The 140,387-nt window shown below is 50.6% G+C and overlaps 3 protein-coding genes and 1 pseudogene across 9 annotated transcripts; 1 reads left to right on the top strand and 3 right to left on the bottom strand.

Moving 5' to 3' along the window:
• The first annotated feature begins 29,366 nt into the window (after positions 1 to 29,366).
• Pwwp2a (PWWP domain containing 2A) lies at positions 29,367 to 64,347 on the top strand. 5 transcript variants are annotated; one of them, XR_006150709.1, is made up of 3 exons: positions 29,367 to 30,035; positions 49,736 to 51,432; positions 58,631 to 58,641. XR_006150709.1 is itself a non-coding variant. In XM_042699571.1 (3 exons), exons 1-3 carry the CDS (start codon positions 29,428 to 29,430, stop codon positions 63,283 to 63,285), a joined length of 1,515 nt encoding a protein of 504 aa, XP_042555505.1. In that variant the 5' UTR covers positions 29,367 to 29,427; the 3' UTR covers positions 63,286 to 64,347. The 5 variants fall into 5 exon arrangements, 4 of the variants coding, with proteins under 4 accessions (XP_042555505.1, XP_042555503.1, XP_042555504.1 ...); XM_042699571.1 differs by lacking the exon at positions 58,631 to 58,641 and adding an exon at positions 63,272 to 64,347 and having other exon boundaries at positions 49,736 to 50,628; XM_042699569.1 differs by lacking the exon at positions 58,631 to 58,641 and adding an exon at positions 63,272 to 63,286 and having other exon boundaries at positions 49,736 to 51,388.
• Positions 64,348 to 67,072: 2,725 nt separating this feature from the next.
• On the bottom strand, positions 67,073 to 91,625 carry Ttc1 (tetratricopeptide repeat domain 1). 3 transcript variants are annotated; one of them, XM_042699573.1, is made up of 9 exons: positions 91,544 to 91,625; positions 89,485 to 89,844; positions 83,017 to 83,077; positions 81,485 to 81,597; positions 76,803 to 76,839; positions 74,312 to 74,460; positions 73,564 to 73,618; positions 71,225 to 71,369; positions 67,073 to 67,085 (listed from the first exon to the last, which is right to left on the bottom strand). In XM_042699573.1, exons 2-8 carry the CDS (start codon positions 89,809 to 89,811, stop codon positions 71,236 to 71,238), a joined length of 876 nt encoding a protein of 291 aa, XP_042555507.1. In that variant the 5' UTR covers positions 89,812 to 89,844; positions 91,544 to 91,625; the 3' UTR covers positions 67,073 to 67,085; positions 71,225 to 71,235. The 3 variants fall into 3 exon arrangements, with proteins under 3 accessions (XP_042555507.1, XP_042555506.1, XP_042555508.1); XM_042699572.1 differs by lacking the exon at positions 67,073 to 67,085 and having other exon boundaries at positions 70,845 to 71,369; XM_042699574.1 differs by lacking the exon at positions 67,073 to 67,085 and having other exon boundaries at positions 70,845 to 71,369; positions 89,485 to 89,841; positions 91,521 to 91,580.
• On the bottom strand, positions 84,400 to 84,498 carry LOC122125050 (annotated as a pseudogene).
• A 9,260-nt stretch (positions 91,626 to 100,885) lies between the features above and the next one.
• On the bottom strand, positions 100,886 to 129,252 carry Adra1b (adrenoceptor alpha 1B). Its single transcript, XM_042699597.1, has 2 exons — positions 128,267 to 129,252; positions 100,886 to 101,424 (listed from the first exon to the last, which is right to left on the bottom strand). Exons 1-2 carry the CDS (start codon positions 129,216 to 129,218, stop codon positions 100,886 to 100,888), a joined length of 1,491 nt encoding a protein of 496 aa, XP_042555531.1. The 5' UTR covers positions 129,219 to 129,252.
• Between the last annotated feature and the right edge of the window lie 11,135 nt (positions 129,253 to 140,387).

Below are 140,387 nucleotides of genomic sequence, written 5' to 3'. Positions count from 1 at the left end.
AGCACCACTTCCTGTTTTCTGGTGGTTTATTGAAGAATCTCACAGGCTTTCCCACCTGGTCTGGCTTTGAACCGCAATCCTCAGATCTCAGCCTCCTGAGTAGCTAGTGGCATGAGCCACTGGCGCCAGGCTGAGAATTGAAGTTTGAAGCAGAAAAGTCCATGGGACCCTTATCTCCAATTAGCCACCCAAAAAAGCTAGAAGTGAAGTTGTGACTCAAGTGGTAGAGCACTAGCCTTGAGCACAGAACCTTAGAATAGTGCCCAGGCCATGAGTTCAAGCCCTGGTACTGGCGGGGGGCACAAACACAGACAGAAGGATGATGCATGGTTCTAGAAAATATGGGTTCTCACAGTGATTTCTTAGCTCCTCAGGACTGAAAAATGAGATTGACCACTTCCAAGTCTGCAGGTGCTGATTGGAGCTATACCCAAGAAGGAGGCGGAGCCTGAGCCCAGGAGGTGGAGCCCGAGCCCAGGAGGCGGAGCCTGAGCCCAGGAGCCATGGTTCACTATACCCACGCGACTTCACCTCAGACTGGGACCTAGAGTTCCCACAACCCTGGGAAAACATTGCTTCAGGCCAAAGTCAGATGTCAGACGGTCTTCCCCCATGCATGCAATTACACATCACCACTCTCTTGTCCCTGGCTAACCGTGACTAATTCCTGTGGCCAGCCAAGGAGAATTAGCCCTAATGAATTCCTAATGAACTCATTTGGTGGTAATGTGGTGTGCAGTTATGCAGCACACTCTTATAGAATGGAGCCTTATTACGTTTCTGATTATTGGGGACTACTATTGCTCTAAACTCATAAGCAAGAGAAAAGTAATTACAGGCAGTAGGTGGTGAAGTTATGGATAGTTTCTGAGAAGGTAGGGGGGGATAGGGCTGGTGGAGATGGAGGGGTGAGAGGATAAGGGGGTGGCCTTTCCAGCCTGCTTTTGGAATAACAGCTCTGTGGGCATGATTGAGCTATGCAGGTTTCTGGGCTGAGCACAGAGTGTATTCATGAACTTTATATGCTTCATGATAGAGCTGTGTAAGCTCCTATGTGTTGGGATTGTGTGTGTGTGTGTGTGCGCGCATGTGTGTGTGTGCGCGCATGTGTGCATGTGCATGCACTTGCACATCATTACTGGGGCTTAAAGTCAGGACCTGGGCGCTGTCTCTTAGTTTTCGGCTCAAGGCTGCCACTCTACCACTTGAGTCACAGCTCCACTTCCAGCATGTTGGTGGTTAATTGGAGATAAGAGTCTCACGGTCAGGTGCTGGTGGCTCACGCCTTGTGATCCTAGCTACTCAGGAGGCTAAGATCTGAGGATCACAGTTCAAAGCCAGCCTACACAGAAAAGTCCTCATGAGACTCTCATTTTCAATAAACTACGCAAAAAAGCTGGAGGCAGTGCTGTGGCTCAAGTGGTAGAGTGCTAGCCTTGAGCACAAAAGAGGCTCAGGGACAGCGCCCAGGCCCTGAGTTCAAACCCTAGGACTGATTAAAAAAAAAAATAGTCTCACAAACTTTCCTACCAAGGCTGGCTTTAAACCTAGGTCATCAGATCTCAGCCTCCTTGAGTAGTTTGGATTACAGGCCTGAGCCACCAGGGCCGGATTTATGCTGGGATTTTTAAGGGCCATGGGAAGCTGGCCCTGTCTCCATCTGGTCTACCCCACTTGTCTGTGGCTGTGGCCCTGAGTTCCTTCACCTGGGAGGAGATGCTGTTCCAGGTTGAAAGGCGACCCGGAAGCAGCCTCAGATAGATTATCTCATCTGATTATCCTCAGATCCTAATCACTGCCACGAAAGCCGTTGGTAGATAAGGAGGCTGGGGTGCGCTGGGGTGAAGTGGCAGAGTTCCCCAGGTCACTGGGTACCAGGGCTGGGACAGAATCCATTCTTCCTGGCGCCCAGGTGAACCCTCTGTGCAGCTCACCTGTCCTTGACTGCCTGCTTTCCTGATGCACCTGCCATTCCACCTCCACGTGAGGCCATTTCTATCACCCACTTCCTGTGCCTGACTAGCATGGCAGAGTGCTGTGTTCTATTGCTAGAACAAAGCAGCAGGAAGCGAAGCGGGAGAAGTTAACAAGCAAAGGAGTTCCAGCTCATAGCTTGGGAGGCTAAACATTCAGATAACTTGGTTGCAGCCCTCGCAGGCTCCCTCTCCCAGTTACCCCATCTTTTATGGCCATCATCATGATGGAGACGGAGACACGTCGTAACACCGGAGCCCAGAACCAGGAGTGCCTGCCATCCCAGCACTCCAGAGGCTGAGGACGGAGGATCCAAGTTTGAGGTCAGTCTAAGCCACAGAGCAAGACCCTAGCTCAAGAAAAGTGAGTGAAGCCGGGTGTCCCTGGCATCGATGGCTCACACCTGTAATCCTAGCTACTCAGGAGGCTCAGATCTGAGGATCCTGGTTCAAAAGCAGACAGCCGGGGCAGGAAAGTCCAGGAGATTCTTATCCCCTGTAAAACACCAGAAAACCAGAAGTAGAGCTGTGGCTCAAAGTGGTAGAGCGCAAGCCTTGAGCAAAAAGAGCTCTGAGACAGCGCCTAGGCCCTGAGTTCAACCCCTATTAGACGGGAATCCAGAGGACTTCCAGGGTCAGTTTTCCTGTCAGAACAACCACCTATCAGAAGAATTCACTGAGAACTGCTTGCTTATTCATGCAAGGCAGTGCCTGTGTGTTCTCAGCTGTGGTTTTCTTTCTTTTTTTGGCCAGTCCTGGGGCTTGAACTCAGGCCCTGGACACTGTCTCTGAGCTTCTTTTGCTCAAAGTTAGTACTCTACCACTTGAGCCACAGCGCCACTTCCAGCTTTTTCTACTTATGTGGTACTGAGGAATGGAACCCAGGGCCTCAAGCATGCTAGGCAAGCACTCTACCACTGAGCCACCTTCCCAGCCCTCAGCTGTGGCTTTCTTTGTATGGCTTTGGATCTGCTGGAGCCCAGGTGTGTGGCAGAGCTACTTTATGGAGAGGGGCCCTGGGACAGACAAGGAGGAAGCCAGGAAGGAGGAGGGAGGGAGGGAGAGAGAAGGGGGGGAAGTGGGGAAAGAGAGAGGAAATTCTAACAATAAATAAAGTTGTGTCACGTGACCGTGACTGAAATTCCAGAGGGGGGAGCTGGGCATGCTCATCCTGTACAGAGTCACAGGGTTCTTAACCTGGAGGGGGAAGAGAAGGGAAAATCTAGAACAATGGGAGGAGGGAGGGAGGCCTTAATCTGATCAAAATACCAAACATGCCTTGGAGTGATACAATGAGGAACTTCCTTTGTATACTTAATAGGCACTAGTGGAAAAGTCAACCTGTTACACTTTTTTTTTTTTTTGTAAACTCTGGCTTATAGTTTTCCTAAATGATCTACACAGTGCAGAAGGATTTGTCCAGATATCTTACATAAAATATCTAAGTACCGAAGCAAGCCTCCTTAAGTCTTAGTTAAAGGAATGATGATGTAATGATGGGCTGGATCAAGAAATGACTTTCACCAGCATAAGTCATGTTTAGGAAGTGAAAACGATTCATAAACTTGATCTTGCATGTGGGTCTGTGTCATCTTGTCATGAATTAAGCCTTAAGGAAACCGGAGTTTTTCTTTTTCTTTTCTTTCTTTTTTTTTTTTTTTTTTTTTTGGGGGGGGGTCCAGTCGTTGGGCCTGAACTCTGGGCCTGGGCGCTGTCCCTCAGCTCTTCAGTTCAAGGCTAGCGCTCTACCACTTGAGCCACAGCGCCACTTCCGGCTTTTTTTCTTTTTGCTTATGTGGTACTGAGGAATCGAACCCAGGGCCACAGGCATGCAAGGCAAGCGCTCTACCACTGAGCCACCTTCCCAGCCCCGAACCCGGAGTGTTTCTATTGGAACAGATGTCCTTAAGTGTCTCACATCTGTAATCCTAGCTACTCAGGAATCTGAGATCTGAGGATCAAGGTTTAAAGCCAGCCCAGGAAGAAAAGTCTGGGAGGCTCTTATTTCTAAGGAGCCACCAAAAAGCTGAAGCTCAAGTGGTAGAGTGCTAGCCTTGAGTAAGAAAAGCTAAGGGAAGGCTGGGAAGGTGGCTCAGTGGTAGAGTGCTTGCCTGCTTGCATGCATGAGGCCCTGGGTTCAATTCCTCAGCACCACATAAGCAGAAAAGCCAGAAGTGGCGCTGTGGCTCAAGTGGTAGAGTGCTCGCCTTGAGCTAAAGAGCTGAGGGACAGTGCCCAGATCCAGAATCCAGGCCCTACAACTGACAAAAGAGAAAAGAAAAGAAAAGAAGAGAAATGCTAGCCAGGTGCCGATGGCTCATGCCTGTCATCCTAGCTACTCAGGAGGCTGAGGTCTGAGGATCACGGTTCAAAGCCAGCCCAGGCAGGGAAGTCCATGAGGCTCTTATCTCCAAAAAACCACTAGAAAACCAGAAGTGTCTCTGTGGCTCAAAGTGGTAGAGCGCTCACCTTAGCAAAAAGTGCTCAGGGACAGCGCCCAGGCCCTGAGTTCAAGCCCTGAGATAGATGACAAAAAACAACAATGCTGTGGGTAGGTACAACATGTCAGTCGGGGCACCCAGCCTTGGCTAAGCAGGGAGAGGAGCTGAAGGAAGCTTCTCTACAATGGGCATGTCTCCAAGACTGCTGGGAGACTGGATGGAATGAGGAAGGGGCAAGGCTGGCAGGGGGCAAGGTCAAGGAACAGAGATACGTCCCTGCAGTTTTGTTATATTAAAAACTTGGAAGCTAAGGAGGCAGGCTTACTGCCGGCCTGCATGAAATGTAGCATGCAGGAGGTGAAGAAATAAGGGGAAGGCGTAAGGCATATTAAATAGGTAGATTTCACTAGGTATCAATGAAGAGAGCACCACGCGCTATTCAGGCAGGAAAAGAAGTTTATTTACTGAACTACTGCCCCAGCCATGCATGGTGGAGAGGCCTGGTTGAAAAGCAAAAGTGGGGGAGGAGGGTGACCTACCTCCCTCTGGGCCAGGACTTATCTAGGCCAGGGACAGGAAGAGGTGTGGCCAGGTGGAAAGATGTGGCCACATTGGAACTGGATGTGACCTCAGGATCTGGGACCCTCCTAAGGTCAGATGGGAGGCATGTGACCAGAGGTGGCCCAGGATGTGACCTAGCAGGAGGGGAAGGTGACTGCTTCCAGGTCTGCCAGTTACCTAGGTAACAGATACTGGGCAGAAACTTAGCCAAGAGGGAGGGAGGTGTCCCTGTTCAGACCTGACAGAAGGGAAAGGGGAAAAGGGCAGATCTAATGATGGAGACTGGTATATATAGGGAGGGGAGGAGGTGTGGCCTAGGATGACTGGCGTCTGCTCAGGTGCTGGGCAGGGACTTCTGAGGGAAGGGGCCATTTTTCCCAGGCGGAGCTAACAGGTAGCTGGGTGGGATTGTGGAGCCCCTTCCTCTGCCTGGACCATCATGGCTTCCAGGCTGGCTTGGGATCCAGGTTACTCTGTCAGCTAAACTCCCTGCGATGTCTGTCCTCAAGGCAAGCCCCAGCCCTGGGTTTGCTGCTGGAGATGAAGGAGAGTTGCTGAGTAGTGAGAGGGAAACTGAGGAACGAGAGAAAGCCAGAGACAGAAAGTGAGATGAGGCCTGGAGCGCCCTCTAGTGACAGACTTCACAAAGGCTGGGCCTGGAAGGGCCGGAAGTAGCTAGCCCAGGGCACTGGCCCCTTCCTCTCCCTGCCCAGGCTGTGGTCTCTAGGGATGGACAGATGATCGCCTACTCCCGGGAGTGTCCCTGCTCTCTGGGGAGCTAGCCTAGTAATGGTGAAAATGTGACTCCCACGAAGACAGCCACACAGGTCCCCCAGGAGCTGTGATGTCTTTCACTGCAGGGAAGGTGGAAGAAGTCCCGTCCCTCCCCATGTCCTTGATGTGGGACAGCCTTGCAGAGGACTTCCCCAGGTCATCCCAGACAGCACCTGCTCCTGTTCAGAGCTACATTGTAAGGCAAGGCCAGCCTAGGTTTCGGAGCAAGATGTTGTCTCTAAATAACTAGAAGAATATACACGAGGAGCCAGGCACTGTGGCTTATACCTGTAATCCTAGCTACAAAAGAGGCTGAGCGCTGAGGATCAGGATTTGAAGCCAGCCGGGGTAGGAAAGTGCATGACTCTTTATCTTTAATGAATCGTCAGAAACCTGGAACTGAAACTGTGGGCTCAAAGTTGTGGAGCTCTAGCCTTGAGCAAAAAGAGCTCAGGGACAATGTCCACTTTTAGCCCCCTGACCCACAACAAACAAACAAACATACAGAGGGAGTCTAGGGGCTTCTATCTGTAAAGTTCAAAGCAAGACCCTGCAGCGAATTCAACAAAACTCCCAACTCCAGTGACCCAGCAAAAACCAGGGCTGGATGCATGGTTCAAGTGGCAGAGAGCCAGCAAAAAACTAGCAAGCAACAACAATGTAATGACAATGATAATCTTGGGGTTTTAGAGGCCGATTAGGGGTTGATTGTTCAATGGATCCATCCAGAGCATTGTGGAACATACATGCATATTTTTCAGCGAGAACAAGGCACACACTGTTTGCTAATGCTGCGTGTATTTGAGGGGATCATTTGCAGGCGATTCCCTAATGCTGAGGACAACACGGATGAGACCAGCAGGGAGCTTCAGCAGACGTCAGGCTGCACAGGAGCGGGGTGGGGAGAGAAAGGGCCAGAGGCATTGGAGTGAAGGAAGGGGCCGGAGAACGTGGATGGCTTGGGCTTTGGATTTGGCCCTGAGGACCATGGCAGCCACTGGATGGAGGTGGTGCCATCTGATTTGCATTTTTACTAGATCCTTCCATCTGTTTGGGGAATGGAGGCCAGGAAGAGGAAGCCTGGAAGCAGGGCCCAGGGTGGAGGAAGTGGAGCCTGAGCCTCCGTGGGCTGAAGGATTTTAGATTAGCTGCTGGGGGCCGAGTGTGAGAGGGTGGGCCAGCCTGGGGTTTTCCCCCTTCCCCTCCACTCTCCACCCCTGCCAGCCTGGGCAGGAGAAGGAAGAGGAAGGAGAAAGGGCCCTGGAATCCATGGCTGGAGCCAGGCGAGATTCTCAGGACTAGATCTTGGGTACATTCAGGAACTGGGGGGCTAAGTCAGGGCCCTGGGTGTTTTCAGCTTCGTGTAGCTTCTTTTTTTATTTTTATTTTTGCTTCTCTTTCTTCTCCTCTTCTTGCCTTCCCTCCCCCCCCCCCCCCCCAGATAAGAATCTCACGGACTTTCCTGCTGGGGCTGGCTTTGAACCAGGATCCTCAGATCTCAGCCTCCTGAGTAGCTAGGATGACAGGTGTGAGCCACCAATGCTTGGTTTCTTGCCTTTTTTTTTTTTTATTGCTTCCTTCTTCAGCGCTCAACCTCTTTCTCTCTCTTTCCCTCTGCTCTCTCTTCCCTTTCCAGCTCCTTCCCCTCCCCCCACCTACATTTCTCTGCAGTCTTACCAGAAGGATGCCTCTAGCTGAAGGGGGGGGGGGGGCTGCGAGGCAGGTGGTCGCTCTGAGATCTCCACATTCCTCTCCACTCTGCAGTGAGAAAGGCCATTTTGCCTCCTTTAGAACCAGCAACAGTTTCTGGAGTGTTGGTTATCAGGACTGAGAAAGAGGTCTGGCGTGGATGAGTAGGAACTAAAGATACAGCTAGACTCAGGCACTGCCCAAGACGACCTGGGGCGGAGGGGCAGTGGTCCCCCAGGCTGAGAGGCCTTGCCTGGGCGCCGCAGCCCCTCCTTGGATGTGTGCCTGCTGTCACTGAACTCTGGCTGTCACTTGTGCTGTGGCATCCACAGTATTATTCCATCCAAGGAGGCGGAGCTCGAGGGTCATACCATAAAGCCAGTGGTTTAGCTGGTCTCTAGCAAGAGGATGTCGTGGAGACACAGTTTCAAGTGGTGCCTTCCTAGGAATTCAATGAGTTCAAGAGATAAGGGGAAGCTGCCGGGCTTGAAGCTGAAGGAGATAATAATCCTCCCCGCCCCACACAGCTCTCCTCACTCTCCAAAATCTCTCTTTTTTTTTTTTTTCCAGTCATGGGGTTTGAACTCTGGGCCTGGGTGCTATCCCTGAGCTCTTCAGTTCAAGAAGAACAGTCTGCCACTTGAGCCACAGCCCCACTTCCATTTTTTTTCCCTCCCTCTGGTGGTTAATTGGAGATAAGAGTCTCACAGACTTTCCTGCCTGGGCTGGCTTTGAACCATGATCCTCAGATCTCAGCCTCCTGAGTAGCTAGGATTACAAGCATGAGGCACCAGTACCCAGCTTTAAAGATATATATTTATATACCTGGGCATGGTGGCTCTACTACTTGAGCCACAGCACCACTGAGGAATCGAACCCAGGGCCTCATGCATGCAAGGCAAGCGCTCTACCACTGAGCCACCTTCCCAGTCCCAGGACAATGCATTTTGATCAGTGGCACCCTTTCCATCAAATGCCATCTAAGGGGACCAATTTGTTATCTCCACCCAATGAAGAATTAAAAGGCAGGAAAAGTGAAGTACACACAGCAAGTTTATGTGAAAGTGAAAGGAAAGAAGACTCTCCATCAGAAGAGGAACCCAGAGAGGAGACCAATGTCCAGGGTGGTTATTATAGTGGGGGCTTTGCCCTGATTGGTTGATGGCTTACCCACGTGCCATACAGGCTCTAGTCATTGGTCGAGTGGGCACTCAGGGCATGATGGGAAGAACCCAGGGCATGATGGGAAAGCAGCATTTGAGCGGATGCCCAGGACATTATGGGAAGAAGCCTTTGCATTGTGGGAGGAGGCATTTGAGTGGGGATGCACAGCATTGTGGGAAGAAGCGATTGGACAGGACTTTGAGGCACTATGGGGAAGTGAGTGTCCTCCTGTCCTCCTGAGTGCTGGGATTACAGATGTGAGCCACAGGTGCCCGACACCTGACTGGAGGCCTTTGGGCAATCTTGGGAAAGGAGGAGCTGCAGCTTAGGCCAAGGTGACACAGTTCAAGGGCGTGCTGGGCCTTACCACCAACCCTCAGGTTGCATGCACCTGTGAGTTAATGAATGAATGAATGAATGAGGTAGATCAGAAGCATGTGCACGGAGACTGATTTCCAGCTTCTGGTAGCTGGATGTCTTTTCTCCTCGCATGTCCACTATGTACCAGGTAGTGTACCCAGTGATCTTTGCTGCCCAGGCCTGCCAGTGTGTGACCAGCCCAGCCATGGGGAGCAGAGGAAAGGGACCCGGGTTGGGGGATGGGGTGGGGGGAGGCAGTGCATCTCAGAAAGTGGGAGAGCAGCTCTGCTGTGTTGAAACTGGCATGTCTGGCTGCCTGCCAGCCCTGGCTTCATCAATCACACAGCTGGGCATTGCCAGGCTGGGTCTCTGGAGGAAGGCAAGTCAGATTGGGCCGCAGGCTTTGGAGGGAATTGAAGCTCTAGTGAGGGCCAGAGGGAGGGCGGGAGGGAGGCCCAGAAAGATGGCTCAGCCTCAAGTCTGGATCAATTCCCCTCCGCTGAAGAGGAGCAGGGAGGAAACAGGAGCTGGGTTTCCACTGGGAAAAAATGAGGAAGGAAGGAGAAGGGGCGGGGTGGTTGGGGCAGGGGTGGGGGTGGTGGGTCCCTATTGCAAGGGAAATCCAGTCTCCCCCGGTACCCAGCCAGCTCCTGCAACCCCAGGGGACGGACTGACAGCTCTGCGGGAGGGGGGAGGAGGAGGGGATGAATCTGCGCAGGCCTAGTTGGCCTCTCCCTGCTGGGGTCTTGGGCCTAGTTTCCCCGTACACCCTGAACACCCTCAGAACTTCAGAGAGAGGAGAATTGAGGTCCTTTGTTTTTCCCATCTCAGCATCTTTGGGGAACTCTCCCTAGAGACAGTCTGATCAGAGTCAAAGGTGTCTGAGCTAGACTGCTCTGAGACCTTCTTCTAGTCTCGAGGAGCAAATTGGCAATGGTTGGCTTTTGTTTTCCTTTTGCTTTTCAATCTGCACATTAAAACAAACAAACAAAAAATTAGTTGCCAATATTTAAACAGAAATGGATTAAAGTTAAAAATTGAACTTCACTGGGCATGGTGTTACATGTCTGTAATCCCAGCTACTCAGGAAGTAGAGTCCTAAAGATCAAGCGTTCATCTTGGCACCAGTGGTACTTAACTACTCAGGAGCCTGAGATCTAAGGATTGCAGTTTGAAGCCAGCCCAGGCAGGAAAGTCTCTGAATCGCTTTGCTCCAATTAACCTTCAAAAAATCCAGAAGTGTTAAGAAAACAGAAAAAAAAAAAAGGAGAAAAAATCCAGAAGTGGAGCTGTGGTCCATGTGGTAGGGTGATGTTAGCCTGGCGTAAAAAAAAGCTCAGGAGCAGTGTTCAAGCTCTCATTCTCTGAGTTCAAGACCCAGGACTGGCACAAAATAAACACACAAACAAATCAAGAGGTTGAGGTGAACTTAGTGGCAAAACTCCTGAGACACTTGCTCAAAAAATCCAAACAAGCCGGGCGCTGGTGGCTCACGCCTGTAATCCTAGCTACTCAGGAGGCTGAGATCTGAGAATCATGGTTCAAAGCCAGGCCGGGCAGGAAAGACCCTGAGACTCCTATCTCCAATAAACCACCAGAAAACTGGAAGTGGCGCTGTAGCTCAAGTGGTAGAGCGCTGGCCTTGAGCTGAAGAGCTGAGGGACAGCGCCCAGGCCCAGAGTTCAAGCCCCACGGCCGACCAAAAAAAAAATCCAAACAAAAGCGCTGTAGTGAGGCCCCGGGTTTAATCCTCAGCACAAAACAAACAAAAAACAAAACAGAATTTCTGGCTTCTCTTCTCCAGCTGGCCTTCCTGCTGTCTTCCTGGAGCTCCAGGCAGATCCCACTCCAAGGCCTTGGAGATTCTTTGTTTTACTGAGCTGTCCCTACTAGGGGCTTTGAATTTTTCATCCCAGAATTCCTCCAGGGAATAATGAGCCAAAGGTAGGTGCCAGTGGTTCAGGCCTGTAACTCTAGCTACTGAGAAGGCTGAAACCCAAGGATCAAGCTTGGTTAAAAGCCAGCCTGTGCAAAAAAAGTTCAAGCTCCAGTACCAGCCCCACCCCTACCCCCCCCCCCCCCAAAAAAAAAAAAAAGATGGGCAAGGATTTGAGTAGGGACCCATGAGTGACAACCTGGAGCTGAGACCTCTCCTGTTTTACAGCTGTGTGTGACCTGGGCAGGCAACTGAAGAACCACTCTGATCCTCCTCAGATGAGGTAAGGAATACATGAATTACTGATCACGTACATTTAGCACCATTCTGTGTGTGTTTACAGTAACTAATATTCAGGTAAATCTAAATATCCCAATTAATACACACATTCACATACATAAAAAATGTGAATACATCAGTGACATAAACCAATACTGCTCAAGCTCTTGGGGCTCTGTGCTGGCTTAGCCCTGGGTGGTTCTTGTTTGAGGTTTCTGTTGTGCCGGTGTCACCTGCAGCCTTTGGAAGATCTGGCTGGGACTGAACTCTTGAGATCCCTCAGGCATGAGTGGCCTTTGACCTCAGTGGCAGCTGGTAGCTCAGGTTCCACCTGGTGCCTGGGAGGTAGTAAGTATTCCCCAGATGCAGGCCTGCTATGACCTGGCTTTGAAGTCAGGCACACTGCCAGGCTGTGGTGGCTCACGCCTATAATCCTAGATACCCAGGAGGCTGAACTATGGAGGATCATGATTTGAAGCCAAAGTGGGGAGGGAGGGAAAGGGAGGGAGATAAGCCCTACATAGTCTATCTTCAATCAACCAGCAAAAAGCTGGACTGGAGGTATGGTTCAAGCAGTAAAGCAGCCATGAACAAGAAAGCCAAGTCTGAGGCCCTGTGTGTGAATTCCCCCTCCATCCCGTACCAGCACACCCACACCCACACAGCCACAGTCAATATGGCACCCACCACTCTTTATATTGGTTTAACTTGTTGTAAACCTGCTCAGATCCAACAAGAGAGACCAGACTCCAAGCTCGTGAATAACTCTAGCACCAAGTTTTTCCTTTAATTTTAGTTTTTGGTTGATTTTGGGGGCATCTGGGCTGTTTCCATATCTCCTTCTGCATATTGGATATTAGGCCTTTGTCTGATACATTGCTGGCAAAGATCTTCTCCTTCTCCTAGACTGCTGGCTGTCTTTCTAGTTTAGTAACTATGTCCTTAGCTGAAGCTCAAGTTTTATTTGTTTATTTATTTATTATTTTTTGCCAGTCCTGGGGCTTGAACTCAGGGCCTGAGCACTGTCCCTGAGCTTCTTTTGCTCAAGGCTAGTGCTCTACCACCTGAGCCACAGCTCTACTTCTGGCTTTTCCTGTTTATGTGGTACTAAGGAATTGAACCCAGGGCTTATGTATGCTAAGCAAGCACTCTACCACTAAGCCACCTTCCCAATTCTGCACCAAGTTTTAAAAGCAGGTTTTCTTCCCACCTCCTCCCCTCAGGACTCAATTATATCTGTAAGGTCCGCTCCTGGATGGCGAGCAGACTCCACCCTCCTCGCAGCAAAGTCTCCACCCAGTACCTGCGTTACCTAGGCAACTGGGACACCTGGAAGAGGTCACATCTGCATCCGCTGAGGTCACATCTGAATTTGATGTGGCCACACCTTTCTCCGCCCATACCCTAGATAAGGGCTAGCCCAGGCCCAGACGCTTTTTTCTCTCTCTGTTCGTTTCTAGCTCTTGCTCTTCTTTTCTAGCTCTCTCTCTGCTCTAGCTCTTCCCTCTCTCTTTCCCAGCCACGTGGAGTGCCAACCTTGCCTGGTCCCAGCAGGTCTACTGGATAAACCTACCCCTTACCTGAATACCATGTGCGTGCTGGTGCTGTTCTTACTCGGCTACCTCTTTTTAAAAACCTAACATAAATGGTGCCGTGACTCGGATAAAGGCTTATAGTCAGGAAAGCTGGGATTTCTGTTTTTTTCCTCTTTTTTCTTTTTTTGTTCTTCCCTTTTTGCTCTGAGGAATACCCACAGTTCTGACGGCCTTTTGCGAACCAGTCTGTCTGCTGCAGACACAGCCCATCGACACCATTGCTGGTCTTCACATCCACGTCCACACCACTTCTCTACTCTGGTGAGTGAAACTACTCTACGGCTCTCTGTTACTCAGTCTCTGTCCAGACGTGGCGCCACGCCAGAGAGCTCCTACGGCCTTTAGCTGAAAGGCCGGTCACCTCTGAAGCCGAGGACGCTTGGCTTTGGGGGCTTGGCCATTTCTCTCTAGAGGGCTCTGGGGGAAGTCGGGACGCCGCTTCTGCCTGGTCAGCTCTCCTTCACTCACCAGACTGACTCTACTCATTTAATGGGGTGCTACGAATCACGCCTGAGCCGTGAAACCCCTTTGAAATGTCTCTTGCGCTCCCTGGAAAGCCAGAGAGCCTCATTTTTATGCCATTCTCAGAAGTACAGTTTTTGCTACTGCAATGGTAAATGATCAGAAGTCTGTTTACTTTCGGGCTCTCTTTGCTCTCTCTCTGTCATTCATGTCCAACTTTCCCTATCTCTCCCTTTCTCTTTTCTACATTTTGGCTTGTGCCCTGAAGAGTGCGACGCAGGCTGGGTCCCAGGGACCCCCCTCTAGGTTCCCTCTCAAAGGCTAGCCAATGTAGGCTTGATCTATTTGTTCAGGCTTTCTTTGCATTCTTTCAGAAATTCGCCATCTTGAATTCGCCATCTTGGCCACGTGGTGGGTTAAGGGTTTGGCCCCATCTGACCCTTAACCTTCCACTAAGTTTACTACTCCATCCATCTATTCTAAGGTGCCTTGCTAACAAGTTGCTCTTTTCACAGGCCCTGGTAACGGAGGCCCAACCATCTGATATGCTTTGTTAGCAAAGATGTCTAAATGTTGTCGAAATTTTAGGTTTTGAGTTTTGCCTTTTTTGTTTTGTGTTGTATATTCTACTACTGACTACATGGTTCTAAAATACTGGGCATATCTATGCTAAAATTCTCATCACATCTAATGAGTTTTGTTATTTCAGAATATTTGTTGGTCAATTCTTGATAAGAACCAGGTAAGCTCTACTTATTCTACTTGATCTCCTTGTTGCTTTAATTGGAAATAATAAAGGGCTTTTGAGGCAAAGACTGCAGTTCAAAGCCAGCCCAGGCTGAAAAATCCCTAAGACTCCATCTCCCAGCTAAACTCTGCAAGTGGTACTATAACTCAAAGTGGTTCAGTGCTAGCCTTGAGCAGAAGTGCTCAGGGACAGTGCCCAGGCCTTGAGTTCAAACCTCCTTGAATATTAGTGGTACTATAACTCAAAGTGGTTCAGTGCTAGCCTTGAGCAGAAGTGCTCAGGGAGAGTACCCAGGCCTTGAGTTCAAATCTTGAATACCAACTGGGACAAGCCATCCCAGCAACGAGCACCTAGACTCAGCCAGTCTGGGGAACAAGGGAACATGGAGAAGAGTAAGAGGAGATAATGTCACATCAGCTACTTTGTGCCTGCCCTTTCAAAATTAACCTGAGCCGGGAGGTCAGTGGAAGTAAGAAGCCTACCCAGCCAATGTCTAAGGTCAGTAGAAGTAAGAAGCCTGCCCATCTAATGTCTATACCTGTGTACCTATTAACTGGACAGGAATTTATATTCTTGCCTTTGTCACCTGACTTCTCTACCTAGTAGCCAGATGTCAGAAGTAGCTAGGGACATTTCTAACAACATTTTCAGCCCAAGTCCTTCCTCTTGCCATTTATTTGCTCTCTAGTATTTTTTTCCAGCCCCTCAATGCTCATGAGACTTCTCCAGATTTCATCTAAGGACTCACGCCACCAAGGGACAGCTGCTGCTCACTGCCTTCTCTGGGAGGAGACCAAATTCCAGCCTTTTACCCCTATGGTCGACGCCCCTTGTCAGCAGGAAGTAGCCAGAGAGAATCCGCGCCCTATTTCATGATTATTAAAAGGCTGGAATGTAAGGTCCGCTCCTGGATGGCGAGCAGACTCCACCCTCCTCGCAGCAAAGTCTCCACCCAGTACCTGCGTTACCTAGGCAACTGGGACACCTGGAAGAGGTCACATCTGCATCCGCTGAGGTCACATCTGAATTTGATGTGGCCACACCTTTCTCCGCCCATACCCTAGATAAGGGCTAGCCCAGGCCCAGACGCTTTTTTCTCTCTCTGTTCGTTTCTAGCTCTTGCTCTTCTTTTCTAGCTCTCTCTCTGCTCTAGCTCTTCCCTCTCTCTTTCCCAGCCACGTGGAGTGCCAACCTTGCCTGGTCCCAGCAGGTCTACTGGATAAACCTACCCCTTACCCGAATACCACGTGAGTGCTACTGTTCTTACCCCTCTCTCTGCTCTTTTCTAGCTCTTTCCTCTCTTTCCCAGCTCTCTCCTTCCCAGGCCTTTCCCAGCCACGTGGAGTGCCAACCTTGCCTGGTCCCAGCAGGTCTACTGAATAAACCTACCCCTTACCTGAATACCATGTGCGTGCTGGTGCTGTTCTTACTCGGCTACCTCTTTTTAAAAACCTAACAATATCCCCTAGCAGTAACCACATAACACACACAAACATACATACACTCACACTGAAATGAAGTTACAAATACAAATATCCTCACTGTCTATGTTATCTAAACATGTCAGTGCAAAAACTCAATGGATTCAGATAACCTCTTTTTTTTTGGGGGGGGGGGGGTGCCGTACCCTGGGCTTGAACTCAGGGCCTAGGCACTATCTTTGAGGTTTATCTGCTCAAGGCTAGTGCTCTACCTCTTGAGCCACAACTCTACTTTTTGGGTGTTTAATTGAACTCATGGACTTTTCCTGCCTGAGCTGGCTTTGAACCACCATCCTCAGATCTCAGTCTCCTGAGTAGCTAGGATTACAGGTGTGAGCCACCAGAGCCAGATAACCTCTTCTGTTGGTTATTTGTATCTGACTCTTGCTAGTTGTGATCTGCAATGAAATTCAGAAGTCAAACCTTCTAGAAATGAAGCACTTTTGCTTTCTGCATTCTTGCTAGCTGAATTCAGAAACCAAATAGACTCTGATTTAAAAAAACAAATAAGAAAAAAGATTGTTACACCAACACAAACACACATGGAGTGAGTATACAAGGCATGCTGTTCATTACTTTGCCTTTCACTTGCATGATCTAAGGATCATGGTTCAAAGTCAGTCCAGATCTAAGAGAGGTATCTCCAATTAGCTAGCAAAGATGTGGCTCAAGTGGTAGAGCACCAGCCTTGAGTGAAAAAGCTAAGCAAGGGCTGGGAAGGTGGCTCAGTGGTAGAGTGCTCGCCTTGCATGTATGAGGCCCTGGGTTCGATTCCTCAGTACCACATAAGCAGAAAAAACCAGTAGTGGCGCTGTGGCTCAAGTGGTAGAGCGCTAACCTTGAGCTGAAGAGCTGAGGGACAGCGCCTCGGCCCTGGGTTCAGGCCCCACAACCGACAAATTTAAAAAAAGGAAAAAAAGAAAAAGCTAAGCAAAAGTGTGAGGCCCTGAGTTCAAGCCCCAGTACACACACACACACACACACACACACACACACACACACACACGCAAATTCTCTCAGAGAGACTAGAGCTATTCCTGTCTTGGTTTTGAAGACCAGGAAACAGAAGCTCTCCAAGATAAAGTGACCTTTTGAGGCCATATTAACTGTGGGGATGGAATTCAAACTGGGTCTGCTTTTGTCCTGCCCTGCTGTGCAGCTGATCTGAGTCTCTGGCTAGGTAGGCAGGCTGGGGACAGAGAGGCTGCGGAAGCTTCTAGATGACTGGTAGACCCTGGGTAGTTGGGCTTGCACCTTATACCCTTCATCCCAGCCCATGCTGGGAAGCCATGCGCCATCAGATCATTCCCAAGGCCACACTGACAAGGATTGAACTGAGTGCTGGGAAGGACAGAGGGAAAGGCGCATGGGAATGTCACTTTTTTGCCCCAGTGACAGAAGATATGAGGGAAGCAGTTTACAAACAGTTCACATGCTTGTAATCCTAGCACTCAGGAGGCTGAGACAGGAGGATCGAGAGGATGAGGTCAGCCTAGGTTACATAGGCCCTGTCTCTAAATAAAAGGGCACCAATGACTCAACGTCTGTAGAAATGTTAAGGTCAGCCTTCCCTGCATAGAACTGGCAAAGAGTGGGGTGCCGCGTCCCCAAGGAACTGAGCGGGTGCAGGGAGAGGAAACTGCTACAGATGTCCTCCGTCGAGGATTCTTGAGTGAGAAAAGCCGGATCACAGTCCCAGACGGCAGCAGCAGGAAGACCCTTCGAAAGTGAGTGCATCCTGTCTTCTGTGTATGACAGACAACTGCTTTTGGGGGGAATCCCATCCCGGGTCCAGCGGATGCCTACATCTTGGGGAGCCTGGATAATCAGAGAAAGAGTCCTATGGTTGTAGGTTCTTGCTTGCTGCTTTTCCCACTGGGGGATGCTGGGTCCCAGCTGCCTCCCGGGTGCCTGCTTTAGGCTCCTCTCCAGGGCGCTCTGGGCTCTGGCTGCCTGCCACGGCCACCACAGACTGCACATTCTCCCTGACACAGGCTCGGGGTGAATACATCCGGGGTATCTCAAGAGGCATGGGTGGGGGGGAAGATTCTGAATCTTCCTCCAGAGTCTCCACCAGCCCTGGCTGCCTGCCACACACCAGAGGAGCAGCCAAAGCCTGGGAGCAGATCCACCAGCGGCAAGGGAGAGTTAACCAAACACAGCCTGCGGCTGGGAAGGCCAGCCTCTTCCTCTTTCTTTGAGGTTCTGAGACTCTGAGCAGCTGAACTAGGTCTCAGGCACATTCCCAAATTCTTCCCTCATCAAATCTTTAGTTTTTCCTTCTTTTTTCCCCCTGCCTGTACTGGGACCTTGAACTCAACACTCCACTCTTTCACTTGGCTTTTTTACGCAAAGCTGGAGCTCTACCACTTGAGCCACAGCTTCACTTCTGGCTTTCGTTGTGTTGTTGTTTCTGGTGAGTTGGTGATGAGAGTCTCCCAGACTTTCCTGCCTGGCCTGGCTTCTTCTAACTTTGATCCTCAGATCTCAGCCTCCCGAGTAGCTAGGATTACAGGTGTGGTGAGCCCGTGGGTACCAGGTGAATGCAGGAGTTTTGCTCTGGATTCTAGCTTTGGCTCTGACATCCACCAGTCATGTCTGTGCCTTGGATTTGGATGAGCACATAGCAAGGAATTATTTTAGGCTCTTCTGCTTTTGGAGGTCTCATCTACCTACAGCGTAACTGTAGCATGCATTGCTATCCCATTTTACAGAGGGACCAAGCAAAGCTCAGGAAGAAAAATGGAGTCCAGCTCCCACAGGGAGCTTGACCACCCATCTACTGTGACTCAACATGGTGATTTCAAAGAATCCAGCACACTGACATTCTTCTTCATGGCTGAAGAATTCTAGAAGATTCTAGATCTCTCTCCCCCCACCCCCGATTTCTGGAAGACTCTGGAATTTTTTTTAAAGAATTCTGGAAGATTCTAGGAGGTCTCAGATTCTAGCCCACTCAAGTCTGGCTGGTTGCATTCCCTCCTGGCATCTCTGCCTGGCTACTATGTGTGTATTCTTCCAGCGAACCTGGACAACCAGAACTGCTCCCCGGTGACCGCACCCCATGTTCTAGCAAAGACATAATGGTCTAAAACCTTCATTTATTGTCTGGTGTTTTCCAGGCCCTGGATGGAGATCGGAGCTCATCCTTGGACCTTCCAGCCGAGTCTCTTAGGCGGGTGGCTTCTCTGTAGTTACTCCCATAACTTACCAGAAGCGTTCAATGTGGACACTTAGGTGGCCATTTGAATTCACAAGATGTGGTGCCAGTCTCGAGTGGCTCCAGATGCCATGTATTCTATGTTCATGGAGCACCAATCGTGAGCACCAGCTCATAGCTGTCACTCCTGAGCCAGAATGGGTCCACACTGCTTTCTGGTGGAGAAAGGGAGACATAAAACTACCAGGAGGGGCTGGGAAGGTGGCTCAGTGGTAGAGCGCTTGCCTTGCATGCATGAGGCCCTGGGTTCGATTCCTCAGTACTACATAAGCAGGGGGAAAAAAAGCCAGAAGTGGCGCTGTGGCTCAAGTGATAGAGCGCTAGCTTTGAGCAAAAGAAGCTCAGGGACAGTGCCCAGGCCCCTGAGTTCAAGCCCCAGGACTCGCAAGAAAACAAAAAAGCTCAGTGAGAGTGTGGGGTCCTGAGGTCAGACCTCAGTACCCAATACCTAGTACAAAAATAGAAAGACAGACAGACAGCTGGACAGAGGGAAAAACTAGGGCTGGGAGAGAGAGGTATGCATAATTCACAGTTCCAGGCAGTGGAGCCTGGCTGATCTTTATCTCTCTGGTTCTGGTTCTGAGAATTCATTATAGCAGTCATCATTTGAGGGGAGTGATCTGGTTCTCAGGGGACCTTTTCTCCTGCTCCAGGTGCAGCCTGACCTTCATAGGTAGCAGCCTTATTTGGGGGGGTGGGTCCTGCCTGACTGCTGTTCCTTGGGGGTAGTTTCAGTTCCTGTCATAAAGATGTTATCCATCAGTCCTGTCCTTCCTGCTGCCCAACTATAGTTGCGGGAACTCAGAGAGAGCTATGGAGCAGAGGCAGGGTGCCAAGCTTTTTCCATGCATGGAGTTAAATTGTCTCTCCCCCCCGCCCCCCCCCCCCCCACCATGAGGAATCGTTTGTTTTGTTTTTGTTTTTCAGCAAAAGCAGTTTCAAAGTGCCTGTTATACAAGCAAATGAGAACATTATCAGCACATCTGACTTCATCTGTAATGTGTTAGGGATTCTGATTTTTTTTTTTTCCCCTTTACCCCCTGTCTGTAGGGTCTGAACTCTGGGCCTGGGCGCTGTCCCTCAGCTCTTCAGCTCAAGGCCAGCAACTTGAGCCACATTGCCACTTCTGGCTTTTTCTGCTTCTGTGGTGAGGAGGAATCAAACCTAGGGCCTCAAGCATGCAAGACAAGCACTCTACTACTGAGCCATCTTTACAGCCCTGGGCCTGGGTATTGTCCTTTAGCATTTTTGCCTGTCTAGTGCTCCACCATGTGAGCCACAGCTTCAATTTTGGCTTTTCAGTAGTTAATTGGAGATAAGTCTCACACAGGAGTTCCTGCCCAGGCTGACTTTGAACTGGAATTTTCGTATCTTAGCTGAGTAGCTAGGATTACAGGCAGGAGCCATCAGCATGCATTGCAGTTTTGATTTGCATTTACATAATGGCTAATGATTTGAGCCTCTTTTCCTAGACTTGTTGGCTATTTGTACATCTCCATTTACAGCAGAGTTCCAGTTTGGACAGGGGTCATTTCCTGAATTTTATTTTTATTTTTTCCAGTCCTGGGGGCTTGAACTCTGGGCCTGGCGCAGTCCCTTGGCTCTTCAGCTCAAGGCGAGAGCTCTACCACTGGAACTACAGTGCCACTTCCGGTTTTCTGAGTGGTTAATCGGAGATAAGAGTTCTCACAGATATTCCTGTCTGGGCTGGCTTTGAACTGAGATCCTCAGATCTCAGCCTCCTGCTCCTGAGTAGCTAGGATGACAGGTGTGAGCCATGGGTACCCAGCTTCCCTGAGCTTCTTTTCCTCCAGGCTAGCACTCTACCACTTGAGCCACAGTGCCATTTCCGGCTTTTTCTGTGTATGTGGTGCTGAGGAATGGAACCCAGGTTTTCACGCATGCTAGGCAAACACTCTACCACTAAGCCATCTCGCCCCATTTTCCTGAATTTTAATACCCATTTGGGGCTAGTAGATCTCAGTTGGACCCAGTCTACTAAACTGAAGAGAGATATCTTTACCATTCCTTTCCCAGAGCAGGTTTGTTTGTTTGCCTGGAAGTTGTGCCTGAGCTTCTTCTGGTCAAGGTTTGTGGCTTTCCCACTAGAGCCACAGCTTTACTTCTGGCTTTTTGGTAATTTATTGGAGAAAATAGTCACATGGACTATTTTCCTATCTGAGCTGGCTTCTAACTGTAATCCTAGGATCTCAGTCTCCTTAGTAGCTAGGAGCTACTAAGGCTTGGAAGCTACCTGAGGCTGTAAGAGAGTCTTTAAATAAATAACCACAAGGACAGAAGTTATGAAAAGCATAGTTCAGATTCTCTGTACCCACCAAGGAATGTCTTTTATTCTCCTATCATTCTGGGCTCCCTATAAAGACAAGACTGAGTGAGTTCTGGGTGGGTCAGTCTTGGGATGCAGATTTTCTATTTAATCTTTAGTTCCAGGAGGAAATTGCTCAAAGTCTTGCAAGAATGGAAAGCACAATGCCCAGAGATTCTGATACATTTCTTTACTTAATCTTCCCAATGGCTTATGAGTAGAGTTCTCCCTTTTATTTTTTTTTGGACTCAGGGCCTTGGCACCATCCCTGGGCTTTTTTTGCTCAAGGCTAGCACTTTACCACTTTGAGCCACAGCTCTACTTCCAGTTTTCTGGTGGTTCTTTGGAGATAAGAGTCTCATGGAGTTTCCTGCCTGGGCTGGCTTTGAACCACGATGCTCAGATCTCAGCCTCCTGCTCCTGAGTAGCTAGGATTACAAGGATGAACCTTCAGCTCCCTGTTCAGGGTCTCTTTTTACGGTGTTTTCAGGGAAAGTAACTTATCCAAAGTCACCCAGCAGAGAAATGGTTGGATTTATCTCAAGAAATCTAAAGCCACAACCTACACTAAAAAGTTATGGAGGTATACTTTATCACTAGTCTAGAATCCTTTAGATTGGATGTAGCTCAAGAGTAGAAAGCTTGCTTAACGTATGGAAGACCCAGAGTTTGATTCCTAACACAGAGAAACAAAATAAAGTAGTAGAATGACTTAGAGGGCGCTGGCTGGTAGTACACACACACACACACACACACATACACACACACACACACACACACACACACAACACACACACACACACACACACACACACACACACACACACACACACTTGTAATCCTAGTTATCTGGAGGTGAAATCTGAGGACTACAATCCAGGCCAGCCTGGGCAAGAAAGCCGGTGAGACTTTTATCTCCAATTAAGTACCAAAAAATCCAGAAATGGAGTAGCCTTAAGCATCAAAGCTCAGGAACAGTGTTAAGGCCCTGAGTTCAAGTACCAGGGCATACATAATTTCTCTCTCTCTTTCTCTCTCTCAAACACACACACACACAGAATGGCACAATATTTTGGGGTGCTGGTGGCTCACATCTGTAATCCTCGCTACCCAGGGTGCTGAGCTGTGAGGATTGCAGTTCCAAGTCAGCGAAATGCCAGAAGGGGAGGCATGGCTCAAGTGGTAGAATGCAAAATCCATGAGCAAAAGCTAAGCGAGAGCATGAGTCATGGAATTCAAGTACCAGTACCTGCACACAAAAAGGAAAAAGGAAACAGAAAACAAACAAAGAAGTAGATAGGCTCACCATGCCGGCCATACTTCCTGAGGTGGGGGAGGAGGTGGTCTCCATTAACTTTTTGCCTTAGCTGGCTTCAAACTACCATTCTTATGATCCTGAGCTCTACAGTAGTTGGGTTCAGGAGTCACTTGACCAAGTTTGTCACTTTAAAAGGTAGTGACCCGGGCTGGGAAGGTGGCTTCATAGTAGAGTGCTTGCCTAACATGCATGAAGCCCTGGGTTCGATTCCTCAGTGCCACATATACAGAAAAAGCTGGAAATGGCGCTGTGGCTCAAATGGTAGAGCGCTTGCCTTAGGTACAGAGAGGTTAGAGGTGCGAGGTGCTCAGGCCCTGAGTTCAAGCCCAGCACCAGCAAAAAAAAAAAAAAAAAAAGAGGTGGATCATTAGGACTGATCATTTGGGCCCCCCACCCCCACCCCACCCCATGGTGTTTAAGCCCAAGGAGAAACTGGGCCCAGAATCAGGATCCTCCTCCAATCCTGCCTGGCTGTCCCTCTCCATGTTAGACAGATCCCTTCTCTAGAAATACAGCTACGGTACTGGGATGGATGTGATTCCTGTCTGGTGCTGACCTTTCCATGGTGCCCAGCGGAGCTCCCGCCAGCCTCCCAGTGGCATACTGTGTAAATGCTCTAGTGTGCCAGCCTAGTGCCTTCCAGTGCGCGTGGTACTTCATTCCCCAGTGGGGGGAAAACTTCGGGGCGGCCTTGTAATGACTAAATATTGAACCATAGCCACAGGGCTGTGGCTTCAGAAAGAAGTCACTATGGTGACCAGATTGAGAACCCTCGGGGGTCTCTTGCCTTTTCTTTCAGAACTCTGCCAGAATCCCCACTTAGTACAGGCTGCTGAGTTTAGTACCTCAAGGTCAAAGGAACAAAGAAAGTCTCCTGGGCTCCCTTCCTTGTCAGCATCCACAGGCTGGGTCTGGAAGGCCAGGCTAGCCTGTGCTCCAGGGAAATGAGATTCATGAATCATTTAGAGTCCTTGAAAAGCTATTCTGGGAGCTTGCTCCTCTCCTTCTTCCAGCAAACCATCTCCAGCAGTGGATTGCCCAACCAGAGAGTCCAAAGTTTGAGATGGTCTTATTACAGGATTAATAGGACAACCCAAAAGCTGTTCTCCTTGTCTGAACTCAGGGCCTGGGTGCTGTCTCTGAGCTGTTTTGCTCAAGGCTAGTGCTTTACCACTTCAGCCACAGCTCCGTTCCAGCTTTTTTGGTGGTTAATTGGAGAGGAGAATCTCATAGACTTTCTTGCCAGGACTAACTTTGAACCACATGATTTTAAGATCTCAGTATCCTGAGTAGCTAGGATTACAGGCGTGAGCCATGATGCTAGCTATGGACAGTAGTCTTAGCACTTACTTGGAAGTTGTTTATTTTTTGAAATCCTATCAGCATACTTACTGTTTCTAATTTTAATTTTGTTTATTTTTTTATGTGGTATCAAGGAATCGAACCCAGGGCCTCATGCATGCTAGCACTCTACCACTGAGCCACATTACTAGCCCTTGTGTATTTACTTTCTTTTTCTTCTTTAACTTCCCCCCTCCTTTCTCTCTGTCCTTCCTCCTCCTCCTTGACCTTCAATGTTGGGATAGGACAGGGCCTTCAAATCTCCTAAGTGTTCTATCACATACCCAGGGCCTCATGAATGATAGGTAAGCTATATCAATGAACTATATCCGCAGTCAAGCATATGGACACTTCTCATAAGAATTTAAACTTATCCTAAGAAACCCATGTTCACTGTAGAGAATAAGCCAGACATAGTGGCTCATACCTGTAATCCCAGGTACATGGCAGGTAGAGGTGGAGATAGGAGGATTGCTATACAAGACAGGTAGAACTGGACACAATTAACGGGACCCTAACTGAAAAAGAACTAAAGCAAAAAAGAGTCTGGACATGACTTCAGCTCAGTGTGAAGCACAAGGCTCTGAGTTCAAAACACAGTCCTGAGAAAACAAAGAAAAAGTCAAAAAAATTAGCATAACTGGAACGTGTATATGGGCAGGAAGAAAACTCAGAGTGATTCTACCACCTAGAAATAACCATTCACTTATGTAGTTATTTATTAACTGTATAATTTCTTTTTTTGTACCAGTCCTGGGGTTTGAACTCAGGACCTGGGCACTATCCCTGAGCTTTTTGTTTGGTCTGGCACTCTCTTACTCGGGCCACAGATCTAGCTTTTCGGTGGTTACTTGGAGGTAAGAGGCTCGTGGACTTTCCTGCCGGGGCTGGTTTTGAACTGTGATCTTCAGATCTCAGCCTCCTGAGTAGCTAGTATGACAGGTGTGAGCCACCAGTATCTGACGTTGGGTGTACTTTTATATCAATACCAAGCGGTTTTTGTTGTTATGATTCTGTGCCATAATTTGAAGTCTGGTATTGTGATACTTCTAGTCCTTTTTACTAAGAACTGTTTTGCTCTTTGGGGTTTTTCATACCTCCATATGAATTTTTAGATTGATTTTCTAGTCCTGTGAGGAATGATGCTGCAATGTTGGTGGGTATTGAACTGAATCTGTAGAAGGCTTTTGTCAAAAGCGGCCATTTCATATTAATTCTGCCAACCCATGTTTACGAGAGGTCTTTCCACCTTCTGGTGTCTTCTTCCCTTACACAGAAATTTGATCACAAGATACAGAGAAGCCACTTTTGTTGTTGTCACTCCTGGGATTTGAATTCAGGGCCTGGGCTCTGTCCCTGAACCTCTCTGTGCCCAGGGCTAGCACTCTACCACTTGAGCCACAGCTCCACTTTTGGCTTTTTCTGTGTATGTGGTACTGAGGAATTGAACCCAGGGCTTCATGCATGCCAGGCAAGCACTCTACCACTAAGCTATATGCCCAGCCCAAGAAGCCACATTTTGAGAGATGGAATTGGGAGCCTTTCTTAGAAAGCTGGGGACTGCAAGCAGACACGTGCCCCCCAGAAAACTTGCAGCCCCAAATATACTTAATACTGTTAGGAAACTGAGCCATGAGGGTAGTAAAAAAAAGGCAGAAAAACAATCTCAACAAACCAGATCAACTCTAATGGAGAATTGAAGAGGGACGCCATGGTCAGGAGACACAAGGCATGGCACAAAATGGTGACAGAGGTGGTCCGGGCCTAAACAGGGTCCTGGTGGGGGGTGGAGGGAAGGTCATTGGGATCTCTTGGGTATGCAAAGCCTCTTGAGAGTTCAAGGTACAAGTCTGGCAGGTCCAATACCCTATTGTCCAAGTCCCCGCCCTTGCCTCTTGGAATTCAGGCTTGCCTCTTGGAATTCCCCTATTGCCTGGGGGACATCACCTCTAAGAGTTATTGGAAATTGCCTATCATTGCCACATTGCCAAGATGGTACCAGTGTACATATTTCACTGCAATTTCTTCAAGGTGTGTGTGTGTGTGTGTGTGTGTTGATTTTGGTGTTTGAACTCGGGGCCTGGGTGCTGTCCTTAAGCCTCTTTGCTCAAGGCTAGTACCCTACCACTTGAGCCACAGTTCCACTTAGAGCTTTATTGGTAATTAATTAGAAATAAGTCTCATGGGACATTTCTGCCTGGGCTGGCTTTGAACCATGATCCTCAGATCTCAGCCTCCTGAGTAGTTAGGATTACAGGTGTGAGCCACCAGTGCCTGGTAAGCTACTGAGTTTTGAGGCTTCATTTTATATTTTGCTATGTTTCTGTTTCTGTTTTTTTTTTTTTTGGCCAGGGCTGGAACTCAAAGCCTGGGTCCTGTCCCTGAGCTTTTTTGTTCAAGGCTAGCACTCTGCCACTTGAGTCACAGCTCCACTTCTGGCCTTTCCTGTGTATGTGGTACTGAGGAATCGAATCCGGAACTTCATGCATGCGAGGCAAGCACTCTACCACAAGCCATATTTGCAGCTCCCCCCTTCTCCCTTTTGTTTTTTCAGTCATGAGGCCTGAACTCTGGGCCTGGGCGCTGTCCCTCAGCTCTTCAGCTCAAGGCTAGTGCCCTACCACTTGAACCACAGCGCCTCTTCCAGCTTTTTCTGTTTATGTGGTGCTGAGGCATCAAACCCAGGGCCTCATGCATGCAAGGCAAGCACTCTACCCCTGAGCCACCTTCCCAGCCATCATCGCCCCCTTTTTTATTTAACTTCCTAAGAGGCCGTAACCAGAGAAATATAATACCAAAGGCATGTTCAAACATCTTTTTTCCCTCTCTGTGAGCCCTGGTGTTTGGGTTTTTACTTAGTCTTTTTGACAAGTTTGATTATTGGGGTTGACCCCAATGAAACAGCAAGATTGAGTTTCTGCACTGAAGTGCTAACAATTGAGGTACTCCGAACTGTAATTGAGGGTTTATATTATGTATTTTATATATGTTATATAATTGAAAAACAAATACATCCTCCTGGGAGGTTGTTATTAAAAATGAAGTTGCACAATACATGTAAGATTGCTTATAAATGAGGAAATAGAGGTTAGGCGATTTGCATAAGATCATCCAAGACTCAGAGGCTGACTGGGGGTCAGGGGGAAGGCGGGGGCAGATACAGACTCATTCATGCCCACTCTCTTGAGTTTCCAGCCTCTAAAGCCCAGTGCCCCGTGAAACTTGAAACCTAAGTGTACTTGACTGTGCGGATTGGTTGGAAAAAAAAATATGGATTTCTTATCCCTTCCAATGAGCTACCCACTCATCTATCCATCTACTCACCCACTCATCCATCCATCCATCCACCCACCCACCCACCAGTCACAAGCCTTCAAGTATCCATCCAATCTACCCTTTAGTTAGCTACAGAAGCCACGTGGCTATTCATGACATAATAAATATTGATTGCCTAGGTTAGGTGCATGGCTCAAGTGTTAAGAGTATTTGTTTAGCAAATACAAAGCCTTGAGTTCAAATCCTAGTGCGACATAAATGTCAGGGTCTTCTCTGTGCCATGACTGTAAAAGTGACTAGGATATGAAAGCAAATGGAAAAGTCACATTCTCCACTCGATTTAAAGTCCCATAACGGTAGACTCCTCCCCCCCCCCCCCCAACTGTTTTTTCCCCCTGAAATAGGAATTTGCTACTGTGGTCTTGAATTTCCAATCCTCCCATCTTAGCTTCCCAAGTATTGGGATTATAGGCATGGAGAGTCACACCTGGCTTCCTTTTGCAGTCTTGCATCTATTGAACATAGCACGTAGTTCATTTTCTGTTTTTCTTTCTAACCTCATCTGACCTGCTCGCTTTGCTCATTCCTCTTCAACCACGCAGGTCTTTCTCCTCTTTAATTGTTTTCTTTCTTCTTCCCTTTCTTAAACCCTCTTTTTCCTGGAACTTTAAGAAGTTGCTGTTTGTTCTTTTTGACCCAATTGTTTATCAGCCATAACAATAGCTGGCTTCTTTTCCTAGCCATCTTAGATAAAAGTGTTCCGACTTCCAGAGTCCTTTTCTGGCAAGGTTATCTAAAGGCTATACCCCTGAGCAACTTCTTAGTCACTTTGCCCTGCCCCATTTCTCTTATGGGACCACTCTCAATCTGTCATCTTCTTGTCTATGTATTGTTTGAAACTAGAGATTATGGGAAAATCTCTGGCCCTGAGTGAGCTGATCTCAGTCCCTTCATGTCCTTCTGTTCTAGGTAAGGTCTGGAACCTTCTTCACTGGCAGCCCCTATTGGACTTTCCCTATTGGACACTTGATGTAAAATAAGTAGAGCACCTGGTCATATTTGCGTTTTGCCATTTTCGGTCTTTTTCACAGGCAGAAATTCTGATGATGCAATTCATTCGCTCATCTTGTATAAGCTTCATCAGTGCCACAGAGGTGGATTTCATTGTGATATTTCCACACGTTTACAGTGTATACCAATCAACCTCACTGTCCACCACTTCCATTGTCAGCTGATTGGCCTTGGCAGCCTTTTTTTTTTTTGGCGCCTCAAGCTTTCAGGTCAAATGGGTCTCACCAGGCGCTGGTGCCTAGGCTACTTGGGATCTGAGGACTGAGGTTCAAAGCCAGTCCTGTTAGTCCATGAAGGAGCCTCTTATCTCCAACCACTGAAAACCAGAAGTGGCACTGTGGCTCGAAGTGGTGGAGCGCTCGCCTTGAGCAGAAGCCGCTCAGGGTCAGCGTGTCCAGGCCCAGAGTTCAAGCCCCAGGACCGACCCTCCCCCCCCCCCCAAAAAAAAGTCTCAGAGCCCTTCCTGCCCGGGCTGGCTTTGAACCGCGATCGTGAGAGCTCAGCCTCCCGAGCAGCTAGGACGACAGGCGTGTGATCTCTGACTCTTTTCTACTTTTTTCCCCCCTTCTTCCTTGAAATCAGTAAGTTCCTCGAAAGTGGAGATTAGTCCTTTGTTCCTAAAAAGTGGAGAGAGTCGGGCGCGGGGCGGCTGCGCGCGGCCGGGGTCTGGGGCACCTTTCCGTTCCCAGCGCCCGGCCGACCACGGAGCTGGCGCGTCTGCAGAACTGTCTCCAAACTTTGTCTCTCCCCGAAGAAGCCCGTCGTGCCCACACTCGGCCGCGAGCAGGTCCGCGCCTAGAAATAACATTTATTCTAAGGTTCTCTGCGCGGGGGTTCTTGGGAAGCGGTTCCCCCGGCTGCCTTCTCCCGTTACTCCTCCCTTCGGTCGTCTTTGAAAGAACTGGTGCCACACGTGATTTCTCCTTTTCTCCCACTTCCGAAGACAAGGCTGATAATAGGCAGGGGCGTCAGCCAGCCAGTGAACCCCTTCTCCCCTTGCAGCCAATAGCAAGAGGCAACAAGTACACCGCCCCGCCTTTTGCGGCTCTCCCCGCCCCCTCTGAGCCCGCCCCCTCAAGTCCGCCTCTCGGAGACGGCAGTTGACAACTCAGCTGGCCAATGAGAAGTTTCTACTCTACAGGAGAGGGCTGGACGGTTCGGATGACGGACGTTCCAGACTGACCAGTAGAAGAGCGCCGGTGCGGGAGGGGTGTAGAACGGAGCCAATGGCGCGGTGCCAATAACGAGCATCAGGGAGAGGGCGGGACTAAACTGTTAGCGGGAGGGAGGGGAAGGCCTCAGGGAACCGAGCAGCGCTGCCGCCGCCGCCGCCACCGCCACCGCCGCCACCGCCGCTGCCGCCGCCGCTGCCGCCGCCGCCCGAGTGGAAGGAGGGTAAAGCCAGGAAGAAAATGGCGGCCGTGGCTGCAGAGGCGGCAGCGACCGCGGCGTCCCCGGGGGAGGGGGGCGCCGGCGAGGCCGAGCCGGAGCTGGAGCCCATCCCCGGCAGCGAGGCCGGCACGGACCCCCTCCCGGTCACGGCCCCCGAGGCGGCGGTGCCCGCGGGCGAGGCCGACGGCCGTCCGTCCGCGCCTCAGGCCGACGCGCAGCCGCCGCCGCCGCCGCCGGGGCAGCCGGCCCGCAGCCCGGAGGCGGCGGGGCCGGAGCTGGAGGCGGAGGAGAAGCCGCCGGCTCGGGCGGCGGCGGCGGAGGAGGCGGCGGCGGGGGCCGGCGCGCCGCCGGAAGGGCCGGGCCTCCTCCCCTCGCGGTCCCCGGCGCCGCCGCCGGCCCGCGACGAGCGTGAGGAGACGCCGCGGCCGCCGCCGCCGCCGCCGCCGCCCGGCGTCCCCGGCGTCCCCGCGCTCGTGCCGCCGGCGGGCGGGGGCGGCGCCGTGGCGCAGCTGATCCCGGGCGCCGAGGTGCGGGTCACGCTGGACCACATCATCGAGGACGCGCTCGTCGTGTCGTTCCGCCGCGGGGACAAGCTCTTCTCCGGGGTCCTCATGGACCTGTCCAAAAGGTACGGCCCGCCGGGGCGCGCGGGGCGCGGGGCGCGGGGCGCGGGGCGCGGACGCCGCCCCGTGCGGAACGCGCCGGGGTGGGGGGGGGGTGAGAGCTGGGGGGTCCGTGTGTCCTCGGAGGAACCTGCAAGCGGAGCGGGGTGGGGGGTTCCCCAAGAGATTACCTGCCACTTCCTGAACCCCGGGAACTCATTCCCTGCGGGGCGGTGGGGGGGGGGGCGGCGCAACCCCACCGGGAAGGCCTCGGGGTCAGGCGGCGGCGCGTTTCTTCTCGATCTTTCTCCCTCGGTGCGTTGGGACGGACCCTAGACCTTGAGATGAGGTTGTGTCTCTTTAGGCCTTCGCTGTGGGAGAAAGGGGGGGGCCGGGCCTGGCGAGCCCTAAACTCTTGGATGCAAGTTTCCACTCGGGGGTTGACTTACCAGGACGTTCGCCTCTCGAGGGCCTCGCGGCCCCTACTTCGAATCTTCCGAGTTAACGTTAAAGGTTGTGGACCGGCCCCGCGGACGAAACAGAACCAAACAGTAAAAGAGGATCTTGTTAGCCATCCCGAGGGTTGAGTTAACCTTTCCATTCTCTTTTGCAGATAGGAAGTGCAGAGACTCGCATTCACGGCTCTCCCTTCTGTGGGGCGCACACGGCCCGTGTCTCTCACCTGCGGGGAAATGGCTCTTGCCATTTTAGTGTGTGTCGCGCATGCCACTCCAGGCCCTCCCATCCGGACGGCAGGTGGTGGCGGCCTTTTCCACGTGGGAAAACCTGTGGGGCGGGTGGAACCCCTCTGAAAATTCATCCTCTAGTTTGGTGGGAGAGGGAAAGGAAAGGGAGTGTTTCCAACTGGAGAGGTGAGGTGTGTGTGTGTGTGTGTGTGTGTGTGTGTGTGTGTGTGTGTGTGTGTGTGTGTGTGTGTGTGTGTGTGTGTGTGTTCACAGGTCAGACGTGGGGCTTGAAATCCTTAGGTTTTTCCTTTTATTTTTTTCTGGGGCTTGAACTCAGCCAGTGCCGTGTTCCTGAGCCTAGAGTGCTAGCTCAAGGCTAGCACTCTACCACCTGAGCCATGGCACCACTCTCTGGCTTTTTCCAAGTACTTTATTGGAGATAGTTTCTCAGACTTTTCTACTTGGCTGGCTTTGAACTGTGATCCTAAGATCTCAGCCTCCTGAGTAGCTCCTGAGTAGTAGGATTATAGGAGTGAGCCAGTGGTGCCCAGCTCCATTAGTTTTTTTTTGCCAGTTGTGGAGCTTGAACTGAGGGCCTAGGCTCTGTCCCTGAGCTGCTTTTGCTCACAGCAAGCGCTCTTGAGCCACAGGGTCACTTTGGCTTTTTATGTGTATGTGGTAATGAGCAATCGAACTCAGGGCTTCATGCATGTAAGGCGAGCACTCTACCACTAAGCCACATTCTCAGCCTCCTTAGAAGCTAGAATTACAGGTGTGAGCCACCTGTGCCAGCCTTAATCTTGAAGTTCTTTGTTGCTGTTGTTGGGTCTTGATCTTAGTACCTGGACACTTCTTTTTCAAGGCTAGCACTTGAGACACAACACCACTTCTGGCTTTCTCTGTTTATGTGGTGCTGAGGAATGGAACCCAGGGCTTCATGCATGCTAGGCAAACCCTATACCACTAAGCCACATTCCCAGCCAATCTTGAAGTGCTTCAAGTAACTTCAGGCTAGTTTTTTTGTTTTTTTTTTTGGTCCAGTAGTGGGGCCTGAACTCTGGGCCTGGGCGCTGTTCCTCAGCCCTCCAGCTCAAGGCTAGCACTCTACCACTTGAGCCACAGCACCACTTCTGGCTTTTTTTTTCTGCTTATGTGGTGCTGAGGAATCGAACCAAGGGCCTCATGCATGCAAGGCAAGCACTCTACCACTGAGCCACCTTCCCAGCCCAAGGCTAGTTTTTTTTGCATGTTTGTTTTCACAGTGAGAAAGCAGAATAAGACAAGTGTGCTTTCTAATGGATTTTATGTGAGTGAGAGGTGGGTGTGGGTGTGGGTGTGTGCCAGTGCCAGTCCTGGGGCTTGAATTCAGGGTCTGGGTGCTGGTTCCTCAGCCCTCCAGCTCAAGGCTAGCACTCTAGTGCTTGAGCCACAGCCTACTTCCAGCTTTTTTGGTAGTTTATTGGAGACTCAGAAAGAGTCTCTTTGTGCTCTGGCTGGCTTTGAGCTGTGATCTTCAGATCTGAACCTCCTGTGTAGCTCTAGGATTACAGGTGTGAGACACTGGCACCTGGCTAATAAAAGCAGGTTTAATAGTGAGAGAGACACTAGTGTGTATGCTATTGAAACAAACAGAAGAGGAGGCCAGTGACTGTGAGAATCTGGATTTCAAATCTGCAAAAGAAGGGTGCTGCCAGGTAAGTTGTTGTGGAAATGGAGTGTATAAGTGCTCTCTTTCTTGGAGACACTCACTTTTTGTTGTTGTTATTGGTCGTGGGGCTTGAACTCTGGGCCTGGGCTGGGCACTGTCCTTCAGCTCTTCAGCTCAAGGTTAGTGCTCTGCCACTTGAGCCACAGCACCACTTCCAGTTTTCTGGTGGTTCATTGGAGATGAGAGTCTCATGGACTTTCTTGCCCAGGCTGGCTTTGTACTGCGATCCTCAGATCTCAGCCTCCTGAGTAGCTAGGATTACAGGTGTGAGCCATGGGTGCCCGGCTTTTTTTCCCTCCCCCGTGGATACCTGGGATTTGAACTCAGCCTTGCACTTGCCAGGTAGGTGCCACTTGAGCTATGCCTCCAGCCTTCTTAGTCTTTTTTTTTTTTTTAATTCTTTGGTAGAGAATTGGGATTTTGAATTTTGATTTTTGGTCTGTTTTGCTAACACGTATTTCTTGTAAACTGATTTCTTTTGTGGGAGGAGTTTTCTTTTTCTTTTTTTTTTGGCTAGTTCTGAACCTGGATCTCAGGGCACTGTCCCTGAGCTTTTTGCTCAAGGCTAGTACTGTACCACTTAAGCCACAGTGCCGCTTCCAGCTTTTTCTGTATATGTGGTACTGAGGAATCGAATCCAGGGCCTCATGCATGCAAGATGAGCACTCTACCACTGAGCCACATTCCCAGCCCTTTCTGGTTCTTTTTTAAAGAGATCAGGGCTCCTTAGGTTTCCCAGGTTGACACGAAGCCATTACCTTGTCTCTCCTACCTCAGCCTCCTGAGTAGCTGAGGTTGCAGTTGTCTGCTTCGGAACTGTATCTCCAGCCCCACAACATACTTATCATAGACTGTACCAGGCTAAGACTCCACTCCACACTAGCCATCAGGCACTGGAAAAATAATTTCTCTCCTGTTTGAATTGGCCATTGAATTATTCCTCTAGGTAAAAATAACAAAAGTTTCCTATTGGGTGCTTATTTTGTGCCAGACATTGTACCACATGCATTAGTCTTTATAACTGGTGGTAGTTTTCATTGATACAGCAGGAAATTGAAGTTTATTTAATTTACCAGTTAATGTAAGGATTCAAACAAGTTTATTAGATCCTCAAACTTACACTTTTTCTTCAGTCATATTAAAGTTGAGCTAGAGGGTTTGTTGTTTTTTTTTTTGGTCAGTTGTGGGGCCTGAATTTGGGGCTTGGGCACTGTCCCTCAGCTCTTCAGCTCAAGGCTAGTGCTCTACCACTTGAGCCACAGTGCCACTTCTGGCTTTTTCTGCTTATGTGGTGCTGAGGAATCGAACCCAGGGCCTCGAGCATGCAAGGCAAGCGCTCTACCTCTGAGCCACCTTCCCAGTTAGAGAGTTTCCTTGCAAGCAAAAAGAATTGTGTATTTCTAAGACTTAGTGCCACTTTCAACTTTAGTGGCCATATGGGATAATACACAGAGTCTTGAGTTTTGTAGTAGATCTTTTTTTTTTTTTAATTTGTGATACTGGGGTTTGAGTTAGAGTGCTAGGCTGGTGCTGGGTCATTTGAGCCATGCCTCCCTCTGGATTTTTGCTGGATTCTAGAGATAAGAGTTTTAAGGACTCAAGTCCCTGGGCTGGCCTTGAACTAGACTCTACCTGAGAAGATAGGATTGAAGGTGTGAGCCAGCAGTGTTCAGCCCAAACATTGCTTTAGTTAAGTTCATAGCTGTGCTGCCTGGAGACTCCATTTCTTTAGCTTGAATATTCAAGGACCTGTGCTGTCTGTTTTGCTTCTGACTGCTCAGTGAGATAATTAGAAATTAACAGTTGGGAAACGTCAATGTGTAAGTGCCTTTCTTTAGTTTTCAAAAGGGTTCTTGGCTTTGCTTTTTTATGGTTTGTGTGTGTGTGTGTGTGTGTGTGTGTGTGTGTGTGTACAGAATCTTGAATTCAGGACCTCCCTACCTAAGATATCCTGCTCACAGTTAGTGCTCTGCTACTACCACTTGAGTCACACTTCTTAACATTTCTGTCCTTTGCTGGTTAACTGGAGATAAGAGTCTTGATTTGACTTCATGAGATATAATAGTCTTTTGGATTTGACTGCCTGGTCTGGCTTCAAACCGCAGTCCTCAGATCTCAGCCTTCTGAATAGCTAGGACTACAGTCATGAGCCACAAGTGCCCCACACAAAATGTGTGTGCATAAGCCCACTGTAACTAGGGCTTGAACTTAGGGCCTGGGCACTGTTCTTTACCTTTTTTGCTCAAGCTTGGTGCCCTACCACTTGAGCCACAGTTCCATTTTCTGGTTAATTGGAGATAAGTGTATTACTCTTTCCTGGCTGGCTTCAAATTGTGATTCTCATATCTGTCTCTTGAATAAGTTGAGTTATAGGTGTGAGCCTGTAATTCAATAATGTAGCACATTATTAATTCTTTTGGTCCGTTGTGGGACTTGAACTCAGACTGGCACTGTACCTGAGCTTTTTTTTGTCGGTTGTGGGGCTTAAACTCTGGGCCTGGATGCTGTCCCTGAGCTCTTCAGCTCAAGGCAAACACTCTACCCCTTGAGCCACAGTGCCACTTCTAGTTGTCTGGTGGTTAATTGGAAATAAGGGTCTCACCGACTTTCCTGCCTGGGCTGGCTTTGAACTGTGATCCTTAGACCTCAGCCTCCTGAGTAGCTAGGATTACAGGTGTGAGCTACTGGTACCTGGCCTGTGCCTGAGCTTTTTTTTTTTTGGGTCCGGACGTGGGGCCTGAACTCTGGGCCTGGGCGTTGTCCCTCAGCTCTTCAGCTCAAGGCTAGTGCTCTACCACTTGAGCCACAGCGCCACTTCTGGCTTTTTTCTTTTTCTGCTTATGTGGTGCTGAAGAATCGAACCCAGGTCCTCAGGCATGCAAGGCAAGCGCTCTACCACTGAGCCACCTTCCCTGCCCCTCCCTGAGCTTTTTTACTCAAGGGTAGTCCTCTACCGTTTGGAGCCATAGCTGTGCTTCTGGTTTTCTGGTGGCTAATTGGGAGATGAGAGTCTCAGGTCTCGGGGACTTTCCTGACTGAATTGTATTTCAAACTTCGGTCCTCAGATCTCAGCCTCCTGAGTAGCTAGGATTACAGGCGTGAGACACCATGCCTGGCACATTAGTAATTTTTAAAAAGGTTTTTATGCCAACATTTGTTTCCTTGGGGAAAATTCAAATATGTTTCAAATATAAAGTGCAAAAATGTTACAAGTGTCTACAAAAGTGAAATCAGGATTTGTCTGATTTTGGGAATAGTTTGCTTACTGTTGACTCTTTTATCTCTTGGATGGTTATTTTAAAAGGAATTTACTGGGGGTTAAGTAATTCAAATACTGTACAGATCTGTGTAGGCTGGGTCATCAGGCCTGGGGATTCATGTACGCCCACAGACACGTGTCTACAACTCGGCTCTTCCTACTCTGCTGTGCAAATAAAGTTTTCTAAAGGATTGTTTAAAGGTACTCTTGTGTACTTAAAATCTAAGTCATTGCTATTCAAACTCGTTTTTCCTTCTGACTGTAGTTTTGTGATTGAATTAACTAAAAAAGATTCAATGGCTTTATGGTCAGAAGATGAAGATGTTCTCATTTTTTTTTTCTTCAGCCCTCTCTGGAAGGTAGGTGTGTGTGTGTGTGTGTGTGTGTGTGTGTGTGTGTGTGTGTGTGTGTGTGTGTGTGTATTACTGGGTTTGAACTCAGTGCTTTGCACTTGCTCAGCTTGCTTACCTGACTGATCTGTTTGAGCCATGCCTCCAGCCCTAGTTTTTGCTGGTTATTTTGGAGGAGGAGTGTCTCAGTCTGCTGAAGCTGGTTTTGAACTGAGGCTCTTACGCATCTGTCTCCTGTGTAGCTGGGATTAACAGGTATAAGGCCCCCAGGACCTGGCAGCTGGTAGTTAATTTTTTATTTTTGTTTTTGTTGGTCATGGGGCTTCAACTCTGGGCCTGGGCGCTGTCCCTGAGCTCTTCAGTTCAAGGGGAGCACTCTATCACTTTGAGCCACAGAACCACTTCTGGTTTTCTGGTGGTTAATTGGCGATAAGTGTCTCACCACAGACTTTCCTGCCCAGGCTGGTGTGAACCATCCTCAGATCTCAGCCTCCTGAGTAGCTAGGATTACAGGTGTGAGCCACCGGTGCCCAGTGTGGTAGTTAAATTTTTAGAAGTTTTGTCTTGGTATCTTCATTTCATAGTTAGCATTGTCTTTTTGTTGTTGTTTTGAAATAGGGTCTCTCTGTGCATAGGCCAGGTAGCCCTTGAACTTGGAAAGCTGCTTTAGGATTCCTGGTGTCCACTACTAGTCTGTCCTGTCTCTTTCTCTGCTCAGCCATGTGTGCGCTCCACAGATTGTCCTTCTGATTTTGGAGCTGGGCCTTGTGCATGCTAGGCAAGCACTCTACGACTATGCCACCTTCCCAGCCCATATTGTCTATAGTGTTGATGAGATCCATCAAGTTTGTTAACTGCAGTTCCAAAATCCAAAAAGCTCTGCAAGCTGAGCTTTCCTTTCCTGTCTAGGTAAAACCTGACATGACCTGAGATTCTGTGGGGTGTGCTTTCCTTTTATTTCATTGTCCAAAGGTTGGTGTACTGGACCATGGTGCTTCTTAAAACTGGAGAGTTCTGAATCCACTGAAAAAGTGAGTTGGCTTTACTAGCTTCCTTGCCACCTTAGAAACGTGGAGGTAGAGGAAAGCTTAAATACCTGGAGATGAGGGAGGACAGTGGTTAAGAAGCGGATTCTGGACTGCCTGGATTTATTTATTTCTTGATTCTCTGACTTACTGTGTGACTTTGGGAAGGTCACTTACCTTCTCTGTGCTTTGTTTTTTCAGCTGTAAAATGAATAGACTTTTGTGTGTGCTTGAACTCAGGGCTTTTTTGCTTGTTTTTTTTTTTTTCTTTCTTTCATAGCTGGATCCTCTTTTTTTTTTTTTTTTGTCAGTCATAGGGCCTGAACTCTGGGCCTGGGAGCTGTCCCTCAGCTCTTCAGCTGTAGACTAAGTGCTCTACCACTTGAGCCTCAGCCCTACTTCCGGCTCTTTCTGCTTATGTGGTGCTGAGGAATCGAACCAAGGGCCTCATGCATGCAAGGCAAGCGCTCTACCGCTGAGCCATCTTCCCAGCCCCAGGATCCTCCTCTTGACATACCTTCAGTCCTTGTTTTTGCTGGTTAATAGGAGAAAGAAGCTTATGAATTTGTCTGCCCAGGGCAGAATTTGAACCAAGATCCTCAGACTTCATCTTCCTGAGTAGCTAGGATTACAGGCGTGACCCTTTTTCTTTAAAATGTCTGGGCATGTAGTTCTGTAGTGGAGTGCATGCTTAATGCTCAGGGGGTGCTGGGTTCAATCTGCAGTACCACAGATAATACTAAAAAATAAGACAGTGATACTGTACTAGTTGCTATGATAATATATATATGTATGTATCTTATTCATATAGCATGACACATAGTGCTACATAGTATTATTGCTTTTGTGAAATAGATACTAAGTGTTGGAATTGAGAAGAATGTGGCAATAGCTCCTGGAGTCAGGGTTGTCTTCAGTATCCACTTGACCTCAGTTCTACGTCCTGCGACCCACAGCAGCATCCGCATCTTTACAATGCTTTGCAAGGAATAGCATAAGACTGGAGGCATAGAGCTTTGCTTGTTTATGAAATGGGGTCTTGTTTTGTAGGTCAGGCAGCTGGCCTCAAAATTAATATCCTGTTGCTTTAGCTTTCTTAGCCTCCAGAGTACTGAAATTATAATTGTGTGTCATTAAACTTGGGAAATTCTTGTACACACCTGCTTAGAGATTGTGTAGAAATGGAAACACACTGCATTTAAGGTTTCTACTGTAGCTGGGCGCTGGTGACTGACACTTGTAGTCCTAGCTACTCAGGAGGCTGAGATCTGAGGATCACAGTTCAAAGCCAGTCAGGGCAGGAGCAGGAAAGTCCACGAGACACTGGAAGTAGAGCTGTGGCTCAAAGTGGTAGAGTGCTAGCCTTGAGCAAAAGATGCATAGGGACAGTTGAGTTCAAGCCCCAGGACTGAGTTCAAGCCCCAGGACTGACTGAAAACTTAAAAAAAAATTATTACCACTGTGTGTGCCCTCGAAGGGTGTGTGTGTAGGTGTTGTGCTGATCTCAAACTCAGGGTCTTGCACTTTTTTTTTGTTGGTTGTGGGACTTGAACTCTGGGCCTGGGCACTGTCCCTCAGCTCTTCAGCTCAAGGCAAGCGCTCTACCACTTGAGCCACAATACTACTTCTGGTTTTCTGAAAGGTTTATTGGAGATAAGAGCCTCACGGCTTTCCTGCTTGGGCTGGCTTTAAATGGTGTTCCTAAGATCTCTGCCTCCTGAGTAGTTAGGATTACAGGCTGAGCCACCAGCACTTGGCCTAGGATCTTGCACATTCTTAACACACCTTGTACATTCTTAGCCCAATATGGTAGTTCTGTGTGTGTGTGTGTGTGTGTGTAAGGATATATGTATGCCGGTTCTAGGATTTGAACTCAGCATTTTGGCGCTGTTCCTGAGCTTTTGTGTTCAACTGGTGTTCTGCCATTTGAGACACAGCTTCAATTCTGGCTTTTTGGTGGTTAATTGGAGATAAGAATTTCATGAACTTTCTTGACTGGGCTGGCTTTTTTTTTTTTTTTTTTTTGCAATCTTCAGATTTCAGCCTCCTGAGTAGCTAGGATTACAGGTGTGAGCCACTGGCGCCCAGCTCCAACACAGCACTTTAAAATATTTTATTTTGAAATTACTGAATTCTTGTAAAGTCACTATTAATTTTTTGTATGTCATGTCATTACTTTTAATATTCTTTAGGTTAGCCTTTTGTTTTTTTCCCCTCATGACCTTTTCAGCAGTTGACTGAAGACACCATTCTGCTCTTTATTCCTCTGTACTTGGGCATTTATTTCCCAAGCTGGAATACTTCTTTCACAGCCCTGGTAGCGTTCAGTGCAGGAGCTGGTCAAAGCTCCTTCCTCTCATCTGCATCCCTAGTTCAGCAGTATTCCAACAACATTTTCCTTTCAAGTTGTTTTTCCTTCTCCCGTGAATATTTGTGACATTGAGCTACAGAGAAGTTCGGGAGTCGTTGGCCTTTCTCTGGCTTTGTCTGATTTTACTCTGATTTAGGAACTGGGAGTGTTCTCAGGTGGCTTATCTTCATTTCCTCAAGTCCCATTTCTCCTCCATGAAACTGGTGCCTGACTTGTCCTACCATGCAAACATCCTTTTCATCCAACTCTGTCTATGCAGTAGATATGCATTAATCCTTTAAAAACATAAAATGTGGGACTGGGAAAGTGGCTCAGTGGTAGAGCGCTTGCCTTGCATGCTTGAGGGTTCGATTCCTCAGCACCACATAAGAAAAAAAAAGCCGAAAGTGGTGCTGTGGCTCAAGTGGTAGAGTGCTAGCCTTGGGCTGAAGAGCTGAGGGACAGCGCCCAGGCCCAGAGTTCAGGCCCCATGACCGGACCCCCCCCCCCAAAAAAAAGATAAATAAAATGTGTCCCTTAACCATTAAGTGTACTACTCAGTAGTATTAAGTATGCATGAGGTAGACTTCGAAGCATTTTTCATCTCATTAAACACCAGCTTCCCATACCTCTTCTGTGCTCCCCCCCATTACCTTTCCCCTCACTCCCTCACAGCTGCCCTCTTCTGTTTCTATAAGCTTGACAGGCAGTCACTCCACCCCTATCCTGGAGGATATAATCTGAGATCCCCCACGGAGTGCCCCATATATGAACCGCATATATTTGAATATATACTTAGAGGCAAGCACTCTACCATTGAGCCACCTTCCCAGCTAATACATATTTTTGTGTATATTTATGACATTTTTTTGTATATACTTATGATAAAGTTTACTTATATGAGTGTGCGTCTGTACCAGCATTGGGACTTGAACTCAGGGCCTCATATTCTTACTATTTTCCATCAAGACTGAAATACTGCTGGGAAGGTGGCTCAGTGGTAGAGTGCTTGCCTCGCATGCATGAGGCCCTGCGTTCGATTCCTCAGCACCACATAAGCAGAAAAAAGCTGGAAGTGGTGCTATGGCTCAAGTGGTAAAGCGCCAGCTTTGAGTGGAAGAGCTGAGGGACAACGCCTAGGCCCAGAGTTCAGACCCCATGACCGACACAAAACAAAACAAAACAAAAAAAGACTGAAATAGTACCACTTGAACCATAACTCCTTTTTCAGCTTTTTGCTGGTTAATTGGAGTCTCATGGATTTGTCTTCCCTGCCTGGTGTTTTTTGTTTTTTGTTTTTTTTTTTGTCGGTCATGGGGCTTGAATTCAGGGCCTGGGCACTGTCCCTGAGCTCTTCTGCTCAAGGCCAGTGGTCTACTACTTGAGCCACAGGGCCACTTCCGGTTTTCTGGTAGTTTATTGGAGATAAAGAGTCTCATGGACTTTCCTCCTGCCTGGGCTGGCTTTGAACTGTGATCCTTAGATCTCAGGGCTACTCCTGAGTAGCTAGGATTACAGGCGTGAGCCACTGGTTCCCCAAAAGCCTTATTTTTAAATTAGTAACATTTACAACAGTCACTATAAAGAAAAACTAAAATCTACAGGATCCCGTAAGCCAGGGAAACTGGAAGGTGATGGGTGGTGGGATAGCACTGAGCCTCAGGAGCTCGTCTTGGATGTTCAGATGAGCAGAATGTCCTCAAGGCTCATCTCTGTCTTGTGGCATGTGACACAAGCCTTTGTAAGTGTGTATGTGTGTGTGTCCTGGGGCTTGAACTCAGGGCCTGGGCACTGTCTTTGTGCTGCTTTTGCTCAAGACTAGCTCTCTACCACTTGAGCCACAGCTTCGCTTCTGGCTTTTTGGTGGTTAACTGGAGTCATCCTCAGATCTCAGCCTCCTGAGTAGCTAGGATTACACATGTGAGCCACCAGCGTTGCTAACAGAACATGTTCTTTGTCCAGTCAATTGTCTGTGGATTCTTGGGGAGCTACTTCTATTTGTTAGTTTTTAAATGAATAGATGTGTGGTTATGGCAAGAATTTACGTCACACTTAGCAGCTGTTGAATTAACTTCATTTAAGCTGGGCACTGGTGGCTCATGATTCAAAGCCAGCCCAGGCAGGAAACTCCATGAGACTCTTATCTCTATTAGGCCACTAGAAAACTGGAAGTGGTGCTGTGGCTCAAGTGGTAAAGCGCTCGCCTTGAGCTGAAGAGTGCAAGGATAGCGCCCAAGCCCCAGAGTTCAAGCCCCACGACCAACAACAACAACAACAACAAAATTAACTTCATTTGTCCTGAATTTAAATTTTTTTTTTTTTTTTTTTTTTTTTGGTCGGCCGTGGGGCTTGAACTCTGGGCCTGGGCACTGTCCCTCAGCTCTTCAGCTCAAGGCGAGCGCTCTACCACTTGAGCTACAGCGCCACTTCCGGTTTTCTGGTGGTTTATTGGAGATAGGAGTCTCACAGTCTCTCCTGCCCGGGCTGGCTTTGAACCGCGATCCTCAGATCTCAGCCTCCTGAGTAGCTAGGATTACAGGCGTGAGCCACCAGCGCCCGGCTAAATAATATTTTCTTTTTTTTTTTTTTTTGGTCGGTCGTGGGGCTTGAACTCTGGGTCTGGGCGTGTCCCTCAGCTCTTCAGCTCAAGGCGAGCGCTCTACCACTTGAGCTACAGCGCCACTTCCCTGAATTTAAATTTTGATACCACAGCAGAAAATATGGCTTCAGTTTTTCTTTTCCCTCTTAGGATTGAACCTCTTGGTAAGTGCAGAGACAGTGTCTTAGAACATTGCTTGAAATATAAAAAAGTGGGTATTTTCAAGTGTTCAATTGCATTTAATTTTTTCCTGCTGTCTGTAGGAAAGGGTTTCCTTTTATCTTGTATTGATCTGTTGGCTGTGGGGAATTGGTAGAGCCAGAGCACTTGGGCCTATTCACCCTAACCTCGGAGGCTTGTTTAATTCTGTGCAGGTAATTCCTTAGAGGGTCTCTTGCTTAAAGAGTATAGTACTTAAAGAGGACACTATATTTGTGTAGTATTTTAAAAAGAATTCTGTCACTGTTGGAGGGAAAAAAATGGAAATCAGTTCAGCCTTGGTGCAGTGAGTAAATCCAAAGGAAATAGAGCCCTAGGTCAGAGTTGAGCTGTTGGAAGTTGCTCTATGTTCAAGTAAAGTCCCTGACTTTAAAAAGCAAAACTTTTAACAGTAAGTGACACAAAATAGAAATATGTCCGGCTTAAAATGGGTGCTTATTGGTAAACATTTCAGTTACTGTCTGGTGTTTTCCTTTGGAAAGGAATTTGGCCAGTGTTTGCCAGCTTCACCCTGAGCAGCAGTAGCAGTGATGCATATGTAAGTAGAGCATTGATTATAACACTAGAAATCTTGAGCAAACACTATAATTTTATTTGCCAGTAGGCAAATAAAGGCCCTTTCATTTGGCCAAGATAATTTATCAGTACAATTCAGTCCTAAATAGAACCCAAATACTAGACGTGTCCATACTTTCTGTAACCATAGCAGTTTAGATTGGACTTACATTTTGTCTTACTTTTGCATTATGTGCATTATGTCATATCTCTTGTCTTGACACAGGAACTGATAAACTCCAGTATTGTCACCCCTCAAAATTTGGCATATATTGCACTTTAAATTTTTGTTTTTGTCGGTTGGGGGCTTGAACTCTAGGCCTGGGCGCTGTCCCTCAGCTCTTCGGCTAGCACTCTGTCACTTGAGCCACAGCACTACTTCCAGTTTTCTGGTGGTTAATTGGAGATAAGAGTCTCATGGACTTTCCTGTCCTGGCTGGCTCTGAACTGTGATCCTCAGATCTCAGCCTCCTGAGTAGCTAGGATTACAGGCGTGAGCCACCAGTGCCTGGCTTAAATTCTTTTTTTTTTTTTTTTTTAAATTTTATTAGCAAACATTAGTTGTATAAGGGAGAAGGGTTCATAGTGACATTTTCACACAACGTGTCCTGATCAGCTTCACTTCTCTGTCACTCTTCCTGACCCCTTTCCTCTCCCTTCTTCTTCTGTGTGTGGGTGTGTGTGCGCGCGCGCCAGTCCTGGGTTTGAACTCAGGGCCTGGGCACTGTCCCTGAGCCTCTCTGTGCTCAAGGCTAGCACTCTACCACTGGAGCCACACCACCACTTTCTGCCCTGTTTATGTGGTGCTGAGGAAGGAATCAAACCCAGGGCTTCATGCATGGGAGGCAAGCACTCTACCACTAAGCCACATTCCCAGCCCCTCCTCTCCCTTCTTACTGGCATTTATTATTTTCGTTGAGGCGATAGCTATTTTCAAAACGTTTATTTTAGCTACTCGCAGGTGGCTCACACCTGTAATTCTAGCTACTCAGGAGGCTGATTTCTCTGAGGATTGCTGTTCGAAGCCAGCCTGAGCAGAAAAGTCTCTGTGAGATTCCTCTCTCCAGAAGTGGCACTGTGGCTCAAGTGGTAGAGCATTAGCTTTGAGCAAAAAGAGGATCAGGGACAGTGCGCAGGTCCTGAGTGCACAACCAAGAAAAAAGTTAATTTTAAATAATTCCTAGTCACAGGAAGTTGCAAAAATAGTATTTGAGAAGGGGGGTGGGATTTAGCTCATTGGAAGACCCCCTTCAGGGCCCTGAGTTCAGTCCTCAGTTCTGTAAACAGCAACAAAAAAGTACAGAGAGGTCTCTTGCGTCTTTGTATGTACATTTATTTACATATTGGTGTAAGAGCTTAGCACTGAACTACATTCTCTGCAGCTTTTCAGACTTTTTTTTGGGCCGGTCCTGGGTTTGAACTCAGGAACTTTATGCTCAAGGCTCATTTGAACTACAACTCCTGGCATTTTTGGTGGCTCATTGGAGGTAAGAGTTCCATGGACTTTGCTGCCCAACCTGGCTTCAATCTATGACTTTTAGGTGCTGGAATTAAAAATGCAAATAATACCTGGCTTTTTTTTTTTTTTTTTTTGTGGTCGGTGGTGAGGCTTGAATTCTGGGCCTGGGCGCTGTCCCTCAACTCATCAGCTCAAGGCTAGTGCTCTACCACTTGAGCCACAGGGCCACTTCCAGTTTTCTGGTGGTTAATTGGGGTTAAGAGTCTCATGGACATTCCTGCTGGGGCTGGCTTTGAACCGTGATCCTCAGATCTCGGCCTCCTGAGTAGCTAGGATGACAGGCGTGAGCCACCGGCGCCTGGCTTGCTGGCATATTTTGTGAGTGTGTGCATGTATATTGAAGATGGAATTCCTAGAGCCTGCACACACTCAGTGTGTCCCATCATGGAGCAGTGCCTCTAGACAGAGTTGTTCTGTAGTAGGTGAAAATGCAGACGGCTTCAAATTGTCATCAGATACAGGTTAGGGTTTGTAAGTTTCTCTAAACTAAGTTTCTCCTCAACTTTGGATCCTTGACTTCCATCCCAGAATAAGAATTTCTGGACAAGTTACAATGGTAAGAAAACTGGGCAGAGCCTTATTGAGTACATATGCAAGCAGGCAAGCAGACAAAAAAACCAGAAAAACTGGAGGCACCCTCTAACAGTGCGGCCCTCTAGCGGAGGGACGCACATCTCTTTGGTCTCGGGGTATTTTATTTTATTATGGAAAAGGCGGAAGACCTTATGCAAAGATAGGTGTTTGTCTTTGCTCTAATCACTCTTGGTGTTACTTTGTTTCTGGATGTTTTGGGCATTCTTTTCAGGTAAGAATGCATCCTGCCATGAAACAGATCCTTAAACTTCAGATTGTTGTCAGAATTTTTTTTATTTAATTTTTTATTTTGTGTTGTCTGTATTTTGGGGAGGAGGTCGCTTAGGTTTTGGGGGAAGCATTTTTCTTAGGATGGCCTACATCCTGCCAGACAAATATTAATTCTTGGGGTGAGATCTACATCTCTCGGGAAGGAATGCATCCTGTTCTCTTTGAAGCAAAGACAGCAGCACTTCTGTGTTTCTAAATACCATGCATCTGAGTTGCCTTCACCTGGCCTCATTTCCCTCAGTTTATCTTGCCTCAGAGTGAGTCACTAAGAAAGGTGGGGACAGAAAGCAGATCCGATCGGTCAGTTCTCGGAGTCTGGAGTACTTGTAAGAAGTTCATAAAGAGCTCAAGCCTTTTACTTATGTACTTGATCACTAAAGTTCTCAGTGGAGGCTGCTCTGGCCAGCACTGACCAAGTCTGTGTAAAAGAAAGCTAGAGTGATGCCCGTAACAGTTCTCACCCCAGGATCATTGTCGAGAACCTTGGGGCTCAGTGTGGGGGAGAATCTAGAAATCTCCATTTGCAAGCCCTCCTCCAGGGCTTTGTGATGAAGATTTCCAGACTGTTCAAGTTGAGAAGTTAGGCTGTTAGAGGGAAATACTTTATAGTCTTAGGAAGGCTGCAGCTTCATAGGTTAGTAGTTTTCAAACTTTTGAGCATATGGGGAGTACTTGTGAAGTACATTGTTTTTTTTCTGTTTGTCAATTGGGGGCCTTGTACTCTGGGCCTGAGCGCTGTTCCTGAGGTCTTCAGCTCAAGGCGAGGGCTCTACCACTTTGAGCCACAGCGCCGCTTCCTGAGGAGTGCACTTGAGAATTACCAGAGCAGCAGCATCACAGTTCCTTACTGTTGCTCTGAAGCACACTGAAATTTACACAGCCAGCCTCCACCCTGGCTGCAAGGGAAATGTTCTTGTGTGTGTGAGTGAGGCCATGTGAACCCTCTCATTTGTTACCTTCCTGGATGATTGAGGATGCTGAATGTATTTTTGTAAAAGTAGTATCCCACTAAAAAAAAGTGTTGATTATGTGTGCCTTACTTGCACCAGGATGGTTTCATTGTGCCATTTCATCCGTGCTTACATTGCATCCTGATCACCCCCCCCCCCCTTTTTGTCAGTCATGGGGCTTGAACTCTGGGCCTGGGCGCTGTCCCTCAGCTATTCAACTCAAGGTGAGTGCGCTACCATTTGAGCCACAGCGCCACTTCTGGTCTTCTGGTGGTTAATTGGAGATTTCCTGCCTGGGCTGGCTTTGAACTGTGATCCTCAGACCTCAGCCTCCTGAGTAGCTAGGATTATAGGCAGGAGCCACTGGCACCGGTCTAAATTCCCCCTTTTATAAACCGTCTCCCTTCCCCATCCCTCCCATCCCTGTTTCAAAGAGTGATTTCAACAAATTCAGTTGTTCTTTTATTCTCATATGCAAATCTAACTTTGACTGTGCTCACTTGTCTTGCCCCTCTCCTTAGTTCCTTAAGGATGTTTTACTTTTAAAATTACTTTTGTATTTAGCGAGTCTCTACCCAAAGTTGCCATTTTGCCTTTTTTTTTTTAAACTTTTCTTCCCATCTTCCGGCTTCTATCCATCACCAAGCAGTTAAGTACCTCCTTATTAAGAACATTTTTGGGAATGTGAATAGCTCCAGGTTGACCCCAATCCTGCAGAACAAAATACTTAGCCCTTGAGTATTTTTATGTTTATGAGGGAAAGGCAAAGAAAAAAAAATCGAGATGTGAAATAATAAATGTTTTGTTGAACTTCTAGGGTAAACATATCAGATTCTACAACTTGATATACCAGCTTTAAAGTAATTGTCTGACATTGAGAAGAAAAGTTAAAGAGATAAAGAGAACTCTATAGTGACTAAAATAATGCAAAATGACTGAAGTAAATTTTAGCCAAGAGAAATGTCACAACATTATTAACCTATTTATCAAGAGTTGCTTTCTGTGGAAAGTAGAAGGTTCAGTGGCAGGAGATCAGTGAGCAGTTTCATATACTAAGATGGATAACGCATGGTGGTGGCATGTGCCTGTAATCAGGACTTGGGAGGCAGAGGCAAGACAGCTCAAAAGTTTAAGGCCAGTTTGGGCTACATAGCAAGACCATGTCTCAAGAAAAAACCAAATGGGCCGGGAAGGTGGCTTAGTGGTAGAGTGCTTGCCTTGCATGCATGAGGCCCTGGGTTCGATTCCTCAGCACCACATAAGCAGAAAAAGCCACCAGTGGTGCTGTGGCTCAGGTGGTAGAGTGCTAGCTAGCCTTGAGCTGAAGAGCTGAGGGGCAGCACCCTGGCCGAGTTCAGGCTCCACGACAGACAAAAACCAAACCAAACTTTCATCTGTTTTAGTTATTCCTGTTGAAAATAAGAAGGAGCTGGGCACCTGTAATCTTAGCTACTGTAATTCATGCCTGTAATCTTAGCTACTCAGGAGGCTGAGATCTGAGGATCATAGTTCAAAGCCAGACAGGGCAGGAAAGTCTATGAGAAACCAGAAGTGGCGCTGTGGCTCAAGTGGTAGAGCACTAGTCTTGAGCTGAAGAGCTGAGGGACAGCGCTCAGGCTCAGAGTTCAAGCCCCACAACCGACACCAAAAAAAAAGAGGGAGGGCATTTCTGTTCTTGAGCCGTTGGTAGATGTGGGCACTTATGAAGCAGTAAGTTTCATAGAAATAGTGGTCTCTCCTTAGATAAGTTCCACAGAACACAGGACTGGCCTTGTCCTGTCCTCCTAAAAAGGGGCTGAAGGTCAGTGTGCAAACAGCACACGCAGGTGTCAGCTGTGATGCTTTTCTGCTGAATCTGACACTGAGGAGAATGTCTCTTCTTCCTGTTTCCCCTTCCGATCTCCCCCTCCCCCAGGCTTTTCTCTTTCTTTCTGGTTTATAAATGATGGAGGTAATTGTTGGTTCGTGGTAGTCCCGCAAAGAATTTCTGAAGCCATGTTTTTAGGTAACTAGAATCAGATACTTGGTTCATGTTGACTTTCTAATGCGGTTAGGTACCTAACCTCAGTATTCTTTTTTCATCAAGGTTATTGTGGACTTTTATGGGTGCTTGATGACACTTTAGAGAATCCAAGCTCTGAGGCAGACAAAACTCTACAAACGTTTGCGTAGTGTTGGAGGGGAGGGGCTCTACCTGACTGAGGACTTGGGGCCAGTCCTGGGACCTGAATTCAGGGCCTGGGTGCTGTCCTTGAGCCTGTTTGTGCTCAAGGCAAGCGTTCTTCCACTCGAGGCACATTGCCACTTTCAGCTTTTTCTGAGTACTTTATTGGAAATAAAAGTCTCATGGACTTTCCTGCTCTGGCTGGCTTTGAACTATGATACTCAGTTCTCAGATGTCCCTGGCACTTGGCTTCTCTCTTTTTTTCTTTAAAGTTGACTTGAACTCTGGGCCTGGGCGCTGTCCCTCAGCTCTTCACCTCAAGGCGAGCGCTCTGCCACTTGAGCCACAGCACCACTTCCGGTTTTCTGGTGGTTCATTGGAGATGAGTCTCATGGACTTTGCTGCCTGGGCTGGCTTTGAACTGCGATCCTCAGATCTCAGCTTCCTGAGAAGCTAGGATTGAGCCACCAGTGCCCAGCTCAGCTTTCTCTTTTTATTTGTATTTATTTATATTGTCAGTCATGGGGCTTGAACTCTGGGCCTGGGCGCTGTCCCTCAGCTCTTCAGCTCAAGGCGAGCGCTCTACCACTTGAGCTACAGCGCCACTTCTGATTTTCTTGTGGCTTATTGGAGATAGGAGTCTCAGGGGCTTTCCTGCCCGGGCTGGCCTTGAACTGGGATCCTCAGATCTCAGCCTCCTGAGTAGCTAGGATTACAGGCGTGAGCCACCAGCGCCCAGCTAGTTTTCTCTTTTTAAAAGAAACAGGGTCTTGCTCTGTAGCTCAGGCTGGCTTCAAATTCACGTGCCGTAGTTTCCTTGGCTTTGCAGTTTTCTTGCCTTCGCCACCTGAGCGCTGGGATTACAAGCGTGTTTCACCGTGTTTGTTGTTGTGAGGCTTATGTATTATGTAGTGTGTATATGTTTGTAGTTACATTTACTGAAAGAGTTGCACACCATACTGTTGCACAGCAATATATGACATCTGTATAAGCTGCCCAGTATTGTGTGTGTGTGTGTGAGCGCGTGCGTGCTGGCACTGAGGCTTGGGCTCCGGGCTCGCTCCTGCTTGGCTTTTCCGCTCAGTGCTAGCAGACAACCGCCAGAGCCACAGCTCCACTTGCAGACTTTACAGATGAGGTTCTTAGGCTGTGGTGTCACTGTGCGGCTTTGGGCCGTGAGCTGCGAGGGTTGCTGTGTAACCTCATTGATCACGGGTGCTAGCCATTGGCGCCCGCCCGGGCAGCTTTTTCTTTTTCTTGTCGGTGGTGGGGCTTGAACTCAGGGCCGGGCGCGGCCCTCAGCCCGTCAGCTCCAGGCAGGCGCTGAGCCATTTGCAGCTGCGGAGGAGGCGCTGGGGGCCGGAGCCAGGCCCGGTGCACGCGGGGCGCCGCCGCGCCGGAGGGCCGCTGGCTGGGTGGGAGGTGCCCGCCGGGCCGGAGGCGCTGCTGGCTCACGGCTCTCTCTCCGTTCTCCCCAGGTTCGGGCCCCACGGGATCCCGGTGACGGTGTTCCCCCGGAGGGAGTCCAAGGAGCGGCCGGAGCCGCGGGCGCCGGGCGCGGGCCCCGAGGCGGCGCTGGGCTGGACGGGCAAGCCGCCGCCGCTCTTCCACGAGGGCGCCCCGTACCCGCCGCCGCTGTTCATCAGGGACACCTACAACCAGTCCATACCTCAGCCGCCGCCGCGCAAGATCAAGCGGCCCAAGCGGAAGCTGTACCGCGAGGAGCCCACGTCCATCATGAACGCCATCAAGCTGCGGCCGCGCCAGGTGCTGTGCGAGAAGTGCAAGAACAGCGTGGCGGCCGAGCGGCGCGAGGCGCGGCGCGGCGCGGGCGAGGCGCAGGCGCAGGCGCACGCGCAGGCGCGCTGCGAGGAGCGCAAGCGCCGCAGCGAGGCCGCCGCCGCCGCCGCCGCCGCCGCGGCCGGCAAGAAGCTCAAGGGCGAGCCCAAGGTGGACGGCCGCGGCCCCGCCGAGGGCCCGCGGCGCGGCGCCGTGGTGAAGGTGCCGGGCCTGGGCCCCGGCCGCGCCCGCGTGGTGCGGGTGCCGGCGCAGGCGGCCGCCGCCGCCAAGGTGCTGCAGAGCAAGAACATGGACCACGCCAAGGCCCGCGAGGTGCTCAAGATGGCCAAGGAGAAGGCCCAGAAGAAGCCCAGCGAGTCGTCCACCTCGCGGGGCGCGCACGCCAAGGCGCACCTCTCGCGGCGCTACCAGAGCCCCGGCGCGGGCGCCCTGCCGCCCCGCGTGCGCTTAAAACCGCAGCGCTACCGCAACGAGGAGAACGACTCCTCCCTGAAGACGGGGCTGGAGCGCGTGCGCAGCGGCAAGCTGGCCCCCAAGCCGCCGGCGCGCTGCTCCTCCTCCCGCGCAGCAGGTGAGAGTCCCGCGCGCCGCCCGCGCCCGCGCCAGCCCCAGCCCGGGCCCCGCGCCCCGGGCCCGCGGGCCGGCGAGGCGGGCCCGGCGGCCGGCCAGGCGCGCGTGCCCGGCGCGCGGGAGCCCGCACGGACGCTGGGCGCGCGGGGCGGCCAGGGCGCGCTCGCGGTGTTCGTGACCCTGCACCAGAAGCCGGCCGACTCGTGCAGTGCTTCGGTGTGCAGCCTCGATAGCGCCGACGACCTGCAGTCCTCCAGCTCGGAGGCCAGCTGCTCCTCCGAGAGCTTTGCCTTTCCTCCCGGCGGCGTGCACGCGCCGCCCGCCGCCGCCGCCGCCGCCGCCCCGGAGGAAGACAAGGCAAAGCCCAGCCATTCCTTGAAAATGAGAATCTTTTCCAAAACCGTCTCTAAGTGCATCACACCCGATGGCAGGACCCTGTGTGTGGGGGACATTGTCTGGGCCAAGATCTATGGCTTCCCCTGGTGGCCGGCCCGCATCCTCACCATCACGGTGAGCCGCCGCGATAACGGCCTGCTGGCCCGCCAGGAGGCCCGCCTCGCCTGGTTCGGGTCCCCCACCACCTCCTCCCTCGCCCTGTCGCAGCTCTCCCCCTTCCTAGAAAACTTCCAGGCGCGCTTTAACAAGAAGAGAAAGGGCCTGTACCGCAAGGCCATCACAGAGGCGGCCAAGGCCGCCCGGCAGCTCACCCCCGAGGTGCGGGCTCTGTTGACCCAGTTTGAAACGTGAGCATGGACAGTCAGGTAGGCAAGCACCGCGGGAAGGCGCCCTAGGCCTGCCCGGCCCGGTGAGGAATGGCTTCTCCGCAGGGGCCCGGCCCAGCCCGGCCCAGCAGGGCGGGGAGACCGCCCTCGCCCGGCCGGCTTTTTATACTACCTTCTAGCCAGTTTTACACTTCAACTGAACACAGATCATTTTTATTTGTCGCGAGGGAGGGAGACTGTTGGCAGTGTTTCCCAAAAGTCTTGGAATCCAAGAACCACCTGAAGACATAAAAGCCATAGCCTCAACCGAAACTGCGATCCTGTGTGTGTACAGATACACTCTGTGTGTATCTGTGCACACACAACACACAAGCTACCCAGCTGTAGAATGACTGCCTGTCCCAGTGTGACCCTGGTTGGGTGTCCAGGCTTCTAGGTAGGGTTGGTGCGCTGGCTGAGCAGTGGCTATGGACGAACTAGAGACACAGCCTCCCTCTGCACGCAGTGGTGGAGCGCTGGCCGCAGCCTTCTTGACTGACTGACTGGCTCGCTGTTTACAAACAACCGCCCTGCCTCTGGCATCGGAAACCGTCATGTCAAACTCATGACACGTGCGAGCCATCACCACTTTCTTTTGTGCGGGGTATAACAGATTTTCACGTCTCTGGTTGGGTTAGATAGGTTTTGTTTGCACACACTGTACACGGCTAAATTTGGTCAAATTTCCTGACTGGCTGTTCCTAAGTCCTTAGGATATGTCCTAGGAAATTACACTTTGGGAATTAATTGTCACGTGTAATTGTTACATTTGGATGTTACCTAATTTGATCATTTAAAAGGAAATAAGGTATCTGTTTGCAGGTCAGAAAACAATGTAATTGTGTGATGCTCTGAAATGTAAAAAAAAAAAAGAAAAGAAAAAAGAAAACAAAAAATTGTAAATAAAATCAACTAAATCCAAATTATTTGTGTGTGTTTCTCAAAAAGCTTTGAAAAATTTCAAGATGGGAGGAAATTATTCTTGTAATAGTGTTGAGTGTTGAGGCGGTTGAACCTTAGGTTCTGCTCGCCGAGAGAACACAGGTGAACCACGAGCCCTGTGGAGCCGCGCACTTAGAACGCAGCTCTGTTTTTATCATCTTCAGCCTTAATCCCTTTATTACACAGCTCATGGACTTCTCTTGTGTGCACTAGGGAAAGCGCAGTCCCTCGCTTGCAGTGCCAACGCGGCACAGCTTCTAGTGACTTAGCTTGTGTCTTTATGCCCATCTGTCCTGAAGACTCGGTTCCTCAGTCAGCAGTTTTTGTGCTGTCTTCCAGTTGCCCAGGGTGGCTAGTTTCTTACCCAGAATTTAAATTTGTGTATCCTAAATTATAGATGATTTCAAGTTGACATTTAAAAACTCTTAAGCAGTTGTGTTACTGATCACATTACAATTGCATTTCTGAGTAATACAATTTGAAAGACACATTACTGTGAAACTAAACATGAATACAGGCTGGGAATCCATAGTGTTTGACAACTTCCTTAAGCTGGACCTTGCTTCAAGCACCTAGAATTGGAACTGGTGGTAGAACACCAGCCTTGAGTGGAAAAAGCCAAGTGACAGCACACAACCTTGAGTTCAAGCCCCAATACCAGCGCATGCACGTGCACACACACACACTCACACACAGTATGTAGAAGTGTCTTGTGGGTAACTCAATGCTTTTTGATTTTAATAAACACACAATAAAAGTGTTTCACTTGAACATATTCTTTCCTGCAAACAGAAACTGTTTTAAAGTTACTGGTTCTGATAGGTTGAAAGAAGTCAGTGCAATGGATGGGTTCGAGGGAGGTTTTTTTTAAAATTATTATACAGAGATTTTTTTTTTGAGTGTCTGTTTTAGATGAATGAATTTGTTCATTTAAGTAATTTTGGACTTAGGGGAGATTGAAAAGTCACCTGAATGAGCGATCTCGCTCTGTGAAGAAACGAGTGGGTTTTTCCCGTAATAGCGGCTTTAACATGGAGATTGCTAATACAGCCAGGTGCTTTGGTAAGTACACACTTAACCAAAGTGTGGCAGAAGCCAGACTTGGGTCATTTCAGAAGCCATGAGGTTGTAAAAAAAGGAAATAAACTGATTGTGGGGCACAACGTTCAACAGAATGTAGTGTTGCCTGCCTGTAATCTCAGCATCGCAGGTGGGTTTGAAGCTGGCCTGATTCGCGTAGTGATGACTCCTTTGCAAAAACAAGAGTCAGTTTTGTAGTTCATACCTCTGAGGAAAAGGTAGTATAATCCGAGGTGGTTAGGAATTAATTGTGCTGTATGCTCCTTCCAGTTAAACTTGCAATCTGGCATATGTCACGTCATTTCAGTAGGGAAATAGTTGTGAAAAACCTCTCATCTTTCAATGTATATTCTAAACACTAGTCAGATAGCTATACACTGAAAGTGTGTTGTAGGCAGAGTCTGGTGGGCTGGTGCATTCCGCTACTCCTGAGGGAGGCTGGAGCTTTGGAATTACAGCCCAGTCTGGGTAACCTGGTGTGTCTCCCTCTCAAGAACAGAATAGTATTAAGTGGGATCTTTTTGGTGCAGGCAGGTCCTAGGGCTTTAACTCAGGGCCTGGGGGCTGTCCCTGACTTGAGTCATGGCTTGCTTCACTTCTGGCTCTTAGAGCACTTAGTTGGAGATAAGTCCCATCACAGACTTTCCTGCCAGGCTAGCTTTGAACCACGATCCTCAGATCTCACTCAGCCTCCTGAGTAGGTAGGTTTATAGGCATGAGCTACCAGGCAGTGCCTGGCCAAAGTGAACATTTTTTTAGCTAGACGATTTTGTCCAGAATCTACTGCAGGTAGAGATGAAGACAGATTGGGCAATTGTAGGTTTCTCCTTGAAATGACAGGAGGCACTTTTTTTTGGGGGGGGGGGGTCCAGTCGTGGGGCCTGAACGCTGTCCTCTGCTCTTCAGCTCAAGGCTACCACCTGAGCTACAGCGCCACTTCTGCCTTTTTCTGCTTATGTGGTGCTGAGGAATCAAACCCGAGGGCCTCATGCATGCAAGGCAAGCAAGCATTCTACCACTGAGCCACCTTCCCAGCCCCAGAAGACATATTTTGTATGGTGATAAGCCAGTGGGCGTTGTTCCCCTCCTGCATAGTGCTATAGACAGACCTAAGAACTAAGGAAGTGGTAAAGCCAAAGAAGCAAAGTGCGGAGCTGTGGGAATCCAGAACTTCAGATAGAACCACGGGACACATTTGCCCGCCCCAGTTGTGTAGCAGGCCAGGGAGCCGACGCGGCTGGAAATGTCAGTCACTGGACCCTTGAGGCCGTCCGGAGGTGGCTGGGAGACTAGCATTCATGAGTGGGAAGTCTGTATAGAAGGACTTGATGGTTTTAGAAGACTTAAATGTTTTGTTGAGAAAACTTCGTGACAGTATTTGCCAATGAGTACTGAGTAGAACAGACAGCCCTTTAGATGTGAAGACGCAGTAGGCAAGATGGACTGAGTAGAACAGACAGCCCTTCAGATGTGAAGACGCGGTAGGCAAGATGAAACTTACAGTAAGATGAGCTAAATAAACATTAAACCCTGTTTAATGGATTCTGTTAATGGAAGGTTGTAGTTTAAAAACTTTTTTTCTTGTTGGTCACGGGGCTTGAACTCGGGGCCTAGGTGCTGTCCCTGAACTCTTTGTTCAAGGCCTAGTGTTCTACCACTTTGAGCTAGAGTTCCACCTATGATTACAGGTGTGAGCCACTAGTGCCTGGCTGGAAGGCTATACTTCTCTAAAGTCGGTTATGCTAACGGGAAGAAATATTTAAAGACTGCATGGAGGTGGGCACTTTGGCTCACATCTGTAATTCCAGCTACTCAGGAGACTGAGATCTGAGGACTACAATTTGCAGCTGGCCTTCACAGAAGTTTGTGAGACACTTGCCTCCAATTAACAAGCAGAAATCTGGAAGTTGAGCTGTGGCTCAAGTGGCAGAGTGCTAACCTTAAACAAAAAGGCCAAGAGATAGCAGCACCCAGGCCCAGAGTTCAAGCCCGAGAACACAAGAAATGATTGCACGGGGGCTGGGAAGGTGGCTCAGTGGTAGAGCGCTTGCCTTGCATGCACGAGGCCCTGGGTTCGATTCCTCAGCACCACATAAGCAGGAAAAAGGAAAAAAGCCAGAAGTGGCGCTGTGGCTCAAGTGGTAGAGCGCCAGCCTTGAGCTGAAGAGCTGAGGGACAGCGCCCAGGCCCAGAGTTAAGGCTTCATGACCAGACCCCCCCCCCCCCCCCAAAAAAAAAAAAAAAAAGGATTGCACGGAGGCTAGTTTTACTTTGAGCTGAATGACTGAATTGGGAATAAGAAATTAGTTTGGACTTAAAATTAGTTCTTCCTGTTGAAGTTGTGAATGTGCTGTGGTTCATGGTGCATTGTATTTGTAGTGGATTGGCAAGTGTCTAGAAAAGGCTGATGCTTCAATTGAAGGATTTATGTCCAGTGATGGCCTCCAGCAGGGGATTTGCTAAAGGGAGGAATGAATTTCCAAATATGGACAAATTTTGCTTTGGAATTGTACTAATATCATAGCTATTAAACTATAACCAAAATGCCTGGAATTCAGAACTGTCCTGGGATGGTGTGTTGCCAACTGCAGAAGAAAGCAGTCAGGAAGTGCATCTCCTATCTGATACTGAGTTGGCTGTCTGTGCATTCATTCATTCATTTCTTCATCTGCTAAGACTGCATCAGATTAAGTAGTGGACATCAGCAGTTACAGTTAGAATAAAGGAAGCTTCATGGTACTGTTTGGAAATGACTTTTTTTTTTCTTGCTGGTCCTGAGGCTTGAACTCTGGGCCTGGGTGCTGTCTCTGATCTCCTTTTGCTCAAGGCTAGAGCTCTATTAGTTGAGACACAGCGCCACTTCTAGCTTTCTCTATTAGAATTAAGTCTCATAGGCTTTCCTGCCTGAGCTAGCTTCAAACGACGATCCTCAGATCTCAGCCTCTGAGTAGCTAGGATGACAGGTATGAGCCAGGAAATGGTCATTCTTGCAGGTATGAATGACTAGAGGTGGTGGCCAGTGATGATGTTTCTTGGTTTTGGAACCAGAGCTTGGCTTCTTAAGTAGCTAGGATTCTAGGTATGAGCCATTGGTGCCTTGCATGTGTTGCCAGTGTTTGCAGGGTATTTTGGTATCTTTATTATGGATTGTTGACACTAGGGTCAGAAAAGAATATGGCTTTTTCTTTTGTTGTTTGTTTTGGGCTGGTTCTGGGGCTTGAAGCAGGGCCTGGGTGCTGTCTTGTAGCTTTTGTACGCAAGGTGAGCGCTTTGCCACTTGAACCGCAGCTCCATTTCTGGCTGTTTTTTTTTTTTTTTCTTCTCTCTTTTCTGTGATTAATTGGATATGAGCCTCATGGACTTTGCTGCTGGGCTGTTTTCAAAATGTGACCCTCAGCCTCTCGAGTAGCTGTGAGCCACCAGAGCCGGCTTGCTGGAAGGAAAGCTGTGGGAGTTCTCCTGGCTAGTGATGGAATGGTTCCCTCCTCCGGAGCCTTCCCTCCCCCTCCACCGAACCTGCAGTCCTGTGATGTTAGAACGGGAACCACCCCTTGAAGTTTCTGGTGAATTAATGTGACTCACTTAATTCAGTAGTGGAGAGCCTGGTGCTGGGGCCCGCAGGACTGGCCACTGCGGGTACTGCAATCTTAAGGATCATGGTTTGAAGCCAGCTGGACAGAGAAGTCCATGAAACTCCTCCCTCTAGCAAAAAGCTAGACTGGAGGCATGGTGCAAGGGATAGAGTGCCAGCCATGAGCAAAAAAAGGTGAGCCCAAGCCCAAGTGGGAGGACTTGAGTTCAGGCGCTGGTGCTGACAGAAGGAGCAACAGCAGCGACAGCCAACGCTTCGTTCAGACGATCCCCTTCTGGTGGGAAGGACTTTTTTTTTTTTTTTGGGGTCCGGTTGTGGGGCCTGAACTCTGGGCCTGGGCGCTGTCCCTCAGCTCTTCAGCTCCAGGCTAGCACTCTACCACTTGAGCCACAGCACCACTTCCGGCTTTTTTTTTCCCCTGCTTAATGTGGTGCTGAGGAATCGAACCCAGGGCCTCGTGCATGCAAGGCAAGCGCTCTACCACTGAGCCACCTTCCCAGTCCCCGGCGAGATAATTCTTTTTTTTTTGGGTCCGGTCGTGGGGCCTGAACTCTGGGCCTGGGCGCTGTCCCTCAGCTCTTCAGCTCAAGGTTAGCGCTCTACCACTTGAGCCACAGCGCCACTTCTGGCTTTTTTCTTTTCTGCTTATGTGGTGCTGAGGAATTGAACCCAGGGCCTCAGGCATGCAAGGCAAGCGCTCTACCCCTGAGCCACCTTCCCAGCCAGTGAGATAATTCTTACCCACACACGTGACTGGAATTGTGGAGCGGGCCCGCTGGTCCGTGGAGGGGGGCATCTCCACCAGCCGGGCACCTCGGCCTCCCCCGTGTGCGTGACAGACCGCAGCGCTGCAGTCTCCTCGCCCCAGCTCTAGCAAATCCCAGCTGTTCACATCCTGGGAGAAATTCATTTTGGGATTAGGTGGAATTCAGTGCCTTTCATCTCTGGAAAATGCAGTTGCTGAAGTGTGTCACTTGGGGGCGTGTGAAGTAACAGGAGAAGGCTCAGGTGAATTTCTGATTGGTTGTTGAAAGGTCTGGTGGGGGGCAGTGGCTACAGCCCAGTGGGAGCCTGCGACTGAGTGTGCACAGGGTCCTGGGTTCAGTCCCCAGCAAACCCTCTCCCCCCTCCCCCACCTACATAAGGTCTCTTTTATTTATTTATTTGTCGGTCGTGGGGCTTGAACTCTGGGCCTGGGCGTTGTCCCTCAGCTCTTAAGCTCAAGGCGAGCACTCTCGGATGAGGCTCAAGAGGTAGAGCACCTGCCTAGCAAGCCTGACTCCCTGAGTTCAAACCTCAGTGCTGCCGAACTTGGACTTGGCGCATAATCTGCTTGTAATGATGCATAGTTCATGTTCACACGTTTTTTCTTTCCCTTTTAGAAAATGACTTGGTTGTGCGGGAGGTGAGGGCACGTCCGCCCCTGCAGTGTCCCGCCCCACGCTCCCAGCGCGCCTTCCCCTTTTCACCGCTTCAGAGACTTTGTAGCCTTGGGGTTCAGGTGCAGAGGTGCACACGGGAGGTGCACACGGGAGATGCGCAGGGCGCAGGGCACGGCACTCGGAGGCGGCGGGAGGGCGACGGGTGGGCTTGGAGTGGCAGCGCATGTGCGGGGGCCGGGGCAGCAGCCGGGCCAGGCGTTAACCGAGCCAGAACCGCTCTTGTGCTTGGTAGGCTGGTGGCTGAAGTGCTGGCTCTGGAGAGCAGTGCTGGGTTCTGAACCCGCCGCGTGGCCCGTGACGCGCAGTCTGGTGGGTACCACAGAGCTGCTCTCTGGCGTGGGGAGAGCGTGTGTGTGTGTGTGTGTGTGTGTGTGTGTGTGTGCAGTGGGCAGCGCCGGGTGCGGGGTGCTACGCATCCTCGTGCCTGCCGGCATCGGCCGGCAGGGGTGACATGGGTGCTGGATCTCAGTAGCCATGTGATTACCCCCTCTGCTGTTGAGTCCTGGAAGTGGGGTTTTGGAGGTCCTGATGAGAGCCCTCAGGTGCGCTGGCTGCCCACTGCCACCCAGGCCAGGGCCTCTGCTCTCTGGCGTGAGTCTGGCACCCACGGCTTGGCAAGAGGAAGAACTGGAGATTACTGTGGCCCTTTGCATTGAAAACTTGTGTTGTTGTTGTTGGCTGTGGGATTGCGCTCTGCCACTTTGAGCCACAGAGCCACTTCCGGTTTTCTAGTGGTTATTTAGAGATGGAAGTCTCACAGGCAATCCCCAGATCTCAGCCCCCTGAGTACCTGGGATTACAGGCGTGAGCCACCGGCCCCTGGCTGATTTACATTTTGTTTTTTGTCAGTGTATGGGGGCACTATCCCTGAGCCTCTTTGTTCTCAAGGCTAGCACTAGTCTCCACCTGAGCCACAGGGTACCACTTCCGGGCTGGCTTGGAACCTCAGCACCCTGCCGAACTAGAAGTTCTTTTTTTTTTTTTTTGGTTGGTCGTGGTCCTGAACTCTGGGCCTGGGCGCTGTCCGGCTTTTTCTGCTTATGTGGTGCTGAGGAATCGAACCCAGGGCCTCATGCATGCAAGGCAAGCGCTCTACCACTGAGCTACCTTTCCTGACCCTGAACTAGAGGTTTTTAAAAGACCAACTGTCACCTAATTAGTGCAGTGCTGTGATCCATGAATTTATCTTCGTTGTGCTTGAAGCTAAGGAGTGAGCACGGAAACAAGTGTGTTTAGACGCAGGATTAAATCTGCAGGCCTGTGCGCAGTGTTTGAAGTCTGGTCTGACATCTGCGAGAGCTGGCGTGGGGGAGCGGGAGCGGCTGCTGGGGGCAGGAACTGGTGGAAAGGGCTTCTGCAGGGTCCTGGAGTTGGTGACGCCATACAGGCAGGGCAGGGACTGTGGCCTGGGGCTGCAGAGGCCGGGAGGCCCCAACACTCGGCTAGTGGAGGCGGTGCCGTTGTTAGACAGGGTGGGGACCGCAGGCTGCCTGGCCTGTGCCATCCGTGTCCCTGCAGGGCAGCTTCGGTGCCTCCTCCTGCGGGCTCGGGGCAGAGTGCCCTCTGCTGGCCACGGCTGCAGCCGCACTGTGGAAAGCTGCCGCTCCCCACATCAGTTCAAAACGAACACTCAGCAGCTGAGTTGTGTTTTAGCCATTTTTTCTGTAAAATGAATTAAAAACTTCCAAAAAGGTGGACTTAGAAGAAACACTGCTGCTTTTATTCATCTGGTTTTGTCTCCGTAGATCTCTACAAATGGTGACGGACCCTGTGGGTGGTCCGGGCTGGCGGCAGTGAAGCAGCTGGGCGTCTGTCCTGTGCGCCCGGCTCTTCCCCTGCCGTCTGCCTCCACCTTGGTAGCTGGTTGTGCTGCGCGCATGCGGGGCCCGTGCACGGGAAGCCGAGCTGTGCACTGCACGCTCCTGCACGCCACGCCACGCCACGCCACGGGCGGCATCTGTGTTTTCACTGTCACCTTATGTGACGTTGACCGTCGTCAGCTCTTACTGTGTAGGTCTAAGACGCTAGTAGAACATGGGAGCCGGGCGCCGGTGGGCCACGTCTGTAATCCTAGTTACTGGGAGCTGAGATCGGATCTGAGGAGTGGGATCTGAGGAGTGTGGTTTGAAGTCAGCCTGGGAAGAAATCCTTTCTCAAAAAAAAAAAAAAAAAAAGAAGCCCGGGCTGGGAAGGTGGCTCAGTGGTAGAGTGCTTGCCTTGCATGCCTGAGGCCCTGGGTTCGATTCCTTAGCAGCACATAAGCAAAAAAAAAAAAAAAGCCGGAAGTGGTGTTGGGACAGCACCCAGGCCCAGAGTTCAGGCCCCATGACTGGACCCTCCCCCCAAAAAAGTCCCCAAATCCAAAGTGGAGCTGTAGCTAAGCGCTAGGTGCCAAGGGACAGTGCCAGTGCCCTGAGTTGAAGCCCTGCACGCGGGCTTGCTGTCGACACTAGTTGCTGGCAGTTAAATGTGGCGTTAATGTATTTACATGCTTGCTTCCCCCTTTGACATTTTCTTACTCTTGAGATGATGCCGTGAGGTTCACTGACTTCTGCGCGGTGGGAAGGTTCTGGGAAGCGAGTGCTCCCTGTGTTCCTTCTACACTTTAGACCCTTATTCCTTTAAAGACGTAGCCACCTCCCTTCCCTTTGGCGTGGCAGAAGGGCACCTCGCGTCTGCCATTCCCGCCAGCTCTGAGGGCGTAGTGTACATCAGAGATTGTCTTGTGACTTTGGACTCTTACCTGTAAAGGCTTTACACCGACCTCGAAGTCAGGAAGTGGATACCAGATTTTGAGAAAAAGAGAAATAGAATCCTGCATGAAGATGTGAGGATTGTGGTTCGAAGCCAGCCCAGGTAGGAATGTCTGTGAGACTCTCCAGTGAACCACCAGAAAATGGCAAGTGGCGCTGTGGCTCTAGTGGTAGAGCGCTCGCCTTGAGCTGAAGAGCCGAGGGACAGCGCAGCGCCAGGCTCAGAGTTCAGGCCCCATGGCGGATGAAAGTCTGAGTGATATGCCAGCTGAGTAGCGTGAGTGAAGTAGAACAGCCAGTTTTTTGGGTGGTTCTGTAATTTGAGCTCACAGCCTGTGCTTGCCAGGCAAGCGCTTACCCCGGCCATTTCTCAGTGCTGAATATCAGTGCTACTCTTTCTCAAAGGCAAGAAGTATATGCACCTTTTAATTGAGTATGTGCAGTAGTGAGTGTGTGTGCGTGTGTGTGGAGTTGGTTGTGGGGCTTGAGTTCGGGGCCTGGCCACCATCCCAGAGCTCTTGTGTTCAAGGGGAGTGCTCTACACGCTGGGCCGCAGCGCACTTCTGCACTTCGGGTCTCATGGGGACTTTTCAGCCGGGGCTGTCTTTGAACTGCAAGCCTCAGGTCTCAGGATTACAGGCGTGAGCCCCGGCGCCTAGCAGTACAGTGTTTATGGCTGGAAGTAAGCTTCCATCGTTTGAAGAGGAATGGGGTGGGACTTCCTGGGGAATGTGTTTCATAGGCGTTTTCCAGCTCAGAGAAGGAAGCGCGGTGGCCACACTGGGACGCAGCGGAGCGGCAGTATCTGTCCAGCCTTAGGGAAGTTCCTTTTGTATTCGGCGTGCTCTCTTTCTGGTGTGAGAAGCCCTTTGCTTCTGGCGGCCGCGTCTCTGGCGGTGCCTGGCGCCAGACCGAGGCTGGGCCGGGCGTGGAGGACTCCCACTGCGCGCAGCAGGTTGCTCAGTCAGTTCTGGTTCTGGCAGGCGTCTGGGCCGCAGGCCGTGCACTCCTGCGTGGCGTCCTGGACCTGGCTGGTGTGGGGGGGCGTGTCCTGTCGCAGCTGGTGTGGGGGGGGGGGCCCTGTCCTGTCGCAGCTGGTGTGGGGGGGGGGCCCTGTCCTGTCGCAGCTGGTGTGGGGGGTCCTGTCCTGTCGCAGCTGGTGTAGGGGGGGGCCCTGTCCTGTCGCAGCTGGTGTGGGGGGTCCTGTCCTGTCGCAGCTGGTGTAGGGGGCCTGTCCTGTCGCAGCTGGTGTGGGGGGGGGCGTGTCGCAGCTGGTGTAGGGGGGCCCTGTCCTGTCGCAGCTGGTGTAGGGGGCCCTGTCCTGTCGCAGCTGGCGTAGGGGGCCCTGTCCTGTCGCAGCTGGTGTGGGGGGGCCCTGTCCTGTCGCAGCTGGTGTGGGGGCCCTGTCCTGTCGCAGCTGGTGTAGGGGTCCTGTCCTGTCGCAGCTGGTGTGGGGGGCCCTGTCCTGTCGCAGCTGGTGTAGGGGGTCCTGTCCTGTCGCAGCTGGTGTAGGGGGGCCCTGTCCTGTCGCAGCTGGTGTGGGGGGCCCTGTCCTGTCGCAGCTGGTGTAGGGGGTCCTGTCCTGTCGCAGCTGGTGTGGGGGGGCCCTGTCCTGTCGCAGCTGGTGTGGGGGCCCTGTCCTGTCGCAGCTGGTGTAGGGGGTCCTGTCCTGTCGCAGCGGTGTGCGCCCCCCCCCCCCCCCGCTGTGCGCATGTGCAGCGCTCCCTACACACCTGCTTGAGACCACCCGGCCTGGGTGGAGGGAGGCCGAGATTTCTAGTCCTTCACCCTACCTAGCTTGGGATGAATGCCAAGCTAAAGCTCACAGGGAATATTGTTAGTGGGCGCATGCGCGTGACCACGTATGGCGTCAACAAGGCAGGTGCGCGTTGTCGCGCCAGTCATGTTTTCTTGGCCAGCTGCGCTTCAGAAATGAAGGGCCAACGCTCATGGCTTAGAAGGGCGAATTCTGTGTCCACCCAGGTGCGGTGGGCGCGACCGACGCCAGGGCTTCCTCCCTCCCGTGATCACCTGTGCGTAACGTGGTTCTCTCCCTGTCTTTACTGTATTTCAGCACAGAGACACTAGCGGGCTGCTGGTTCCGCGGACCTGCGCGCCGCAGCCCCTGCGCCGGGAGAGGCCAGCGGAGTAACGCCGAGGCGGTGCCAGCCGGCAGTCCGTAAGGGGCGAACGTAGCAAACTCCGGAGGAGGTGGTAGTGTGGCAATAATGATGCATGAGAGGAGGCGTGGTTTGAACACACCGGAACTCGCCGGACTGTCCCGTCTGGAGCAGCGCAGACACACCTCTTTACAATGTGAAGTTCTGTGCATGGGTTGACACACAAGTGTGGAGTTATCTTTCCTACTTACGCTCTACGTTCTTCAGTTCAGACTCGAGGGAAGGATTCCCCACGCGGCTCACCCAGGAGGCAGCGGTGGCCGCGTTGCTCAGCCGGTGCCCTTCCGCAGGAAAGCCGTCTGCACCCCGCGGGACGGCTGCAAAGTGCCCTACTCACTCCGCAGACAACCCAGACCTTTGTTGGTTTTCCTTTTTTCTTTTCTTTTTTTTAACTAAAGCAGGACTTACCTTGGATATCCGTTTGCTTGTTAGAACATATTCAGGTGTATTTATTTGCCACTAGTATTTAACATTTTGTGCACACACACTCACCTTTTCATACTGACGCCCAGAGCTCGGCTAGCGTTGGTCTTGGGTGGAAATGCACACTCCCGGAACCACCCTCCATTCTACTGAGCTGGAAAGGTCAGGAAGGGAGGAGACGGCAGAACTCGGAAGTGGCCTCTCTGCGGAGCGCCCGCCTCCACGCAGGCGCGGGCCCTGGGACGGTGCCTGGCAGAGATTTGTAAAGTCAGTGTGAATGTTTTGTGCATGGAACACGAGTTCTTACTAGAAATCGTAATTTTCTTTCTTATCTTTGCTAAATATATACTCTGAAAAAAAAAACACCTTAATTTTTCTTTTTAATGAATGGAGAAAACGTGAGAAAACTGGATGGACCTGTTAGTACTACATTTCTATGGCATTTTATATTTGATGGTGCCGTACTTTTAATAATAAAACAAATTTTTTAGTGGCGATACTTATTTTTTAAACCAGAAAGATGAAACCACGATACCATATTGATTACTTATTACAAAAAAAAGGGGGGGGGAAATGCCAAAAAATAAGGAACACACACAGTTCATCTTCAGCCCGGCGCGGGCTCGGCTGATGAATCTTTCCACGTGTCCCTGGTCGCCTGACAAAACCCACGCCGAGGACCAGGGCGAGGCTGTGGGTTAGAGCTGCACGGCACTTCCTCTACCTGCCTGCCATCTGTTCTCTAACTCAAGAGGAAAAAGGCAGCGAGGCTGGAGTCTAGTGAGCTGAGCCTCCGTTCCGGGTGCGGTCCACGGGAAGCCGACGGGGCTGGGCGTGCGCGTGCTCGCTTCCGCTCCACCCTAACCCCAGCCGGGCCTGGGCTCTGCGTGCGCGTGCGCGCTTCCGCTCCACCCTTACACCAGCCGGGCCACGGGAAGCCGACGGGGCTCGGCGTGCGCGTGCGCGCTTCCGCTCCACCCTTACACCAGCCGGGCCTGGGCTCAGCGTGCGCGTGCGCGCTTCCGCTCCACCCTAACACCAGCCGGGCCTCGGGAAGCCGACGGGGCTGGGCGTGCGCGTGCTCGCTTCTGCTCCACCCTAACCCCAGCTGGGCCTCGGGAAGCCTGTGCGCGTGCCGTGCTGGGCCCGGCGGGGCGATGCGCTGGACATCTTTAAAGCTTCAGGATGCTTTCGTAGCGTGGTGGAAATGACCAAGAAGTAACTAAAAGGCGAAAGGGTTGGGAGGCCACGTATTTTTTTCTCGTGATAAATTCTCAAAGGCGTGTCGTGACGAAACCAGATTTTTTCACTTTTTTAACATGAAGCTTGGTGGTATTTGAAACCCGGACCTCCCATGCTGCGATTTCACGTTCATTGCTTTTGTTGCTTAATATTTAAGCTTGGCCTCATGCCGCCTCCGTCTGTGCTTCAAATCCTCACGAGCCTATTTCATTTTGTAGACTTGAATGACAAATTGTTTCTCACCTAAGTATGCTCAGAGTTCAATGTTGAAGGATATTGTGTAACATTTATCCAATAAAGTCTTTGATTTTTTACAAATGGGTTTACTTCGGAGGGGTTAGATGTTTGTTGTTGTTTTAAAGGAGTTTTAAAAAGCTCACTGTTTTCAGCGAAGAGCCTCGAGCCCCTCGCGGCGCTGGGGCAGCTCTGTCTCCGGAGGCGAGGAAGGCTGGTTGGATTGCGACCCGGACGGATGGAGGCCGCCGCGCTGCGCGGAGCGGAGCGCGCCCAGGGCTGCTTTGGCTCGGGCGGCTGGGAGCTGCCCCCAGCGGGAGCCGGTGCCCCTGAGGCTGGCCCAGACAGACAGGTCGGTCTACACTCGGTATGTTCTCTATCCCATCAGAATAGAGGCCACGCCACGCGTTGTTGTGGAGTCGTGAGTCGCAGACATCTTCCCGCTTCAGCTTATCTAGGCGAGTGTGGCGAGGACGGTGCTACGGCAGGCGGCGGGGAGGACGATGGCGCGCGGGCGGCCACGCACCGCGGCTTGTCTCCACGCAGCTCCGAGCCCGGGTCCCCCGCTGGCTCCTGCCGCCGCGCCGCGCCGCTCCCTTCACCAGCGATGCTCTTCTCAGGGCTGCAATAAAGCGTGCCTTCCTCCGGGGCCGAGGCCACGGCGACCCCGCGGCTTCGCCCCAGGAAGCGCCAGGCCTCGAGCAGGGGCGGGCGTGAGGACGGCCTCCGCGGAGGAGGTGCAGGGCGGCGCCTGGCAGCGCCTCCCGACGGCACATCAGCGCCAGGGCGGACCGCCTGCACGGCGCGGGCCGGACGCTGGGGGCTCCGCGCAGGCGGCGTGCACAGTGTGCAAAGCCCCGGGCCACAGAGCCCAAGAGCCGGAACCTACGGGCGGCGACCGAGCCAGGCCCGCAGGCCGCGCGCTGAGTGGCAGGCCAGGCGCGGCCGCACCCGCAGGCCTGTGGGGTCCAGGTCACTCGGATCCAGCTCTTCACTGGTGGATCTAGACAGCACCACACCCACCGCCGGGAGCCTGCCACAGAAGCCTGGCGTCGGTGCCCGCGCCCACCGCGGCTGGCCAGAACCAGCGACGGGCTGGGCTCGCACAGGCGGCGGCGGGCGGCAGCCTGGCTTCACCTTCCGTGGGAAACGGGAGCCTGCTGCGTCCTGAGGGAAAAACGGCAGGGCGGGCTCGGGCGCAGCTAGCTCTGCTGCAGCCGCAGAGCCTCGCCCTGGCTCGCGCCTCCTGAGGGCGCCGCCTTGGGGTTCTGTGAGGGATTCCATAGCGCCCGAGCGGGTAGGCGCCCGCCCGCAGCCGGCCTGCCTCAGCTCTGCACCCGGGACGGCACGGCCACTTCACCCAGGGAGGGGGGACGGCACGGCCACTTCACCCAGGGAGGGGGGACGGCACGGCCACTTCACCCAGGGAGGGGGGACGGCACGGCCCCTTCACCCAGGGAGGGCCGGCCGTGCTCGGCCCGTTCAGCTCGAGGTTGCGAGCTCACCGGAAGGAACACGCCGCGCAGTCGTTCCGAGGGAGCGCACACCCTCCCTGAGCTCCGTCCTTGCGTGAGGCCCACACGCTCGGATTTCCCCCTCACTTTTGATAAGCTCTTACTTCCTGCCAAAACGTGTGCCACGATGTCCCACTGTTCCTTGAGAAGGGGTCTTTTTGTTCTTGCCAGTCTGGCTCTGTCCCGAGATCCCAGCAACCTCAGCTTCCCGAAGGAGGCCGGGATTGCAGGTGCGAGCCGCCAGCTCCCAGCTTGATTTGCCTTGAAAGTATTCTCAGGTTATTTGCACAGCTGCCTCAGCAGCTAAGCCTCTCTGGTCTTAGCACGTTCCCCTCTGGCGCACCAAGTCTTGCTACATTGCTTGTAAAGCGCCAGATGCGCAGACATCCCTAGCTTTTGGGGTCACAGAACTGCCAAATGCATCTTTTGATCAGGCTTCCATTAGCGCTGCCCCACTATTCAGACAAGTACCGCAAAAGAGCCCACGGCTGCTGCTCCTCTGTCACCTTGCATTCCAGCTTGAACCCCGAGCTCTGGAGGCTGGCTCAGAGCCTCTGAGCATCGGAGGGAGTCAGGCCTGCAACCACGCCAGATGTCAGAACTCTTCTTAACCAAGACACGCACTCACGCCTCCTACACCCGAGCAACTGCAGTGCCAACATCGTGGCGCTTCAGGTGAGGCCACCGTCACGATGTCACGTCGGCAGCTAAGCAGCCGTCACAGCCGGACACGGCAGTGACCTCGCCCTCCTCAGGAGTACAGGTGTGGTGTGGGGCCCTGTGGCATGGCATTCAGGGGAGGAGTGGAAAAAGGAACAAAGGCTAAAAACCCAACACCACAAGCAGCCCTCTGGCTGGGAGACGCCACACCACACAAGGGGCTGGAGTTTGACACAGCAGGCCAGCAGTAAAATGAACTCAGCGCTCCACTGTTCTGCACACAAAACCCACCATAAGAGCTTTTTGCAATAATACAATGTGTGTGTGTGTGTGTGAGAGAGAGAGAGAGAGAGAGAGAGAGAGAGAGAGAGAGAGAGAGAGAGAGAGTTGTGGGCCTTGAACTCAGCGTGGGCATTGTCCCTGAGCTTTTTCAGTTCTGAGTCACAGTTCCACTTTCTGGTGGTTAACTGGAGAAAAGGATCGCACTGACTTTCTTATCTGGGCCTGCTTTGAACTGCAATCCTCAGCTCTCAGCCTCCTGAGTAGCTAGGAATATGGGTATGAAAACCAGGGGTAAGGCAGACACAGGTCACAGGGCCCAATGAAAATGTGATCTGGGGGAGGGAAGCCAAAAACAAAGGCCAATTGGAGATTTTTGAGTCTCAAGTCCTCACCAGTGCAAAACTGAACCAGGAAGCAAACAGCTGAATACTCGCGTGACTAAAAGATTGGAGGGGTTGGGAATGCAGGTCAGTGGAAGAGCACCACAAAAGGAAAAATAGATCAGACTGGCTTAATGTGACCCTTTCACAAAAGCCTTGTTTTCCCGAATAGAACTGATGAATTCACTGGAGAAACCCCAGCTGATCCTTGAAATCTGCCAGAAGCCAACATTACCTGCAAGACCGCCACTGGAACGTTTGCCAGAGTTTGGAGGCGGCCCACGTGGAAGGTTGACTCGCTGGTCTTGTGATGAACTGACACTGCCACTGTCTTGACAAAGGGTGTGATCAGCACCTACGTCTTGGGGAAATGGGTGTTGGTTAGTAGCATAGACATTTTTATTATTTTGCCAGTCCTAGTGCTTGAACTCTGGGCTTGGGCTCTGTCCCTGAGCCTCTGCTCAAGGCGAGCGCTCTACCACTTGAGCCACAGTGCCACTTCTGGTTTTCTGGTGGTTTATTGGAGATAAACAGTCTCATGGATTTTTCTGCCCGGGCTGGCTTTGAACTGCAATCCTCAGATCTCAGCCTCCTGAGTAGCTAGGATTACAGGTGTGAGCCACCAGCGCCTAGCTTAGACCTTTTTAAAATCAGGCACCAACAAGGGCCAGACTACAGGCCTGCACTTTGGATAGTGACTTCATGTGGAGACCAACTTGTATGGAATGTGTTTTGGTAACTTAATAAGTCTCCAGTACAGCACCCAGTACAGGTGCTGGTGCTAAGAATATAAACATGGCCCCTCCTTCCTAGAAACCCACGGTCTACTCTCCCGGCACTTGATAGGGAAACATGATTTTCCCAGTCTTGGGGGTCAAGCCCAGGGCCACCTTGTACTCAGGTGCTCTATACCTGAGCTGCATCCTCAGCCCCGGACACAGAATCTTACAGGATGTGTCAGGGTCTTCAAAGCGACTTATAAAACATGACTGAAAACTTTGTCCCAATGCAGTAATAAAAATATACACAGTATCAGTTTGATCACAATCATAGGGTGTCGGGGTACAGAGGTATAGATGTGCATACCATGTTCGTTCAATCCCCAGCACTAATAGAAGTAAATTCTAGTGTATTTTGGAGGTGGGGGAAGAACTTTAAAATCATGCATATCAGCAGCGGTGGCAGCAAGTTTCCTCCACACACCGTTTTTGCAAGCTTCCAGAACTTTGTACGAACTTTTTTCAAAAGGTCTTAAGTGTGTCCTACAGGTTTAGGAGATAAGAGGAGTAATGGTGCTGTACCATACTCAAACTCCTGAGCACTACTGAGATCCCCTTTGCCTTCTAGACACTGCTAGGCCCTCATGGGCATGCGATGCCAGCCTTGCTGTTAATACACATTCTGGGGTGCTGGCCAAAGAGGGTCAAGCCTAGGAAACCTGACCTCTACAGCAATAGTCACCTCTTGGTAAATGAGGCCACGCCCTGTCCTTCAGTGGTCCCAGCCAGTGGAGCTTGTCTGCATCTGACAGAGCGCTTCTCAAAATGTGGCCCAAGGTTCTTTTGGTGCTAGCTCACAGCGTCAGAGTGCTTTCTTTCCTGTCATTCTGTCACAAGTGACAGCACTACTGGCACAGACAGATGGAATCTTGTGAACTTTTGGGGCCACATACTGGTTTGCACAAGCTACATCATGGCTCTGCTCTGGGATTTTTCATGAAGGGTTCACCTTTTAACACAAAGCAGCTGTTGAAAGTATTCTATCTGGGAAGGAGCAGGCTGGCCTGAAACAGTTAAGTGTCTTAGCTAGGAACATTTTATAAAGTTTGACTTTCTAGGTATCAGGATCCTTCAGAACTGTTAATTTTGTCCCCTGTGCTGGACATGTGCCTGCTAGCTAGGCACCTGCTCTACCAGAGTCCTTAGGGTTTGAGTAAGATGGGGTCCTATGATTAAAACCGTTGAGAACATTAATAGCATTAGGCAGTGGACAGTGTTAATACGCACATTTCTAGGGAAAATGGACTTCAGATTAACATAAAGCATGCAGAACTGTGGTACAAACCTGTAATCCCAGCTCTTAGGAGTCTGTAGCTGAACTCCAGGCCAGCCTGGGCTACAGAGACCCTGTCTCAATATAACCACCCCCCCCCCCCCCAACACACATGCAAGAAAATCTGACCCCGCCCTCTCTCCCTCTTCCCTCCCCCAGCACTCCCACAAGAGCTATCAGGGTGAAGGTGATTTGGCAAACCAGCAGGAGCTGGGGCTGTTACCACCGTCTCTTCCCGAGAAAGGGAAGGGCGCTGTGTTCCCCTGGGGGGCGCGGCCGACCCCTCACTGCCCACAGCACTCGAGCGACATCAGCGGTCACGGACGCGCAGCTGTCCTCGAGACCTTGGGTGTCATGTGCTGAGAAAGAACGTTCCATTTGTTCTGAGCCTTAATACCAAGGCTGACATTTGGGCAAAGCCACTATTTAGCATCATGATGATCTGTGCAAAGCTGCAGAGGGCCAAGATGGCTAGTGGAGTGGAATTTCTGGCTTGTACCACCCAGCTGAATGGCAGCGACAACTAGAACTTCCAAGCACATCTGTGGAAGTCAGCATCTGCACCCCTGCCTGAGATCAAGACTACGCCCCCCTCCAGCCACAAGAGCCACCCAGAGCCACAAGGCCATGTCTGCTGTTGCCATGGGGACAGATACCACAACGCAGCCCAGACTGTTAGAGTGCTTTTATTACAGAGGAAGTCGGGGAAGGCTGGAGACCCCGCGCAGCAGCCTCTGAGCTTCATATGGGCAGGGGGTCTGAGGGACCCCGTGCAGCATGTCTAGTGGGCTGGGGAGAAGTCTGCAGACCAGGGCACTGTGTGGCTCCGAGTTCGGCCTGGACAGCAGGCTTCCCCCGCGCAGCCAGGGCAGGAGCAGTGTGCGCAGACCTGCCAGGCTCGCGGCAGGACGGGCTACAATCCCTGCCAAACAACAGAGCAATGGGGGAGCCTGTACTGGAGCGGTGCTCTTAGCTAGGGTGTTCTGAAAATGGAAACTGCAGGGCTTTGCCCTCCAGACAGCAAGCAGCGCACGACTTCCCAGTCAGCGTGTACAACCACTGCCAGCTTTGTTATCTATTGTTATTTGGGTTTTGAACAAAATTAATAGAGTAGGAGCCAGTAGAGGAATCCTGTTTGATCTGGAAATTTTCTGTGGAGAGCCCAAAGGGTCGAAGAACGAAGTTCCCCAAATCTTTTAGTTTACCTGCAATGTAAAAGCAAAAAATGCAAATGACTGCAGGAGACAGCCACCGTCCTCGCCTCCTCGCCTGACCGATCCAAGCTCTAAGTATGTTATGGGGTCATCCAGGTTTGCCACCACTGAGGAGACAGCCCCCACGGCCCTCTGGGGTGCAAGCTGCCCCCAATCCTGGTGTTTTGGGGAAATGGGGTCCAGCTCAGCAGCCCAGTGCCCTCTTCCCCTCACGTGGGAGGTCACGTGGGATGCCGGGTCTCAAGCTGTTCTGGGGTACACGAGGCCCACAGAGTGTGTGAGGTCAAGGTCGATTTCAGAGACACGAAGGGACGCATGGTGCAGTGGGGCAGACTGTTTGAAATGGGAATGTTCTGGAAAATCTCACTGGATGGGTGAAAAAGGGCTACTTTCTAAACTGCCTTAATTTCCCCCCTAGGTCTGTCTTCTGCCTCCTGTGTCTATGAGGACAGGGGAAGAAGACAGGAAGAGAACCCCATCTTCAGAGATCCAGCCCTTCCCACAGTCTGCCTAACCACCACCTGGCGGGACCAGGGCAAAACACTGAAAGACAGAGGCCTTCTGGTTGAAGGAGTCCTACAGACTCCGGGCCAGCTTCTGTCTCCAGATCCCCACAGCAGCACCCCGGGGAGAGAAGGGCCGCCCGGGCTTAGCTGTTTTGGGAGAATCAGAGTGGGAGCTTTGGGTGGCTGAGCCGGCTCACGTTCAGCACTTGATGGCCTGGCTCAGAGTTGGCAAAAACAATAACAAAACACATAAAGAACCCAAAAAAGATCACAAACTGACACAGAGTGAGTCAGGTGACCCCAACTCCAGGGGTCATACAAGGTGAAGCCATACACGGCCACTGTCTGAACAGAGGGGCTGTCCTGAGCTCATTCACAGTGCCGGAAAAGCAAGGGAAAGTACTACCGGTATTTAAAGACCACAGGTCTGATTTGGCCCATGCAAGGCCCAGGCATCCCAGGGCGAAGAGGCGCCTGGCTTCCGGGACACCCACGATCCAGAGCATCCGGAGGATCGAGCCTGCGCGGTTCGGCCGGAGCCTAGACACCGTCACTCAGTGCTACCTAAGCCACCTCTGGGAGAGGTGTCCTCGCTCTCAGGGATCTGAGACTATGTGCTATCTATGCTAAGAGTGGTCAGAAGGAAGGGAGAACACAGGAGCACCCGAGCCGTCAGGTGATACAGCGCACCAGCTTTCTGTGCAGGACTGTTGGGCCGACTGCTCACCAGAGCTACGACTCCACCCAAAATGTTTCTGGCAAAAGAAAATCAAACGAACCCATCTGCTGGCACCTCAGCCTCTGTCCTCACTGCTTGCTCCTCACTCCTACCCTCTGTCTCTGAATACTAAAGAGCCTCTGGGTGCCATTTTCTTTTTCTTTGCTGGTCCTGGGGCTTGAATTTGGGGCCTTGGCTCTGCCTCTGAGCCTCTCTGTGCTCAAGGCAGTGCTCTACCACTTGAACCACAGGGCCACTTCTGGGTTTTTCTGAGTAGTTTATTGGAGAGAGTCTCAATGGACTTTTCTGCCCAGGCTGGCTTTGAACCTTGATCCTTAGATCTTAGCCTCTGAGTATAGCTAGGATGACAGGCATGAGCCACACATACACAGCGTCTGGGTGCCATTTTCAAGACAAAAGCTTCCTTCATTCTAGCCATTACTGGTGGGAATTCCTGGACCCTAAGTGAAATGAATTAAACCTTGGAGGGTGGAGGATGGCAAAAATCCAATGTTTCCAACCCATTACGGGACAGATTGGTGGTGACGTTTCAGATCGGAAGTTCAATTATATTTATATTCTTGAAAGTAAAATTTTCCAAGAAAACCCTAATAGAAAATTGAGTTTGTGAAAAAGCTGATGCCCTCTCAACTATGCTGCCCTTTCTGGAGTAAGAAATAGGTAAGAAGTAACCCTCTCTGGTATTGGTACCCTTGGCAAAAAGAGAGGTCTCAGAAGTGGCACTGTGGCTCAAGTGGTAAATAGCTAGCCTTGAGCTGAAGAACTCAGGGACAGCGCCAGGCCTGGAGCTCAAGCCCCACAACAACAAAGAAAAGGAAAGAGAGAGAGAGAGAGGTCTCAAAGCTCTTCCTAGCTGCTGTCTCCTTGAGCAGATGAAATACAGACCCTCACCCCTGTCTTAGTTGTTGATGGATGAGAGAATGTAAGGAAGCAAACTTACCTAACATCTCTTCTTTTAGTTTTTCATTACGTTCTTCAATTTGCTTGGGTAATCTCTGAGGAAAAAAGAAACAATTGGTGAGAGATCCTTTGCCTTTATTTTGATTTTGAAACATTTAAAAATCTGGTGTGAAAATAAGATCAGGCTGGGCACTGGTAGCTCACACCTGTAATCCTAGCCTGTACTCAGGAGACTGAGATCTGAGCATCTTGGTTCAAAGCCAACCTGGGCAGAAAAGTCTGAGATTCTTATCTACAATCAAACACTAAAGCCAAAAGTGGAGCTATGGCTTACGTGGTAGAGCAATAGCCTTGCACAAAAAAAGCTCAGAGACAGCACCCAGTCCCTGAGTTCAAGCCTCAGGATTGGAACAACAAGAAGCCAGAAGCAGGTGTTCCAGCCTTGACAGATAAGCAAAAGGCACTGAGTTCAAGTCCCAAAACACACACACACACGGTCCATTAACTAAACAAAAAGTCAAACGTGTTTATGAATGAGCTACACAAAAACAGGAGTTTTGTCTAGTTCACTTCCTGTATTTTCCTTACCAGTGCCTCAAGCAAAGGAGAACCTCTGTGAAAGTGTGGTTCAGTTTCCAAAAGGATTGGAATGAGAGGCTTACAGTGGTATATTTAAGTTGACTGGATCGTGCTATTCGTACTTAAAGCTTTCTCATCTGTGTGTCTTAAGAAACGAGAACAGACATATAGAGAAGGATGGCCACGGGAAGAGAGCACTTAGGGTTTACCATACAAGCTTCTCTCGCTTGGTGTACTGATGGATCTTTTTCTAGTATAGATTTATAATCGTCCAGGGCTTCGTCTAGTTTACTTGTTTTCTCGTACAGCTCTGCTCTCCTCAGTGCTGCTCGGATGTAGTTGGGGTTTAGCTGAATTGCTGTGGAGAGAGAAGCAGCAACTGTCACGGCAGGGAGCGTGGCCAGCCCAGGCCAGTGGCTGCGTCCCGTCTCAGCGCCACATCCTCCCAGGGCGTGGCAAGAGTCATGTTTTGTGTCCATACCTGAGGCTGACAACAGACAGGTGGGCTTCGTGGCCAGACCCCCTCCGCCACTCCCTCCCCCACCCAGCCAGTGGCTCCCGGCGGCTCCCAGGAGGAAAGGCTGGTGTAAGCACCATGCACACGGGGGGCCCGTTCCTACAGACACCACCTCCACACCGAGACCGCAGCGCCACGCGGCTCACACAGCCTCAAAGAGTATTTTTCTTTTGCCTTAATTTCCAACCATTTAAAAATATAAAGATCAGGGGTGGGAATATGAAATATGACTCAGTGGTAGTGTTGCCTAGCATGCGTGAAGCCCTGGGTTCGATTCCTCAGTACCACATGCACAGAAAAAGCTGGAGGTGGCGCTGTGGCTCAAGTGGTAGAGTGCTAGCCTTGAGCAAAAGAAACTCAGGGACAGTGCCCAGGCCCTGAGTTCAAACCCCAGGACTGGCAAAAAAAAATAAAGATCATTCTCAGTCTGTGGGGGGAGGTGGATCTGGCTGACCACGGCCCGGCCCTGCCCTTCACCGAGCTGGAGCAGCCAGGTGCAGCACTTCAGCGCAAGGCGACTGGCGGCAGAGATGGGGAGGAGAGGCTGCACGGACACCTTTGCTCTGGCCTCATTGCTGAGGTCACACCCCGAAACCTGCCGGGTCCTCCACACACAGCCAGGGCCTTTCCGTCATTTGTGTTCTCAGCTCCTTCTTCCAGTGGCAGAGCACTTGCCCGGCAGGTGAAGGCCTTGGGCTCCAGCCTCACCCTTCCATTCGCCAACGGTCCTAATAACTGCTGTGTTTGGGGTGGAGTACACTGCACGGCTCCTGTTCCTGAGTTCTCTCTTCTGTTAGGAAGTAATGTCCTGACTCTTAAAACTTTTTTCCCTTTCACATAATTTTCATTCATTCATGCTTCCCGCAGACTGGAAGTGTACGAGGCTACAGCGGTAAAGAAGACAGAAGCTGAACGCTCACTATCCTAGCACATGGCTATGGTTGTGTGGTCAGAGTGCACGGGACAAGAAATGGCCAAGGTAACGCAGAGTAAGAGCTGGCTTCAGGGAACAGACAAGAGGGGAACGCTGGAGGAAGGTCAGGTGGCGTGAACTGGTGTGAGGCACTAAGAGTGAAGGTACTAAAACCAGAATAACCCTGGCATGTAGAGACCGGCACAGGGCTGGAGGGGAGTCTTGATTTGTTCCTTATGGAGTGACAAGAAGCAACAGTGTGATTTTTTTGGCAGAGCTACTCTAGAATGAAAGCTGCTGGGTGCTGGTGGCTCATGCCATCTATCATCCTAATGACTCAAGAGGCTGGGAAGGTGGCTCAGTGGTAGAGTGCTTGTCTTGCATGCATGAGGCCCTGGGTTTGATTCCTCAGCACCACATAAGCAAAAAGAAAAAAGCAGGAAGTGGCGCTGTGGCTCAAGTGGTAGAGGGCTAGTCTTGATCTGAAGAGCTGAGGGACAGCGCCCAGACCCAGAGTTCAGGCCCCACGACCGGACCCAAAAAAAAAAAAAGAGGCTGAGATCTGAGGATTGTGGCTTGAAGTCAGCCTGGGCAGAAAAGTTTATGAGACTTCTTAGCTCCAATTAACCCAAAAGACCTGGAAATGGATGTGTGGCTTAAGTGGTAGAACACCAGCCTTGAAAGCTCAGACAGTGCCCAGGCAGAGAGCTCAAGCCCAGGGCTGGCATGGGAAAGAAAAAAAAAGTGTGGAATCAACTCTTGAGTAGTGTGTGGTATCCTCCCAGGGTGGTAGCTGAGATGGGTCTGGGCTGTGGAGGCCTTGAACTGAGGTCCTTCTGCTTTAGTCTCCCAAGCACAGACTGTAAGAGGAAAAACAAGTTTGAAGGACACCGTGGTATACTACACTAAGTGTCTAGGAGATGCAGGAAAGTAGAACCTGTCCCTTAACCATGGCTGACCTTCTCCACACACAGACAACAATGCCCATGGCAGCTGTGATCTCCAGTGGGACCTCACAAAAGTTCTGAAGCCTAGAGACCACAGACCACATAAGTTCTGTTGGAAAGGCAGCTCTGAATTTTCATGTTTGTTGCTGTGGGAAACAGTTACCCCAGCATGCGTAGTGGGGAGTGACCCACAGTGCCTTCTTTTGCAAACGCTGTCCTATAGGAAGGGGACGCATCTACGAGTGCACAGACCCCTGTCCATCTGTCTAGCTGAGCAACGCGCTCGCATGTCAGCCGGCAAGAAGGTAAGAGTACACGTGTACCTTTGCTGCAGTCGCTGATGGCTAGCTCATTCTTGTCCTAGAAGGGAAAACAACATTAACATGTTGTATTAATGTGCTTATGTCTCAGTGCTCCAAGACCTGTCTACATCATCTGCTCATAAGTAACTGCTTAGGGACACACACAAAGCTTTCCAAATAAACGACATAAAAATACATGCCACTTCCAAGAGAACATTTAGAATTAGCACGGGGATAGCTCTGACTCATGGTAACAAATGGTCATCTTTCCCCAACTGTCCCAACTGACCTATTACACCAGCAAGAGACGCTGCAGCAGAGTGCCGCACCGAGGACACCCCGCTACGGCACCAGTCCTCTTGGCTGGCTGCTCATGCTACCTTCCAAGCAGTACAGAGGATGCTGTAATTGCACCTGGTGCAGATCTTCATGCAGCCGGAGTCAATAGGTACTTGCTACTAACTCTATATATCTGACTAGAACTCTAGATGGAATACACAGACAACTCAAAGTATCAACTAACTTAACCTGCTGGATTTAAAAACGGTGTAGCGGAAGGAAGGACACTAGCAATCAAAAGAACTGGATTCTGTCCCAGCTCTGGTACTGCCCTCTGCCTAAGGCTGACCACGCTACACTTCTTTAGGCATAGCTTCTCATCAAAAATAGGAGCAGGCCGGATTGAATGCCGGATGAAAGGTCTACATTTTCCGTATTATAGAAGCAAGCTGGTTCAAATCATGTTCTCCTCCCATAATGCCCATTAGCTTTATTTACTACATACTAAATGGTTTGCAGAGCACCCTTCTGAATCCAGTCAAGGATAGTCTCAGGATGGACTCCTTACTAACTCATTATTACTTATAATTATGAGGTAACGGCTGCGGGTTAAGGAAAAGTTCTGCAGCTAAGTAAGGGTGAAGGCTGTGACTAAAGCCACTGCATCGTAACCACACGATGTCACTTTTGTGTTGTGCTTGATCATAATAAACAAAACAACAAAAAATCCAGTATCACGCCTGTAATCCTAGCTACTCAGAAAGCTGAGATCTGAGGATCGCAGTTCAAAGCTAGCCTAGGCAGTTGAGACTCAAAAAAAAAAAAAAGCTGGAAGTGGAGCTGTGACTCAGCTAGCTTTGAGCAAAAGCAGCACAGGGACAGAACTCAGGCCTGAGTTCAAGCCCCAGGAATGTTACACACACACACACACACACACACACACACACACACACACACACACACACACACACACACACACACACACACACACACACACACACACACACACACACACACACACACACACACCAAGAACAAACAGAACTCAGGCCTGAGTTCAAGCCCCAGGAATGTTACACACACACACACACACACACACACACACACACACACACACACACACACACACACACACACACACACACACAAGAACAAACAATGAGCCCCCTTCCCCCCAAAGTGCCACACTGACAATGCTCTCCTCTGCAGAGCTCTCCTCTATGCACAGACTCAAGTCTAGCAATGCCACCTATTTTTCCAACTCACGCACCAGGCAATCACGCTAACCCAACCCTAGAAATAGAACTCCAGCAGCTGTGAAAACAAGGAGCTCTGAGTCCACACAGCAAATGGGTGCTGCGCAATTCCTCTCACTGAGGGAAACCTGACCCAATATACGGTGATAATGTGCAAATAAAAAATGTGGTAACCGAGAAGCAAACATTTTGGAGTTCTTCAGCTACGAATAAAACTGTTAGATACAAATTCGGATCACTGGTAGAACATACTAATAAATTCTTTTTCTTTTATGAGGAGTCTAGTGGACTTTTACAGTTAGGCTAGCTTTGAACTGCTTACACTGTTTTCCAGTCATGGGACTTGAACTCAAGGCCTAGGAGCTGACCCTGAGCCCTTTTTCTTTTTTTCTTTTTGGGTCCGGTTGTAGGGCCTGAACTCTGGGCCTGGGCACCGTCCCTCAGCTCTTCAGCTCAAGGCTAGTGCTCTACCACTTGAGCCACAGCACTACTTCCGGCTTTTTTTCTTTTTGCTTATGTGGTGCTGAGGAATCAAACCCAGGGCCTCATGCATGCAAGGTAAGCGCTCTACCACTAAGCCACCTTCCCAGCCCCCTGAGCCCTTTTTCTTAAGGTTAGCTCTACCACTTTGAGCCATAGCACCACTTCTGGTTTTCTGATGGTAAACTGGAGAAAAGGGTCACACAGGGACTTTTCTGGCTGGACTGGCTTTGAACCATGGTTCTTAGCTCTCAGCCTGAGTAGCTAGGATTTCAGGTGTGAGTTACTGGTGCCTAGCTACCCTGCTTATTTTTGAGATAGGCTCTTGCTTCCTGCCCCAGGGTGACTGGACTGCAGTCCTCCTATTTTTCACTTCCCATCATAGCTGGGGTGACAGGTGCACACCATCTGACACTGGCTTCTTTCGAGTCCCTGAACATGCCTGAGTAAGCCTGCAGATTTCCTACATCAGCCCGAGTAAGCCTGCAGTATTTCCTAGGAGCAGGCCCTTGTGGGCAGTACTGCTTGCCTGGCCTGAGAACATTATTTTTAGAAAAGCAATGGGTCTGGGGCACTGGGGTATAGAAGGAAGAGGCCGAGGTCAGGCTGGAGGGCGGTCCGAGGAGGTCTAACAAGTCAAATGTGCCATCTGCGCTCTGGGACCCAGTGGACGAGGGGCAAACAGCCCGAGAATGGAATGCCGGCGTGCATCTCATGGACTCTGCCTGTGCTGGGGCCTGTGGCAGGGAACCAAGACCCCACCACTTTCGGCTCCCCCAAATCACAAGTGTGAGCCACTGCTGTCAGGCATGGGACTGGTTTACATCAACTTAAAAAAATGGCCTTATTTTTCCTAATTTTGATATTCTGTAGAACTTCTTTGCTCATGTCACATAAAGCACTCCTAAAATCATTTGGAGACCAAAGTCAGCTAGATACAAGTTGCAGTTTTCTAAAATAAAAACAATACAAGACACTATGTTGAAAAACTTTGTAACTTCAGGGTAGGGGAGTGGTGAGAGGGAGAGAAGAGGGAGGTGGGAGGGGCTGGGAAGGTGGCTCAGTGGTAGAGCGCTTGCCTTGTACACCTGAGGCCCTGAGTTCGATTTCTCAGCACCACATAAGCAAAAAGAAAAAAGCCGGAAGTGGCGCTGTGGCTCAAGTGGTAGAGCGCTAGCCTTGAGCTGAAGCGCTGAGGGACAGCGTCCAGGCCCACGACTGGACCAAAAAAAAAAAAAAAGAGGGAGGTGGGAGGTGGGGAGGAAAGGAATGGTAGGAGAAAAACGAAGGAGGTGGTAACAATGCTCGATAGGAAATGTACTCACTACCTTACTCATGTACAATATCTTTACAATAAATATATACAAAAATAAAAAACACCAAAATCTTCCTGAGCTGGGTGCTGGTGGCTCACGCCTGCAATCCTAGCTACTCATTCAGGAGGCTGAGATCTGAGGAGTGCAGTTTGAAGTCAGCTTGGCCAGGAAAGTCCACGAGACTCTCACCTCTAATTAACCACCTGAAAGCTGGAAGTAGAGCAGTGGCTCAAAGTAGTAGAGTGCTAGCCTGGAGTGAAAAAGCTCAGGGACAGCACCCAGACCCCAAGTTCAAGCACTGGATCATTAAAACAAAACAAAAAAACAACACAAAAAGACCTTTCTGCATATCTATATTCAAGAACCCGCTTTCCCATCCTAGACCTAAGGAACCAGATATGTAGAGGCGCTAGACCCTGAGCAGTATGAATATGAACAGGTGAGGGCAGACAGCTGATCTCGGCACCCAGAAACCCCCAGCCAGCCAATCCCGAGACAGCTTCCTGCTAAGATTCCTCAGCCAGTTTAACAAGCAGGACCTTTGCTTTAAAATTTTCATCTCTCGGCCAGGTGCCGGTAGCTCACACCTGTCATCCTAGCTACTCAGGAGGCTGAGATCTGAAGATCGCGGTTCAAAGGCAGCCCAGGCAGGAAAGTCTGTGAGACTCTTATCTCCAATAAACCACTAGAAAACCGGAAGTGGTGCTGTGGCTCAAGCGGTAGAGCGCTGGCCTTGAACTGAAGAGTACAGGGACAGCGCCCAGGCCCAGAGTTCAAGCCCCATGACCAACCACCCTCCCCCCCCCAAAAATATTTTCATCTCTCCAGTCTTGCATGGTGACTGTGCAGACACAGGGAAGTGAGACATTTAGTGCACCAACACACGCAATAAATGCACCTGCATTCTCCCTGCCACGCCAGGCTCTGTCCTGTGAAAGTACACACAGCTGCTTTCTCCCCCCCGCCCCAGCTGCTGGACACTTCCCTATGTAGCGCAGGGCCTTCAACAGAAAAGCCCGACTTGGGGATGAGCATCTTTAAGTGTGGAGTTTGAGCCTCTGAGTCTTTATTTAGAATTCTGGAGGCCTCGGTCAAGCAGCTGTCGCTGTTGTGGGACGCACACCACTTGGTTCCTTGCCCGTGAACCTGCCCTAGTTTCCTGGAAACTTTGCCAGCCCTCCTTCCATAAAAGTATTCACACAACTACTTCAACGATTACATGGTACTTTTTTCAGCCTTCCTGTGCTCTTTTCATCAATGAAGTATAGGGGCAGGAAAAGAGCAGGAGAAACTTTAAACCTCTGTGGTGGCTGTTGGGAAGAAATTGCACCCTACAAAACACAGAGACCCCATGCTTAAGAAATACCCATACCTGTCTCATCCTCGCAGCAGCCCGGTTTGAAAACAGAATGGACCGGTCTTTCTGGAAGCAGGCGGGACATGTCTGAAGAGCTTTAGTGTAGGAACTTTCAGCTTCGACATAATCTAGGACAAAAGGGTTCAGGGTGAGAGTCAATCAGGTTTTACTCCACACACTTCTGCATTCCACAGGTGCCAGAATGCACAGCTCCCACGCAAAGGCTTCCACTCTACTACAGTCCTGGTCTGTCACGCCTGGGACAGTCACATCTCCTCCCTTCTCTAACAAAATGGTGCCTGCTTCAAGGCTGGCCTCTCCACCACTGCAGCCGCGCTGCTGCTGAGGACCTGCTGCTCCCACCGATCTCCCAAGGCCTGGGATTGGTGAGCAGACACTGCACGCTGTCAGCAATGTCTCTGCTGCTCATACCCTGGACAGCCAGCCTCATCTGACTTAGCGATTCAGACAGGAGGTTCCCAAGGGGGGCAGGGGAAAGGAACTAGACAGATAAGGAAGCGAGTAAGGCTTGAGATCCATTACTCAGGTTGAAGAAGTTTCTGGGGCTGGAGTAATCTCAGTGGTAGAGTACTGGCTGAACTTGTACAAAGCGCTGGGCTCAGTCCCTAGCACTGCAGGAGTGGGAAGTGGGGGGGAGGGGGATGCGGGATGCGTCAAGAACCTTTAGGTCTCTGAGAAAAGAAGGGAGGATTGTTAAACTAGGATGAGCCAGGGCAGGGCTCAGGTTATAGAGCCCCAGCTAATGAAAGCATTAGATACTTGGTCTCAGATAAAAAAGTGAGAACCTACTAAGTAGGTGGAGGTTAACACTGCTACATCTGTTTGTGACAGGGCCTCATGGTAGAGCGGAGACTGTCCTTCAACTAGCTTCTATCTCAGCCTTCCCCTGCTGGGATTACAGGCATGTGCTTGAACTCAGGCTATGCATCTGCTAGGCAGGTGCTCTAGTGCTTGAGCCAGCCACCAGTCTGGGAGTCAGATGTGAGATGCAGGGTGAGAACTGGGAACAGCATCTCCTGAGGGAGGCTCAGGCGCCGCCCTGTGGTTCCCTGGCTGTCTACGTCCTGGGGCCCTCAGTGCCACAGGCATTATGCCCTTTAGACTTCCAGCCTCCAAAGCTGCGAGCTGCACCACTGTCTTTACATAGCCGGCTGCAGTGTAAGGGCGGGCAATGGGGGAGGAAGTGGACGCCTGGCCCTCAGAAGGCTGGGCTGTTGGCAAAGCCCTGTAGCCAGCAAGGAGCAGGGCTCTGCTTTACAGCCAGGCAGGCCTCCACACGCGCTGTGCCCAGCCACTCCTGGTCTCTGGATAAGAAAAGAAAAACTCCTGTGCCAAGAGACACAGGCTGGCTCGCTGTCAGCCGACAGTGACTTGGAGCAGGTAAAACAATACGGACACCAAGTCCCAGGAGTCGGAAGCTGTGTGGAGATGGCGCTCAGGCTTGCTAGGTGTTTCCAGATGTTCTGAGTCTTCACACTGAAGACGGGCGAGGGAGAGCAGGCGTTAGTGCTATCCCACCACCTCACCTCCTTTCTTGAACTGTTCATTTCCTTCCTCCTTTAGTCTAGTGCTCTCTCCTCTCCTCTTCTGAAAGAGAGCCAAGATAAAACATTGTAAATACGCAAAAAATCTAAGCTTTCTTTATATCCACGCCTACTTTACAGGTATCAACTCTTAGGAATTGGGTGTTCCCCAAACTGTAACCCTATTAATTTTTTTTGGGTCAGTCGTGGGCCTTGAACTCCGAGCCTGGGCGCTGTCCCTCAGCTCTTCAGCTCAAGGCCGGTGCGCTACCTCTTGAGCCACAACGCCACTTCTGTGACTTTCCTGCCCAGGCTGGCTTTGATCTCAGCATCCTTAGTAGCTAGGATTACAGGCATAAGCCACCAGCGCCCGGCTCCCTAGTAATTTTCAAGACACCAATGACAGCTTTGAAACAGCTGCTTAAGCCAAATTAGATTTTTGAACCCTGGGCACGCTCTCCTCCGCCCCTCCCTGTGGGGTTCTTTCATGTCACAATCCAGATTCCCCAGACTTCCTGCTGGAGCAACACTCTCCCCACCACACCTCCATCTTTCTAAAAGTGGATTTTGTTTCAGGTGCACATAGTATTCTATGTATAGTATTTTGTACTTTGACCTGGAATTGGTGAATTCTCCCCATCTTTAGTTTCAAACAGTATCTAGAAAGAAACCAAGGTCTGGCTACTAGCATGTACAGTTACTAAAGTAACTTTAGACTCTTTCAGTTTAAAAAAAAAAAAGAGTTTCAGGGACAGGGATCAGGCCCAGAATTCAAGCCCCAGGGAATAATGTTGCGCGTGTGCACAGACAGGCATGCACGCACGAACGCGTATGTACATGTATGTGTACGTGTACACACACACACACACACACACACACACACACACACACACACACACACACACACAAACACTCTTAAGAGGCCAGGGCAAGGGATATGGCTCAAGTTGTACAGCAAGTTGTACCCTAGCAAGCACATGACCCTGAGTTCAAATTCTGATATCTCCAACAAAACCCAACAACACAAAACAGTCCAATAGTTGCAAGAATACATGAAAGTAAAATCCTACAACACAGGATTCTTGGGTAACAAGGCCTGAACTCTTGCTCAACCTTCGTGTCCTTAAGTTTTTCCTCTCAAGTCTGGCACTCTACCATTTGGGCCCTATCTCCACTTCCAGTATTTTGTTTGTTAACTGGAGATACAAGTCTCAGGAATTTTCTGTCTGGACTGGCTTTGCACCATGATCTTCAGATCAGATCTCAGCCTCCTGAGTAGCTGGGATACAGGTGGAAGAGAACTACTGGTGTATGGCTAACAGATGGCCAACCTTGAAAAGTGCAAACATTTCAGCTTGTTGCCATTAAGGTTTAACTAGATCATTAAAGAAAACATAGAATTTTGCGTGTCATCCTTACGCAGGGGCCATGCTAATCTTCTCTGTATTGTTCCAATTTTAGTATATGTGCTGCCGAAGCGAGCACAAAACGTAGAATTTTGAAACTGGTATGGAAACCCATTGGTATAATCAGTTTAAATAAGGAATGATAGGAAAATTAAAATAGGCAGAACTGGTGGGGAGAGAGTGGACAGAGCGTGAATGAGGATGGATGTGGTCCATGTAGTTTATCTGCATGTGGGAAAACAGAACAATGGAACATGGTGAAACTGTCTTAGGACGGTGGGGGTGTGGGTAAGAAGAGAGGGGCAATTTTTTTTTTGGGGGGGGGGGGAGTTGTGGGGCCTGAACTCTGGGCCTGGGCGCTGTCCCTCAGCTCTTCAGCTCAAGGCCAGTGCTCTACCATTTGAGCCAGAGCGCCACTTCTGGAATTTTCTGCTTATGTGGTGCTGAGGAATCGAACCCAGGGCGTCAGGCATGCAAGGCAAGCGCTCTACCACTGAGCCACCTTCCCAGCCTGAGAGAGACAAATTTGATTTAGAAACATCATGTGAATGTGTAGAAATGTTACAAGGAGACCCGCCTTGCACAACTAATGCCAATTTTAAAAAATGATGCTGAGACATAGCAGCCATCTGGAAATAGATAAAAATACAGCCACAGGACAGCATATGAATAAACTCTGAATGGACTGGAGGTCTTTCAGCATGGAGAATGGCTCTGACTGATATAAATCCAGAAATAATATGAAGACTAATAAATAAATCTGACTGTAGAAAAACAAAGCAAATTCCAACAAAACATTTCATTATAACAAATTCAAAAGATAACTGACACTGAACAGGTTGCTGCACCAAAGTTCACGACATCACCAATCAAATGGCCCAAAGCAGAAGCAACCCATGCACTAGCGGATGGGTATGAGGGAGAAACAAATGTGGCACCTGGATACCATGGAGATAATTTATTATGCAACCTCAGAGAGGACCAACCCCTCACACATGCTACAACAGCCACAGATTCTGAAAACCAAGCAGTGAAGGCAGACAGCAAAGGACAGATATGGAGCGATCCCACCCCCATGGGGTGCCCAGAATGTCCATTCATAGAAAGCAGGATGATTGCTACTACAGGTTGTGGAAGGGGGAGCGGGGAGGGGCTGCTTGCTCTGCAGGATGAAGCAGTCTGGAGATGGACCGTGGTTGACAGGTGCACAAGGTGAATGAGCTCAATTCCACTGAGCTGCACCCTTGGATTTAACCCATTTTAGCACAACTTAAACACACAGCTGACAAATATGAATAAGATATTTGTGACATTACCACAAAGAACTAAAAAAAAAAAGCAAACCACCTTATAAGAATGGAAGCAAGGGCTGGGAAGGTGGCTCAGTGGTAGAGCGCTTGCCTTGCATGCATGAGGTCCTGGGTTCGATTCCTCAGCACCACATAAGCAAAAAGAAAAAAGCCGGAAGTGGCGCTGTGGCTCAAGTGGTAGAGCGCTAGCCTTGAGCTGAAGAGCTGAGGGACAGCGCCCAGGCCCAGAGTTCAGGCCCTACAACTGGGCCACCCCTCCTCCCCCAAAAAAGAAAAAGAATGGAAGCAAGCTGGGCGCCAGTGGCTCATACCTGTAATCCTAAATCCTGGCTGGAGGCTGAGATCTGAGGATCGTGGTTCAAAGTCAGCCAGGGCAGGAAAGTCCCTGAAATTCTTTTTTGTGCCAGTCCTGGGGCTTGAACTCAGGGCTGGGCACTGTCCCTGAGCTTCTTTTGCTCAAGGCTTTCACTCTAGCACTTGAGCCACAGGGCCACTTCTGGCTTTTTCTGTGTATGTGGTACTGGGGAATGAAAGCCAGGGCTTCATCCACGCTAGACAAAAACACTACCACTAAGCTACCTTCCCAACCTCTTCCTGAGTTTCTTATCTCCATCTAAGCACAGAAAAAGCTGGAAGTGGTGTTGTGGCTCAAGTGGTAGAGTGCTAGCCTTGAGCAAAAGAATCTCAGGGACACTTGCCCATGTAATTGTAACTCCTCTGTACAGTATTCTCACAAATAAATAAATAAATAAAAAATCTCAGGGACAGCGCCCAGGCGCAGAATTCAAGCCCCACCATGAAACAAACAAAATAAAAATAAAGGAAGGGCCAGGCACCGGTGGCTCAGCTACTCAGGAGACTGAGATCTGAGGTTCAAAGTCAGCCGAGCAAGGACAAGGAAAGTTCGTGAGATTCTTTTTTTTTTTTTTTTTGTTCGTGAGATTCTTATCTCCAATAAACCATTAGAAAACCAAAGTGGCGCTGTGGCTCAAGTGGTAGAGCTAGCTCGCCTTGAGCTGAAGAGCTGAGGGATAGTGCCCAAGCCCAGAGTTCAAGCCCCACAACCGACCAAAAAAATAAATAAAAAATAAAGGAAGGAAGCAGGCATGGTTGCCCAGGTCCACCATCTCAGTCTGTGGGGTCCAGGCCAGGAGGTAAGTTCTGCCAGCCCAGGATACATAACAAGCCTGTCCAAAAACACAAAACCCTCTGGAAACATTTGCCTAAGGTAGTAACTGCAATGGGAAATGTATCACAATTATGCTGCAGGAAGAAGTGGACACCACTTTAACCAAGTGGGCAGGATGGATATCACCAATAATGCTGTAACATCTACCTACCTACCTACCTACCTACACACACACAACCACAGGACTCAGGCAGGAGAACACATTATGTCTGAAACTAAAATGAACTCTTGAGAAATTTTCATCCTTAAGGATTAAACACAGTGTCTTGCGTTCTTATCTCAGTCTAAGTTCCTCCATTTAAGGCATGCATTGTGCAGGCGCTATGCTAAGCACCTGGGCTATACCTGTGCACAGGACAGAGTATGTGGCCACGGTCCCCACACTGTACTCACACACAGGAGAAAGCACAGCTGCTGCCTCTCGTTCAGCAGTGCGCGCCGTGAGCTGCTGACCACAGTCTGTGTACGTTTTTTTCTATTTATTCTGGGCACTAATGGATGGCTGCCAGATGAATGAGTTAACTTCTAGAATTAGCCTGGTGTGTAGTGAATGTGCAGATTTTTCATGCATCTGAAAAAGTGACTGAAGTGGGAAATACGGACAGCATCTGCCCTTTCTGAAGAACCAACCAGAAAACTGAGGACTTAAGATGAAGGGTTGCTTCCTACGGTTCTATAAGGAAGACGAGTTACTTACAACACGATTAGGACAAAAAGTGAGGGAACACCACTGCTAAATCAGACTTCCTGTAAAGAGAATAACCACCACTCTTCCCTGGCAAACACAGTAAACTTATTTTTATTAGATTACTGATACAATATCTGATATCATAGCTGTGTGATACTATACCATTCACTGAGTTAAAAGATGGCCGGGCGCCGGTGACTCACACACCTGTCATCCTAGCTACTCAGGAGGCTGAGATCTGAGGATCAAGGTTCAAAGCCAGCCCGGGCAGGAAAGTCTGTGAGACTCTTATCTCCAATAAACCACCAGAAAACCAGAAGTGGCGCTGTGGCTCAAGTGGTAGAGTGGTAGCCTTGAGCTGAAGAGCTGAGGGACAGTGCCCGACCCAGAGTTCAAGCCCTACTACTGGGAAAAACAACAACAACAACAAAAACCTAAGGTGTAAAATATACCTATTGCAGAACACCATCTACCAGGCATGTGCTAAAATATTAGAGGAAACTTGAATTATTATTTTACGAAAAACACACATGTATCTAGCTCAAGCTAGAAAACTTAAGTGCTTTTAAGTTTGGGTGCAACCTGTCAGAATGTGAGAACTGCAACCCCATGCAGCAGCTGATTAGAATACCTCTTTTACTTTACATCTGAGTGCACAAGGAAAATCTGCAGTATGAAGGCTTAGAGCTGAGTCTGTATCTCTTCTATATTAATAAAAAATTGAATCAAATACGCTTTTTTTTCGGGGGGGGGGGGGGTAGGAATCCGGTCGTGGGGCCTGAACACTGGGCCTGGACGCTGTCCCTCAGCTCTTCAGCTCAAGGCTAGCACTCACTCTATCACTTGAGCCACAGTGCCACTTCCGGCATTCCCCACACTGTTTCCCTGCTCCACCCTCTTACACAGCCCGTTAATGAAGCAATTAAACGAAGGCCTTCCACCTGCAGACAGATGCTCCATCACCTCAACCATGCCCCGGGCCCACACAACATTCATATCTGCACCCTCGCTGATGGCATTAACTGTATTATTCAGGTTCTTTAAGATGAGCTCTAAGACAATTTAACTATTTAAACCTCCTGGTCCCTGAGATTATAAAGTTGAAGGAGATCAAGGCTTCTGTTTTGGTCAGTTCTGGGGCAAAGAAGCTTTATAGGAAGGTGTTTTCTTTTGTTTCTAAATCAAAGGGACAGGAGTTCAAGAATCCGTTCTGGCATTTTCCAGGTGTGCGATCTTAGGCAAGTTACTTCCCCACTCTGGGGAATGGTAACATGTTTCAAAAGTCTGTTGAGGGGACTCAAACTCAGTAACATCTCAGCTTAGTGGCTAGCCCATTGCTGCTCAACAAAACAAAGCTACCATTAAATGCAATGCTGTTTTGTAGACCCAGCCACTGTCCTCTGTAACCAGGCCGCCACAAAAACCCTCAACTCTTACTTTGCTGGCTAGGGATCAACAAAAAAGCACTGTCAGTCATAAAAATGTCCGTATCAGAAACTTCAACCCTAGCAAAGGTCATGAAATAAGCGGTGTTACCTATACAGGCACTCAAACCTATAGATTAGAAAAAAACTTAGACTCTGAAGTACAAGATAAAAGTTCCCAGAAAAACAGGAATTTCTCTGCAAAGCCCTATGCTTCTCTGTCATGCTACTGACAGATCTAGTGCTACTCTTGTGGTCAGGACTGGTCACTCTACTCAGGCAAAGCAGACTATTACAGCCACACGTACTTGCTTGCTTTTCTGGGGGAAGAAAAGTAACCTGGGCCAGGCTTCATCTCACAAATTCTCCTGGCATGAGACATCCCGTCCCCAGCTGGCTGACATTTATTCATTTTTAAAAGCAGTTTAAGAGGCAGATTGTGCACAACATTTACCTGCTTCTCTTCTTCTGGCATATCTTTCTCCAGTTCGATTAGGTATTCCTCGTCTAGCTCCGAGGAAGTGGGGTCCTCACCAGCTTTGCTCTCAGTCTCAGGCTCTCCAGGTTCCTCAAATGAGGCACTACAGTCATGAAAGTGCTCCTCTTCTACCTGGTCTTCCTGGAGACTGCCCTTATCATCCTGGAGCTTCCTGCTCTGCGAATGCGGATCTCTGGGATCAGGAGCTGCTGGGCTGGCTCCTCCTGTTTCTGGAGGATCTGTAACCTTTAAGCCCTTGACTAGATCTTCTGGCACTTTAAAGTTCTCGGCCTTCTCCCCCATGCTGAATTCAGTGTGCGGGGCGAGGCTAAAAGTCTGGAAGAGAAAAACAGCTGCTTTGTAACGGTGCTAATAATGAAAAATTCTGCCACACACCTAACTGCAGCGAAGACTGAATGAAACAATGACTTCCAAAGGAAGTCTAACTTCCTCGCATTGGAACTGTTATAATAAACCCACAAATAATGCTAAGTGTCATTTTAGCTGTTATGTTCTCAAAATCTGATAGCAGAACTTGTTCTAAGCAACAAGAAACCCATGGGGGAAATAGAGGAGATGGGGAAGAAGACGGGCAGCTGGAGACTAAACCCAGGCTCCCTAACCAGATGATTTCTCCTTCCACGGTTAACATTGTGCTGAGGTAGCAAAAACGAGGCCGCAGCTAAAACAGCAACAAGAAAGAGCCTTAATCTCTTCGAAATGAACAACCAAACTGTGGGGGGGCGGGGAAAAAAAACAAGCCTTTTTTGGGGGGGAAGGAGGGGCAGCATTGCCACAACGAAGCCCAAGAATTAATTTCTTGTGGAGCTCAAAATGGAATCCACGCCAAAACTGGGCTCACCGACTTAACCAAAAGGATGGGATGAAAGGCCCACGTGCCAGTGGTGGGAGAGAAGCCGCGGCTCAGGTGGACCTAATCAGGACCCCAGTTCGCAACCGGGCCGGGTAAGGGCGGCTCTCGTCTCTGGCTGGGTGACCACACCTGGCACAGGGAAAAAAACTGCTGCCCAGGCGCTGGCCCGGGCCTCGGAATTCACGAGATTCTCTCCCCCCGCCCCTCTCTCGTTAAGTGGCTTAGCCTGGCCTGGCATCCTCGCTCCTCCGGAGACTCAGATCTGAGGACTGCGGTTCCCTGGCAGGGAAGTCCGCAGTCCGCGAGACCCTCATCGCCCAGGAACCACCAAAAAGCCGGAAGTGGAGCCACGGCTCGAGTGGTAAGAGCGTCAGCCTTGAGCAATTACAGAACGTAAACCAAAGCCCCCCCCAAACACACCAAACCAACCCGCCTCGGGGACAGTGCCCGGGACCCCGAAGAGGAGGAGGAGGAGAAAATGAACACCGTGCCACCGATCCCGCCCCGGGCTCCGGAAGCTGCGTCAGAGTCAGGCCGCCCGCAGTCCCGCCCCGCGAAGCCGCACGCCGGCCCGGGGGCCTCCGCACCCCCAAGCCCGGCCCGGCCCAGCCTCGGCCCCGGGGCCTCCGCACCCCCAAGCCCGGCCCGGCCCAGCCTCGGCCCCGGGGCCTCCGCACCCCCAAGCCCGGCCCGGCCTCGAACCGGGGGGCTCCGCACCCCCAAGCCCGGCCCGGCCCAGCCTCGGCCCCCGGGCCTCCGCACCCCCAAGCCCGGCCCTGCCCCGGCCCCGGGGGGCTCCGCACCCCCAAGCCCGGCCCGGCCCAGCCTCGGCCCCGGGGCCTCCGCACCCCCAAGCCCGGCCCCGCCCCGGCCCCGGGGGGCTCCGCACCCCCAAGCCCGGCCCGGCCCTGCCTCGGCCCGGGGGGCTCCGCACCCCCAAGCCCGGCCCGGCCCTGCCTCGGCCCGGGGGGCTCCGCACCCCCAAGCCCGGCCCGGCCCCGGCCCGACTTCCCACGGCCTCCCCTGGAGACCGCGCCGCCGCCGCCGCCGCGGGGCCCGGCTTCTCCCCGCTCCCGGGCCCAGGCCGAGAACGCTCCCCACGGGACGCTCGCCGCCCCGCGCTTCCCTCCCGCCCCGCGACCGCCCCGCCGGGATACTCACGGCCCCGCAGCGCCGCCCGCCTCCACCGGTCCAGCCTTTGAGACCTTTTATTTCCTTTCCGTCAGGGCCGCTTCCGTCGGCGCCGGGCAGTGACGTCACCGGACGCAAGGCATCCTGGGAAGGGTCGTGGCGGCGCCGCGGGAAGGAAGTTCCCCTGTGACGTCACCGTACGGACTCACCGGCATAGAGGTCGCCATCTTGGGTTACGGAAAACTTCTGTTATTCTTGGCCTAAAAGCAGGGAGGAGAAACTTGTGTCTTTATTTCTTTCACTCTTCTTCTTCCTCCCTCCATCCTCCACACACACACACACACACACACACACACACACACACACACACACACACACACACACACACACACACACACACACACACACACACACACTCTGGTGCTGGTGCTCGTGTTTAGAAAGATGATTACATATGACCTCATTTGAGAAGTCTTCTCTCCAAAGCCACTGTTCTCATAATATTCCTGTGCTTTCTTTTCTTTTCTTTTTTTTTGGGGGGTCTGGTCATGGGGCCTGAACTCTGGGCCTGGGCGCTGTCCCTCAGCTCTTCAGCTCAAGGCTAGCGCTCTACCACTTGAGCCACAGCGCCACTTCCGGCTTTTTTCTTTTTGCTTATGTTGTGCTGGGGAATCGAACCCAGGGCCTCAGGCATGCAAGGCAAGCGCTCTACCACTGAGCCACCTTCTCAGACCTATCCCTGTGTTTTCTTAAGCTGATTTTCGTGTTGTGAGTGTGCAGCAGACTGGGTGAGCTAGGAAACAGGAGGTCCTAGTTGGTTTTATCTTCAGGCCTTGCACATTGCCAAGCCCCAACCCTCCAGCTGTCTTCTATTCAACCAATGAGCTGCAAGCATTTAAAGCAATTTCCGGCCACCGGATGCAGGTGAGAGTTAGTGAAGTTAAATGTAGGAACTCTTCACTTAGGCTTCTTGCTTTGGATCCCAGATTAAGAATTTCTGGACAAGTCATGATGGTAAGAAAGCTTGGCAGAGCTTTACTGAGTACATATGCAAGCAGGAAAGCAGACAGACAGCAAACAGACAAACAGGCAGGGGCACACTGTAACGGAGTGTGGGTGCTCTCACAGGGAGATAGACCAGCTCCGTGGCTGTTGGGGTATTTATATGGTAAAAGCAGGGGGTCTAGCTTCAAAGTTACTCAAAGGTAGGTGTTTATCTTTCTTCTAATCCCTCCTGCTGTTGCATTTTTGAGTTTCTGGATGTTTTGGGCATTCTTTTCAGGTAAGAATGCATCCTGCAATGGCAAGGGGAAAAACAAAGGAGGAGGCAACAATGCTGGATAAGAAATGTACTCATGACCTTGTTCATGTGACTGTAACCCCTCTGTACAGTATTTTCACAATAAAAAACTTAATTTAAAAAGAATGCATCCTGCCATGAAACAGATCCTTATCCTTGAGATGAAGGCATCATGTTGTCTGCATTTTTAAAATTTTTTTATTTATTTTGTGTTGTATTTTGGGGAGGAGGGCGCTTAGGTTTTGGGGGAAGCATCTTTCTTTCTTTCCTTCTTTGTTCGTTCTTTCTTTCTTGTCATGGGGCCTGAACTCTGGGCCTGGGCGCTGTCCCTCAGCTCTTCAGCTCAAGGCTAGTGCTCTACCACTTGAGCCACAGCGCCACTTCCGGCTTTTTTCTTATGTGGTGCTGAGGAATCGAACCCAGGACCTCATGCATGCAAGGCAAGCACACTAACACTGAGCCACCTTCGCAGCAGGGAAGCATTTTTCTCAGGATGGCCTACATCCTGCCAGACAAATATTAATTCTTGGGGTGAGAACTACATCTCTCAGGAAGGAATGCATCCTGTTGTCTCTTTGAAACAAAGACAGCACTTCTGTGTTTCTAAATACCATGCATCTGCGTGGTATGCACCTGGTATGCACCAGGCCTCCATTTCCTAACTTATCCTGCCTCATTTTCCCCTAAATGACTTTGGTCCCTCCTTTCTCCCTTCCCTCCCCTCCCCTTCCCTTCCCTTCCTTGCTTTTGGCCAGTCCTGGTGCTTGAACTCAGGGCCTGGGCACTAACCCTGAGCTTCTTTTGCCCAAGGCACCCTACTTGAGCCACAGTGCCACTTCCAGGCTTTTCTGTTTCTGTGGTACTGAGGAATGGAACCCAGGCATTCATGCATGCTAGGCAAGTATTCTACCACTGAGCCACCTTCCCAGCCCTAGTCCTTTATTTTTAAGGGACGTACGGGAATGAGTGTCTCCTGAGAGTGCTGTAACTTAGTGAAGGACTTGCCACTCCCCTCTGGGCACATTGTTTCCATGTATCCAACAATGGACTATGAAGGATTGAGCCCCAGGCCAGTTTTCCCAGGTGCATACAGAGGTCAAGCAAGCCACCCAGAGGTAAGTGCAGACTGCTTGCTGCAGGCCGAGCTGTAAACACTAAAGGCCTTTTAATTACCCTCTGCCTCCTGGCTCAGACCCCAGAAAAACCCAGCTCCTGTCCCAGCTCTATACACCGCAGTCTCTAAGCCCGTGGGGAGGCTGTGCCCTGGCTGCTCTATCTCAATTAACAGTCCTTGCCTGTGGAAGTTGGAGCCCCTATTTCCTTCCTTTCTCCTCCATTTTCCTAACACTTAGCACACCTCATTTCCCCTAGTCTAGCTTGCTTCAGTCTCACTGTGTTGTGTGTTTTGGGGCTTGAACTCAGGGCCTGGGCACTGTCCCTGAGCCCCTTTGGGGCTCAAGGCTAGCGCTCTACCACTTGAGCCACAGCGCCACTTCCAGCTTTCTCTGAGTCATTTATTGGAGAAGAGACTCTCAGACATTATTGCCCTGGGCTGGCTTGGCCTCCTGAGTAGCTAGGATTACAGGCGTGAGCCACTGGCACCTGGCACTGCACCGTTTTGTTTTTCTTTTAAATATATATATTTTTTAAAAACACTTAGGTTAGCATTAATAGGCATATTGTCATCTTCAATGCATTATCACCACTTTTCAGTTTTAATTTCTAACAAGGTAAATGTTGATAACTCACATTATACATCTCTAATCCTAGCTATGTGGGAAGCTAAAAATCTTACCTCCAATGAAGGAGGAAAAGGCTGGAAGTAGAGGAGTATGGTTCAAGCAGTAGAACCCCAACCTTGAGTAGAAAAAGCCAAGCAAGCGCCTGAGGCTCTAAGTTAAAGCCCCAGTACCAGCACAAAAGAAGAAAAAAAAAAAGACTCCAGCCCATAAACTGAAGCCAGATTCCTGCTGCCTAGTAAAGGTAATTCAGAAGTATGGTATTTAGAAACACAGAAGAGCCATCTTCGAAAAGAGACAACAGGGTGCATCCCTTCCTGAGAGAAGGATTTCTCACCCCAACCATGAACACTTGCCTCGCAGGATCTATGCCTTCCTGAGAAAATTGCTTCCTCCAAACTTAAGTAACCTCCCCCAAATGCAGATAACAGGGTGCCCTCTTATCTCAAGAATAAGGATTTTTTTTTTTTTTTTATGGCAGGATGCATCCTTACCAGGAAACTTACCAGGTATGATCAGAGCAAAGACAACTTTGAAGCCAGACCCCCTGTCTTTACCATATAAATACCCCAACAGCCAAGGAGCTGTGTATCTCTGTCTCTCCATGAGAGCACCCACACTGAGTTAGAGTACGCCCTGCCCTTCTGTGTGTCTGCTTGCCTGCTTGCATAGTACTCAAAAAAGCTCTGCCAAGTCTTCTTGCCATCGTGATTTGTCCAGAAGTTCTTATTCTGAGATGGAAGTCAAGGATCCACAGTGAAGAGTCCTTACTGTTAAAGGAAAACTTCACCAACCCTCACCTGCGCTCGGTGACAAAACCATCTCCTAGGGGTAAAATGGGCCCTCATAGCCGTGTGTGTGTGTGTGTGTGTGTGTGTGTGTGTGTGTGTGTGTGTGTCGCTTGAACTTTGGGCCTGGGCACTGTCTGTGAGCCTTTCTACTCAAAGCTAGCACTCTATTACTAGATTAAAACTCAACTTCTGGCCTTTTGGTGGTTCATTGGAGATACAAGTCTCATGGGCATTACCACCTGGGCTGGCTTTGAACTGTGATCCTCAGATCTCAGCCTCCCGAGGGGTGAGGAGTATTAGGAGTGAGCCACCAGCACCTGGCTCTCCCCTAGTTTAAGGAAGGCATAGGCATACACTAGAAGGGACATGGATTAACCATTGCTGTTTTGAATCTGTGTCATCATTCCCTTCACCCCCCACTGCTCCCCATCTCCGAGCTGTTCCCCAGCATAAACTGGTGTGTTGGGAACCTCAATTTACTGTTCATCAATGTAATGACATCCATCAATGTAATGACATCATTGTAAGGACGGCCTAACACTTCAAATCCACCTTTGGCGGTGAGGCCTTTGGGAGGTGATCAGGATTCAGTGAGGTTGTGAGGAGGGGCGGGTCCCTGGGATGGTTGTCATGGCTACAGTAATAACAACACTAATAATAATAGAGATGTACTAGTCCGCTGTGCTGACTCACCGGAGATGCTCCGTAGATGGGTGCAGTTCTGAGAAGTCCTCGCTAGGTGATGGAGCCAGGCCTTGGATTTCCTAGCCTCTAGAACCCTGAGCTAAGAATACTTCCACACTTTGTTACCCAGTCTCAAGTAGCAGCTTTCTGTCTTGAGCTCTGGGCCTGCCTGGGCACTGTCCCTGAGCTCTTCAGCTCAAGGCGAGCGCTCTACCCCTTGAGCCATAACGCCACTTCCGTTTTTCAGGTGGTTCATTGGAGATGAGTCTCATGACTTTCCTGCCTGGGCTGGCTTTCAACCACAATCCTCAGATCTCAGCCTCTGAGTAGCTAGGATGACAGACGTGAGCCACCAGCACCTGGCGGTAGCCGCTTTCTACCTCCTCTGGTTTCTTCCTGGAGAGGGATGGGCCAGGATTTGGCAAACCCCAGACTGGGGCGAGCGCTGCCCTCCCCACCGCCCCCAGGTAGTCTGATGCTTGCTAAGATGTCTTGTGGTTTCCCGAAGATGCTGTCAGGAGACACAACAGATGCCAAGTCACCAACCCACAAACCTTTGTTCTCTTGCAACTCTGGAGCTCAGGAGTCTGTGGGCAGTTTCCCATGGGCAGAAGTCAGGGTGTCAGCATTGCCTCTCGATGCCCTGCCCGCCTCCCAGAGGCTCCAGCCATCCTCTATGGGGCGGTCTCTTCCCATCTTCAGTGAGCAGCGAGGCTTCTTCAGATGTCTCTCTCTATACTGCTTCTCATCACTCTGCTATGCCCGACCCCTTTGTGCCCCTAGCTTAGTAGGACCCTTCTGATGTTAGACCCAATGGGATAATCCAGGATAATCTTCCTGTCTCTGGATCTTGATGAAATCTGCTAAGATTTTCTTTTTCCCATTTCAGATGACAGGTTACAGGAGACAGAATGTAGCTATGTTTGGAGGGCCAGCACAAACTGTATTGCCTAGAATGTAACAGGCAATGTACTAGCTGGCTCCCTTCCCACCCCACCCCCCTTTTCGAGGGCTTAAAACTCAGGGCCTGGCCACTGTCCCTGAGCTGCTTTTGTTCAAGGCGAGCCACAGCGCCACTTCTGTCTTTTTGGTGGTTCACTGGAGAAAAGAGTCTCACAGGTTTTTTTCCCCCCGGTCTGGACTGGCTTCGAGCCAGAGCCTCAGAATCTCAGCCTCCTGAGGAGCTAGGATGACAGGCCCCAGCCCCAGCGCATTGCTTCAAAGCTGCTTTTTGCTGGGAACATTCAGGAACTAAATGTGGGATTCGAGCTGGGCACCCAGTCTGCGCTTCACATCGGAGTCTTTCCATCTCATGACAGAAGGCAAAGTGCTCCAAAGGAAGAGAGGAGCCCAAAGCCAGGACGGCCCAGCAGGCACCGGTGACTGACTGTCCCTGCCCCTGCTGAGCTAGTGATCAATCAAGGCACAGCAGAGACCTGGGCCTGTTGGAACTGTGCAGGCCTTCCTCACCTCCAGCCCCCCCCCCCCCCCCCCCCGCATTCTCCCTACTGAAGTGGCCGGGCAGCTGTGTGGAGCCCTGGCCAGCCATGCCCAGAGCGGCCACACCAGCCCGGCTGCAGGGACGGCTGCCCGGCCCAGCGTCGCGCGCCCGCGTCGCTTCCCGCGCTGGCCACCAGGTGGCGCCGCCGGCCGCTGTCCGAGGCCCCGCGCCGGGACGGAGGCGCTGGTTCCCCGAAGGAAGGAAGGAAGGAAGGATGCGGCTCTGGGCAGCGACCAACGCGGTCCGGGGAGCGCGGGCCCGGGACGCGGCCGCCTGGCAAGGGGCGTGCACGGAGCCCACTGCAGGAACCCACACACCTGGACCCCACATCGATTCTCCCCTCAACCCCCATCCCCCCCAAACACACAGACACACAGACACAGACACACACACAGACACAGACAGACACACAGAGACACAGACACACACACACAGACACAGACAGACACACAGACACACAGACACAGACACAGACACACAGAGACACAGACACAGACACACACAGACAGACACAGACACACACAGACACACAGACACAGACACACACAGACACAGAGACACACAGACACACACATAGACACAGACACACACAGACACAGACAGACACATAGATACACACAGACACACAGACACAGACACACAGACACACACATTGACACAGACAGACACAGACACAGAAACATAGAGACATAGACACACATAGACACAGAGACAGACACAGACAGACACAGAGACACAGACACACACAGACACAGAGACACACAGACACACCGGGCATGGAGCCAGGCCCCCTCCTCTCAGCAGAGACCCCGGGGCCTACTGTGAGGCGGGTCAGACAGGACCCTTAACAGAGATGAGGCCTAAGGGAAAAGCTGCGAGCAGGCCCCTAGGCACACCCCTGGGATTTTCCTACCAAGGAGGCCGAGGCCTGGAGGACTGCAGCTTGAGGGTGGGAAAGTCTATGTGACTTTAGCTCCAGAACAACCAGCAAAAAGCCATGTTGGCGTTATGGCTCGAGAGGCTGTGTGTGTGTGTGTGTGCGTGTGATAGACTTTAAGGGACTTCAGTTTGCTGGGCCACTTGAGCAAAGTCTCCAGCCCTATCTCCCTTTTTCTTTCTTTTTTGCCAGTCCTGGGGCTTGAACTCAGGACCTGAGCACTGTCCCTGAGCTTCTTTTGCATAAGGCTAGTACTCTACCACAGCACCACTACTTGATTTTTCTGTCTGTGGTACTGAGGAATTGACCTCAGGGCTTCATGCATGCTAGGCAAGTGCGCTACCACTGAGCCACCTTCCCAGCACCACCTTTTCATCTTTATTTTTCAGATAAGGTGTAATTTCTTTTTCTCTCTTTCCTGGGCCAACCTCCTATATAGAATAGCTGGGATTGGAGGAATGAACCACCATGCTTGGCGTTTTTTTTTTGGTATTGGTGTTTGAACTCAGGGCTCCCTGCTTGCTAGGCAGGCTCGACCACTGAGTTGGGTCTCTAGGCCTTTTCTGCACTGGTTATTTTGAGAAAAATACTTGCTTTTTGCCAACGGGTGTGTACCATGCCTAGCTTCGTCCTCTGAGTGTGGAGAACGTTTTTGGTTGTTGGCTGTGGGGCTTGAACTCAGGGCCTGAGTGCTGACCCTGAGCTCTTTCACTCAAGGCTAGTGCTCTACCACATTGAGCCCCAGCTCTATTTCCCATCTTCTAGTGGTTAAGTAGAGTTAAGGGTCTCATGGACTTTCCTGCCCAGCCTGGCTTTGAACCACGATCCTCAGATCTCAGCCTCCTGAGCAGCCAGGATGACAGGCGTGAGCCACCAGCTCCCATCCACATGCCTGTATTTTTTCCAATACGCTTCCTGAATAACCCAGTGACTCTGAGTTTGAGAACTACACCCCTGCTTTTGGTACCAAAGAAAAAGAGCCCCACCAGCCAGAGGTGCAACATGAGGCCAAGGGACTTGGAAGGCCGGCCCTGGCTGGCTAGTGGTCCTCACCCAACAAACTCCAGGTCCTTCCCCAACCATCTGTGGATGGTTTTTCTCCTACCGCCTCCCTAAGAAGTGCTCTGCACAAGCCAGGTACAAAGCAGCCGTGTGTGTGTGTGTGTGTGTGTGTGTGGGTGTGTGTGAGATCCTCTTGGGTTTGGGGCCGTGTGTCTGTGCAGAGCGACATGTCCAGGGGTCACTGCAGCTCCTCACCCAGATCCTCAGCGTCGGGACGCAGCCCCGGCGGGGGCAGAGAGGGGGCCCAGGAGCCCAGGGGCGGGGAGGCCGGGCGCTGCGGCCTCACGCGATCTGAAAGGGAAGCGGCAGCGGATGCTCCAGGCCACAAACCACGCGAGGCCGCACAGGACAAATGACTTTAATAGACCCGTCACAGTGCCGTCCTGGCGGGGACAGCGAAAGGGGCGGAGAGGGACGGGGTCACCCCGCGAGCGGCGCCCCAGCCCTGGGGCCTGCCACACTCACGCTGCGATGCACGCGCACGCACACGCACGCACACTCACGCACACATGCACACCCACGCTGCGATGCACTCACACAGATGCACACACGCACGCACACCCACGCTGCGATGCACACTCACACTGAGATGCACACACACGCACGCATGCACACACACATGCACACTCACGCTGCGATGCACACACACATGCACTCACGCTGCGATGCACACACACGCACACGTGCACACTCACGCTGCGATGCACACACGCATGCACTCACGCTGCAATGCATACGCACACACTCATGCACGCATGCACACACATGCACTCACGCTGTGATGCACACACACGTGCACACTCACGCTGTGATGCACACACACGTGCACACTCACGCTGCGATGCACACGCACACACACGCACATACACGCAGACCAGGCGGGCACCGCGCGTGTGCACACACAGTTAAATACGCGAAGACAGGAACTCGGCATCGATATATACAGGGGGGGGGGAGGGAAGACAGAGGACGGGGAGAGGAGAGAAGAGGGAGGCAGAGAAAGAGCACAGAGAGGAAGAAGAGAGAGGTATGTAGAGAAAGGGGGAGAGGAAGGGAAAGGGAGGGGAGAGGAACAGGGATGGGTGGGGCGTGGGGAGGGAGGAAGGGCAGGAGAGGGAGAGGGGACGGAGAGGGAGAGATGGATGGGGCGTGGGCCCCGTGCTCCCCGCATGCTCGGCCAGCTCTCCTATACCTGGCACCATGCCCCTGCCAGAAAAGCAGCCGCCCCGTGCCCCGCCCCTCCCGGACGCCCCGCCCCTCCCGGACGCCCCGCCCCTCGCCCCACCCTCCCGGACGCCCCGCCCCCGGGGCGCCCCGCCCATCCCTCCCGGACGCCCCGCCCTCGCCCCGCCCCGCCCCTAGCAGGGCCCGGGCGCCAGGGGCATGTTGCTCTTGAAGCCCGGCTGCCCGTTGGCGACCTGCGCGGGGTCGCCCGGGCCGGCGGGGCCGGCGGGCTCGGGCAGCAGCCGGAAGGCGTGGAGCGGGCCGGGGCGCAGCGCGCGGCGGCCGGGGGGCGCGGGCGGGCTCAGCAGCGCGCGGGGCGCGGCGGGCAGCGCGCGCAGCTCCAGCGGCGGCGGCGGCGGCGGCGGCGGCGCGGCGCGCGCGCGGCCCGGGCTGGGCGAGGCGGACGGCAGCGTCCGCTGGCTGCCGCTCAGGCAGCTGCCGCCGTCGTCCAGCGAGTCCCGGCGCTGCGAGCGCTCCAGCGTCCACGGCCCGTCGGGGCCCAGGCGGCGGCGCCGGCGCCGGCGGCGGCAGCCCAGCAGGCGCAGGAAGGCGCGCTTGAACTCCTTGCTGGAGCACGGGTAGATGACGGGGTTGAGGCAGCTGTTGAAGTAGCCCAGCCAGAAGACCACCTTGAACACGGCGTCCGGGGGCTTCAGGGCGGAGAACAGGGAGCCTGCGGGCGGGGGCGTGGCAAGGGGCGTGGCGAAGGGGAGGGGCGTGGCAAAGCGAGGGGCGTATTGAGGCAAGGGGGCGGAGAGTCAAGGGGGCGTGGCGAGGGGCGTGGCGGCGGCGGGGAGGGGCGTGGCAAAGCGAGGGGCGTATTGAGGCAAGGGGGCGGAGAGGCAAGGGGGCGTGGCGGAGGGGCGAGGGCGGGGCGAAGGGGAGGGGCGAAGGAGGGGCGTATTGAGGCAAGGGGCGGAGGGTGGCGGGGAGGCAAGGGGGCGTGGCGAGGGGCGGGGTGTGGCAGAGCGAGGGGCAGATTGAGGCAAGGGGGCGGAGCATGGCAGGGCGTGGCGAGGGGCAGGGAGGAAGGGCAGGAGAAAGGGGAGAGGAGGGGAAGGGGTAGAGGGGGAGGGGAGAGCAGGGAAAGGGGGGGGAAGAGGAGGGACAGAGGTGGACAGACAGACAGACATAAGCAGTGAGTCAGGATCCCCCTCTCCTCTCCCTCCCCTCTCCTCTCTTTCCCTCCCCTCCTCTCCCCTTCCCTTTCTTCTGGGATTTGAACTCAGAACCTCTGCACTTCCTTTCCTCTGGTCGTTTTTTTCTAATACAGTCTCGATTGTCTGTATTTTACTCAGTGTCTTTCAGTACCAGTCGGAAGGAGGTGCCATTCAACAAAGCCTTTTATGCTCACAATGCGTCTCCTCTGCTCATTCCTCCCTCCCCAATCCCCTCCTCTCTCATTTTTCTTTCTTTCTTTTTTTTTTTTTGTCGGTCATGGGGCCTGAACTCCGGGCCTGGGCACTGTCCCTCAGCTCTTCAGCTTAAGGCTAGCTCCCTACCACTTGAGCCAAAGCGCCACTTCCAGCTTTTTCTGCTTATGTGGTGCTGAGGAATCGAACCCAGGGCCTCATGCATGCAAGGCAAGCACTTTACCACTGAGCCACCTTCCCAGCCCCTCTCATTTTTCTTAATTATTATTGTCCTTTTTTTCCTGGTCCAGGGCTTGAACTCAGGGTCTGGGTGCTGTCCCTGAACTCCCCTCGCCCCCCCAAGGATAGTGTTGTACCACTGGAGTCACAGCTCCATTTCTGCTTTTTTCTTTTTGGTAGTTTATTAGAGATGAGTCGAGGTCACAAATGTAAATCCTAGCTACAACAACGCCCTCTCCCCCTCCCCAAAACCACTCAAGCAAAAAGGGCAGGCTAGAGTGCCTGAAGCCTGGAGTTCTAATCCTAGAACCTCCCCTCAAATAAAGAAATCCTAACTACATCATGCTTTATGAAAAAAAAAAAAAAGTGGGAAACAGCATGAGATTTATGCTAAGTAACTTGCCAAATAACCATATGCGTGTTTTAAAAACATCCTCAAATTAAAAGACAAACATTAAACATAGAATGCTTGCCTAGGGGATGGGCAGATGGACACAGGGGATAGGAAATGGGATTAAAAGGAAATAAATCAGTGAAATAAGCGAGCCTGGCACAGACTGATGACGATGAGCAGTTATGATCCAGAAACGCCATTAACTGCTTTCTCTGAGTTTAGATCCAAAAACATGTTCATATCAAATTAGAAACAATTTCCATTTTAAATAAAAGGCAGTAGAAGACTTGGACAGGTTAAATGGCTGGAATTTCAATGAAATTTGATTCCAATACAAAATATGATTTTACATAAAAAAAGATGCAATCAGTAATGATCTTCTGGGAAACATGAGAAAATACCAAAAATCAAAAAAAAAAAGCAAAGCATTTAAAAAAAGTGAGCATAACCCTGCAGTGCTAGAAAATGACGTTGATTAAATGAATATTAAACAAGACAGAGTTGATATAGAGTCCAGTCTCAATTCTCCTGCCTCAGCCTCCTGAGTGCTGGGATTGCAGGTGTGTACCACCAGACAACCAAAAAGTAATATTCTAATTCATATATGTTCACTTCTTTTCATATAAGTATATAGTTTTCCTCTATACATATCTGTAACTATATGTATACACACATACATATATGAATTTTTTTTGCCAGTCCTGGGGCTTGATCTCAAGGCCTGGGCACTGCTTCTTTTGCTCAAGGCTAGTACTCTACCACTTGAACCACAGCACCACTTCTGGCCTTTTCTGTGTATGTGGTACTGAGGAATCCAACCCAGGGCTTCATGCAGGCGAGGCAAGCACTCTACCACTGAGCCACCTTCCCAGCCCCAGCTCTTTCCCTTGAGATGGAATGGTTCTCACTGTGGTCCTCCTGTGATCCTCTCAGACTCCCACATGGCAGGGATGTCATGTGTGTATCACCTTGGTGTATCATTTCACCCAGCTACTGGTTGGCATAGGGTCTTGAAAACTTTTGCCCAGGCTGGCCTCCATCTGTGATACTCGCAAGCTCAGCCTTCCAAGTAGCTGGGATTATAGATATGAGCCACTGAGTGGGCTACAGAGTCTTATCTCTGTTTCACTGGAAATGCTGTGCCCAGGACAATGATGGGCAAGCTTTTGCCATCCTTTTCCTGTGTAGAATCTGGCTAGGACTGTGGCACTGGGAGGTGCTCTGCCCGGAGGTGGGGGCGGGGGGAGGGGACTTTTCTCTTGGACATTTATGGTCATGTTTGGGTTTGAATCCCATAAGCTGTTTTGTTATCTGAGAAAATGACCATTCTTTGTCCTCAGAGAATTTGGGCAGCATGGCTGCCCGAAACAGAGGTTGGGGATGAGGTGGATCTGGTATTAAATCTTCTCTTGAGGGATCTGCCGTTTGACTTTAGATAATGTTGATTAGTCCTCTCAGCCTCCAGTCTGTGCTCTGTGAAATGGAGTGGTTCAGGTGGTAGAGCATCTGCCTAGCAAGCGCAACGTTTTGAGTTCAAACCCCAGTATCTTGGTATCTGTAGGCGACAGGTCCAGGGACTGCCCGAAGATGTCAAACTGGGTGGATGCTCAAATCTCTTCTACAAAACGATACTATAATTTGCATATAGCATCCACCCATCCTACCATGTACTTTGAATTGTCTCTAGATCACTTACAACACCAGATGCAAGGTCAGGGGTTATATAAATAGCTGTTATGCTGTAGTTCTTATGAAACAGGACAGGAAAGAGGCCATGACTGTTCAATACAGATGCAATTTCCCACTCCAGATATTTTCAGTGCATGGTTGGTTTGATCCTGGGATACAGACCAGTCCTCAAGAAGTCTGTTTATACCAACTCCTTCCCCCAAAATTGGTTCCACTTTTTTTTTTTCTTTTTGGCTGTACTAAGGTTTGAACTCACCACCTTGTGCTTGTTACACAGATGCTCTACCACTTGAGCCATGCCCCAGCCTCACTGGCTACTTTATTCTGCACTCCTAAGAATGTACTAGCAGATCTCCTTCTGTGATTTTATTGTTTGTTTGTTAATGTTAAGCCATACCAGAGGTGCCAAGATCCTTGCTCACCACCCAGACTGCAAAATCCTCCCAGGGAAAACCCCTATTTTCATTGATTATTTTCCTTTCCCTCCAGATTTGTGTATTTTTATTACAAAAAATGATGTCTGCTGCGTTTAAAAATTACATATTACCAGAAAAAAAAATCTATAAAGGAGTGAAAATTCTCCACTAAAACTCAAGGGACCAGACTTAACAACTTTGCTTTCATCCTTCTAGATTTTTCTAAATGGGGTCATACTGCACATGCCATTCCCTAAATTGTGTTCTTTGCTTAGAGTATTTACAAGGTCCTCTCCCACGTCAGGGTACGAGGTGCTCTCTCACCAACCCTCCCAAGCTGCATTACACTTTAATGTCTGCATGCACAGCAGTTCGGTTAACACGGTCTTTTATGCTACTCTGGTACGGGGTCCATTTTTGGTTTTAAGCTGTTAACTAATATGTGTCAATAAAAAGCCTCAGTTTTCAGATGTTCGGGGTTTGCATAGAATAAATTTCCATACTTGGAATCAGTAGTTCTTTCCCTCCTTCCCTCCTTTCTTCTTTTAATAGTCCTGGTGTTTGAATTCTGGGCCTTGTAATTGCTAGGCAGGTGCTCTACCCCCCTGGGCCACACCCTAGTCCTTTTTTCCCCCCTCCAAATGGTTTTGTTTGGGCTGTCCCAAACTGCAACCTTTCATGCTTTCCACCTAGCAGGATGGCATGAGTACACCATGCTGCCCGTTTATGTGTTGAGATGGTGTCTTGATAATGACTGGCCTTGAAACACAATCTTCCTGACCTCTGTCTCCTGAGTGGTTGGGATTACAGGTGTGAGCCACCATGCTGGTCTCCTTCAGCCTTGTAAGTCCTCTGATATCTGGCAGGTGAGGAGTGACACAGACTCTTTTGCCCAATTTGATCCCATTTCCTTTCCTTCTCCTGCACACCCCAGTGTGGTAACCCCTCTGGCATCCCGCCCCCCCCCCCCAAAGCCCTGGGTGATGATCCCCTCCCACCCCACTCCTCCTCTTCTTGGGTGGGCCTTGAAGTTCACTGAACTCTCAATCCTCCTGCCTCAACCTGCCCTGTGTTGAGATTACAGATGTGTGCAACCACACCCAGCTCCCTCTTTTTCTTGTTGAGATGGACTGAAGGTCCCCAGCTTCAGGTCCTTCTCAGTGAAGTGGAGCTAACACCGGCAGCGACTGTCTGGTCCGTTGTGAGGTTTGAGCTCCATGCAGACTCCTCAGGAATACTCATCTTAGGAACCCTGTCTTTTGCACTTCTTGAGCCATTGTGGGCCTCAGTTTCCCCTCCCCTGTATTTTAGTGGTCTGGAGTGGTGTCCTTCCAGCCCCCGGGCTCTGGTTCTCTCTGGGCTCCCTAGACCTACCACACGGGGGCAGTGTGGGACACTGGGAAGCCACAGTGGATCCCAGAAATATTTTGGTCCTTTCCCTTTTCCCTCAGCAACGCACTGATTAAGGCTGTTGTCTGCCACCCTGGTCTGAGCCCCAAAGCCAAAGGGAATTAGGGAAGGTGCTAAACCTCTTAGGCATGGAAGAGGATGGGTGCTAGGGCGCGATTCCTCCTGGGCAACCAGTTAGACCTGGTCCTGGGGAGTGGCAGGGGTGAAGGCTCTCAAGGCAGTCAGGAGAGTGGGGGGAAGAGCACAGCAGGAAAGGAGGGCCCTGGAGCCCACCCTTTTCTAGTCTGTTCCTTCCACTCCTCCATCCTGCTCGCTAGAATCCCACCAAAGGGATACACACACACACACACACACACACACACACACACACACACATATGTATATATATGACTTCCCTAATGGGAAAACCTCCAGTGACTGTTATTTAAAACCTAAGTCCAAAGAGGCTTTATCAGGTCCTTAGTCATTTCTCTTAACTTCTTTCAACTCCTTTCTCCCTCCCCTTTCTATCCTTCTTTCTTCAAGTGGCAGGCCTCTGCCACTTGAGCTACACCCCTTGCGCTTTTTAGCTTTAGTAATTTTTCTGTTTGTCTACAGCCAGTCTCAGACTGCCATCCATAGTGGAGATTACAGATGCGTATCACCATAATCCAGCTTGTTCACAAGTGGGGGTGGGGGTGGGGAGGGGGGTGTCTTGTCCGCTTCCTCCCCTCCCCCTCCTTCTGGGCTGATCTCAAACCAGGAGGATTCTCCTGTTCTTCCCCTCCTGAGTAGCTGGGATTACAGCAATGAGCCGCCATATCCACCCTCAACCAACTTTCTTACATCCTATTATTTAATTTTGTTTTATTTAATTGCATTTTGGGGAAAGTTTTAGCAAGGGTTTATTTTAGTCTAACAGAGTTAAGTAGAGGAAAATAGAGAAAGAGAGAAACATTTCCTGCTCTTCATGCAGGAAATGTGAGCCACAGACTCTATATTCAAGTGCACTGAATGTCCACATTTAATGGTGAGGAATGAAGCCATGCAGATTTAGATGGACAATAGCACGAGGCCCACTACAGGTTCGGGAAAGAGCACCTGGAAATGATGCTTTATTGCTAAGCCCAGCAGGGCTGGGAAGGTGGCTTAGTGGTAGAGTGCTTGCCTACCATGCATGAGGCCCTGGGTTCCATTCCTCAGTACCACATACACAGAAAAAGCCGGAAGTGGTGCTGTGGCTCAAGTGGTAGAGTGCTAGCCCTGAGCAAAAGAAGCTCAGGGACAGCGGCCAGGCCCTGAGTTCAAGCCCCAGGATTGGCAAAAAAAAAAAAAAAAGGCCCATGACCTGTGACTACCCTCCTCCCCTTTCCCCCAATACCCTTGTTCCTTTACTGTGAGGCAAAGTGCAAAATCTTACTCCTAGCAGATTCCTTAGCCTTGCTGGGAAGAGTGACGCAGCCAGCGGGCCGGGGGAGCCCTGCCGTGGTCTGTCTGATTGCTAGAGCCAGAAGGGAGCTGAGCCGCGGTGCAGCCGCTCTGGGCCTGCCCGTCCGAGACTCCACCATTATCCATTTGATTTGATCTATTATGAAATATTGGCGTCAGGCAAGCCCAGGACTCAGGGGAAGAAGGAGGTGGTAAAAACATTTTACTCAGCTTGTAACTAGATTGGAGGGTTTTGGTTTTTGTTTTGTTTTCCAAGGTGGTTTTTCTTAGGAGCATTTGGCTATCCTCTCCAGCCAAGTCATGTTTTCCCCATCTGAAAACAGTCTGGCTCAATAAAAACCAGAAAAGCTTCTAGTAGTTGTGATTTCTTTCGGCTTTTGACAAACATGTTACAAACTTGGTTAAAAAAAAAAAAAGTTTAATTGGATCTGGAAATTCCCTTCGAGGTTTTTCCATTTTCATTCGCCTCTTGACCCTGCAGTGAGATCATGTGCTAGTCCCCACAAAGACAGTATCTTTGGGGTAAATGGGCCAAGCTAGGTTTCAGAGCAAATACAACAAACATAAACAATGGTAAGGAGCAGAGCCGCTGTGTTCAAACAGTTATCAGGTATTACGCGAAGATAAACATTTTCTCATGCAATCCTTCCAGTAGTCCTGCGAATAATGGATTGCATTTGAATAGCAGGAGATTGAGATTTCAGAAGCCACCAGTGAGGTGTGGATTTCAACGCTGACGCCTGTAGGGACTTTTATTTTTTCCTTTGGTGCCAGTCTTGGGGTTTGACACAGGGTGTGGGCACTGTCTCTGAGCTTTTTATGCTCCAGGCTAGCGCTCTGGCACTTGAGCAACAGCTCCACTTCTAGCTTTTGGGTGGCAATTGAAGAGTCTCGCGGGCTCTCCTGCTTGGGCTGGTTTCAGACCACGATCCTCCCATCTTGGCCTCCTGATGAGTAAGCGAGGATTACAGGTGTGAACCACCCGCGCCTCGCTGAAGCCTGAGTTTTTACTTGTTTGAAGCTTGGCATGTCAAAATCAAGACAGGAATGTCAGCAAGCATGTCCTCACCCTCTGGAGGGGGACAGATGACACTTCCTCCAAAGACACTTCCTGTCAGCCAGCGTTCCTTTGAGCTTAGAACAAATAGGACACAGGCAGCTCCTGCCAAGGTAGGAGGAAAGGCTGCTGCGGGGCTGGAGGCCCTGGTGTCCGGGGATGAAAGGCCGGTGAGGGAACTGGCAGTTACCGGCCTCGGCAGGCAGATGGTACAATGGCCGAGATTGGCCACTTAGGCCATTAGGCTCAGCGCAACATCTTTCATCCCTCCTCCTCACAGCTGGCTGCTTGCTCATTCTCGCTCTTTCTGACTCATCCCTTTGTTCTGTCCTTTGGCTGTGGGGAATCAAAACTCTTACTATGTCCAAACTCCTCTTCTCTGTTGAGGTTGGCCCGGGACTCCTGGAAGGCTGTGGGCTGGGCCCCTGTCCCCCTGTGTGACCCAGTCTGGGATACAGTGTGCCCTGAGGGGCCAACACCTGGGGACCAGGCCTACCTCATCTGCAGCCCACAGTCCTCTGGGATCGGAGTGGGTGATGCCAGATACCTCACCAGAACACTCCCGCCTTTATGTGTCCTGGGAGCCAAGCACACAGCCTGGAGCCAGGAGCGCTGAGGAACAGCACGACTTTCTTTACATGCCACTCTAGATTCTAGAAAACTCAGCTTTATCCCACTTGTCAGTCTCAGTCTATGGGCATGCCATAAAATGAGCCCAAGTTCGAAGTCAGGAGTGCTATGTTCTGGTTCGAGTCAGGTATGGTGGTGCCTGTCTGTAATCCGGTTACTTGGAAGGTGAAGACAGGAGGATTGCAGATTTGGCTCAGTCCAGGCTCCTCCAAAAAGTGGAGAGGGTAACCACCGATCCAGAAAGCCAGGGCATCTCATCTTCCTTCCTCCCAGTTTATGAAGTGAGGATTGAACTTATGGCCTTATGCTTCCGTGGTTTCTTGAATAAACTGGACATACACACTGCTCAGGGAGATAAAAGGTGCTGTCCAAGATTACACAATGGGGGGCTACGAGACTCAATCCCAAGGCTGGCCCAGAACTACTGGTCTTTCTTCGGCCCTGGCACTGACTTCCTCAGACTGGAGACCTGGTATGGAGGCGCCTGGAAGGCAATCATGGGGTGCTGAATGCACACAGGGGAGGAGATGGTGTTCGGAGGAAACGTCTGTACAGAGGAACCATTTTCTCATACTTTGAGGAGACAGGGGCTGGAAAGGCCAGGGCTAGCGCCCCCTAGTGGGTGGTGGTGAAAGCGCAATGGGACAAGTATGTTTCAGAAAAGCCTGGAACTTAAGTCCTTCCTTCCTTCCCTCTCTCCTTCCTTCCCTCCCTCCCTCCTTCCTTTCCTGACCATACTGGGGAATTGAACTCAGGGCCTCGTGCTTGAAAGGCTAGTTAGTGCTTCGTTTCTTGAGCCACATTCCCAGTCCCCTTGTCACATGGTCTCTGGCATGTGATTCACACGTCACACGATTCCTGCCACCTGTGACCCCCCCCCCCCCAACTCTCAATCAACCAATCAACCAAACAATCAACCAATAAGAAGGAAATTTAGGAAAGGAGAGAGGTTTTTCCCCAGGATCTGTGCGTAAGAGTGAACGCACAAGCTGTCTGATGACTTACCCTGCCACGTTCAGGAGAAACTAGGATTATTGAGATTGTCTAGGCGCCATGAACCTAAGTCCTGGGCATCCATGGAGGTGGTGATCGGAGCCATGTTCCATGATGTGTAGGTAGCCAATTCCAAGCATAACAATGAGAGGATGGACAATGTTTGTAGTAGCACCAGTGGCGATTGAACTTATGGCCTTATGCTTCCATGGTTTCTCTGGCCCATGGAGGTAAGTCTTGGTAGGTTGTGGAGAAAACAGTAAGTAGAGATGAAAAGATGGAGCTAAGCCAGAAAAAGCAATGGTGAAGAGTCCTCCCTGCTCCCGTCCAACCCTCTCCCACAAATACGAGGCTAAGATGAGGTGGTCAGAGATGCTGGGCTAGCTCCGACTCCACTCGGACGAGTCGTCTGCCTTCTTTATGTGTGTCTCCTGGTGGTCTAACCTAAATTCTCCACCAGGTCACCCCAAAGGGCAGCTCGCTCGGGCTGGCCAATTCCTCCGTCAGCAGGCGGGAACAAGAGGTTCCACCCTCGATCCTCAGTGTCCCTGCGCTTCGACGGATTGTGATGGAAAACAACTCCGTTTCTCCAGACGCTTGTGGCTTGGGCCCAGGAGGGCTCATGGAATGATCTACCGAGCACAGCAGAAGCTGGATGGACAAGACCCTGGGCCTCAGTTTCCCTTACCCTAGCACTCTCTAATCTGCTGGTAGCAGGAGGGATATGAGAGGCTTGGTGGAGGTGTGGTTGATCAAAAAGGAGTGTTTTTTTTTTTCTTTTTTGGTCATGGGGCTTGAACTCAGGGCCTGGGCACTGTCCCTAAGCTCTTTGGCTCAAGGCTAGTGCTCTACCATTTGTAGCCATAGATCTACTACCAGTTTTTGAGTGGTTAATGGGAGATGAGAGTCTCACGGGGACTTTTCTGACCTGGCTGGCTTCCAACCATGATCCTCAGATCTCAGCCTCCTGCGTAGCTAGGATGACAGGTGTGAGCCACCAGCGCCTGACAAGAAAGAGGTTTTGAGAACTATAAAGTGGCAGATGCCAGGGGAGATCAAGAAAATTGCAGCCTCACAGACTTCTCCTGAGGAAGGGCAGGACTGAAGGCAGGAGGGCTGCCCGGTCCCTGGGCTCTAAGGTCTGGCTGGTTTGGTGGAGGATGGTAGAGAGGAGAGGATCTTAACCTGTTCACATGACAAATGCTGCTCCCTCCTTCTTTGGGAGAATACCGGAACTTGAACTCAGGACCGCACGATTGCTCAGCTGGCACTCTGGCACTTCGACAGCACAGCTTTTTGCTGGTTATTATTTAAGAGATGAAGATTCTATCCTGGCTTGATCTTTTGGATCGCAGCCTCCTGAGTTGGTAGGATCACAGGCACTGGGACCTTTACGGAGCCTGGATATTTTATTCTAGTCTCTTCTGATCTGCAGGACTGTTGGAAGGATCTGGTCAAAACCAACATTTGAAGACGGCAGTTTCTTAGTTGTCTGTTCAGTTTTGGTTTCAGTGCTGTTGATACATCAGCCCTCCGAAAATGGTGTCTGAGAACCCCTACACAGTAAGAGGTTGGGTGGTCGCTAGGGTGGACAGGTGTGAACTGTGGGTGCCCAGCTCACACTGTGGCTTTGAGAGGCAGCTTTTTCCTCACCCCCCCCCCCTTGCCATATTGAGTTTTGAATCTGAGGCCTTGTACTTGCTAGGCAGGTGCTCTACCACTTGAGCCACACCCTTCAGTCCCCGAGGGACGGTTTCTAGAGAGATTCTGTTCTCTTCGTGTTGAAAGCGAGAGTTATCTTTCCTTGTTGGAATACTGGGGAAGTCAAATGGAGATTTGTTGTTGTTGTTGTTGCTGTTTTTGGAGACAAGTTGCTATGTGGTCCAGACTGGTCTCAATCTTCTTGCCTCTGCTTCCTTCCTGGGTGCTAGCGTACAAACCTCAAGGTCAAGAGGTAACATGCTTTGTACCGGTGGCTGGGGACAGAAAAGCAGGTCTTCTTCCCCTGAAGGTCTTTCACAAAGCTATCTACAAGCTGAGCATTGGCAGTGAATCTCAGGAGGCTGAGATCTGAGGATCCCAGTTCAAGGCCAGTCTAGGCAGGAATAGCCTGCAAGTCTTAATCTCTAATTAATCATCAAAAAGGTGGAAGTGGAACTATGGCGAACCCAGTAACAGCTTGGGCTTGGAGGAGCTTCTAGAAAGTTACAAAACACAACCTGCTCTCTCAGACATGTCCTGTGGTTAGTTCAGATCTCGGGGCTAATCGCTGGCTGTTTTTTTTGTTTTTGTTTTTTTTCAATGACAGCGTGGGTGCAATAATGGTGCTCTTATGTTGGTCACGTGGCACAGCTCTGGGCTGGGGTGATGTCAGCTGTGCTCATTCATTGCTTCCCTGGATTTACAGTAAGCATTAAACTTCATCAGGCTTAAAGATCCCATTGCTTGCTGAAAATGAGCAAAGCTCTAGCCAGGTTCCCCATTTCATTTATGAATGGTTTTAGTGTTAATTGGAAGGCGAGTGTATTTAAAAAAAGAAAAAGAAAAAAAAAAGAGTGAAAATGGAAACCACTGGAAGACACGGCATTAATGGCAGGAAATGGATGTAGGGAGCCAGCCTTTTCCAGCTGCTGACTGCTGGAGGACGAAAGGCACAGAGGAGCTGCTTTGGTAGAGATAAAGGACCAGGAGATGAAGGGAAGGGGCAGACAGAGCCAGCTGAGAGTCCCGAGAACTGGAAGGAATTATTCTACCTTTCCTAGCCTCGATTTTCCTAACTATACAATGGGAAGAGCTGTGCAGGTTACACGCTGACACACCTAGCTTGGTGGTGGGGACACAGGCGTCAACCGGCATGAACTCCCACTCAGTTAGAGTCGAATCCTCTCTCCCCCAGTCATAAAATCCCACAGTAGTGTTTCTCATTCCTATCAGGAATCCAGCCCTTTTGAGTTCTCTCTCCCACCCCAGATGAGACTCTGGAGCCCAGGATCTAGTTTATCTGTGACCTGGCGGAACAACAAGGAAGGGGTGTGGAGAATCATCCCCGTGTTGTCATCAGTAACATCTTTTCCCTTTTTCTCACAATGTCTGGGGCCACGAAGGAATTTCCTCACTGGCTGCCTCCATGATTTCGGGGTGGGCTGAGGCAGACAGGAGTGGCTGCCCCCAAAATGAAGAGGTGCTTCCTGCCCAAGCTTGACCTGCTTTCCCACTTTCTTTCCTTCCTTCCTTCCTTCTCTCTCTCTCCTTCCTTCCTTCTTTCTTTTTTGTCGGTCATGGGTCTTGAACTCTGGGCCTGGGAGCTGTCCCAGCCCTTTAGCTCAAGGCTAGCGCTCTACCACTTGAGCCACAGCGCCACTTCTGGGTTTTTTTCCTAGTGGTTTATTGGAGATAAGAGTCTCATGGACCTTCCTGCCTGGGCTGGCTTTGAACCGTGATCCTCAGCTCTCAGCCTCCTGAGCAGCTGGGATGACAGGCGTGAGCCACCGGCGCCCGGCTTGACCTGCTTTCTAGGCACCACTGAGACCTTCCAGTCATGCCAACGGCAGCTAATAACCGAATTCAGAACTTGCAAGCAGCTTGCCCAGTGAAGGCTAATTTAATTAGGGTTTTATTAGTGGTTATAACCACTTTTTAATGAAGCCTTATTACATTCAACTACGCAGATCCTAAGCAATTGTATTAAATGTTGGCAAACAACCCATTAGTCTTGGATTTGTCTCCTGTTTTTTGCACTGTTCACACCTAGCTGGAAATCTAGATGTCTAGTGGGGGGTGGTGGTGGAAGGGGGAGGTCAGGTGTCCGATTCCCTGTTCCCTGGGGGGGGGGTCAGTGAGCATGGGCTCCAGAGACACGAGATTGAGTGGCACTGGGCACAGGAAAGGCTGCGTAGCAAAGTGTCTCCCCCTTGCCGTCCACATTGCACTCTCCAGCACTCCGTCACTCATGGCTACAAAGTTTCGAAGACGAAGGGCCCCTAGTGGCAACTCAAATATTCTTTTGGAGGCAAACATAAAAAAACAAACAAACCACCAACCCCATGATTATGAATGAACTCCTCCCAGAGGACTAGCTCATCATTTTAGCTACGTGGTCAATCAACAGGACTGCCAGAGAATCCTTCCTAGAGGTCATGGTTTTTGATAGTTGTACAATGGAGGAAAACCAAGAGTTAATTAGTCTCTGCTGGGCACTAGGGACTGGGCTAGATGGCTCCCTTTTGTTGTCCCATCTAATTCTCAGAACGATCTTGATAGGGATGTTTTATCAGACCTGATTTACCGTTGAGAACTGTGAGCACACACAGCAGGCATGATTAGAATAGAGTCGGCTCTGGCCTGTAGGGGGCAGGATGGAGACCCTGGGAGGGAAACCCTGGTGGAGGCCAGGTAAACTTCAGGACAAGTGGCTGAGGGGGACCACGTCTTGACGGGGATTATTGGCTCCCGTCTTGGAGCATCATGGAGGGGCAGGGGCTGTCACAGTTTGAGGCCACTGTTAAGACTCAAGGTGAGATACGTCTGAGGCCTACCTAGGGGCAGACCCTGCTTTCAGCTCTTTCTTGCAGTTCTGGCTCTGGTGAAGTTGTTTAATTTCTCTTATCCCGGGGTTCTCATCCTGAACGTAACATTGTCTCTCTTGTATTTGAGTTGTCAAAATTAAAAGAAAATGCATCCAACACAGGGATGTCCTGGCCGTGGCGGGAACAGATGCAGGGGCAACGCGATTGCCTTAATCAGTCTTCTAACTTCAACAATGACCCTCCTCCTCCTCCTCCTCCTCCTCCATCTTCTCCTCCTCCTCCTCCTCCTCCTCCTCCTCCTCCTCTCCGCCCTCCTCCTCCTCCTCCTTCTCCTCCTCCTCCTCCTCCATCTCCTCCTCCTCCTCCTCCTCCATCTCCTCCTCCTCATCCTCCTCCATCTTCTCCTCCTCCTCCTCCCCGTCCTCCTCCTCCTCCATCATCTCCTCCTCCTCCTCCTCTTCCACCTCCTCCTTCTCCTCCTCCCCACCCTCCACCTCCTCCTCATTTTCTGCCCTAATTCTGTGGTTTCTCAAGCCCTGGAGCGCCAGTTCTGGTGAACAGGAACCCCTCCCCACAAACGTCCTCTTAATTAAGATGCCTTATTTATTTGCTTAGGGCCGAGCCAACCCCTGCGCTTGTTTAGCTTGAGGGAATAGCTGTGGTCTGTAGGAACCCATTTTGTGGTTAAAAGTGCTGATTCAGCTGATTTGCCACGGGGAGGAAGGAGTTTTGCTTTTGAGGGAAAACTGCCAATTAATCTCTTAGGCTCAAATGTTCTCTTTTTTAGTAGACGTTTTTGATTTAACAAGTAGACTTTCGGAGACGTGCCTCTGACTACACTTTCTACTGAAACGGGACAAGTTAGCGGATAGTAGGGATGTAACGTGGGGACTGGCGACATGGAAAACGCTTGCGCTCGTGTGCTGGCTGGGCAAAGGGTGGAGCAGCCTGCTCCTGGGGGGGGGGTGGCCCTGCATACCACGGCCTGGGTAGCAGCAACCCCCCCTTCAGCCCTCCCCATAGATGCTCCTCCCCATAGAAGTCTCCTGACATGATCCAATGTCCCTGGGAGGGCAAAAATCAGCCCTGGCCCCGAGCTCCTGTTTTACAAGAATCATCTCACTTCATGCCATTTATCTCAGACCTGACTTTGCCTGATTTCCGTGTCCTGGTTCTTTCTAGTACTCCAAGCTGTCACTTCAACAGGAGTCATGAAGAGCCGATGAGGGTGTCTCTGAGAGGAGGGGGTGTCATCACTGACAGAGGGGACGGCCGGGTGCCGTGGTTCATGCCTGTAATCCCAGCTACTGGGGTGACACTGGGAGGGACACCCTTCAAAGCTAGCCCAGGCACAAAGTTAGAGAGTCATCTCCACAGCAACAGTAAGGCAAAACTAGGTATAAGGGTTCACACCTGTAATCTCAGCTTCTAAGGAGGCCGAAGTAGGAAACTCAAAATTAAAGCAAAAAAGAGCTGGGGGATGGATGGGGAGCGTGGCTCAAGTGGTAGAGCACCTGCCTAGGAAGCAGAGGCCCTGAGTTCAAGTCCCACTATGGCAAAAAAATAAAAAAAATAAGAAGGAAGGAGAAGAAAGAATGAAGGAAGACAGAAAAAGAGAAAGAAAAGAGAAAGAAAGAATAGGGGAGTTACACCACTGCAGACAGGTGTCCGCAAAAGCTTTCTTGGTGAGAGTTTTCTAACTCCTGACTCAGGAGACGCCCCCCCCCCCCCCCCCCCGGTCCCTCCACCTGTGGCAGTGGGTCAAAGTTCATCTTGTCCCTCTCTGTCCTGGCAGCTGTTTCTAACACTTCTAGATTTAGTATCGTCTGAAAATAACTCAGCCTCACCCTCCAGATCAGCAGTTCAAGGTCAAGATTAAATGCCGTCCCTGAGCAACAAGGGCTCATCCACTTCCTCTCCAGACAGCCTTTCCCCCGCTTTCCCCCCAGCAGAATCTGCTCTGTGGGGGCTGGCTCCTTTCTTGCAGAGTGGTGTTCAAGTGCACAAGTGCACTCTCAAGTGTGTGAGGCCGGCATCTTCTGGGGACAATTTAAATTTTGCAGCTAAGCGGGGGTGGCATGCCCTTGCCTAAATATAGCTGGTGCCAGCAGAGCTGTTTCCTGGATGGTCTTGGGCACCCAGGGTGGGACCCCCCGCCCCGCTCCCGGCTTGGATGCTGGGAGAGTCTTCCTTATGAGCTCCTCAGGATGTGCAGCTCCAGTGACTGCTTTCCTGGGAGAGGGGCAAGAGGAGGGTCTTTCTTTTGTTCTGGTTTTATTTTTATTTTTGTCTGTTGTGGGGCTTGAACTCTGGGCCTGGGCGCTGTCCCTCAGCTCTTCAAGCTCAAGGCGAGTGCTCTACCACTTGAGCCACAGCGCCACTTCTGGTTTTCTGGTGGTTAACAGGAGAGAAGAGTCTAACAGACTTTCCTGCCCGGGCTGGCTTTGAACCGAGATCCTCAGATGTTAGCCTCCTGAGTAGGTAGGATTATAGGCGTGAGCCACTGGCATACAGCAACCATGAGTTTATCTTTTGCTAAAGTGGACTTTAGTAGACAAGGAAGTCCTGAAGGGCAGATAAAGGCATGGGCTATTAAGGGAAAAGTATCAGTGACAGAGTATTTACCATAGGTAAGAATAGAAGGACATGGAGAGGATTCGTTATGTGGTATCTATTCAACGATGCCACCTTCATCCGGGAAGATTTCACCTAATGAGACTGGCAAGCATCATCAAGTCTGATAACGCCCCTGTGGGCTTCGCCAGTCAGTGAGAGGAATACTGCAGGCTACGGACAGCAGAAGGGGCCAAACTAATGCTGGTTGTAGGGCTGGTGAGCAGAGAGCAGGATATGAGTGAAATCAGATGAAAAACGAAGCACAGTTATGTTGTGTTGCAGTGGCCAGTCATAGCTTCTCCTCCAAAATCACAAAGCAGTGTAACAACCCCACTACAACTCTATTGGAGCCTAATTTGCATTCTATTACATCCTCTCAATTTAGTGTTCTTAATTGCAAATACAGTATTTACTCCTTGCAACATATTAAAAATACACAGGATGTAAAAAAGTTAATAATTTCCATTCTATCCTTCAAGGTAGCTAAATTAATAGCTTTAAAAATATAACTGTGGGCTAGGTATGGCAGGCTCACACCTGTAATCCTAGCTACTTGGGAAGCAGAGATCTGAGTATTGCAGTTTGAAGCTGGCCAAGGGTAGGAAAGTCTATGAGCCTCTTACCTCAAATTAACTACCGAAAAAAAAAGCCAGAAGTGGAGGTGTGGTTCAAGTGGTAGAGCGCTAGCCTTGAGGAATAAAAACTCAGAGCCAGCACCCAGATCCTGAGTTCAAGTCCCTGGACCACCACACACACACACACAGACACACAGACACACACAGACACACACACAATGTGATCATGGCCAAATACAGTGCCATAAGTTTGTAATCCTAGCTACTTGGGAGGCAGAGACCAGAGATCATTCTCTGTTTGGGGTCATATCTTGAGTACGTGAGCACATATGCATTTTTAACATATGGACTATTCATGGTGCTATTCTTTATAGCAGTAAAATAGAAAAACTTAAACAGCAATCCTTTGAGAAATTGCTAAGTAAAACAGGATGCTCCAGAAAAATGGATTACTATGCAACTGTCAAAAAGAGGGCAGGAGCTCCTAAAGCAGATTCTAGCCTGGCATGGTCACATAGACCTGTGCCTGAAATACGCTCTTCAGTGAAATATGAATACTGAAGTGTTCGTAAGAGATGCCATTACCAGATAAAGAGAATGGGTGGCACCCAGGCAGTATATTCACGGATGAGCATACACATACATGTTTTCTGGGAGGACAGATGAGAAATCTGGAAAGTGCTGCTGGAGGAAGAAGGAAAAAGTCGAATGCATGTGAATTTGAGGTCAGGAAAGGCCAGAAGAACATTTTTCTTCTTCCTTCCGATTTAATCAAAGTTTATCGGCATCCCTTTGTAACACACAAGTTGATGTAAACAACTTGCAAACTCTATAAAGCGTGGTGGTACTGTGCACGGTCCTCGTGGTCCCAAGACTATTTAATTAATTTATTTATTTTGGATAAAGAAAACCAGTCTAGAAAGTCTTATTCCTTCAAGTGCACTGAGGCTGGGTTCTTACTCTGGGATCTATGAACTTGAATAAAATAAAAATACTTCAAATGAAACCAAAATGAGCCTTTGGCTGAAAGTTCGCCAAATGTAGGCAGCCAAACATGGACCAACCAGCATGGGTTTGTCACCACAGAGTCAGATTTATGACATCCCATTACAGCCCTTGAAGTTATCATGAAATATTTCCACCTGTCACCTCCTAAAAATTATGGTTATTATTTATTTGACTTGTTCCCAGATATTGCTGATTTAATATACTAAGGAGGGACTTTTGTTTTTAACTCTACAATAAATTTGTTTCTCAACCTAAGTATATTTCAGTAGGACTGGTTTGCTTTACAATTGTAGTTTGTATGTCCACTGTGAGGATGGCTTTATTAGATTACCAAAGTAACCAATGGAAAACAACAAAAGGCCCAGAACCTTTGCGTGAAGGTAAAGTTCAAAGAGCTGAGCACAGTTACAAGTGCACACTGCAGGGCTGGGAAGGTGGCTCAGTGGCAGAGCGCTTGCCTTGCATGCCTGAGGCCCTGGGTTCAATTCCTCAGCACCACATAAACAAAAAGAAAAAAGCCGGAAGTGGCGCTGTGGCTCAAGTGGTAGAGCGCTAGCCTTGAGCTGAAGAGCTGAGGGACAGCGCCCAGGCCCAGAGTTCAGGCCCCACGACTGGACCCCCCCCCCCAAAAAAAAAAAAAAACCAAAACAAAACAAGTGGACACTGCAGGGAGTTCCGTGTCTTGGGATAAAAAGAAGAGACTCGACAATGAAGGGGACAAGAATGTTCGGATGTGGGGCTTGAACTCAGGGCCTGGGCGCTGTCCCTCAGCTCTTCAGCTCAAGGTGAGTGCTCTACCACTTTAGCTACAGTGCCGCTTCTGGTTTTCTGGTCGTTTATTGGGGATAAGAATCTCATGGACTTTTCCTGCCCGGGCTGGCTTTGAACCGTGATCCTCAGATCTCAGCCTCTTGAGTAGTTAGGATGACAGGCGTGAGCCACTGGTACCCGGCTGGAGATGTACTTTTTGTCGTGAGCCCTCCTGCTCCTCTTCCCTGACACTTGCCATCCTGGATCTCTGTCCAGCCCCAGGCCGGTTGCACAAGCCCTGGGGGACGATGCCTACAGATGCCAGCGAGCTTGGCATGTCCTTGGCCCTTTCTGACCTTCCTCTGGGGCGGGCGTAGGGTGCTGAGCTCAGCCTCGAAGCCACACACTTTAGCATGGCAGCAAACTCTATTTTAAAGGATCTCAGCAAGCGTGCAACCCCGAGCCCCAAATTCATTCCGGAAGGCAAGAGAGAACGTTTAGAGGGACTAAGATGTGCTGAGCACACATCCCACCCCAGAACCCCGACGGGGTTCTGTGAGGGGTGGTCTGTTTGTTTGTTCTAGAGTGTTCTGCTTCTTTCGTTTGGGCCTGATGTGCTCACTCACTGGTACAGCCTCGTTCACACCAGAAAGGGGTACCTGAGTGTTGAGAAAGTGTGCCGCTTGCACACTGGATGTGCAATCCTGAGCGTGGCCGGTCCTAAGGGATGCTCCGGCATCCTGGGCTGACTCCAGAGGATGAAGGCTGGGAGCAAACCACTCCCCATGGATTCCAGCTCCCTTTCCTTCTCCCATGAGACCCCCCCACCCCCCTCCCATCCTCCTCTCTCTCCCCCTTCAGCTCCAAACCCCAGGTCAGGCACGCAGGGCACCAAAAAAGCTGGAAGTGGAGCCGTGGCTCAGGTGGTAGAGTGCTAGCCTTGAACATAAAGCTCAAGAGCAGTGCTCTGGCCCTGACTTCCAGTCCTAGGACTAGTACATGTATTTGCGCATGCGCGTGCGTGTGTGCACACCCACACCCACACCCCAAACTAATCCTGGTGATGTTCTCACCCTGAGATACTGCCTCCAGTTGCTGGACGATTGACCGCCGCCTGCCCACCTCCTCAGAACAGGTTCTACTTTTCCCATGTGGCACCTGCTACTCCCTGAAATCTGGTCTCAGAGCTTCACCCCAGGATCTCCCCAACAATGAGCCCATCTGACTGCCTGGGTTCAAATCCAGCTTGAGTCACTGCTCAGTCTGCTGCCCTGGGGCACGGCAGCCTCGAGCTTCCCTTCCTCCTCTGTAGGCCTGTGACAGTGATGGCAGCCATGCTGTAAATCCAGGGACGGAAGCCCAGGGGAGGCTGCGGGGAGTGACACCCCGCATGGAGGGGCACGGCGAGCTGGCGCCGGGCAAGTCCTAATGATTGCTAGCCATTAGTATATTACAGCCACACGTGGCCTCGGAGCTGGGTGGCTGAGCCGCGTCCTGTGGGTGTAGGGGAAAGCGATTTCCAGGTGTGGCCAGTGGCCATGCGTTATTGTTACACACAGACTGGGAGCAGTGCCGTCCTGCAGCCCAGATCTTCACAGCTGATGGTGCTGTGGCTTGTGTGCGCGCCTGCCCACGGCACTTCTGTGGCTGTCTGCCCCGGCAGGATTCCAAGTCTCCACTCCAGGCCCTGTCCTGACCTGCCTGGCAGGCTCAGTTCTTCACCGGCCACGCCTCTTTCTGGCCCCACCCCTCAGAGCCAGCACCCTGGGTCTCACTGCCAGGCTCACTGCCATTCTCTTTCCTCTCTTCCCCTCCTCTCCTCCCCCTTCCTTCTCTCCTCCTTTCCCTTCCTCTTTTCCCTCCCCTCTTCTTTCCCTCTATTCCTTTTTTTCCTTCCTTCCCTGTCTCTTCCTCCTTCCCTTCCCGGCCTGCCTTTCTTCCCTCGCTTCTTCTCCTACAGTGTGCACCCTCTCCCCTTCTCTGGGTTGGTGACGGCTCAAAGACGTCATCTTCCTTCCTGCCAGTCCTCGCTCCGTCCACGTGGGCTGGAGCAAGGCGCAGGTGGGATGGGGGAATGCTTCTGGCTTGTGGGAGGTCGTCTGAGCCTTCTTGACTCTCCGCAGGCTAGGCCTAGGTACCCCGTGCTACTGCACACGACCCCCCCTGGGAAAAGGTGTCAACGATCACAATTCCTGCTCCCACCACAACAGAATATGATCCAAGGGGCCTACAGCACAGGGGTCCAACAATGTGGGCAGCTGGGTTTGCTCTCCATCATGGCTCCTGGCCGTAGGGTCTGGCCATCTGTTCACCTCCTTGGTGTGGGGTGGGGCCTCTCTAGCACGGACTGCCTGATGGGAGGTCTGGGAGGAGCCCTCCTGGCCGCCACGTTTGGCCAGTCTTCCTCAACGTTGCTCTGGACACAATTCTTTCTCTCACTTGGTCTTTTGACAACACCACTACCCCATCTCAAATTCCCACCCACCTGTCCCCTCTCACTACACTGGTAAGGTTTCCTACCTGCCTCGATTTTAGCCAGTGCTTTGCAAAGTGGCCCGACGTAATTCAGATAGTAGTTTTCTGCCTCTCAATCCCTCCCACAGTGGCCAATGCACTTAGGTAAAATCTGAAGGCATGAATGGAGTCTAAAGGTCCCTGCCCGGCCTGTATCCTCCGCCTGCACTGACTGGCCTTCCTGCTGTGGTCCAGGCCCTGGCAGCTCTCTATTATCCCCTATTGCTGGCCCTTCAGGGGTGACTGCCTTCCGCGTGCATCTCTCTGTTACCTGCCCCCTTTACAGAGTGAACTCCAAACATTCCAAGTTCTGCCTGATGGGACCTTGTGATTAGATCATTCTTGTTTCTTTTTGGTTGGTTGTGGGGCCTGAACTCTGGGCCTGGGCGCTGTTCCTCAGCTCTTCAGCTCAAGGTGAGCGCTCTACCCACTTAAGCCACCTTCTGGTTTTCTGGTGATTAATTGGAGATAAGAGTCTCATAGACTTTCCTGCCTGGGTTGGCTTTGAACCTTGATCCTCAGATCTCAGTCTCCTGATTACAGGTGGGAGCCCGATTTGGATTTGGTGTTTTTTAAGGAAGCTGTATTTGCCACGAGAAGTAAATCACACAGAACATAACTGTTTTGCTCACTACTCTTCGTCCAGGAAAATGCCCGCACATAGTAGCTACTCAATGAATCCATACTTGGTGAACAAATGCATGATTAAAGATGTAGACTCATACACCTAGAACAAGGGCCAGGAACCATTCTCTCCTGCACCTTTGCTCTGGATGGGGTGACTGGTCAAGTATGATATCTTGAGACACCTTCGCATCCACCATGCGGGATCTCACTCTGAGCCTGACATTACGTGGCCTGGTCTTTATTCAGGACTGCGTGTGGTTTGTCGACGGAAGCAGGTGAATTGCCTCTTGGCAGGATGGCTGTGGGTATTTTTCCTGGAGGACATTTGCTATGACAGCTGGTTGCCCTCGGAGAGCAGGAAAGGCCAGGCATCTTCTAGATGCCGTGGGACAGGTATCATCCATGCAGGGGCCACGTTTGTTTCTGGTTCAACCAGCACCAGTACCTAGTCCAGAGCCTGGCACACAGTAGGTGCTTTAGGGAGTCTTTCGTTAAGTGCTTGGCCAATGGGTGAACGTATTTTAAGTCAGTAAGTAAGGTTTCCATCTGCCAGAAAGAATTCTCTGTGTGCAAAACAAAACAACTTCCTCCTCCCCAAACACTATTAATATATTTGAGCTTTGAAACCTTGGATCTTGGGGACGAATATGGGTGTCGATGGGCGTGGGTTCTGCTCCCGGTCGTCTCGGAGACCCTGACCTGTCCTTACATTTGTGGGGTGGTGGAATTTCCTCAGGCCCCACAGGAAGAAGAGGGTCAGGGAATCAAGTCCCAGGAGAGAGCGGTCCCTTCTTTGGTTCTATAGAGAACACAAATGTTTCTTTGAAATTGACCTTCCTTTATTTGGAGGGGAGAAGCAGTTGGTTCAATAATGGCTTTCCTGGTGCCTTTTCAGCCTTTTAAAAGACGGAAGAAAGATTTGGAGCAAGGCAAGGTTCCAGTGTTTTCTAAACAATTCACTAAGCCCAGCCACTAGTTGGCAGCCCGGCACTTCCTGCCACCCTCCTCTTTGCCACTCCCCCCCTCCCCCCCCACAGCCCCCAGACTGGTTACACATCTGCAGAAGACCAGCGACCTCTGAGACTCTGGCCAGGCCTTCCCCAGGAGGGCGGGGTTGGGTTCTCCCTTGTCATACCAGACAGCTGAAGGCTTCTCTCTGACATCTCACACATGGCTCGTGGAATAGAAATACTGCCATACTCTATTCTAATTATTTCCTCTCCCTTCCTGGCCATCTTCCAGGGGCCAGATAAAGAGGTCCTTGTTTGATGGAGTCCACCCCTGCTCCTGGGTAAGTTAAGTGAGCGCTGGTCCCTTCTGCCACAACTTGGGCTCAGACTACAGGGCTTAAAGGGTGGGGAGGGGTTGGGGGGGGCGGCACACACAGGTGAGGAGCTCGCAGCAGGAGCCCAGAGGCCCTGCCTGGCAGGTAACCCAAACCCACTCCCCCAAATAAAAATAAGGGAGGAAGGAAAACAAACGGGGTTCCTGAGCAGGACCTGTAGGGGGTGTGGAAACACATCCCTCCCTTCCAGAAGGAATCCCAACCCTTCTCTCCTATGGAGAAAATAAACAGAGTGATGAAATCTTGCACCATCCAGGCACCTGGGAGTCTAGCCCCCACTGGAAGTGATTGGTACCTGCGCTTCTTGCTTGCCAAACAACGTCTTCCCCCAGATCTGCTTTTGCTCCCTTCCCCGGTGAAGAGACTTCATGGAAAATTTAGAGTTTGGAACTTTCTTCGGATTCCAAAGGGACCTACTGTTGTACCCTGTGCCATTCTGACTTGGGTGCTACTGTAACTCAGAGGAAATAGGACCCCCCCACATCTCCATTTTGCAAGGATTTTCTTCCTAAATTATTAAGGAAGTGTTTATCCTGCACCTTCCTCTGTTTGGCCTCTTGGCTATCTTTTGGAGTTTCTCCCAAGCCCAAGGCCGAGAAACAAATGGTGCATCTCACCTGTTGGGTTTACAATGAAGAGGGATGTGGCAGAAAACAGCTGGTAGACTGAGGTCCCCAGGAGACTGGGACACGGATAGTCAGAAGGTTTCCATCGGCAGGAATGGAGAAGGAAGAGTATTGGAGCTGGGGGTAAGTAGCTCATGACTGCAATCCTAATTACTTGGGAGACTGGGGTCTGAAGGTAGTGGTTCGAAGCCAGCATGGGCAGGAAAGTCCATGAGACTCTTATCTCCAATTAACCACCAAGAAGCCAGGAGTGGAACTGTGGCTAAATTGGTGGAGCACTAGACTTGAGCATAAAAGCTCAGGGACAGCGCCCAGGTCCCAAATTAGGGCCACAGCTTGGGGGACACTCACGTGCATGCATGCACAAGTACACAAGTGTACGAGCGTGTGCACATGTGCACACACACACAGAGAAGAGTATCAGGAGAGGGAAAAACCTCTTGATTCTTTTTTTTTTCTTCTCAGCATGGGGCTTGCCTGGGCGCTGAGCTTTTTCACTCAAGGCGAACACTCTACCACTTTGAGCCACAGTGCTACTTCCAGTTTTCTGGTGGGTAATTGGAGATGAGAGTCTTTGGGACTTTCCTGCCCAGGCTGGCTTTGATCCACGATCCTCAAATCTCAGACTCCTGAGTAGCCAGAATTATAGGTATGAGCCACGGGTCCCCAGCTTCTCTTGATTCTTAGTACATGGAAATCAAGGAAGATTTCACTAAGGCATGGATAGAAAGGGCAGAAACTCTGTGTGTGTGTGTGTGTAACATGCAAAGAAATGGAACATAAACTTGATTAAGCACAGATCCCCAGGAGAGGGCACAGGGTCCCATACCACCAGGTGGCTGGTGGGGGCGGCGGACGGAATGGGGAAGTCTAAGCTTTGCCACATTTACCGCCTTTGCTCTCAGGGCACAAGGTTCTAAGGAAGCCAGGAGCTGCTCTGGGCCAGTGCTCCTCACAGCCTGGCTTGTGGCCCACCACCAGATTTACCTCGGATCTGGTTATATATTCAGATATCTGGAATGTATCTGATTCACTGACTCCATTGCTGGGACCTAGGTAGCGACAGTAAAAAAAAAAAAAAAAAACCAAAACCAAAAACCCAAAAAAACACATCAGGTTTCATGAGTCTTCTCTGATAGTTATTAAAGTTTGATCTCCCTTGATGTAGTTCGGCCTTCTTACTCTTAAGACATGAGATCTGAAGCCTGCAGAGGTCACGTGGCAGGTAGAGCGGTCACACAGTCAACTGAAGACCAAGTGAAGGGCTTGCATGTTCCTGGCCACCTGTGCAATATTCTTCCCATTGCAACATCTGGAAGCCTCCAACCTGTGTGTGGAGCTGTTTCCCCCTGCACCCTAGAGGCACAGCATACACCTCTGCTGGCTTCTGCCTCCTGCCAGGCCTGTCCCTTCTGAGACTCCCTCTGCTCAAAGCCTCTGTGGGCTGCAGGGCAAGGGGCATCAGGAAATGAGGAGAAAGATCTCGGTTCTCTTTTGAGCCTTTGGTAACAGGCTTGGGATTGGCAAGTAAAGCCGAGAAGGAGAAAAGACAGTTATCCCCAGGGGGTTGGCAGGGGTTTATACTAATAGCTTACTTTCATGGAACATCTTTTGGGTACCGGACTTGTTACTGACCTTTTCCCTAGGCATTCCTATAAACTCCATGGGGCAAATACTAATCAGCCCCACACTGTAGATAGAGAAACTGAGGCTCCTGGAGGAGCTACGTGGCTGATAAGAGAATCATCACTTCTTCATACAACCAGGAACTGCTGTAGTGGCCCAAATGCAGCACAAACTGTCTGTCATCCACCGTGAACCCAACAAGCCAGACCCCGAGTCCTTGGAGAAAGGGCTCTGCTGTGGAATGTGGTTGTTCCCGGGGTGGAACTTTGAGCCCTTTCTGCTTCACACTATTGGAACATATTTCTGAATGGCGTCTACTTACACACTTGTCTACTTACACACAGAACACGGGGAGAGTAGGTTAAGCAGCTTTTTTTGTTTCTTTCCTTTTTAAATGGAAACTTCTGCCACTAGTTTGCTTCCCATTCCATTCACTGTTTCGTCTTGAATGCGGCATGACTTGGGAATTTTCATTGCTTGAGGGGGTTTGGTTATGCCTGAGACCCTGGTAGGGACTGCAGGTGTTCCTGGTTGGTGGTGGGTACTGTCTTCCACCCCTTCCGCCTTCTACCCCATGCCGATCCCACAGCACGCGAGTATGGCAGGAGCCCTTCCTCCATTCATTTGCTTTAGTGTCCCTCAGGGACAGGAGAATAAATCAAAGCAGGTCAGAGCCTCAGAGAAGGGACAAGGGTTTCCCAAACATGTCACAGCATCTCACTATCTCTTCCTCTGGGTTTCCTGCCTAACCAGACCTTGCCTTCTTCCTTAGAAGAAACCTGGTAGCTTTTTGGATTATTCTGATAGTAAGGACCACCAAACTAAAACCAGATGGACACGTTCTGATCCCTGGAGAAGGATGTACTGATTTTTGTTGTTGTGGTTGCTGCTGCCAGGATTTGGTGTCTTGCAGCTGAAGGTGAGGGTCAAGTACAAGTGAATTCTAGACATTTGACAAATCACCAGCGTTAGGAGCATTCTGGGGTTAAAAACTGGGGATGGGTGACCACCTCCATTCATCTCCTCTCTCAAATGCCTCGCTTTGGAGAAGCCAAAGGCCCTTTAGAGGCTGTGTGGTTGGAAAATGCTCTGATTACACTGATAATGAAGGTGGCGTATTGAGGTGAGGGGGAGACACTGCAGGCTCTGCAAAGCTCTGGGAAACGTGGTCTCTGTGTAAGAGCCCTGGAATTGCTGAATGAACGCTGCTGCTTCCTCTCCGTGTACTAGCAGCCTCTCTGCTGCCGGCGTCTGCAGTAACTACAAACTATTTGGTATGCTGCATTAGTGACGGCTGCCCGGGCCGACGCATCATTACTACCGAAATAACGCCGGTGTGATGTTCAAGCCCGGTGTCCTTTTTAATTATTAAACCGAAGCTGGCTCGAGTGAGTCACTTCACATCCCACATTTTCCTCCCTTGGTTCTATTTCGAGTGCCTAGTACCTGAGCGCGTGCCACTGGCGCCTGGCTTGATTCTGAGCCAGCTCTCCAACCTGCAGAAGCCCTTTTGCAGATCAAACAAATGTTATCCCACCTCCAAACCCACACAAGAAGGCGCAGATCACAACCTCCCCTCCCCAGCCCGGCCCCCCAACCCAATCACAACTTCATAGAGTGAAGTGCCTCATCAAACACCCAAGACCTGAACAAAACGTCTAGCTGCCCATCCACCAGTTTCCCCCCAACTTACCAAGTGGGAGAGCGATGAAGAAGGGGAGCCAACACAGGATGAACATACCGACCACGATGCCCAGGGTCTTAGCTGCTTTCTTTTCCCTGGAGAACTTGAAGAGTTTGACGGCTATGGAACTCCTGGGGTTGTGGCCCTTGGCCTTGGTGCTGCTGAGGGTGTCCTCGTGAAAGTTCTTGGAGTGGATCCTTAGGGTGAGCTCCTTGGAGTTGGACATCTCCTTCATGACGCCGGCCTCCAGGTTCTTGGTGGTCCTCTTGGCCACGACGTAGACGCGGCAGTACATGACCAGGATGACGGCCAGGGGGATGTAGAAGGAACCCAGGGAGGAGAAGAGCGCGTAGAAGGGTTCTTCCGTCACCCCGCATTCCTTGTCGTCGTTGGGGGCCGGCTCCTTCCAGCCCAGGAGGGGCCCGATGGAGATGACGGTGGACAGGACCCACACGCTCAGGAGCGCCAGGATGGCCTTCCTCCGGGTGACCAGCGTGGGGTACTGCAGCGAGTAGCGCACCCCGATGTAGCGGTCGATGGAGATGGCGCACAGGCTCAGGATGGAGGCCGTGCAGCACAGCACGTCCACGGCGGCCCAGATGTCGCAGAACACCCGGCCCAGCACCCAGTACCCCAGCACCTCCAGGGCGGCGGAGAAGGGCAGCACGCTGCAGCTCAGCAGCAGGTCGGCGATGGCCAGGTTGACGATGAAGTAGTTGGTGGGCGTCCGCAGGTGCCGGTTGCAGGCCACCGACAGGATGACCAGGATGTTGCCCACGATGGCGAAGAGGATGAAGGCGCCCAGCACCAGGCCCACGGAGACGGCCCTGGTGACGTCCAGCTGGGGCGGCGCGGGGTGGCCCCAGGTCTGGTTGGGGCCGGTGGTGGAGTTGGCGGGGCTCCGCTCTGCCCAGTGGGACGCGTTGGGCGGGTGGTGGCTGGTGTTCAGGTCCGGATTCATTTTAGAGTCCGCCCTCCATAGCCGGGGGGCGGGCGGGCGGGGGGGGGGGAGGAGGAGGAGGAGGAGGAGGAGGAGGAAGGCGGCCGGGCCGGCGGTGGAAGGTGCTCAGCTGCCCACAAACTTTGCGGTGCCCGCGGCCGTCGTCTTCCCGGGGGCGCCCTCCGGCCGGGGACGCATGTTCTGGCGCTGCGGGGTGGGAGGTGGGTGTGGGGGGCGCGCCTGCTGCCCGCACCGCGGCTGGAGAGGAGGAGGAGGAGGAGGAGGAGGAGGAGGAGGGAGGGGACGAGGCCGGCGGCGGCGGCGGCGGCTCCGAGTTCAGCGGTCCGCGGCCGGCGCGCGCGCGCGCGGGGTGGCGGGGGGCCGGGCGGACGCGCGGGGCCGGGGGGCGGCGGCGGCGGCGGCGGCGGGTGTGCGGCTCGCCCGCCCTGCGCCCGCCGCCGAGGAGGGTCTGCCTTCAGTGAGCCGCCTCCGGGGCGGACGGCGCCGCGCGCGCGGTGACATCAGGCGGGGAGCCCGGCGCCCGGACTCCTCCGCGCGGCACTAGGGGGCAATGCGGGTCCGGCCACGGCCACGGCGCGGGCGGGCGGGCGCAGCCCCGACGCCGCCGCCGCCGCCGCCGCTCGGCTCCCCGCGGCCCCGGGGGAGGTGGAAGAGCGGGGCGGGCTGGGGTGCTTACCTCTCTAACGGTGGAGGTGGAGACGGGGCGCGCGCCCGGAGTCGGCCCGTGCATCGGACGGGAGGTGCAGTGTGTCCAAGTCCCTAAAAGAGGGGGGGGGGAGAGGGAGGAGTAACCCAGGGGTTTGGGCAGGAGGGAGGGAGGGCACCCCTCAGGGCTGATCTCCCCAGCCGCATCCTCTGAAGTCTTAATAAAACGTGGAGGCTTCTCTTCGTCCATCCGTCCATCCACCAGTCTACCCATGCGTGCATGCATCATCCATCCATCTACCCATGCACACCTGCATACATCTACCTACCTATCCATCCAACCACCGTTCCATCCATCCATCCATCCATCCATCCATCCATCCATCCATCCATCCATCCATCCATCCATGTCTACCCATGCATCCATGCATCATCCATCCATCTACCCATGCACACCTGCATACATCTACCTACCCATCCATCCAACCACCATTCCATCCATCCATCCATCCATCCATCCATCCATCCACCAGTCTACCCATGCATCCATGCATCATCCATCCATGTACCCATGCACACCTGCACGCATCTACCTACCCATCCATCCAACCACCAGTCCATCCATGCAACCATCATCCATCCCTCCATCCATCCCTTCATTCAATCTTGCACAGAGTACTGAGTACTACTGCTGAGTACCTACTGTCTGTCCTTGTCCTCTTCTAGACACTGTCCTATAGCTACCGCTGCAGGAATGGATGGTTGCCCTGCAAGGGCCTGGCTTTCTGGTGGGAGGAGACAGACTGTAAACAAGTAGATCAAAAAAACTATAGGGCAGGCCACCTGCTGACAGGGATTTTTAGGATAGTTTGGATGTCACTGAAGTGATCGGTGAGTCAAGGTGGGAGGGGAAGGGAGGAAGTTGCTAGCTGGCTATTTGGGGGAGAGAGAGGGAGGGAGAGACAGAGACAGAAAGAGAGAGAGAGACAGGGAGAGACAGAGACAGGGAGAGACAGAGACAGAGACAGAGAGAGACAGAGATAGGACTGCCAAGCTCCTGGGGAAGGGATTTAGGGGATCTGGATTATCTGTTGGGTTTTCTTCTTTCTGCCTTATCTCCATGTTGGATAAGCAGCTACCAGCTGGCTGGCTTTGAACTCTCAATCCTTCCTCTTCTGTCTCCTGGTATTAGTTATCATTCATCCAACACTTATTTAGGTCCTAAAAAGTAAGCTAAGTTCTTTTGGCTAAGTTTGTCATGATCCCACGAGAAACAGTCCCATTCTCATTTCTATTTTGTGGTCGAGACACCCAGTTACAGGGAGGTCGAGCCTTTGGCCCAAGTCCACAAAACCATCAGAAAGAAGAGCTGAGAATCAAACCCCATCATGGGGTCTACTCCAAAGTGAAGGCCTTAGCCACTAGGTCAATATTTCTCCCCGCTACCTCCTACCATTCCTCCAGGGGCAAAGTAGGGGACGGAGTGACTGTTAGAGATGGAGCTGTTTTCCGAGCAGTCAATTTTGGGACCAGTGGTGATCTGACCTACTGGTGCTGAGAAGGAACTCACAATCGGTGAGCTCCTGCTGATCACCACGTGTATTTCTCTGTTATTTTTTTTTTCTTTTTCTTTTCTTTGCAACGAATCTTGGAAAGAGGCACAACCATTCCCCACGGACAGAAGAAAAAATGGTGTTTCACCAAGAGTTACTCGTTCAGCTGGGACGTGTGACAGAGCAATGGAGATGGCTGCTGGTGGCCAAGGAGGCGAGCCTGGCACCTCCCTGAACCTCGGGCTTGTCCCTGCTGACCCTGATAATCACCATCACTTGACATTAAGGGGTGAGGAGAGCAGAGGTCACTCAAGTGATTTGCAGCTAAGCTTATCGACCAGGCGGTCCTCACACAGCTAAGGTTTGAATGTTTGCATAGACTCTCTAGTTGTTCCTAATACACAATTGCAAGGAGCTTCTTTGAGGTTTAAAACAAAATTCAGTGCTGGAGACAGACTAGAAAATGGATTGTTTCAATGAATCGTCTGACCTAAGTTGCATGTGAAGATTTTGAAAGAAGAGCCTCACAGAATTCTCCTGTATCTACTTTTGCATTGTGGAGACGGTGCAGAGGAAATAGGTTGCTGCTGTGTTGAGCTCGGCGCACAGAATGGGGCTTCTCCTGCTGCAGGCATGCCACTCATGACTGGACATGGGATAGCTCAGGAGACCAAGAGAACTTGGGCGAACTTTTGCCTGGGACCTTAAAGAAAATGAGAGGCTGTCTTTGGTCTTAGTGGTTCGATCCAGATCACCCAATGAAATGTCCTATAGAGCCAGACAGCCGAAGTTAACCTGCTGGCTGGAGTAGCTCCTGAATACAACCCACTGCCCCTCTCCCAGTCAGGATGATGGGCGTGGGGGGCCATTCACATCATTCCCACCACGGAGGAGCTACTCATGAACTGCTTTAATCCAGAAGGGAAATGGGAGGAGGAAGATATTGCTGGTGAGCTTCGGGAAAGATGGTAACGCAGGTAGGGGAAGGGTGGGACAGCCACAGAGCAAGCTCCAAGTCTACATTTCCAACGTGCTGTCCTGCTTCCCGCGTCCTGGGCCTTCATTTCATCAGCTATTGAACAGCCAGCAACACCCCATTGAATCTACCGAGGCTGCGTGGACAGGATCACAGGAACCAGCTGCAATGTGAAAACAGCCTATCAGACATTTATCTGTGGTGGCAAAAGGCCAGGAAGGAAAGGGGGGGGGGGGGAAGGAGCAAATGTGAGATTCAGAGTTGGTTTCTCTTTCTTAGGAAAGAGACCAGTTTGTTGCTTAGCTGAGAACTTGTGTCTTGATTCAGGTATCGGGATGTGGAAGAGATTATCGAGATTATCGAGCCAGATGGGGAAGTTCAAAAGCCTTGCAGATTTCAGACATGCTGTCATTTGCTGGTGTCTTTTGCAAAGGCAAAACAAACACCCCGGTGTAAAGCAAACAGGTGTTAGCTTTAATAGTGGCAGTGAGGCAGGCGGGGCTCCCACTGGGTGACCTTTGCCGGTGGTCATTTCCTTGCCCTCTCCCTTCACTGGAGATGCTTCTTAGCCCTTCTGGCTGTTTTGTGACCCGTGGAATTGACCATTTGTTTAGGTGTCATAAGGATACAGAGGATATTTCATTTTCTCAGTACTCCCTGGGGCAAAGCCAAGCACAGAGCTCTGACTCACTCTAGGCCTGGGAAAGGAGAATCTTTTCATTATCCCTCTTATTACATTAGAAACCAGTGATGTTACGAACTGCCATTTCTGTGAGCCCTGGAGGAGGTACCATCACTGGATGTGACCGGTGGGGAAACTGAGGCTAGCAGATTCGAGGTTTAGAGCAGCGAGGAGTGGAGACCTCTCACCTTTAACCACATAGTTTTGTCTGGTTCCCCATCCCTAGCACTCTCCAGTTTCCAATCCAACCAGACATCCACAGGAGTACCTGCTTTGTACAAGGAACCACGCTAGGTGCTCTGGGTGACTTGAAGATGAATCAGCTAAGCAAATGGTAAGCTAGCATGGACCATCCGTGGAGCACAGATGGATGATGATGACCAAACACCTTCCAGAGAGAGCCTGAAGGAAGAAGGATCCCCAGTTGGCAAGGGAAGAAACTGAGGTTCAGAGAGGTTCCCACGGCCAGTCGGTGTCTAAGCAGCATCAGTATTCAGAGCATTATGGTCTGGCTCCAGAGCTTATATCATTCTCTCTGCTCCAAACTGAGATTAGAAAAGAAAGAAACAACAACAACAACAAAAAACCCCACCAGTGCAGCAGAAGGCGTCGTGCTAGCCTGAAGGAAACTGCAGCAGAAGAGAATGTGAGCAGGGTTCTGAGCAAGCAGAGGTCGGAGATGGAAGGCAGGACCGTGGGGCCGGGGGAGAGGGTTCTGCAGGGGGGCTCTTTAGCCCAGTTTTCCCTTTTCCCAGGCAGCACTCAGCCTGCCAAGGAGCTGACATGGATTCGAATCCTCCTTCTGTCCTTTCATAGCTACTAATGTGACCTTGGATGGGAGACAACACTTAAGCCCTAGAAGTCTAGAACCTAACAGATCTGGGTTCATGGCCCTCTTTCTTTTCTCTCATTTGTGGTCTCTGTCCTTGGAACAGCCACACAACCACTCAGCACCTTGTTTTCCTTAGCTGTGCTATGAAGATCGTAATAGACTCTATCTCATAGGGAAGATTAAATGGCCAATGCGTGCCAAGTGTGTAGTGTATAGAGATACACGGATAGATTACCATCTATTAGTTATTAGGGGCTTACTAGGTGCTGGGCACTGGGTCAAACTCATGCAATGAGGTTTTGAGGTCAGCATCATCATTACAGACATTTTATGTGGATGAGGAAGCCGGTTCAGAATGGTTAGATGACATGCCTGGGCGCAGGGCCATTGATAGCACAACTGGAACGCAAAGTATGGGAACAATGAGGCTGAAAAAGGGGGAAAAATGGAGGCGGAAGGGTGTTGCTCTACAAGGCACACTGGGGTTTATGGGGACTCCAACGGTGCCCCTCTGTGCCCTCAGGTAAGAGACAGGAAATGTCTTTTCTTCAAGGCAGTGTGTGTGTGTGTGTGTGTGTGTGTGTGTGTATGTGTGGTGTGGTGGGGAGGGGGTAGTGGCAGAAGAGGCATTTCTACAACATACAAAGGCTCCATGTCAGAGGCTTCTAGGAATGAGGGCGGGTGGGCTGCTTTTGTCTGTGGTAATTGCAATTGTCATTCTGGTGAGGAAGGAGGAGAAAGCTCCATGGCTGCCCTTTGCAGCAGGCTGAGAATGAACTGCTAAGTCATCCAAGGGTTGAATCTGTATCCTGTGACTGGGGAGAGTCCAGGACCCCAGAGTCGGCTGGGTGGCCGGCCTCAGGGGCCTGTGGTGGAATCCTAAAGGTCTACTGTCGCTCGACTCATTAGACATCTTTCAGCTGGCTATCAAAGCCATGGTCCCTCCAGACTCCACTGTCACAAGTTGGGATCACGAACTTCTGAAATGTCAGGAGCAAAAGTAAATAAATAAATGAATTCTAGAGTGTCTAGTTCTGGGCCTGCAAACTAGAGGCTTTGAGCTGGGACTCAGCTCCAGGGGTGAAGTACTGGCTTCACATGTGTAAAGCCCTGAGTTCAAACTCCAGTACTGTTAAAAAACAAAACAACCCCACCCCCAAAACAAAAACCAGCCCCCTCCCTCCATCCAACTCAAAGCGTGAGAGCATTTGGATCAAATCCAGCACTGCACCTGTTTTGTAAATAAAGTTCTATTGGAACACAGCCATGCCCTTTTGTTTTTTGTAAATAAAGTTTTATTAGAACACAGCCTTGCCCGTATTTTTTTTTTTTGTTGTTTATAAATAAAGTTCTATTGGATGAGAGCCACAGCCACTTATTTGGGTATTATTTATGGTTGTGTTCAGGCCTGTAAGGGTAGCAGTAATAGATACCCTCTGTCTTGTAAAGCTGGAAATATTTATTCTGGGACTCTTTGTGGAAAGTGTTTATTAACCCTTCACTGAGTCTCATTTCTTAGTTCCCATGGGAGGATAGATACATAAGTCAAGCAAGGAAGTTTGCTGGAGGCAGAGCCAGTATTGCTATCCGGGAGATTTCACTCCATGTTTCACACCGCTGTTGCTGCTACTGTCATGATGGCACACAGGCTCTGAGTTTGGGTCCCAGTTTTAATAGCCCGGATGAATGACCTTGGGCAAGCTGTCCCAGCTATACACATTCTTTCAGCATCCACTTCCTCTTAGCATAATGCTTTCTGTCTCCTGAATTATCGCACATTGGTGATTGTGAGAAGTAAATCAACTATAGTGCCCAATACGTGGGCTGAAGACTATTACTGCTTCTATGTTAGTTGTCTAGTGTCTTCTGTAATTTCCCATCTATTACCTCTCAAGATCCACTTACGTATCATCTATCTACCTATCATCCATTAATCATCCAGCTCATCTCTCCCATTTCAAATTTGTCAAGGGAAAGGGCTCTCTTAAATATTTGGGGTTCTAGATCTTACTGAGAATCCATTGAAGGTTATGTCTGTGACTTTATCTTAAGCTTTTCCTGAATTCCTTCCTGAGGCTGCCTCAGGGCCAAGCTCCTGGCAGGGTCCTCGATCAATTGATCTCTAGACAGTCTCTTCTTGTTTTTGTCTGCTGAGCGTCTCTCCTGCTAACTCTCTCTCTCTGTCTCAGTGTAACTTTTACTCAGGGACAGCAGAACTAATCCAGTGTTTCACCATTTATCACGGTGCCGAACTTGAACTGAATCAAGTGAACTGATGCTGGCCTCCCTTGTCTTCCTGGAGTTTGAGGTCTTAAGGTGAATAACGTGGACGTACCACTGAGGTTGCAGCGGAGAACTGGGTCTGATGTTGAACAGGGGTATGAGGGAAAGAAGAGAAAAAGAAGTACGTGACCCGGGGTTCAAATCTCGCCATCTTTCCTCCTCCTCTTCTTTCATGTTCTCTGAACTAAACCACAGAAACCCTTCAGAGGACTTGCTCTTGTGGTCACCAAGAGGTTCAAGAAGGTCTAAAGGAAGTGTGTGTGTGTGTGTGTGTGTGTGTGTGTGTGTGTGTGTGTGTGTGTGAGAATCTTTTCCTTCGGGGCATCTGAACAGAGACCCAACCTTACAGGAGGATGGAGCAGGCCCCAGGGGACTAGGCCAGGAAAGTGATGTCATAGAGTGCTTTCTGGCTTCTCCTCTGGCACAGGCGACAGTCTGGGAGCTGGGGTGAGGGGTAGGCCTGCTAGGGAACAGTGTGTGGCAGCACGGCGGGCACTAGGGGCATGGCTAGGAGGGAGGCGGGGGAGTCTCCGCTGCCCATCTTCATGATGCTTTGAGGAAGGCTGGGATGGGGGGGGGGCCCAGAGCATCTCAGCTGTTTAGGAGACGTTCAATCACACAACTTAGAAGGCTGCTTTGAGAGTTCTGAAAAGAGGAGAGGAGAAAGAGGAGTCACCTGGGTTTTGCTTTCTTTGTGGGGCTGCCCTGGTAGGTACTTGGGGGATAGGATGATTCTGTGGAGGCTTCTAGATAGAAGCAGTCTGGCAAATGGCAGCTTCGTGATGTGAACTGCCAAGTTCCGCTCCACTCTTTCCCTTGCCCTTTTGAATGCTGTGCACTTAGAGGTGAGGGTCTCTTCCTCTGGCTCCCTTTGAATGAACCATGACTTTCCATGGGGAGTCTCCCATGTGTTGTACCAAGCTGATTCACACTTGTGAGAGATGTTGGCTCCATTTTATTGCTGAAATAACCAAGCGCAGGAGAGCAGCGAAGACTTGCTCAGGATCACCCAGAACCCAAGACTGAAGAAAAGACATTTTGACATGAAAGCTGATACCTTTCACCATCCAGATACCCCAAATGTGACTGCAGCCAGGCCTTACCACCCTAAAACCCATCAAAACACAACAAGACAAAATAGCCTACAGAACTTCTGAGCAAGTCCTAGTGGACTGGGGACTCAGATCCAGGAAGACAAGCATTTGGGGTTGCATGGTACAAATGTAGACCTTTTTCTGGGGAGGTATCTGAGAACGAAGTCTCTGTGCATGCATTCACCGTGGAATACTTTCAGACATAAAAAAAAAGTGAAATCCTATCACTTGGGCAACAAGGATAGAACTGAAGGACATGTTAAGTGAAATAAGACAGGCACAGAAAAACAAATACCAAATGATCTCACTCCTTTGTAGACACTAAAATACTGATCTCATAGAAGAAGAAAGTAGAATAGTGGCCACTAGAGATTGGGAAGGGTAGATAGGAGAGAGGGAATAGAGGGAAGGACATTAGAAAACGGGTCCTAAATAGTTACATAGAAGGAATTAATTCTAGTGTTCTGTAGCACAGTAGGGTTCTGTATTGTAGTTATCATATAATACAGTTCAGAATAGCTAGAAGTTCAGAGCCTAGGGGTTTCTGACATGAAGCAATGACATATGTGTTTTAGGAAATGGAAATGCGTTGAGTTGATCTTTATACGTTGTGTATTGCATCGTTATCACATGGTAACCCCATCAACATGCCCAAGTGTTATGTGTCTATTGAAAAGATCTCCCCTCCTAACTCCTCTGGGAACCTCAAAAGTGAGCTGACATTAGGCCCCTGCCTCAAGCCTTCCAAGAAAGAAGGGTAGAAGACATCACCAAAGAATTGCCTTTAAGTATTATGAAGACGATCTCATAATGGCAACCTGATGTCTCTATCTGAAGGAGGGAGGAAGAGGGTACAGGAAGGGAAGGAGGGGAGGGGAGAGAGGGGAAGAGAGGAGAAGGGAAGGGAAGAAGAGGGAGGAAAGAGGAGAGAAGAGGGAAGATGAGGGGGAGAAAGGGAAAAAGGGATGAGAAAAGAGAAGGGGAGAGAGGAAAGAAGAGGGGAGGAGAGAGGGAGGAGAAGAGATGAGAAAGGAGAAGGGAAGAGAGGGGAGGAAAGGAGAAAAAAGGAGGAGGAGGAAGAGAAGGAGGAAGAGAAAAGGAGGAGGAGGAGGAGGAGGAGGAGGAGGAGGAGGAAGAGGAGGAGGAGGAGGAGGAGGAGGAGGAGGAGGAGGAGGGGGAGGAGGAGAGAGTGCTGACATAGATTCTGGTGACAACATGAGAACTACATTAGCCTTCAGGAAGTAGCTGGTTCAACGCCAGACTGGCTTCAGTCACATCAAATTTTAGTGTGATCTTAGGCAAGGGACTGCATTTAGTTAAACTTCCAACTGCATATCTATAAAACATTACCATATTGCCACACTGATAGAATTACATGAAATTGTGCCTGGACCTTAGAAAGCTCTCAATAAATGTTCATAGTTGTTGAGATTTTTTTTTTTTTTTTTGGTCGGTTGTGGGGCTTGAACTCTGGGCCTGGGCGCTGTCCCTCAGCTCTTCAGCTCAAGGCGAGCGCTCTACCACTTGAGCTACAGTGCCACTTCTGGTTTTCTGGTGGTTTATTGGAGATAGGAGTCTCACGGTCTCTCCTGCCCGGGCTGGCTTTGAACCGCGATCCTCAGATCTCAGCCTCCTGAGTAGCTAGGATTACAGGCGTGAGCCACCAGCGCCTGGCAGTTGTTGAGATTTTTGTATAATCTTACAAACACAGAGCAGATTTCTTAGCATTCGGTACTTAACTACAAATATGTACAAATTTGGTCTCTTGATCTCCCAGCTACCTTTCCAACCCTTTATTGGTCAATTTTTATAACAGATGCACAGATGCACTTTTTCTTTTTACTGATACAAATGGTCTTAAATGAACCGTTATTGGACAAAAATAAGGACAGCTAATAACAGCGACCAGTCGCTGTTAACTTATTATGTACTAGGTGTGCGCTCTGTGCTTTATAGGCATTATCTCATTTTAACACAAGACTTCGATTAGGTAGGCAGAAATAACAGGTCTGGCATTTGAGACACAGCTTCTGAAATTATATTCAGAGAGGCCAGGGCTTGCTGTAAACATGCCAATATGTAGAGACCTCCAAGTCTGGAGGCCAAGCTGGTGTGGGGTGAAGAAGATGGTCTTGGGATAGTAAACGTGCCATATGCAGCTGGCCAAGGAAACTTAGTGGGCCAGGGGCAGTGAAAGAGACTTAACTCAGTTCTGTAGGCGAAGCAGAAGGCCTGTGGCTTGTAATTCTTCATCTCTGGTACAATGAAGTCAACGGGGATTGTGCATCCTTGTATACCAGAGTACAGAGGATCACAGGCCCTGACACTTCACATGGGGACAGTCCATTCATTCATACCCTGGGAGGGCAGAGGAGGGGAGAGGCACAGGACCCTCCACCCATTTCCCCAGGTATGGGAGAGAGGACCAGGTCTATGAGAAGGGGGAGGAAGAGAGAAAGAGCAAGAGACCAAAGCCAGTGAGTATATATCCCCCCACCTTAGTTTCTAGGGACTGTATGAAAAGAGAAAATGGAATAACAATAAACCACAGTCAGGGAGCTCTCAAGTCAAGCTGGGGGTATAAAAGCTGTAGGTATAAAAGCTTGGCTTTTTTGTGGTCTCCTGGGAATTTTAGAACGTTCCTGTGCTCAGTGGGGGTGGCGCTGCTCCACTGGGGGCGGAGGGATCTAGAAAAGAGTCCTCGAACAAGCCAAATGTTTGCCTGCCTAGCCCGAGGTGATCAATTTTCACGGGCCATAAAAGTCACCGAGAGTGAGCCTGAGAATGAGAAGTCCTAGGCCCCAGCCCTAGACAAGCTGATTCCAACAGTTTGGAAGTATGGCTCCAGGAATTTACATTTTTTTTTCCCCTCCAAAAGTGACCCAGGTGAGTCTATTGAGATACACTGTTTTAGTGTGACATCCCCATTTATACAGGGTCAAGTCGGATAGGGCACAGACGACTTGGCTGGAGGTCTAGTAGAGAGGACGGTTGTAGGATCTGGTTCTTAAAGGGATTGCCGGTCCTGTCAGCCTTGCTTCAATGAATCACCAAGGAGTCAGGTTCTAGTCGCTCATGCCTGTAATCCTAGCTACTCAAAGGGG

This window comes from Dipodomys spectabilis, unplaced genomic scaffold (genome assembly GCF_019054845.1).
Source record: "Dipodomys spectabilis isolate Male_0828 unplaced genomic scaffold, ASM1905484v1 ptg000258l, whole genome shotgun sequence".
In the NCBI taxonomy this organism is placed as follows: Eukaryota; Metazoa; Chordata; class Mammalia; order Rodentia; family Heteromyidae; genus Dipodomys; species Dipodomys spectabilis.
Note: the sequence above shows the minus strand (reverse complement) of the source record. Positions and strands in the feature narration are given on the sequence as shown.

What these genes read in the sequence shown, in the direction of transcription:
- Pwwp2a (XM_042699569.1), top strand. Translation starts at nt 29,428, where the DNA reads ATGGCGGCCGTGGCTGCAGAGGCGGCAGCGACCGCGGCGTCCCCGGGG. An exon ending in CTCATGGACCTGTCCAAAAG is followed by an intron (nt 30,036 to 49,735) that starts GTACGGCCCGCC and finishes CGTTCTCCCCAG; the next exon opens with GTTCGGGCCCCACGGGATCC.
- Ttc1 (XM_042699573.1), bottom strand. Translation starts at nt 89,811, where the DNA reads ATGGGGGAGAAGGCCGAGAACTTTAAAGTGCCAGAAGATCTAGTCAAG. An exon ending in TGCCAGAAGAAGAGAAGCAG is followed by an intron (nt 83,078 to 89,484) that starts GTAAATGTTGTG and finishes GCTCTCTTTCAG; the next exon opens with AAGAGGAGAGGAGAGAGCAC. An exon ending in CATCAGCGACTGCAGCAAAG is followed by an intron (nt 74,461 to 76,802) that starts GTACACGTGTAC and finishes CTCTCTCCACAG; the next exon opens with CAATTCAGCTAAACCCCAAC.
- Adra1b (XM_042699597.1), bottom strand. Translation starts at nt 129,218, where the DNA reads ATGAATCCGGACCTGAACACCAGCCACCACCCGCCCAACGCGTCCCAC. An exon ending in CTTCATCGCTCTCCCACTTG is followed by an intron (nt 101,425 to 128,266) that starts GTAAGTTGGGGG and finishes CCCCGCCCGCAG; the next exon opens with GCTCCCTGTTCTCCGCCCTG.